We start from the raw sequence: 144,179 nt of genomic DNA, 5'->3' as shown, positions 1-144,179 counted from the left end.
ATACGGTTTTTAGCATGTATTTGTCCGTGCATCAGACTAAAAATTCCTTTATTTCGAGCAACACACGAATCTTTTGTATGTGCCTCGTGCACCACCTTTAAAATCAAAATTTTGCCAATTTAAACCAAATAAACACCAATTTTGTTTGCGCTTTGTGCAATTAGACTGGAATCACCTGCATATTTGTTAACGATTTTACTCAAATACAACAGGTGTTTTTAAAATTAATTCTTGTATGACGTCGTGTGATGACCAAGGTTTGTAACGCAATCCAAACAAATGCCATTCAACTTCAGTAAACGGCTCGCGGAATTGTTTTTTCTTGATTGTTGCGACCTTTTTCGAGTAGTACAGGCCTGTATAACATACCGTTTATGATTGCATAAGCTTCGAATTAGTGTTGTAAATTATCAATCCCGTTTGTAGTGGTAATAAAGTTTCCACCATCTTTCTCTTTTCATAAGCCTTTGGTTCTGGTCGCTGCCCTTTTTCTATGATCGTCCGGCGCGGTTTTCAAACCGTTACTGTACCATCAGTGGTAGTAGTGGTGAACTGGTGAAACAGCCACTCGAGCCTGAAGAGCCGGGACTGGCGTAAACGTCGCCTCCAGTGCCTGCTTATTTGCTTAGCCCGCTCTTGTGGTGGCCCCAGATGCTGAGGGGTCAGGTCCTCATCCTTCTGGCTCGCTGTCGTCGTTTAAAACTGTCGCCGTTGCCGCCTTTTGTAGTTAGTTACAGGTTGGCCGTCGAGTTGACCTACTGTGTTTTGTTGTTGTGTGTATGACTCCTATATGAACACTGATCAAGTCGTAGCCGCGACTGTTACGGTATAGGTCGAAAGCTGTAGCGTCATTGCATTGGCCACAGGCTATTAATGCTCAATTTCGTTTTAATTATAAATACTTAGGGTGAAAGCGGTCAATGACATAAAAAGAGTTAAGAGGTAGAAAGTTAAAGTACGGAAGTGCGAAAATCTGCAATAGCTGTTGTATTTTTCTTAATCGAAGTAAGATCACTACTTTTATATTGTTAACCTGGTCTCGCTGCGAAGTTCAGTTGTTTTCGGTGTACGTGATTATGGAGATGGATTAAGAACATAATACTATTTAGGGAAGCCACGCTGCTTTTTATAACCCTTTGGAGTTGGTTTGTACTAAAAATCATTTACAAAGTCAGATTTGTGTAAAAAGCGTCGATGTAAGGTGCTTTGCGTTAAACTCTAGCGAATAGACAAAATTATCTATTGCAAGTAGAAAAATCCAAATTTTAATATAGAACCGAATTTACCATGAATATGGTAGACAAAAATAGAAATGTATTTATAAATAATAGTTTATTTATAGTTACTTATAACGTATCTTGCCGCAAATACGTATAGCGTTATAACTGTTTATTCACACAAATAAAGCCTATTCTTTATCAGTGAATAAGTTGTCCGGCAGAACTGTTGATGGGCCTGTATATTTCCGTTAAAATTTGTGGCCGCACATCGTTATGTCGGGCAAAAAGAGTTAATAAGCCGCCCGACGTACGGGTTCAATGTTTTTTCGCGCGGGCGAGTAACGCGGTTTCGCCTTTGTGCGCGCGCGTTTCGGTGCCCCCCTTTGTAACAATGGCCAGTCGCCTGGGTGAAAACACAATGACCCCGCGCCCGTAGCCGGCAACGCAAAAAGGCAACTTTTCCATTTTGTAAGTCGACACACTGCCGTATGTTCTGGCGAACAAAACCCTGTATCGGGCAACAATGAGACGCAGATTGAATGCCACGCACCGGACTCGAGATATAGGTATTCGGGAGTCCCTGGTACAGTCAGCTTTAAGGAGTGCTAGTGGGTGGGTAGAGTTTTAGGTTTTAGGAAGTTGCTCGAACGCTATTTGCTTGAAGTATATATCAATATATCGGGACTCAGCAGCGGTTTGTGTGGGTAAGAATTAGTTACATTATGGAAAATTTATTGTGTTTGTTTAGTCAGAGAAACTTGGTGGTTGGTTAAAATATAAATAGTAGAGCGCCAAAAACTAGAAAGATTTTTACCAAAAACACCCTTGAGTGAAATAATTTCAACTACGATTGTGGTGATTCAAGTTAGGAAAGTGATCAATTTTTTAATGTTTACCTGCAGAAACTAATTAGTTTGTAGTTACACTACTGAAATGTTGGCCAATAAGAAGTTGTCTGCCACAACGGCAAGAACGTAAGACTTTAAAAAGGTACGTACAATTTAACATGGTTAAAATTAAAACGAAAATCAAAATACTTTGCCTCGTTTTGTTGTTTTCAATGAAACGGCGTATTTTGTGTCTACTGGTCTTACAAACAGACAACACTTACTTTAAGAGAACTTTCAACAGAAGAATGGCTTTAAACGCGGCACATTAGGAAGTTCCGATACAAGAATCGCCTATAATACCTTATCTAGAAACGCCTTTGCTTTATGTAACCACTCCTCTATTTTCCTGCTGTTTGACCGATAAACAGTTTAAAGGACGAACGACCAAGGCCCGGGTCCCACCCAAAACATATCGGCGCGACGGTTAACAACCCGGGAGATAGAGTGGTTGCCATTCAAAAATCGGGCCTTGTAATCGTGTACGCCAAACAACGCAAAGCTTGTAACCGTCGCCGCGGGATGCTTTGTCCGGTCGTCGATGCGCAAAGACAAGAGGCGTAACGCTGCTTGTAAAGCAAAAGGCGACTTACGGCGATACACCCAGTGGGTTGATTGAGCGTTTGAGAGAAGCGGCTAATTAACACGCCTCGCTTTTCTTGCGATGTTGCCAATTCATACGCGCTATAAATATTCGCCCGGGTCGAATTGCGACGCGACGAAATTGTTGTTTACCTGCTGTGTTGGGAATAATTTCCATATTACGTACTTGCCAATGAATATAAATGTGCAGTTGTTTGACGAGTAGGTCAATATTCGGTTGCTGCCGACTATGAACGAATGGAAGGACTTGCGCATAAAATTGTTCCTTTGCGGATGTTAGTTTTGGCACAAAATTCGAATTCCGATATAACTTGAACTTAAACTTTATAAAGTTACACTATAGTTTTTAACTTGATATTATAGAATTGGGTTTGTATTTCGTTCTGAAAATCAGTCAAAAAGGTAATCCAGACAAGTCGTGAAGTTATTGTATCCCTGGTAATTTTGTCACCTGCCTAAGGCGACACTTTTATGCGTTTAAAGACGCGCAGGTCAGTCAGGTCACCCAGTTTCCCCACTTTAAAGGCTCATTTTATTCGCCCCGAATTTCAAAACATTCCGAGGGCGAACATAAGCTTGTTAGTTTACTTTATCAATGCAAAACTGGCCAATAGTAATGAGTAGTCTCGTGACGTGGCAAGTTGAGATAATAGGGTATAAGTGTTAATGAATTGGGAATAAAACATGTAAAATCCTGCTGTAAAAATGAAAGAATTTGTTAGGATCGGTAGAATATTCATGGAAACCGAGTGCTATAATTAAATATAAGGTCATCTTCAATCCATTTAACCTTCCGATTGACATATATTTCCAATATCTTAACATTGTGGAAATCAGTATAATATCACAGAATGACGGGCAAGATACGATTGGTCAGCTGTAAATCTATCCTCACGCGCAATTTTCACACCAATTTGTCGGCAAGCTTGGGAAAAAGGGCAGTTTCGAAACATAGCCAAAGTCCCGGGCGCTGTTTTCAGAGAAAGGAACCGAAATGCCGTAAAGGTCGCCGAAGTCGACTTTCGCCGGGCGGCTTTGACATAATCGCGGCGCATTCGGCATCGCCGGGCAAAGCGTCATCACTTGTTGACTTACCCGACGACCGTTGGAAATACGGTTTATGACGGGAGCACGTGTTTGGGCTTGTCGCCTAGCCGCCCGCAAATATTGCGGCTTTCAAATATGTTTTTAAAACTTCTGTATATTACTCAAGCGGGATTTCCGAAAATCTTGAAGGGTTGCGATTTCGAGGCGTTGCTATGCCTTGCGTCTAAATGACATCCCGTATTTAAAGGACTATTTTGCCGTTTATATTTGATGACTCGTGCTAAAATAAACTGTGCTAAAAAACACAATGAATTTCGAACACTGTACACTTTTGTATAAACAGCAAATTGAAGGTTATCTCCGTCTGGTACATTTTTAAGTCACAAAACTGAGCTACTTATCGTTTGAAGGAATTATGAATAGCGGCGAACATATCAACTCACATTCGACAGCAGTTGGTAGTACTGTATAGGTGAAAACGAAGTCATATTTTATGGTGATCAAATTCAAACCAACTTTTGCAACACAATTTAAAAAATTACTAGCGCTGATAATACCGGTATGGGCTAGTGAGTCGAAGTATTGCGCTACACACGACTTGTTTGCAGAATTTGTGAATACTTTGTCGTAGCTATTCAAGCGTTTCCATAGCACCTGGCGTCGCTCTTAAATCCGTTTCGTTTATCGTTGTTCAGCTTAGTTTGGACCTGGTAGCAATGGGATTTAAATTGAAAACGAACTGCTTACAATCGGTAACCACATCACAGTTTAGCACAACAATTGCAGCAATCTTTTTTAAAAACTTGCAATTTAAAGAGACGTTTCTCAATGTTATCTTATGTGTGCTATGAACACGATTAATCGAAGTTACCTATTTTTAAAACGCGACGAACGAGGATGTTTCCACGTAATGAGGGCTCAACAAAAGATCAGCCCTACGGTTAAAGACACTTAGCACGTATCATTACAACACATGTCATTACACGCACGAAAAACACAGTTTGCTGAATACACTTTGCCGAGTTTTTTCGACGCGTACAAAATAGTGTCTCCCAATTCCTTACGGGAAAAGATTTGCGCTAGGGTCGCCGCACCCCGCTGGTTCACTGCTTTGCGTGGTTCTTGTACTCTATAGACGTTAAGGGAGAGAGAGACCGGCCGGTTAACGATTAACCCACATAAATAAGAAACCGGCCCCCGGCGTTGCTGTGCGCATCAGCCTCGTTCATTTATTTGTGTGTACAGGCGTTTGGAAGCGCAACTTTTGAAATTCCTAATGCAAGGCGAGGCGCTGTTGCGGTAACCAAAGTGTACTGACTGTGCGTGTCTTGAGACTGGAGCCCTGTTTGGAAAGCTTACTAACCACCACTCGAAAGTTACAGCGATAAGAAGGCGGCGTTTTTGCTTTTTGCTCGCCTGGATTTTACCGCTTTAGAGGATTAAGCTTGAATAGATTCCGAGTTGTCGCGAAAAAGTCGCGATGGATTCTTTGGATACGAGTATCAACAGCTACGGCGAGTTTGGTAAGTTGCTGCTGTGTGGAACTGGATTTGCACGTTGGTAATTTGCACCAGACGACTGTTGTTACTTGTGACCTTGTTGTTATCTGTTGTTTTTACCATCTCCGACAAAACGTCGTGTAATATAGTTGAAAAGCTAATCGCGGATTTAAGTATGATCGTCAGCACGAAAAGCTAACTCAAGCGTAAAAGTGCATGAAAATTATTTAAGGATGAGTGTCATCGAAGTGAGCTTTTGTATTGGACAGGACGTTGGTATAGTGCATTGGTACGACAAAATTAAAAGTTTTTTAGGCGATTATCTTAATGAAATGAGACGTTTCGATACGCTCTTGTTTCCTCATCAGTAAATGTGAAAATATATTTAACTTAAACCGTAAAATAATCTTTATTCTCCCAAAATGACAACGCATAAGCCAAAATATGTTCTTGCCGCTCGCTGTAGTCGAAGCAGTTGCAATAAATCACTTTGCGATGTTTCGTTCACGAGTTCAAAATCTTCGGTATAACAGTGTATAGTAAATGGCAGGCGAAAGATACTCCCGAGTGCTACTTGACCGTAAACTTGGTCTCAAGCACGAGGTACATCGGTACTTGGGCCGTTTTTACAATGCGTTGATGTAAGGTGCTTTCCGTAGCCTAAGTTTTATTTATTTATTTATTTATTATTTTTTTTTTAAGTTTTCTTGTCTGATGTGCAAATGGCGTGTAAACTAGGCAAACGAAAGCAACGACGAATTTTTTGGCCTTGTTGGGAAATTTTTTGACAATACTTTAACCCTGTCAAATAACTAACATAGAAACGTTTAAATACTCGTTGGATAATTCTTTCATTGCTGTAACGCAAATTGTATATTTTCTATTTGACAGCAACTCTATGCAAGTCCTACACGTCACTTGTCAATTTCTGTGTGTTCTATTCCAATTCAACCCACTTTGTAACAGGATTTAACAGTGTGTGATGTCACCAGTTGAACAAGGCCCTCTGAAGTGATTTGAAACCACGAGAATCAATACTCTAACTAAACTTAGGGACCTAGTTGCAGAAGTAGATCGACTTAATTTCGAACTTTGGGCAGCATTAAAATTAATGTGTTAAAAGCAACCACAGCGTCTATTTTAGCGATGTGAAAAAGGGTTGCGTGGAGGAGGGATTTCGAAAATCTAAAGAGTAAACGTTTAACCTTAAAAGCTAGTTGCAAACAAAAACGCAAAAATATTTGAATATCACGTAAAGCATGATGGTTATGCTTCCATGTCTATACTATTTATACTAACATGGTTACTCTCAAAACAATAACTGTTGTTTAGTCAGTAATGAGTAAAACGCTGCTTGGTGTTTGACATTTGTAAGGCAGGACTTTTTCTTTATTAGAGTGAAGAAACACATTGAAGTTATTTATTCAAATCGCCTGCCGCATTAACACTTTGTTACGTCATAACAGAGGACCTCAAGGAGCGGGTCGACGAACTGGAGGTACTCAACCGTAGCTCGGCGAGCGAACTTGAGCGAGCGGAACGCGAACTGAACTCACTCAAACGTGAAAAGCGCTCGCTGCTCATGAGCAGTGGCCAGGAGATGAACGACATGAAAGCTGATCACATGATCATGAGAGAAAAGGTGAGCGCGTTCGCTTGTCCTGACGACAGTTTTAAATATTCCTGAATACGACTGTTTTGTATAAAATAGGTTTAGACACGGTTGTTATAAGGTAGGCCTATATTAAGAACGCATTTAACATCAGCTGTCTCCCATTTACACCTGGTTAAACGGGAAAGGATTCACGTGACATTTTAATAAGTAGGGAAAATGCATTGCTTAACTATTGACAGGAAAATGCGTTCTTAACACATCTGTGAACCAAAAAAGGTATCGCTGTAAGATTTGACTCATAGCCTCCAATAACGGTGTCGCTAGTCGGAAAATGATATAATTTAACGGGATCTGGGGGAAGGTGTTAAAGATGCACAGGTAAAAAAGAACACGACATACATATCTATGTTATAAAATTGATATGGCACTTACAATATATCTGCTTACTTAAGTGCGAAAACCTCTGAAGAGTAGCTATTTCAACAGTACAATCATGCCTTTTAAACTTATGAAACATACTAACAAGTACCTGCATAACTCATTATACACAATATGTACATTCTGTAATCAAGCCCTTTTAAATTCGTACTAGCGATGACGACACACATTACTATAGGCCCTCCAAGTGTTTAGACACCGAATCAACTAAAGTGATAATCTCATAGGCTAAGAGTCTAAACATAGGTGATTACAACAGTGATCCAATATCATATGTAAAAATTCATAACGTCATTTCCAAACATTCCATACCTAGCTTTTACTCTGTTGCTCAGTTTTTATCGTGATGCGGTAAGCGGTAACATAAAGAATACTGAAAACAAAGCAAAAACGATAAACGAACGCCAACCTCATTCGCAGCTGGACAGGATGCACGAGATCTCGGCCGAGAACCTACTGCTTCACACCGACGTGGCCGATTACCAGAAAGAGCTGAGCGAACTGCGTGATGAGGCGAGGCTGCTGCGAGCCAAGTGCCATGAACTGTCCGAGGATAATCGCCAGTGCAAGGCCGAGGTGCGCGACCTCCGACGCTACATGGACCTGCTCAAGGCCAACAAGGGCGGAGGTAAGGGGTCGAGGTCTAAGGTTAAGGGGGTGAACGTATTTTGAAACTCTTGGGTGTTTATTGAGCGTGTTGACAGCAGTGTAATGTAATGTAAGTTGAGCCCTGTGGAACCTTTCCGGGTTCGAGTTAGAAAAGTATTCTGTCTTTATGACGAGAGAAACCTCGTTTTTTGAAGACAAATATTGCTAACATTTAACTTTATACCAATATTATCCTCAACCACCATTTAAAAAGGCAGTATTTGGCTACAATGAGTTTTGGCGATTTTGTTGAAGCAGTTTTGTTTAAAGGTTTGGCTTTGGTAACTGTTAAGAAATTTAAAGAAGCCGCAATCGTTTTAGCTAAGTAGGTACATATAGCTGTACTTATAGGCATTTTATTGGAGTAAGTTGCAGTGTTTCGGCGCTTAGAACATCGCATGTTTTTGTATAGTCTACTTGGGGGTATGTTGACCCAATTAGTTTTATTTTCCCCGCTACAGAGTAGAAGATTCCATTATTCACTTACCTTCATTTAAAGATACTTTTTGAGACTTAATTTAATTTAGGTATTGCATTACGTAATGCCATTCATGTTTGAACACGCTAGCTGTTATGGCCGACTTTCATCGGATAGACCCAAAAACGCATTAAATTTGGTTACGTATCAAATCATTAAAGTTTATAAACTCGCGTCAGAAGGTGTTTTTTTACGTGATCTATACGTAGTTGGACGTACACATTCATCGTTTTACCCTTGTCACATCGCTAAAAGAAGAAAACCCTGATAAAATTACAGCATTAATTTTCTGTTGCGATGTTAATTTTAAAGTGAAGAGCAATCAACGAAAAAATAAGACACATAATCTCTCGGGGCGAGAAAGTTGTCGTTATTTTGTTTGATGACAACAGAATACGAATAACTTTTGTCGATGGGTATCGTAACTAAAATAAAAATCAAGTTTTTTTTATGCAGACTCCCGACAAGATCTTGTGAACAAGATCGAGTACTACCAGATGGAGCACGACCGACTCTTGGACGAGGTACGTCATCTCCGGCAACGTTTGGGTGACGTCAGTCCCAGGAGCCCGCGTCATCGTTCGACGTCACCACCGCCCAGACCCTCGTCGAGGCAGATGCACACTTCGCCGAGCAAGGTAAAACTTAAATAGAAGTATAATTGCAACTCATTTTCGAATTAAGTCCAAGTTGCGGCATTTTTTGGCCCCAGAAATGTAGCCTACAGCAAACAAAGAAAGTTTTTTTTTCGATTTGGCACTTTTCAGTACAAAATCACATAGCGGTGGTGATCAAGTGGCGGATCTAGATCCGGATTTTTTCAACTTTTTGTGTGGATCTTCCAATGTAGTCTTGAAATAAAAAAACCTAAAAAAATCACACCCTATAAGTAAGGGCAATATGCTCTGAAAAGGCTGTGGGATCTTCGTAAAGTGTTGGTCATGTTTTTGAATAAAAAGGGTCAAACTAATACTCTGCTTAAACGTGCCAATCTATATGTAAGTCGGCTTTTTTCCTAACTGTTTTATCTATCCAAATACTCTGAACTTGAATCTCCAGGGCAGGGGAATCAAAAAAATTAAAGCATGTCCATTATGTTTACTATTTGTATTTAGTGGATCATCATGTTGTCAGGGATGGCTGTAGTTGATCATGGCAGAAATCATTTGAACAACCCTGTCCTATAGTATAGTAAATATGTTATAAATTATAATATTGTACTTTTGAAATAAGAATTTAAATTTCATAGTGGGAAAGCGGAGTAATATCTAATTTAAGGTGTCTGTGTTTATTCAAGGATTTTCTTGCCAATACACACAAAGGCCAACGATTCCAACATTAAAGTATACCAAAGCTCAGTTATGGGCCAATTACTAGCAAACTATCACCTATAGGCCAAATGTGAAGCAAAACGACTGCAAAAGTTACAGAGAACTGTTGATAAATCCAGCGCAAACAGCCAATTAAACCACCAAAACCTTTTGAGTCATAATCTTCCGAAGCCTTTGTATTTCGGATTTCTACAAACACGTCTAATTTACAAACACGCGTCTTCATGTTTTGTAGTAGAACATTGAGCAAAACAATAGATGCCGCAAAACTTTTAACAATTCAACCGAAACGCAGTCAATTAAAACAGGAATAATAACTTTAGTTAAAATCTTCACAGGCCCGTGCATTTAGACTCCACTTACACAATTGATTTTCAAACACGCTTCTTTATGTTTTTACAGCAGAGCGTTCGCTTCTCCAGCTCTCTCGAGCGCGGAAGATCGCCGGTGACCGACGCCCTGGCGGCGTCAACGGCGTCCTCGTACGGCGCCGCGCGCGTCCAAAAGGACAAGCGGAGCCTGTCCCCTTCAGCCGCCCTCAACGTACGCGACCTGACCATGGATAGGTACGCCCGCCACATGGAGGGGCCAGAGAGCGGACGATATGACTGCGCAAACGGTGAGGCAAACGTTTTGTTCCGGTTATTTTTTGGGAAAGGTTGCCTGCAGTTTTAACGGTGTAATAACGCCATAAGGGCTTTGATTATTTTGCATCTGACGAGGAATTTCCGTTGAGAATTGCAGATTACTTTTTTAACGGGTGTTTTTTTTCTGTTTAGGAACAAATCACTAATCAGTTAATTAATTTTGCATGAGGTTACATAATGAGTGTAGTGGTAGAAAAATAAATATGCGTAATTACTCAAAGTTTAATTTTTTATATATAAAATACGTTTCAAGGTTGTCTTAATTTGTCACACCTAAACGACAATTTAGTTATAAATGAATAATATTTTATGTTGAAACCAAAAATACCATTTTAAACCAGAAACTTACTTACTTGCAAAACGAACATGAAAACGTGTCTTTCTTTGACAGTTGTAAAAATCAATGTACACTAGAAGGCGTCTTTTCTACTAAGGGTGCCTAGACCTTAAAATAATTATTGATTAGTTTAATACTAATGTTAGTTGATATTTGTTAACGTTTATCAGCAAATAGGCCCTTTCACTATTACCGGTCAGAGCATTTTAGGCGCCCATTCCGCAATTTCTCAAATAACTTTAAAATAACAAGGAATTCTCCATCACTATACAGGCCGTGAGTCGCCACAGTCGGACGACAGCGAGTGCACAGAGTTCCTGCTGAAACCCCAGTGCCAAATAAATGGCTCCGTGGCGCCACCGCCGGTCGGGTGCCTGGACAGCGACGACGACCTTGACGCTGAACTTCACATTTCGTCGCTAAGAAACGGAAAATCGTCCAGTAAGGCTACATTAAATTATGTTCATTATGCGTTTAAGACACGTGTTGCACTAGTATGTATTTTAATATTTTATATCGAACGAGGTCTACACGAATGGTAACAAAAAAACACTGTAATTGTTGTTCGCAAACATGGATAATCAGTAATCACATTAAATCTAATATAGTTTATGTATTTGTCAGGTTGGCATTCCATTTAGCCTACTTGTAAGATCGTGCCTTTTTAACAAAGGAAAAATATGCGTTTCAGTAATGGTTTGTTTAGATCCAGCACTCCTCCTATAAGTGATAAATTACATTTAAATGAAAGCAACACTTTGTGTAAAATAAGTAGGTCTACTCGTGACCCATTAAACAAGTTTTTCTCACACCAATTCCTTCACTGAATAGAATTGGGCCGCACATGCTTCGCTGTTAAGTTAGGTACACCGAAAACCATCGCAGTCTCACCGAATCTTTCAAACAATGATGCAAGCAGGGCAGGATAGAAAAACAACAAGCCTGCAGTAAGGTTCGAACTCATAACCCCCGGCCAAGCCGGGACCGTCGATCTACCAACTGAGATACACAGGCTCAGAGAGGAGCGAGTCGAGAAACAACCATGACTGTTAAGTTAGGCTTAGTATTTGGTTTGCCAAAAAAACAATGTTCGAGAAACACTGCTTTAAACCATCCGGTGCCTTTTTATTAGCCTTTAGCCTGTCGTTTAGTTTTAACGCGTTTTTGTAATTTATTTACTCGCAGACACCTCGAGCTCGACCCAGATCCGCTCAGGGAGCGACGAACGGGTCGGTGGTTCCCCGACCAGAAGATCACGCAGCCCCTGTGGCAGCCCGGTGGGGTTCCGCTCGGTCAGCCCCAGGATGACGTCATCACAGAAGTGCGTCCAGGACACGGCGCGAGAGTGAGTATTGTTAAGCGTTTGTTGGCTTTGTTTCGGTGAAATTTGAATCAAAACAATCGATAGTGACGTTTTTGTTTACCTTTGAAAGCGCATTACGTTTCGGAATTGTTACGGGGCTTTGGGTTTTGCACGCATAATATTTCTACTTGTATGAATCAGATTAAGCAACAGATCCACAACGTTTGTTTACTGTATTTCATTAGAGATTTTGTTTTAATTTTAAAGTGAATGTTGACTTTTGAGAATACTTACTTTGTATTTAAACCTGTATCCAGCTTATTGCCGAACAACACATTTTGGCATTCGGTGAAATCGTCTAATAGGGCAAAAAAGTTGCATATTTAAATTGTACACACAGTGGCCTCCACATCATAAAGAAAAAAAAACAGAGGCCTCGGCCAAAACATTTTCCTCAAAACTCTGAAAGGCCTGCTGCTCTGCTCCGACACAGTTTATTTTATTCAAACAAAAGCGTATTTAATATAGTCATAATAATTGAGCAGTTTACTTTTTTTCTCCAACAGTTATTATTGGTTTAAAATCTGTCGGGGTGAAGGCAGTGTTTTCTTGCGCAACAACGATTAGCTGCTTGGTGCAGAATTTGCAACAACGACTAGCTGTTTGCTTTTCGTAAAATCTAAATACCCACAAAACCGACAGTTTTAAAAAAAACTGTGAAAAATGAACTGGGCATCTCTGTAATCGAAACACTTTCCGCAGCCGTTACCCCACCAAGGTGAGCCGCAGCCTGCCACGACGGGCTTTCGCGCCGCGTAACCCGTCCGACATCATGCTGGGCTACTGCATCAAGTTTACCCGGCCCGGCGGCAAACTGAGTAGAGGAACAGTCCGCTATATCGGCCACCTGCCCACCAGAAACGAAATCTTCGTCGGAGTGGAGCTAGACGGACATGGTAAGATGGTCTAACTTTTGTTTTGTATTTTAATGATGCATTTTCAAGCTTGAGGTAATGTTTTTGTTTCCGGGGCCTGATTTTTGTAGCATATTTGAAAAAAAAAAATATATTGCTGGGAAACCAGAAAGCGTTTCAACAATTGCTTAACTAAATATCGTTTTTGCGTTAAATTTCGGTAATGTTTTAAACAGTGGCCAAATCATATCTCGTATCATTACTACAACGTTTTTGAATGCAAAACGCTTTCCAGCTTTATTTACGAAAGAAGTGAAAGCGTAATTCATTTATTTCGGAAGATAAATTCTAGACATACAACACAATAAAATTTTGCTGTTTTGTATTTTAGATGGAAAGCACTCCGGAACTTATCAGGGGACAAAGTATTTCACGTGGTAAGTAAACTATATGTATCATTTGCAAATCACTTTTTTACATAATCCATAGAAAAAGTGCTTCATTTTTGGGTCATTTCGCACGCGCATATGCATAAAAATGACTTAGGCATATTTTCTATGGATGAGTATGGTAACTAGGAGTGACTTAGCAAAAACTCTGAAAATCTCGAAAATATGACTTAGGCAATTTGATTATGAGCGTGACGAATACCTGAATGAAAGAAGTGTATATATTGCCTCCCTTTGAATTTCAGGGAAGAAGAAATCGTAAATTGAAACACACATACATGCATAATATGCCGGCTATAATGAAACTATACAAAACGTATTGTAGTTCCCAATTTTCTGTCCTTTCAAGACTTATATAAAGCTTTACCTTGAAATATATCATGACAATCACAAATACTTTTAACTGTCGCTTTCTCCTTGGTTGAGCTCATATAGTCAGTTCTTGCGTAACACGACCTTATTTTCCCTCATCAGTCCAACGAACAAAGGAGTTTTCACTCCCTTCAGCAAAGTGATTATGGCTTGGGAGTGACAACATCTTCAGACGCCTCACAAACTGTAAGGAAAGATTCCCTATTGCATTATATGAGTGCATGTTTAATCGTCGCACACACCTCGCCACATGGACAAGGCGGCAAGGAACACCGTCACATTTCTTACTGTTTGTATAGGATTTTAATTGCGCTGATGTCGCACGTTTTGTTGTAACAGGTTTGAAAGGAAAGGTCTCAAGTTAGAATGTATGTACTGTAATCGCACTTCACCGTAACACAATGGTTTCTGCACTTCACAATTTATATATTATCACGTATTATCCAGGTCAAAATATCGTAGTCGAATTCTAAGTAAAGAAATTTTCTTGATTAAGCTTTGCCTAATTTTCTATGTTCCAAGTTTAAAAAACAAATTATTGCATAACATTGTTATGCGTGTACAATGTGCATTCAGCATAAAAATATGTGTAGGTAAATAAGGTTCACTCCTATTTTTATAGACTGATTTTCTTACGTTTCGTTACAAGCGGTACTTTTTCTGTTTTTTATCGCCTTTTACTACGCCGTCGCATACCTTTAGAACAACGTCTTGAAGGCCCATATTTAGCATTACATACCAATATTTGTTACTGATTACTTTGCGGGAAAGCCGTAAAAATCAATGCACGTTTTTAACTTATGGACGTGTTTACAATACTGCGAGTTCGGTCAAATGTTATTAAATTTATTAACAAATATGCCTTACGTTAATACATATAAATCAACCCCTGTATACCTAATATGAAGTATACCTAATATGATCATTTTCAACTATGGCATAATAAATCAACCACAAGTATAGTATATCTAGGAAAATCATTTTTAACTATAGGATATAGTTAAAACTCGTTTAATATAACAAAATATAGCGATTTAAGTGGGCAGATGACTTATGGTTTGCTCCATTGCAATGCGGTTTGAATTGTGCCTTATCGCATTGCAACAGTGAGACAAAAAAGTGTTCCACTGTTCTTTCTTCGTTTAATACGCGGCAGGTCATTTCTGATGCTGCGTGTACACGACGAAGCCCTTTCGCATTTTTTCAACCTCACCAGCGTGACCCATCGTAGATTTTTTAGCATCATGATCGACAAGGCAATTTTTCACCCACCCACTGTGACGGAATATTAGCACCCATTAGATTTTGGCGGCGTTATGCGTATAGCGAAAGTATAGCTTTAATTATTAGCAGTAGACTTTCTAATCCCCTATACGATTTGCGTTAGAAATCTAAACGAAAGAGTGAAATACCTTTTGTGCCATCCTTCTACAAGACGAGTAGATTTTAGTCGAGATAAATAGAACGCACCACAACATCCTTGCTTTAAAGGTAGTTGTAATATCGACAACAAGAACAACATAAAAACGTAAGAGTGTAATTTATTCGTTCATATTTCTATTGCCAAATTTTGGTAATTTTGATCAAACTGTTATTCTAAAAAAAACTGGAATTCTCGTGCGTAATTTGGTGTTTTTTCTTATTTGTTCTACGGCACACATTTTAATTTCGTACACAAACCAACCATTCACCACCAAAACTTAACCATCTCATATAGTTTTTTCACTATCGTTTAACGTTTGTCGCGTGTTTCTTACAGAAAATCAAACAGAACCCAGGCGCAGTTCACTGTATGTTTGCTGTACATTGCTTCGCTTTTTTCGCTTGCACACACACAGTATACGTATTGCGACCTCTTCAGAGACATTTTTAGGTTGCTTTGTGTTAAAAAATATCATTTGTCATCCCGTCTTCTTACCACGCCTAGTGTTGTACCAGTGTAGGTTTGGTAAGCGTCCTTGTATATGTAATTAATTATACGCTAGGGTCATTGTGGTTCTCCACTGTACTTTACTTTTTTTTTATATAAAAATAGAAGATAATTGCTTCCAAATCTGCATTGTCGTCTGTGGAACGCATTTTGTGCCAAAAAATCGCAATTCTGTTAACGTTTACTTAAAAATGTTGTAGTGTTAATTTTTTAAGTTAATTCGTTAATTAATCCTTAGGCCTATACCTAAACGAACTTAATGTTTTGGTCGATAAAATTTTCAACAGATCAAATTTATGGAGAATGTTGTAGCACGATGTAGAATTTATTTAAAAAACGCTAAAACAAAATTAGATGTAAAGTTCCATTTGCCTGCGGAGAAAAAACGTACTGTAGCGCAACGCTTTTGCTGTAAATTGGCTCGTCTGTATACAGCTGTTAGAGGCTTGCTAACCTAGTGAGGAAGCATCGTTATCATTTCTGTTGGATGCCCCTTTACGATATTTTCAAGTTTTGCTTTTTCAATTCAGTATTTGACGCGGAAGGATATTTTATTTTGTTCCTGTACAGTTTTTCGCAACAGAGTTTATTTTGCGTCGCTTTTGGCACCCTATTTTTTTGCTTCCAAACGAGGCGTATAAGTGTATTAAGACAAATAAAACGTTTAGCTACAGATCGTTGTTTTGCTTGACAAAGGGTTAAGATTTCAGCATGATAATTTTCAACATTTCTAAAAACACGTTTTAAGTGTGAGCAGTTTATTTGAAATTGTTTTATATTTGTTGAGGCAAATATTTATTTCAATCTGAGCTATAACTAAATCCGTTCACAGAGAAAGTATACTGCCTTGTTGCACATACTAAACTGTTTTTTAACAGATCACACACAGATATTCCTTTTTTAAAGGTTCTCCGTTTAAGGCACAAAAAAGTAGAAATATTTGCGAAACAGTCCGTGCATGCGCCAGAATCAGAAAAATGTGCAGTATACTAGCACCTGGAAATAAGTAAATATGTTTAACTCGTGGATTCCCAATGCGGCGCAACTGCTAAAAAGAGGATTTTACATCGACCGGTTTGACTTTTTTTGATCCCAGGGACGGATATAGTCAGTTACACTCCGCACATAGAATCTATTTTTTATGCAACCATCAACTATGTAAATAAAACACTTTTCGCACTTTGCGCGAATCTTCGTTTAATTTTCAATTAAGATTTAGCTGAAGTTTTCAGTACATATACAGTAGGTGCCAATCATACCATCGCATATTTTGAGAGGCCATGGCCCCCCCAAAAAAAAATTTATAAAAATGTATTCTCAATAATATGTTTGTTTAGCATTTATGAGCAGTACCATAACATTTGATCGCAGACATACTACACCTTTAATTGTCATGCATTGTTACGTCACAAACGATATAGTTGATACGTTTGCTATACATTAATTCAGTTTTACTACTTTCAGACTGTTTTTGCTCTTTTAATGGTTTTGGGTATTGCGTTTAATACTCATTCAGTTGCTGCTCAAAAAGGTTTGCTATCATTGTTTTTGTGTTCGTTACAGGAGTTACTACAATGACAAAAGCTAAACAAAAATGTCCAAACTTTTTGGCGCCCCCAAAAATTTTCGGCTGGCTACGCCACTGAATATGGTCATCATTGCATCTTGAGAAACACTTTCTAATTAAGATAAACGCAATGTACAATTTTTTGCAGTTCACGCGAAATTTTGACATGGATTCTGCGCAGCTATACAGCTATGACCGTCACAACTTGTTGGTCAAACTCATTCAAAAAATGCTAGTGTTTCTAGCAATACGCGAAACATTTATACGTGCCTAATGTGTCACGCATCTTTCTAAAATCTCTGTTAAAAGTATTGCCTGAACGAAAACGTTTTTCACCTCAGACAACTAAAGTTGCTGTTTGCTTACCTCATCGCACAAAAACAGTAGGTTTTTTTAGCGTCACACTTTTTTCTGTCCCTTCAAACAATAATTTTGCTTGTCAGTCATGCGTGCGTTTAAAAACCCTCATTAGAAGGAGTACAACATTTTAGTACCGGTACTCAAAATTCAACAGTTCAAATATAATATTGGTGTCAAAACCCAATTATTGCGTCACAAGGAACAATATAAACGAGCTTCAGTACGCGTAGGCAAAGTAAAAAAATGACTGCAACAAAAGACAGGCGACACGGGTTATATAGGTTAGTAACTTTGTCAGTTTTAATCGTAAGTTTAGCGGAAGGAGGCAAGAATGAAGTCACGCGTCCAATCCAAACAACTAAAGCATATGTGCCAGAGAGACCGATACCAAACACAACCCCCTTTTTTAGAACAGAAACCAAGTCAGACAGGCGTGATGATAAGGGTGTGCCTTACGTGGACAAAAATCGAGTCAAAATAATGGGCTGGAACGCATCCTACCTCGCCAGAGTCTACGAGGAATCGGGAAAGAGGAGTGAGCCCTTCTATCATCGCCTTTTTAACGAGTTTAAGCACAAGCAAATGCAACTAAGGCTGGGAAGGCAGTCGGCGGCAGACAACCAAACGAAAGTCGCAGCAACAGACATGGACAAGGTGGAGGAATTTACAACGGGCGACAAAAGCAACATTTCGGCCGAGGGAAACGTCACATCTGCAAACGGCACGTCGCTTTTCAGCGGCTCAGAGCCGCAAGACGATTATTTCGAAAAGGTGAGAAAATGCTGAGTTGGCATGCATGCAGTGAGGGTACAGAACTCTGAAAAAATCAAGAGCGAATTTAATGAAAGGGCGGTACTTAAATACCTATATATCATATGTCAACTTATTATTATACATCTGACGAGCTCTGGAAGTTTATTTTATTGATAAAACGACGCTGTTTCAACATTTCGAAAAAAACAACAAATTTTTAGCTATAAAAGTCATTACAGGAATTCTAAGCAGTTAGGCTACTATCCATCCATCTATCTATCTGAACATACACAATATATCTTCTAATACATATTATGTTTTCTAGTACATTCGACCAGATCACATAACGGAATGGCAAATAAAGGATATTATCTACGCACACAATAACGTCAGATCAATTGTTCAACCAAATGCTGACGAAATGCTAAAATTGGTTAGTGATATATTCTCAATGACATTTTAAAGTTTTTAAATAACTTGAGGGCAAAATGACATGCTTAAGTCTTTTGGAGACAAGGCTAAAATGAAGTGTTTCATTAAGTATATTTTTATATCAATTTGAAGTTGACGTGTCCTAATTATGACTTGACTAGAAATTGACTTGCGCAACTGACGGCTTGGACTTGACTTTTACTTATTTAAAAAACCTTGACTTGGACTTAAGTTATTTTACAAATGACTTGACTATAGGACTTAACAAATTACTTGACTGGGACGTAAGTCATTTAAAAATGGCTTGTGTACAACACTGAGTAGGCCTATAGCTAACCACAGTACCTAAACCGCCGTCGCCCAATCGCGAATTTCTGTGTCGCAGTCGTGGGACTATGACCTTGAAGCGAACGCGTGGGACCGAATCGAGAGCTGTCAGTTCGACCTGAGATCCCACAGAGAGGAGTCACTCAACATTTGGGCTGGTTGGGGCTGGAGACTGCAGTCCTTTGACACCTCACAACCGGTGCGTATCGATAGTTCAATCCAGTTGGATCTTTAGAAAGTTGAATGCGAAATCGTTTATAACAGTTAGTATTTTTTTTATATAATCTAGCTAGAATTATTATTTAAAATGTGTAAGGTGCGAGCAAACGAACAAGACAAGAATCCCAAACACCAGAAAAACTGATTTAAGAATACATAAACCTGTCCTCAGTTTAATAAAGCAAATGCTTAGCACTCACAAAATCGGCCTAAAGTAAATAAAATCAGTGGTTTTAACACTGCTTTAATTTGCAGGTAACCAGAAAAATCAACTAAACTTCGCGTCACACTTTCAACAAAAGAACAATATCACAATTGTGACAAATCTCCCTTAATAAATATCATAGTATTATCAATTTCCAAGTGGATAGTGTGGATTCCACTCTCAATTGCTTGCTTTCATGCCTGTGGGAAACTTTTATTTGACAAAAACACAAAGTTACGCATCTCAGTAAAGAGCGTCTCGAACAGGGATTTTTTTACCGCGTAACCCTATTTTTTTTCCTCGCCCCGTGAACCACAGTAGGCAAAAAAAATTAAAAAATGACGTCACAGTACAAATAGATTTCATAAATCTGCTGATATCGATTGAAAAATGTGAAAGTGAAGTGTATAGTATAATTGCATTCAGTGCAAAACCGTCTTGTTTTTAATCAAACTGTTTTCTTAAAAAAATGTTTACTTTTTAAATATATACAAATATTTCAAGTAGCCTAGGCCTTCGTGGACCCCCCTCTCTCTCTCCTAGTTTACGGACCCCCAAGGGGTCTATTGATACCAGTTTAAGAACCGCTGATCTGCAAGATCACTACTGGTGTGGGCACACAGTTCGATAACAATCACTGACATTTACAACCACGTACTTTCCATTGGAATTTTGTGTGAAATCGCACAGATATCAACGTGGGCGAAAGAGAAGGCCTACTTTCACCAGTCGCTTCGAGTTTGCCTGGGCGGTCCTTGCGAGCGCTACGTTCGAATGGTGACACGCGACACGTACAAGGTGGGCTGCGCCTGGCGTTTTTGCAATAGCACGTGGGTGTACGGCCACTTGCTGGAAGACGTCATCTTGATGGCGTGCGACTACAGGCCCAACTGGTAAGGGATTTGGGTTCTTACAAAGTTTGTGTGGTCTTATACAGTGTATATCAGCGGTTCCCAACCAGTCGGCCTTGCCAAACTGGTGGGGCATGAAAATATTTTTAAGAAAGCTATATTTATTGAAGAATATAGTTTCAATAAAAATATCAAAGCCATAATATTCGATAAAAAAATACTGATGATGGCATGAGTTATTGCTGAAACGTCTGTAAATTGAAAAATGTCGATTTTATCGAATATTAAGGCTTTGGTATTTTTATTGAAATTACTAAAAAAAACGTGTATTGTGTTCCAAAATACAGTTTCATTTGTGACAGTTTACTTACTTGTACAGGAATAATGGCTTGGGGAGGAATTAAGAATTAATGTAATTTTATTTTCCAACAGAAAATATATCACTAATGCACGGTTGAATAAATAACTTGTTTTGAAATATGTTCTGCTGTGTTTTGTTCTAAACCTAATTTATAGTTCCTTCTTTCATAAAAAAATTATTTGGGCACAAAATTTTTGTGCAACGAAAATGGGCCACAAAAGAAAAAAGGTTATGAACCACTGGGGTGTATAGGATACTATACACGCGCGAATGTGAAACATGACGACACCGCCGTTCAAACTATAATAAAGTAATAATCGTGGAGTTGAGCCCCTAACGGACCCAGTTAAACGAAATCCACGAATCTTTTTTTTGAGTTAGTATAAGTTAATTTTTTTTGCCGTTTTTGCAAACCTTCGCTTTCGTCCAAATTTGCAGATATTTACTTGGTATGATCAAATCGAAATCACGTATTCCGCGTTGGCCTTGGGTATCTTGGTTTTTGCCAAGGAGAATTTAGCCACTTTTTATATCTGCAAATTTGCGGTGGCACTTGAAGAATCATCGATACACACAAGCCAGTGTTTTTTTAAGGTGTTTTGGGGGACCGTTTTCGAAATTTCTCCAGCGGTTTCCCAAATTTTGGACTTGCAACTTTTTGGTATTTAAATGAAACACTTGCAGTCTCTTAAAACTACTTGGCGGTCACCCAAACCAAACCTTAAAAAAAAACCCTGCACACAAGCACAAAAATTAATTTTAACCTGGTTTGGCAAGCAAAAATAGTAAACATAATACGAATATTAAAGCCCATAGATAGATAAAAACGTTTCCTAATTCTACATGGGCTTCAATATTCCCACTATAAGTCTAACTTAAACCTCCAACCATTACGCTCGATTTGAGATTTGTTGATTTAGGGTAAAACATGCGGCAAAATCGTAACAAAACGCACATAACTTATTTGCGTGGTCACAGACGACTATAGCAACGTCCGCCTACCGGTCAAGCTAATAGTCACAAAAACAACTCACACGGCGACCGTGAATTATGCTTATGCTAATTGTTAACACGTGCCTGTTGCCACGCAGCCTTGTGGGTTCAACTAATTTCCACGCGTTGCTTTGGCAGGCGAATGGGCAGTTCTTTACTTCCTTACTACGTGGGTCGGTCGTGCTCATTCTGCGGCCCTGATGAATCTTGCGACAGCGGTCTTTGCTGTGAGTACTTGGTAAACTAACACATTTAGCCTGATAACCATTTATCGCAATTGCTCTAAACATATTTAACCTGCGGCTCGTTAAAACATACCATTATAATTTAACAATTATCCTAAATACACTACACTGTAGTAGGCAAATACAATAATATTATTGGTTATTTAATTCTACTAATGGTGTACAGGCCTTGCATTCTTTGGCGCCTACTGGTAATGTAAGTATGTCATTTTTTTCCAAAAAATTAAAAGTTTGCGGTACACTTGAAAATGCACAATTTTAGAATAACTAGTTTGTAACATAACCTTTGTATCACAATAACAAAGCCTGAGTTTTTGCTAAATAATATGGTAGATGTGGCCAATCAACGTTTAATAGGAAGAACTGATTTTTTTTTCATTTTAGCTCTACAGTCTGTCTTACGTATGTAACAGCATAACATTTGTTTCCAGTAAAAAGCTATGTAATAGTGTGTCGCAAATGTATAGTTTTAAAACCCTCAGCAGTTACGCGTTTCATACCAATGAAAAGCAACTGATAATCTTTGAGGCAATTAAGTCGCCAACTTAAACTATAGGCTACATTACAGTTTTACAAATTCGAGACAAAACGTATTTAGCAATTGTATGCGTCGCCAAAAGCAGTGCACTTCAAGTCTGTCATTTACATGTATACTTTCTGTTGGTAATTAAAGCAAGACAGTATAACTAACAAACCATTGTAATATAATTGATCAAGTTTGCAGTTATTAGTAGAACAGTTATTAAAACAACGTCAGTTGAAAATCCATTAGAAAACGATCAAAACGCTCAAATATGCTAGTATAACGCCCGCATGGGCTTGGTTTTTCATTTTACCACTAACAAGCCAGAAACTTAGCAAAATAGCATTATTACTTACTGCAGTGCGGCGGTGTTCGGTAACTTGCTCTTTTTCCCCTAAAGCCAATGGAACGCGCGAAGAGGTGACCGGCGAAGTTCCCTGGTATGTTCCTCCGACCACAGCGGCAGCGACTGAGGCGCCAACAACACCTGACAACAGCGCCGAAGTTGCATTGATCGTGGTGGGCTCTTTCCTCGGCACTACACTAGTTGTGACTGTCCTCATTCTCATTGGCGTCAAAATCACTCGCTTGCGAAAGGCGGGCACTGGCCTTAAGGGGTAAGAGTATTTTTAGTGTCTGGCAATCTTTGCCCGAGGACTGCTCACTTGGTGCTTGACGCTGGCGGCGTGACGCTTGCCGCGTGTCGCATGCATTTCATGACTGAGGCCAGAATAAAACTACACCTTACAACAATAAACGATGCTTTCAAACTTCTGCGAGGGTTCTAATTAAATATCCCGAATAAATGTTTCCTTTCGTAAAAAATCTCTGGCCAATAAATTCCCAAATCAACAAGCTTTCTCAGTGGAAAGTGCAAACTAAACCTTACAAGTCAACAATAGACGCGACTTTTGTTTTTTACAGAGCTGCTTAAAATTTTGCGCTGAGGCCCGAATATTGTGTTATTTACATTTTCTTGCTATTTGCCTGCTGGGTGCGCGATTATCGCGTAGTTTTCCGTACTTGTTACCAACGAACAATTTTCCGTAAGGTTTTATGGAGAAAAAACAACCACAGAAAGTCACGTTGATGACACTCCAACAGACTTGCACGCAAAACAATTTCTACTTAAAATAGTATTTAGCGAAAATAGGTTTTTACAAGGCAGGCCATTCTGGGACAACCGACTTGGCTCAAATAGGATAACTCGCTGTGACCACTGGTATACAAGGGCGGGTACACTGAACGTGCCCCCAAAACAAACAGTATTTTTGTTACGAGAATGCAAATCTAAGTTATGTTCCTTGTAAGTCTTGATCAATTTTAATGAAACCGTTATAGCCCAAATTGATCGTGCGTCTCATTGAACCATCAAAAAAAAGTTTGGCACCTATGTCGATATAAGGACGTTTTTACGTCTTGCGCGAATCGATAACACCTTTGCAATGTAGTTTTGTATTGAAAGTGGCACCTCTGTAACGTAAAACTTTAATAAAACAAACGAAATGTGCGGTAGTGTTTTTATAGTTGCTTCTTTACGTCAACTTAAAATGTAACTTTGTGACGTCACCGTTTGACGTAACGTTGTGATGTCATGTTATAATGTAACTTTGAGACGTCGTCTCTGAAAAAAAAACATGCCTAACCCCCCAAAATATCCTGGATCGCGCCTGTTCACCAGCATGTAATTTAGAAAAACAACCTTGAAAATTCTTTGAAAGAAAAAAAAACATAAATTACCTTTATTTCAGTTTTGTGAAGTCGTTATGCAATGCGGAGAACTCGAGTGTTGCACCTTCGGATCGGACATCAAGACAGAGCGTTCAAAGCAAGGGCCCGCGAATTTGCAACCAGACGAAATCTTTAAAAAACTTTTCGAACATCTAGAAGTGCAACTGCTCGATAAATAAACCTACGCACAAAATATCTCTCTGTGATTGTGGAATAGGAAAAAATGCGTTGGCCTCTTTTTACAGAAATTTAGTAAATGTTGCGCAAGGGCAAGGATGACACGCAAAATCGTTTAAGTGTTCCTTAAAAAAAATAGGAAATTTAGTTAATGTTGCGCAAGGGTAAGGATGACACGCAAAATCGTAAAGCGTTCCTTAAAAAAAATAAGAACTTTAGTTTATCTTGCATATACCTACTTACAGAAACTCTGAAGATCTGGTTATTATTTTCGATAAACAATGATTCTAATTAATGAAAGTGTCATACTTTTACCATACCTTTCGACAACATTTGATGCAATAGAATAGCATATGCTATAATAAATCTGTTTCGTTATGTGTTTACGCCCCAGGACATAATATTTTTAACTAGGCTAATATATTCTGTTTGTAAACTATAATGCTCAATGGACGAAACAGAACCCTGTTTACATTGTACTTCACAATTATCATCCAAAATTCTGGTTTGCTGCCGGGCACCAAGCAAAGGTTATATGGAGCGGTTTGGCTAAACTGACTTCCTTTAAAGTAATCTTTACCATTCTTCAGAAAGGTGAGCACTAAACAAAAGGACAACGGCAGAACGGGATATCTGCACTTGCAAAGATTGTTTTTCAAAATGAAACGAGTTGAAGAAAGTTAAAAGAATTGCACATCGAAATGGACACAATGTTACGTACGCCATGGACACAGTAAAGCTAATTGATACGAAAAAACTGGCAAAATGCGCTAGCTGACAAGCGTACAGTAAGAACGAGTGTTAGCCACAAAAAGGTATTCGAGCAATACAGTGTCAACTAGAGAATTTCTTAGAGGACAAACAGGTTATCAAAATGCAGTCAAAGTACGTCATCAGCTTATTCATAACGCCACAAGTTGACGTAAAACATAAATTCAGAAGTATACAGTGTAGAAATTGGAGAGCGTTTTTTGACAAACATAACAAACAACCGTGGCAAAAATCATTGATTATCTTATACACAATTTCCCCAACTAAAACAAAAAACAAACGGTTTTAAATTTACGTTGATGGGAACTGTTTAGGCATAAAACAAACGAAAAAAAACACTGCGCTCATACCAATCACTGCACGATTTTTTTCTACATACATATTTTCACAGTTCAGTCTGATAATAAATATATAAAGTCATACTACAGGTTTCTATTCGGAAAGGGTTTTACTTACAAATGGCAATGGCTAGCTGCATACATGGTTTATTAGGCGCAAAACTGGGGCAAGATTCGTCGTCGTTGCTCTGATCATACTTTTTACCTCAATCTTGGAAGACTGAACGCTTTAAGCGCAGCCAATATGTGCGTGCAGTGTTAAGGGACTTGGTATAGTAAAACACCTTCAAATAATTTGCCTTACTGAGGTTTGTCCTAGAATTCTCTGCAACTATGTTTGAATTGGGGTCGAAATATTCGATTTCTAAACACAGAACATTTTAGACTCGAGCCAGACCAGATTGAAAACAACACAGCACATTTGAAACGAAAATAAATATTAATTAACGGCAATGGCGGGCGTGCATTTGAAAAAGGGTGTATAAAATTGACGAAAATCAAAAACGATGCAGTTGGGTTAAAACTGAAATAGAACGTACAAATGACCCAAATTAATAGATAATTAGGTCAGAAAACAAAATTCGAAAAAAAACGACATAAAATTTTATAGAAAGACAGATCGACAGATCATTCAAGAATGGCATACTTTTCATAAAAAAATCCGGCAATCAATGTGGAAAGCTGAAAAATAGACGGTTGGCTACACCAGACATCTAATAAATATATTTGGTGCAAGAACGGCACGATCACAATAAGACACGGTAAAAAACAGATCACGTTATACCGCTTTGAAAGTGGTCAAGCTGCCGTACCGAATAAAAATGCCATGTAAGAAAATAACTAACAGATTAAAAAAAGTTTTTTTTAAAACTGCCTAAATTAAAAAAAATAAAGGAGTACAGCTCATAATGAAATGGACACAATATTGATGAAACGCGTTACAAAATGGAAACAAAGCAATGGCTAAATCTTAAAGCAAATGAAACAAAAAGAGTCATTATCGCAAGGTAACTACAAAATTAACAGTATAAAGCTAGACAAGGCAAAGTACATAAAACGAGAATGTTTTTCGGCTATACGATGTGAAGATTTTGACTTTTAGTAAAAATACAATAAACAATTTTAAACAAATTTAGAAGATAAGATAGACAAAAGTTCTTTCTATTGCAAGCGGCGTCAAAGTGTGGCGTTCGCGTTGTTTCGCACAATATTTCACTGCAATCATTAATATTGAACAAGCGTATATTCGTCAACATAACGTCGCATGCAGCGATTCAAAAAGGCAGATGTAGACAAAGTATGTCGGCTCAAAGTTCGGTTTTAAAGGACGTCTGTTATATAAATCGACAATAAGCAATAAAAACATTGATGTGACGTGCCAAAACCTTGTTGGACATGCCAAACGTGCCAAAAGTTATGTCATGCAAAACATTTTTACAAAACAAGGGTTTTCACGAAAGTTTAAAAACCGAAGTAAGTTGCGTTTTTTCATGTAAAACGTTGTAGTTCATGAGTGAACAGGAAAATAGTATTACGATATGGATATCAGATATTATCGACAAGTAAAAGTATCTCGGTATTCGTACGATACTAGGGTGTTGATATGAAACTGAAGTTGTTATAGCTATGGTTTGCGATCAGCCTGCGCATTTAACTGAATGATTTTGATCAAAGAATGTAAAATTAACATACGAATGAAACTATGCCTTACTACCCTAAAGCAAATTTAGTCCTAATAACGCGAAAACATTCTCTTCTCTACTTTTGGTCGTTTTAAGCTTTTCCAGTTTTGCATGGTTCGATGACGTATTTGGTTAAAGTATCGGAAATCGGTATAAGCACTGGACAGCAATCTCAGGCTTCCTTAGGACAAACACAGCATTTTAAAACAAACGAAAACATGCGCGGAACCGTTTGAAAGTTACGCAAAATTTTCAAGCCTAAATAATTCGAATTTCTAATGTCAAGATTATTCGTTCAGCCTGGCTAGGCCACTTTGTCGTTGAAACAAAATCAGACAACAAAACAAAACGATGACGTCACGATTATCACGTGGCCTCGGCCGTGGCCATCTTGGGCCGCCAGCCCTGCAAAAAACGCGTGATCTTGTATCGGTAAAGCTTGCTCAGCTCAAAGTCCATTTCGAGGATCTCTTCGGTGAGTTCTGTGAGCATTTGGCCGTCAATGCGCTCGTTGTAGAAGTACTGAACCACGTCCTCGCTCAAGCCTATGTGCCTGTGGGGAGATTTGGCCATTAGAATGTTTTTAACTTGTTTCAACGTCAATTGAAACTTTTCTTAATTGAGAGTTGATTTTCAGCCTATATTTGGTTGGTTCTTCGAATGAAGGAATTTTTAAATACTGTACTAGATTTTAAATTAAAAATCGAAACTTATTGGCGTGTTTTGATTAAATCATTCACGTTTGCTAAATTCGGATAGTTTTTTTTGCCAAAAATTAAGTTATAAGATTGTTAGTTGGTCAGCGGATTAGGGGAAAAGTCCTCATTCACAAAAACTTCACAAAAACCTAGTTTGCGTTTGTGTCATATTTGTTTTGAAGAACGTGAAATTTATTTTTCTACATACAAAACGCGACATGTAGAGGTGAACTATATCTAAATGGTCGGAAAAAATTCTCGCCATTACTCAGAAAATTAGAGTTTGCAGATTGGTTTCTGCGATTTCAAGTGTGAACTCCCATTTATTGGAATTCGTTGCCGAACTCCCGAAGTTCTCTGAAAAGCGAATATAGCAGAAAAATCGTTCCTACATTACCTAATACGATTGTACTAGATTTAGTCAAAATATGGCTTTAACCTGCAATATACCGAATGTTTAAAAACAAACGATTCGCGTTGCCCCTCAATAGAAGTCAAATACAAAAACTATAAATCGACATATCGGTTTGTCGATAATATGGGCCGATATTCCGCTCTTACCGATATATCAATTTCTTTTACCGATATATCAGTATCGCTTTTAACGATATACCAGTATAGCTATTTAGCCGATATTTAACTATAAAATTTTATATATAGCTTGCCTAAATAAAAACACATATTTCTTAGTTTTAGAACTTGCAATTTTGCGATTTATTTTGATTTTCATTTCGGACTGATTCAGCATTGGTCACGCAAAGTTAATATACAAAAAAAAGTTGTATTATACAACAGGTAGATTGAATGCTATTTGCTTTTCACTATCATTTAATTTAAATTATTACAATACTAAGATATATAAAAAAAAAATCTCTATCGGTATAGGTCCAAAAAATTAAAATATAGTCACTCCGACGAAAATTCGAATTAAGATACTCAAGATGCTCATAGCAGTGAACTATATTTATAGTATTATACCTAAACAAATTGTCGGTTTGGAAGATTTGTACTTAGTTTAATCAATATCAAATTAATCGTGTGCGGATTTTGCTGCCAGGCCCTTACCTTAACGAATGCGTAACTTCCTCGACTGACATTGCTGTAATGACGTCAGGCGGATTCCACCCAGTTGGAGACTGCAACGATAAAAGATACAAATAAAATCAACTGAAACGTTTCGAGAAACATTTTTATGATGTTTTCAGCCAATTTGGCCTGATTTTTATGATGTAAATTATGTACAATTGTACATTATGCAAGCGTTTTAACAGCACGATGCTCCAACACGGTAAAGCACTGTTTTTCCGGATAGTAATTATTTTGCATAGATTATATTACTCTTATTTCGCAGAGTTTGGTTGTTATTTAATTTATACTATTTGTTCTTAAAATAGATGAATCGAGATTGGCGGGCCTCCGACAGCTTTCATTTGCTTTTTAATATCCCTATTATGTTGTACGTACACTTGATACAGTATTCGAACGACAAAAAAACATTACGGTACACAATAAAAGTGACAATTACACAAATGAAATGGGCTCTGAGCAACGAAACTCACGGCAAGGTAACTTTTCTGCGACATTTTCGAGCGACATGAAACGGTTTCCAGTTCTTCGCTGAAGGCAGAGCGCGAAGCAAGGTCGTCGTTCGAGCCTTTAAAAAGAAAAATCAACGGTTTCAGGGTCCAAAACGTAGCATATAAACAAAGAATAAAACTCAAAAGTTTAAAAACCCGACTAAAACCAGGATAAGACATATTTAAAAGGAATATATATTTAGCCTAAACTGGCATCGTCAGTTCCCTAATTATCATAAAATCATTCGAAATTTATATTGTTTTTAAAAAATGTCTGATTTACTGGGGTTTTTAAACTTTGCTTTTTGTTGTTTATATCCGCGTTAACGAAACAGTGATCGACAAGCAGGAACCTGCTGCCAATAATTTTGGATTCCATAAAGATACGCCCTTCTAAATACACAAAGAAAGATCACACACACATGTGTGTTAGCAACTGCGATCTAGCTTTTTGACAAACGATTACGGCTTACGTATCAATAGTACACTGAAAGCCATCGCAGACTCACCGAATCTGTCGATCAATGATGCAAGTAGGAAATGCTAGAAAAACAACTAGCCTGCAGTGAGGTTCGAACTCACCACCCCTGGTCATACCGTGACCGTCGCTCTACCAACTGAGCTATGCAGGCTCAGAGAGGAGCGAGTCGAGAAACAACTATACGCCAATGCTTGCTAAATTCTGTCAGTACAAGCAACTTCACACTGAAGGGATCAAACAGTACCATTGCTTGCATCATAGATCGACAAATTCGGTGAGTCTACGATGGCTTTCGGTGGACTATACGCAATGTTCCTTTTATTAGTTAATGAAAACGAGCTATTGATCCCCTTATATTGAGGTTGTTTGTACGGACAGCATCAAGCAATGGTACAATGTTTGTTTCTGAATACCATCAAAGGAATTTTCTCAAAACAAAAACAAACAAAAACAAACAAAAAAAACATTAGGTAACGAAGACATACTGTATTTATTTCGCCAAGTAAAGAACTTTTGAAATTCGAAATTCAAACTATGGTCGTTGAAGCCTAGAGAAAAGACATAAACATTTATAGAACAACCTAATTTCACATTAGGGCAGCGCTTCTAAACCGGTGCGCCGCAGCGCATTGGTGCGCCATGGAAGTCTGCCAGGTGCGCCGCGAGCAAATGGAAAAACTAATTTAATATATAAAACATGTATTTTTACTTTTCTTTTAAGCGTAGCTTATTGATTCCGCAGTACTTTCAAGTATAAAACACAATAAGACCTACAAAGCAACAACATCTAAATCAGATAATTTATAGCCTAATACCATAGTACCAAGACCACCGACATAATAACGCCAAAGTCGCAGTAATTACCACGACAAAATAAGATCTAAAAAGTCAAATTAAGCCCAAAATTCATCGGAGTAAGACTTAAATAGACAAAACTACGCCCAAGACTGTAGAGAAAGGATATGTGATGATTGGGGGGAACCTGTTTGGCATTGGCCGTTGGCTGTCGGCATTTGGGCGCCGCTGTTTTGGCCCCGGATTTTTTGCTCCTGTTTGGGGTTATGGGCGGGTAGTTGGTGGTGCTAGGAATTTGGTTAGGGTTGAAAATATTCGGGGAGTTAGTGATAGCTATGGATGGTGTTTGGGGTTAGATAAAAGGTTATATATAGGCCTTATTTTGGCCATTTAGGCGACTAATAGGTTTTAGTCTTATGTATACGCCTTATTCCTAACTGTCTTTTATTCCGAAGTTGATGTTGTTCTTATTTTGGTCTCAAGGCTGGAGTCTCTTTAAGCTATGCAACTATAAAGCCTATATAATAAAAATTTCAAGCAATTTAAGAGAAATAGAGGTACACCTCAAAAATTTCGCGCTCTCTTCGCTCGCAAAGTGCGCCGCCACGTTTTTAAATGTCTCCAAGTGCGCCCCCAAGTAAAAAAGGTTAAGAAACACTTCTTAGGGAAACAAAACAGAACGGAAAATCAATAAACAGAAAAGTGTCGTATGCCATCTGGACCAACGTCTTTGATCGGCAGATTTAAATAATCAAAAAAGTTGATTTAATGCTTTTATTTTTAAGCTTATACGACCAGGTTGTTGAGAGCTCATTTTTAGGGTTCTGTAAAGCTAACATTACCTTCTTGAGTCTTTAGTTTGGCGGTCTTGCATGGACGAAGTGCCCTTGGAATAACCTTCGCGTACATTTTATTTTATGACAGAATAATTAACCCTCAAGTTTTTAAAAATGTACACAACTGCACATGGTTGCTTACATCATCCTTTTTTTGATATATTTACGCACATTTTAGAAATTTTAACTTGGCACAGACCGACAATTATAACAATCTTCTTCAAGTGAAACAAAAACTTTCAAATTACAAGCGCTTAGTTTGAAAGGTCTCACATTAATCTCCTTTTTAATCACGATTTCTAAATTTGGACGCTAAACCGCTGTAGGTAAAGATTTGCATAACTTTTCTTTAACGCAAAAACCTTGCACTCAAAATACATCCAACCAACATAAATAGAAAGAAATACAAACAAATTTTCAATGCGGAATATCAAACCATGCAGTGTTACTTATGTTTGGCTACCTACATATAGTATGCCTAGCTACCTACATAAAGTATGTTGAGCTTCCAACATAAACGCAATAAAGCGACAGCAGGCCGGCTTGTGAAACTGCACACGCCGAGAAAATCCGCCGGTGCGTAAAGTGAAAGTTTGCAAAACAGGGGGGACAATAGGAAAAGGGTGGTCCTTTCTTGTATTTATAGTTGGAACGACTGTATTGACAAGGTTGTCAGCAGGCCAGGACAAGCCAAAGAGAAAGTAAACCGCCCTGGCAAATATCTTCCATTTCACGTTGACGACCGTAAAACACATGTTACTTAATTCGGACTAACAAACCAACTTCGAACTTTTTTTAATAGAATACAAAATGATAGCGCTGTCTACAAAAACATGCATCGGCGCTAGCTTAATTCAATTTATCATATTTTTCTGGTGTTGTGGAAATTAAAAATAGAATGGCCGGAATTAAGTTTCATTTAAGAGTTCACTTGTTACTGATTGAATGTATTACGAAGTTACAACAAGTCATAAGGAAGTAGTTAACACAAACTTATACAACAGTCTGACTTCAGGTATCTTAAACTCATTAAAGTTTGCTTTCTACAGTTTACAATGCTACTTAAACAATTCTTAAAATTCAAGTTTTCTATGTCAACAACCCAGATACTTTGCAAATTTTGTTTTGTTCGTCATCACTACAGCTAAACACAGTTTCAATGTCAGTTACATTTTCACAAATAGCCTTTGCTTTTTTTAAGGTCAAGTTTTAGCAGGTGAAACACGGTCTGAGTTTGTGGGTACTCAATAGTTAATCAAAAACTAAACTGAAAACAAAATAAAAACAGAAAATCGTTAAAAATTTTCTTGGAAAAATGCTTTAAATCCACATAGAGTTAGGGGTTAAAAATCGATTGGATGTCAAAAGTTTGTTTTCGACGCCGTTGGAAAGTTCGTTAGACTTGCGACGCACCGACCAACATGAATTTTACTAGTTTTTTTTTATTTGGTTGTTTGTAGCAGAAAATCAAAATCAATAGCTGCATTTTTTTAATTTCTTACCAACACTTAATTGGCATATCTCAGGCTTTCTAATATATATCAAAAGGCATTTTGGTTCGAATAAACATGTCAACGTTTTACCACCGCAATTGAGTTTGTATACGAATTATAACAATCGTTATGCAAGGCCCATATAAAATTAAAACGACGTACGAGGGCTTCCCGACGCACAGTTTAGGAACCTCTAGGTTTAACACAGTAATTTTCAACCTTTCATGACTAACGGCAAACCTTAAAAATAATAAATAGATTTTCGGCAACCGACGGAAATTTTCGTTGAATATTTTACTGAAATATCCATTTAAATGGAACTGGAACAACACAGTCAACTTAAAACATGTAGGAAAAAATAATGGCCTCTAATCGTACACCAATAGTTGTATCAAGAAGCTTACCAATTGAGCAAAAAATCAGATTCTTAAAATTCTCAAATACCTATCGGCACCCTTGAATATTAGAAATGGCACACCAGGGCGCCGCGGCACCCCGGTTGAGAACCACTGGTTTAACCAAAAAGCCAAAAAATATTATTGGGACTTCCTTTAGCGGTCGTGTCCACTCACCATTCAACAGCGAATTGGCGACGGCCTCCATACTCGAAAAGTCGCCGTCGTGCAAATCGGGCAAAGTCAGCTTGGTACGAGCATCCTGGGTTTCCCCCAAGGCGGGAGTAGGCCCCTGGGGCTTTTCGCCCTCGTCCCGGGCGTCCGGCGCCGGGGCCTGATCGGGGTCTAGTCGAAGCGAAGGTGAGCCTTTGGACGGTGGGGCATCCCCTCTAACGCGAGGCTCTTCGATTGAGGATGGGTCGCCATTTTGAAGTTTTTCTGAAGAACATTTTACGTCAAGTTCAGCCGAGTGTACACTACACAGGTTGTTTACATATTAATATTGTTGTTTATTTGGAGGATTAATTCCTCGTCTAAAACTTCTAGCTGTCGATATTTCTATTGTAACAAATAACATCCCCCAATGATATAGGTTTCTTAAACAACTTTATTGTCATCTGTATTTTGAAATAAGGTTGTTTGGGATCTTTAAAAATATTTTTGTTTATTTTTATGGTATCTATGCACAGGGGTAGATTTTCCCTCTGGATCAATACTTCGAATTACATTTATTTGACCCAACAAAGTTGTTCTTGCTTTTCAAGTCAGAAACTCTAATTGGCAAAAACACAATCCGAACCAAATATGCTGACTCAGAATTGGAAATTTTCATTACTTTCTAGTTTATTTCCAAAAATAAAATAATTGAAAAAAAAATTATCGCTTTGAGTATGACGTAACACTTCATTGTAGTATGGCAGAAAGCTGGCGACTTGGCGACTATGTCGGCCGAAGAATCAGATGGAAAACCGAAGAAATTAGCCCCCAAAAAAAATTTTGTAAAAAAAATAAAAAAGCCAGTGTTAGGCATATAGATTGTTTATTAGTTTAAAAAGTACTAAATTTCGATAGAACTGTCGTGCAATGCAGTTTTACTTGATTTGGCAAGTACTTCTTTATTAAGTTAAAAAAGCAATCATGATAGTCGCCATTCCTGTTAAATAGACAGGTATGACATTCGCATAGGCATAACGAGGATATACTGGTCCATGCTGTTCCATTTAAGGCTTAAACTATATTTTTGGCTGTTTTAATCACGTAAACGCAAAAAAATTTGGCGCTTCGCGCAAACTTCGGCCTCTTTTAGCTGTGCTTGTTTTTCTCCTAGACATGTCCACCCCCAGTCCCCAAGCTGTACTTCAGCATACCCCATATTTATTTCTTTATGGTACAAAAAAAATTGCGACTATACGGCGCAACTTTTGGCTAGTTCATTTACTTCCTAATAGTCTTGTTTATCGCCTAAACATGGCAAGGTTGATACATTCCTATGAAGAACACATAATTCATAATTTGTCACCAGAAGGCTGGCAAGGTTCTGCCAGCCTGCTTCATTGTGATGTAACACCAATAGAATGTAAAATGGAAGACATCATTATAACAGTTTACATGAACTGAATTTTGGTTTATTTATGCTATTAGTTCGCAATCATTACATGCGCTAGACGTTTTTTGGTAAGTCTATAGCATTATTAAAACATAACCTTGCATTTCAAGACTTGCTTCGGAAATGCAGCAGTAAAAACCACATTAAAATAAATCTGTCATTAAGTAATTTGGTGTTCACTCAACGTAAGGTGCACTAGGCAGATATGCTGAATTATTTAAAGGACTAAACACATAGATTAAACACCACAAATATGTAAGGGGTCCGCGACTATTTGAAAGCACCAAAAAGGGGCCACGGGTACAAAAAGGTTAAGAACCACTGCTGTACTGGATAACGAAGAATTTACCGGGCTTAAGGCCTTCAGGGCTCCTCTCCAACGAATCCACGGAGACCTTTCGAACTTCCGGAGGATTCCACTCTTCCCAGATGCTGTCCTCCTCCTCTTTTTCGGCTCCGTTGTCTCCGTTGACACTAATTAATCGTCGACCGTGCGTTTATTATGTTTTTGACTTTTTCATTAGTTTATTTTATTATTCCCTTGCTATGTTTATGTATTATACTTTACTTTACCATGCCAGCATAGGCGAAATATATATTTCTTTAAAAATGATCTTCGATCCTCGTTTTACTTGGGTTTTACATCGATCGACAAGCAGAATATTATATATACGTAGTCATATATATTGTTTATTATTGAGAAAGCCAAGAAACATTGTTACTTTGAACATGATATATAAAGCGATAGAGATCGGTATAAGGGAGGACTACATTTTGAAGGACCGGCCTTCATCAAATTTAGTGTATGTTTGAACATGGAAATATAATTTACCTCGTTAAGTTACTATATAGCCTGAAAATAAATCGCTATGCTTAGTGGAGTAATAGTGTTGGGGTGAGTCAAAATGGAAAAATAGCATTGTTGGTTGAGTTATCACAATCCGACAACTAAAGCCTTTCGGGCGACAACGGGACGCTGAACAGTTTTTGCCTTGTTTTACTGTTTTTTTTTATATGGGCTGGCTTCCGTAAAGGCGCTGTAATGTGACACTTCAGTTCAGCAAAGTTGAATAACATTTAATATAAAGAAAAGGCCTGGTAATAACAATTACTTGATTATTGCAAAAAAGCGCTAGAAAATAATACATAGCTAATGGAATTGTTGAGAAAAAAGAAAGTAATTTATATTTCGTCACAACCACTCACGTTTTTTCTTCCTGGGAGCGACTCGGAAAATCCTTTGAAACCGGAAGCGGAACGCCGGAGGCTTTGGAATTTACGGTGACGGAAGAAGAAGTGGGCGGCGACGTCGAATTTACGGAAACGGAAGATGATGACGACGACGAATGGACGGAAAATGGAGTCGGAGCGGGTCGAGCCGGCATATCCTGGGGAACTCGGCCGCGGAACTTGGGGGGCACCGGGGGCCCGCTGGAAAGCGATTCGGGGGGGAATGGGGGCGGGGGTGGGGCGGTGTGGCTGAACCGACGTACCGGAACCGGGGACGCCGCGTTCCTAGGGGGTAACGGGGGCCCGCTTCCGGTCCCCTTGGATACTTGGGGAATAGGCAGGGAGCGTCTGGACATGCTCCCGCTTTTTGGAGGGCCTTTTCCTTGGGAAGGGGAGCTTTCGCCCCCCTGGGATAAAAGCTGGATGGCCGAGTAGGGGCGAAGGGCCGGCGCCCTTGGTCTGACCTTCAGGTGGACCTGCCGCTGGTTGGCGTTAGAGGGGAGCGGCGTGGGATTGGTCGGTCGCAGATGACGTGGAACGTGGAAGCGAACAGATCTGCGGCGAGAAAAGCGAGGGATCGGTTAGGTCAGTTGTTCTCAACCGGGGTGCCGCGGTACCCTGGGGTGCCATTTTTAATGCCCAAGGGTGCCGAGAAATATTTGAGAATCTTTAAGAACACCACAGCGCACAAGAATATTACATTAATATACGATTATACATGTCTCGAAATGCGAAAACCTAATTCCTAGCCCTACATTTAAAAACCAAGGCGCTAAATTAATAATGAATGTTAGAATTTACAGTCGGCGTAATTAGCAACCGGTGATAATTTTGTAGTGCTAATTAAGCACGTAACAGCCACATAGTAAATAGAGACAGCAATTAACCGAACAAGAGGAATATCTCCCATTTCTTGACTAAAAAGGCCAGGTGGCAATTTTGGTTGATTTTGCGAGTCGCCTATTCTTTGTGTGAAGCCAATAAAGTGAGAATATTTCATTTCGACGGGTTGAATCGAGTTTTATTATTTTTCAGAATAACGGTGTTAGGTGTTGTGTTTTGCAAAAGCTACACGGTTAACAGTAATGTCACAGCAGATGAAAGAAAGAAATAAAAAATCGTAACAGGCTGCACTAATTAAATAAAAGAATGGACACTTTTGGTAAATTTTTAATTTTCCTTTATTCATTCCGTGCAGCCGTTTTATGGAGAATTTTACAACACTTTCGAGGCAATTGGGAATGTGCCGTTCTGTTGAATTACTGTTATGGCTTATCTTTAGGTAAATAATTTAAACGCCTGACACGACGCTCTATTAGTCTATTACAGTGGTTTTCAGCCTTTTTAGCATACGGACCGCTAAAATTTTAAAGCAAGTTTTGCGAACCGGTGGACCGTCAAAATTCAAAATCAACCCAAAATTTGATAAGGCAACCGTACGCAACTAAAACACTTCCTATAGCTTTCACATACAACAAACTTTAAGGCTTAAACAAGCTGTAGCCTACTTTTAAACAGTTGAACACTTGCAGCATTGTGACGTACAATGAAGTCCAAAGTGAACCATTAACTCTACGTTACGTCACAATGCTGCAAGTTACGGAGCTTACAAGTTCTACATTTGATGGATAAGCCTCAAACATCTTGAATTTTGCAATTGAGATATAAAATTGTAATATATTTGACAACAATGCGACATAACCAAGATTAGGTAATCAAATATGTCAGCTCCGTAAGAAGGCGCGCTTGCTGATTACTTCCTGGTAGCAAATGACAATAAGGAAAAAGCTATTACAATAAAGTGAACGCTATTATTATATTATAACAAGTGACATACATTCAAACATTGGATTAACGAGGGTGGGGCTAATATTAGATTTTCCTAAGCAATATCAAGGGTATATATATATATACTGCACGGCTGAATTATTAACTTTAAAACGAAAACCAACCTAACTATTTATCAACGCTAACGGGGCGATACATAATTATTTATGTTAATCTGGGCAAGCACAAAACAAGACACATCGTTTTTTCTTAGAAATAAGCATGGTATTGGTAACCCTGTAAACAATCTTTACCCTTCAGGCATTATTATTCTCCAAACGTGTCGAAATTGTCTTATTAACAAACAAACCGACACCACCATGTTTAAATCAGTTCATAAATTTTAATAACAAAGTTAACTTTTTCTCACCAGCTTTATAGTTCTTCTGATAATAATCTCAAAACTTTTTTTTAAAGCTGCATAGGTTACGATATACTGCTTTTAAGTGTTCAAACCTAAAAAAAACCTTGGAATACTGCAAAACCTCTACCATGTCTATATCAAGATTAAATAACAACGGCGGCCTGTCAAACTTCCGCTTAAAGCAGTTGTTCAAGGCACGGAAAACGCCATCTTTCCATGCCAATGCCAGTGTCCGCGACTGGTAATGCAGTATCTCCCTGACTCATAATTTCGAACTCTATGCGTTATTTCGCCGCTACATGCTCAATGTTCAGTCATAACATAAAGCTTGCTAAAGAGAGCAATTGGGTTTTAGTAACCGATAGCTGACACATAAGCGAATAGTACGAGGTGATTCATTTGATACAAATATAGAGCCTCACATTACAAATGAGCAAGACTTGCGTTCCCAAAGTAATTGCCTTTTGGGCGTTAAAAACGCGGGCAATTCGAAACGAAGACTATTTTCGTAATAGAGCTGAGCACAGTTTGCAAAGCGTGGCACTCAAACAATAAAAAACAACCTTTGGACATCCTGATCCTAAATCCAACTGTCCGTAACTCTATAATGCACACAAAACCACACGTCCATAAATCACATTTCTGACAAACTCAATGCCCTAGGCAAGGCATAAATTGGAATGAGAGGGTCATCACCAGAACCAAGGTAGAAAGTGTAAACCTGACCGCTGACTATTTATTTTCTAGATTTGTAGATTTTTTCTGATTTCAACACGTGCTTATTGGTCTAGTCTTGCTAGTCCTATTGGTTAGTGTCCTGAATAATAACATTTTTTCGATAGTGAAGTGCGGATATATTTGCAGATGATAATAAATGACGTGTTGAATATGTTTAAATAGGCAAAGCTATTGAAAATAACACTTTAACTATAATGTATTCTGGGCTAAAAATGTGATTTAAGCGTTGAGCAGTACAAAACGCTGCATGGTCTGACAAATTATGGCAGAAAAGCCCATGTCAGTATCGCTAATCGCTATATATCACTTTGCTATGGGCATCGATCCCTTCATACTTCCAAACGGCAAAATATAAACATACACAATACATATATGTCCAATTTCCAGCAAACTAGTTGTTTTTTCCAACGTAGCACTTACTTGCAATAGTTGTCGATGCTGGTAACACTGCTCTGTAGTTGTGTTGTCATGTAGGAGGTCTGCACGTAGGTCTGGTACTTCTTGCGGTCGCTCGGGTTCTCCTGCAAATAAATACGCTCATGAGTGCCTATATGACTTACGGGTCAGTGTTTCAACGTAAAAGTTCATTAGTTGTTGTTGTTTTTTACTGGAAAGCGTTTAAGAGTTTAACGAAAAAAGGCAATGGATAGTTTTTTCGCTGTTTTTTCTCTTTGAACTGTTGGACATCTTCAAAACAAAACGCCCTATGCTTTTCATATCTATTAAAGTTTGGAGGAATAAAACCTTAAAAGAAAATTTGTGCAAAACTGAACAATTATGAACTAAAAAATTGGAAGCTTTAAACGCCATTTTCACAATTAAAAAAATAAAAGTAAGGAATAATTAAATTCAATTAGTTCACAATCCATTTAGTTTAAAGCGCAATTTATTCATACACGAATTAGGTTAGAAATAAAATTAGAGCATGTAAGCAATTCGCAAATTAGATTGTAACAACAATCAGAATTAGCCGCATTTTGCTCAATTCTTGTAGTTGGCAAATGTCCAAGTCTGTGTCTGTGCGTGGTGATGGTGAATATATTCAAGTTTACAACGCAACTATAAGACACACTTTTTGATTCCAATTAGGCAATTTTGCGTTTTAATACATTCACAATGATGACATCACAAACGGTGCGCATCTTTTGAATTTACATTCATACAAGCGCATGCGTTTAGGATTAGTTACAACATTCTTGTTTGCGTGATTTGAGCGGATAAGTCCGAAATGTGTTGAAATGGTTTGTTGTTGATATCAGGGGATCAACACGATAAGGTAGACCTTAGCGCATACCGCTAATGTCTGGCACTTGTAGCTATATATGCATCTAATGCTTCCTAAGACAGCGCTCAAACATGCAAAACTTTGCTTTTACAGAGGTGTGTGACTGTGTGTGGTGTTGTTTTAAGTTCGATGCCGACCTTTGAGTCACCAAGACAAACGCCAGTCGAGGTTACTCCGGGTCATAAGAGGAGGGTATCCGGTTCTCAGCAAGGAAGCAGCGACTCATATAATTAGCTGGCGTTAGGCGACAATAGACCGCAGTGACCAACTGCTTTCTGTGGGACAGCACTTCAAATTTACGTAATTTATAGCACTTCGAAATATTTCTTCGTTTTAGTGCTTTTTGCGTTTCTTCATTTCTGTAATTTTTAAGATAAGTTAATAGCAAGGGCCGTGGCCTTTTGCTTTGCAGATTTTAAACGATATTCACAACCCCCGCCTTTGATTTCAAAAGTATCTTTAAAATGATTCAAAACGGTTTTCCTTGGCACAAAAAACTCGTAAAAATCACTTGTTTTTAGTTTTAAAAATGTAAATGCAATACAAAGAACTGAAAATTTGTGCGGACGATTTGTTTTTTCGGTAGAATGGTTGCCCTTACGTAATTGCAAGAACCTGAATTTATGTTTTTGCTGACACTAGAGAACAGGGAATAACTTGCTAAACATCGAGATAGTTGCGCTACTTCACAATTAAAAGAGTTAGAAGTAAGATTTTCTACAAAAATAGCATATTATAGCTACAATTTTTTTCAGTGCTTTTGTTTTTTGTCAAAAAACGACACGGCCACTCTGTAGTATGGTAATTTATTGGTAATGAACTGACTGCATGGCTCACTAGTAAGCCTTGGACCACAGTTCGGAAACAATTAGTCGTTGAAGAAAGATTAACTCGTTATTTTTTTCGAGGAAAACACAAATTTAAACAAAACTAACGCAAACAGAAATACAAAACTGCAATACTTGATTTTTTCAGCAGCAGTTTTTTTTAATGGCATCTGCAAAACTAGCAGCTCCTACTCAATCATCCTACGGCCTACGCGCATTGACCAACGACAGAAATTCCATTTAAATATCACGCAACCTAAACGGATGGAAAAATTTAGCCGAAATATAACGTTACCTAACCAGATATTGAAAACAAGGCGTTATCGATAAGAAAATTAATTTTCAAAGTACTCTGGCGGCAAGAAGCAAATCACCCCTTTTTTGTAAAGGGTTAAGATGTCACGCACTCTAAACGGGTGTCGAATCGAGCCGGAATTTCAACATTACTTAATCATATACAGAAATAGAAACATGGCAATATCGGTGTAGGCAAGTTTAATTTTTAAGTTCTGAGGCGGCAATAAGCAAAGCACTTCCTACCTGCGGGTTGACGATGGCCGAGGGAAGGAAAAAGGTTGCAGCAGTTGCCGAAAACTCGGTAATGCGTTGGAAGGGTGTCACAGCCAACACTATGTCGTGCTCCTCGATCTAAAAAAGACAAAGTACATTAAACAGGCGTCGGGTTACAATTTGGGATGTACGATACTTGATATTTTATTCTGATACCGATACCCGATATTTAAGAGAAAAAGTATCGCCATCCGATACGATATCGAATGACGTCATTACTCTGCTAAAACACGTAAAGAGGTATTTTTTCAGGTTATGACGTCTCCATTTGCTTTATCGTTGAGAAGTTTATTTACATTACATGTAGTTTTTAATCTGCTATTTTTTAATAATTTTAACTTTCAAGTTTGAATTGCTGGGCTAAATCACAAATCTTGGCTGAAATCTCATTATTAATTTGGTATCGTATCGGCAGCATACCAGCCTAGTATCGGACGAGTGCCGATATTACCACTTGGTATTGTGTATCGCCTCCACTATTATCTGACATCGCTAGTTGCAACGCGTTTTCATTTGAACGTTTTCGTTTTATTAATTTGGGTATTTTGTTGCAATTATAACCACAGAAATAGTCACGTAAACGCCATTTGGTTTCGGACAGCACAACTTTCACCCCAAAAATATCGGATATCGACATCGGAAAAAATACGATACATTTTTAAATTTTAATATAAACCAGCAGGCCAAAACGACCCAAGTCGTTAAAAAACAGGGAGGAACCTAGCCGTTTAAAGCGAGGACGAATCCCGGTCACAAACAAAGACTGGAATGTAACGCAGCAACCGAAAGTGGGGCAACCGAAAGTCATGAGCTTGATGTTTACGCAGGCGTGAGATAATAAGCGACTAACAGTTTTAACGCCTTGTAAGGGTTTTCGTTGGGACACACACAGCACGTTATGCCGTTATGGGTTGCTTGATAAACAAATGATATATGACAAACAACTAACATTGCGATTATTTGTGCCGGTCGATTTTTCAGGAAACAAGTCGTATTTTTTGGCGATGAATTTTACCTTTTTAAGAGGGTAAATACTATCAATCGGAACTGTAACGTACATTGGCTTTTACTGTGCAAGTTTCAAATCTGTCTGCTATGTGATGTTATTATCAGCATTTTAACTTGACTTTATCAACACAACAAAAGTTCTGAAGTGGGTACACTTGGATGCGGTATAACAAAAAAACATTTTTGTATAGAAATACAAAACAATTCCATTCCAGGAATGCCGATAATGTTTATGCCCTAACAAAATCGCTCTGACATGATTGATTGTCGCTCCATGTAACAACGGTTGCGCCTTGATTCGCGGTTTAAATACACACAAAACAAGACGCTAAGCCTTCCATCCACCTTTGCATTACACTCTGGCGGAAAAGGTGGGAGCAAGTAGTTTAAGATTTAACGTTTAAGAAACAGGTCAGAGATGTTTATAAGTATATATAGATAAGTTTGAAATAGCTATAACTTTGCCAGAAACCAATTTGTTTTACCGGAATAGTATTTCCTAGTTGTGAAAACTGAACTTATAGTTATACTTTAGTATATATCTACGTCTATGATCTCCAACCAACGTTTTACTGCCTTCGTTTGAAACGCACAGTTAAATCTTTCGGCTCAGAAAAACAAAAATCCGAATTAAAAGCGCGCTTCTAAGCGTACGTTTTTTCGGATCCTTTCTACCGATAACTAAAACATTTTTACGATCTCGCATATGTGTCTATATTGTGCACTACACAGTTTTAGCTACGTTGTGCGCGTAACATGGCAATGAGATTACGTTAGATGAGAGACAGGTGTTTTACGACTGAAATTTATTACGGCAAGGACTCTATTGCTACCAGCGCAGTAAAATACATAAAGCTACCTTTAGCGGCCTTCTTTTAAGCCAGTGGTTCTCAAAGTATGGGTCGCACAGGGTCAAAAAATGGGTTGCTCTATGGTGATTCAATCCTGCGCAAACGAACTTTTTTCATTTCATTTTTCAAGTATTTTCTATTCAATCATAACTGAATTATTGCATCATAAGCTTTTCACGTGGTTTCAAATCTGTAACCCGGATTATTGCATCATAAGTGGTTTTATGAACATTTTGATGGCAACCAGCTACTGGTGTAAGCTTTTGTCACCACAACAAGCCACGCTGATATTATAAAGGAAGAAATTCAGTTTCACCAATCACACTAAAATAAATCAATCATTTGTTTGTAATCAATCATTGTTTCATGGTTGTCTGTGTCTTTTTTTTATTTCATGCATATCAGAAAAAGTACATTTTTTTATGTTTGAGGCTTGGGTCGTGAGATGCTCATAAAATTCAGTTTGGGTCGCGTTCAAAAAAGTTTGAGAACCACTGTTTTAAGCAATGTAGGCGATCCACATCACGCAAACAATACACAGTAACATACTACACAACCGGGCGGAAACAGCTAATTTAGACAAGTGTAGGCTATGGGTGAAAAACGCGAAAAACTTTACTTTGTTTTACATTGGCAAAACGGCCTGGAGGCCATGTGATGCACTAATGAGCCCCCCAAAAAACTTTTAGACATACGAATTTTTCAAATATAGTTTATTTACGGCTATCATACGGACCACAGCTACAAGACAAATCTCAAACAAAAATAAATAGTTCGCGGCCCAGTAAAAATCGCCAAACGGCCCACACTTGATCTGCGACTCACAGTATGCCGACCACTGGACTTGACACAATAGGGTGCTTTTAAATAATTAAGGGTTTTCTTCGATATAATATTTTACATTGGTAATGATTTTTAGAGTATTTGGCTGAAATTCGCTTTTTTATTTAACTTTGGCTTTTAATGTAATATTTTCTCAGAAATTTATTTCATTGGATCGCTTATAATGTTTATTTAAAATTATATCTACAAACAGGTCAACTTACACTCATGAGCTTGAGGTGCATGCCCGAACGCAGCACGAACTCGTCTTTGGGCGACCTCGTCCGATTCGACGTCACGATGACGGTAATCGGGTAGTTGACGTTGATTGACAGCTCGTCAATCGACATGTCACGTGACCGCTGCGCTTGAGCGACCTCTATCGGCGAGCGGGTGGCGAAGGTGCCGCGAAGAGTAAGCGGCAATCTGACCATATAGGTAAATGAAGCACTGTTAAGTAACGCAGAGTAGCAAATTGATAAAATGATAAGAGTTTGTGGATAGGGTACGAATACCAACAACGCCAATAGCATGTTAGAAAGTTGTCGCGAAGGCTGAGCGGCAATCTGATCAATGGCAGTAAAGCAATAATGAGTTGCGCAGAGTAGCGGATTAAAAAAATTAAGGTATCAAATTTGGGGTAAAGGGTTTAAATGCCGACCTCACCAATAGCTTGTTACAAAGCTGCTTTGAAGGGAGAGTGGCTATCTGACCAATGGCAATGAAGCACTGATAAGTTACGCAGAGTAGCATACCGACAAGTGTTTGTGGTTGTGATATGCAGTGCTCTTCAACCGGGAATATCGTACACCCTAGGGTGTACTACAATTGTTAAAGGGTGTACCACATTGATGAGGTGTAGTGGGGTGTACAAGATACCGCAATGTAATAACCCTATGATCAGGTATCATAATAAATAAACAGGTTTATTACCAGACTGACTGGACTACCGGAGTGTACAATAGATGGCACAACATTTATTCAAGTGTACGTATCGCGTAAGATGCTATACTCTATTTGTAACATCATAACACAAATATTTCCCTTGATAATCGTTATCTGTAGTGAATTGCGTACTCTGGGATGTACAAGTTCTCCACCAAACGTAAAAGTGTGTACTGTTCCAAAAAAGGTTGACAAGCACTGGTATAGGGTTCGAATACAGACCTCGCCAATAGCTAGTTTGAAAGCTGCTTTGAAGGGCGAGTGGCATTCTGTCCAAAGACAGGTAAAGCGTTGGTATGTTGCGGTAGAAAGAGAGTTGTGGCCAGGGTTGTACGATCCTTGGTGTTTTATTCTAATATTAATACCTGGTAGGCGATATTTTGGCTTAAAATACGTCATTGTTCAAGCCATTGACTTAAGTTATTACAACACTGGTTGACGGCACGTTGCGGGAGCAAACTGCATTAAAAAAGTCTGTGCTATCAGCTGAACATGGAAAATGCATAACTGGGTTGCCGCACTCCGCAGCATTCCATAATTCGATAAGGCGTACTCATTCTGCCTTGTCGCGTCTCTTGTAAAACACGACGCCCAAACGAAATATAGGTGTGTTTCATGTAATACATAAAAAAAGCGATAGCAGACCTAAAAATCCAAATTGTAATTTTGCCAAAAATCGAAATTGTAATTTTGCCACAATGTCATTTCTGTTCATAAATATCACAAAATATGGCTGGATTTTTGCGAGATAAGCGTACATTTCTAGTTGAATTCGCACAGCCGTCACATGACACGTTAAACATAGTGTTAAGAATGAATAAGCTATTAACATAAAAACAACTTTCACCCACTAGTTTCGAGAAACATCTCGCCCACACGTTTTTAACGGCGCTACTATTGTTGCAGTAAAACAACTAGGTAAAAACTAACCAAGCATTGGGTTTAAGGTAGATTTAAATATGTCTGACAATTACACAGAACCGTTTAAAAAATTCCAGTCACTGTAAAAACTGACAAACGTAAAATTAATGTTGTTATTAACCGAGGAAAAGGCGCATTCGCTCTCTGATCAAGACAATCGGCAAAATGTTGAACATACTTACCGTCTACGTTGGCGAGTAGAACGCATACTTGGACAGCTAAATAATTCTTGTCGACAAATTTGAATTGGGGAGATTTGCTGCTAATTCCATTTCTAATGTATATTGTGAATTACAATATTTGGGAATTGGGAATATATCTAGTGTGTACTAATTAGTATTAAAATTTGTGAATACATTTGGTGTGTGTGTCTACTCCAGTACCAATCATTATTATTAACAGAAAATGCTATACTTTGAGTAACAGCGTTTTTCAGTTATACAGTCGTAACAAGGTTTTACTCATCCCAATCCCGGCGTACGAATCATTTTCATTCACGTTCTATTAAAATATATACATATTGGTTAACGGTAAATTCCCATTTAGATTCTAGTCTTTGCAGATTCGGCAATTCTCAACGAAAATTGGAAAAGTGTAGAGCCCTAATTTTAATCGTAATTTAATTTTGAAAATCTAAAAAAAGTATTGTTGTATAACTCTGGACAAGTACGGTAAAAAATGTCCAAAATAAAAAATGCCGGATTTGGGCTACAACTTAATTTAACACTTACGGAAGGCTTTCGTTAAGTCGGGTGTTGTGCACGATTAATGCCACCTGCTGCGGTGTCCTCGACATGACCTTGGAGATGAAGCGGCTCGCTGGCTACAAGATAAACAATAGGCATGACATTTTAAGAAGGTCTTTATTCGGGGTATCCGAAATATTTAAAAAATTTAAGTTTGCCAAATTTGGTGCCAAGGTGGTAACACTATTCACACTTTTCTGATATGAGGGGTGATATCGGCATAGACATGGGATTTCCTTAATAAATTTAAATATGAGACTAGGTCCTACCAATATTGGAATGTATTTTAAAACCAATAGATTCAGAATATGCAAGTTAAAACAGTGTAGTGATAAAACTCAAGTTTAATGTTGCGCCTTGTTTACACCAATTAAAGAAAAACATTTATACAGCGTTGTGGCTAGTACTTGTAGCAGTGGTATATTTTCTGAATTATCATGTTCTTACGTTTCAAAACAATATGGATGGTAATGTTAAGTCACATTCTTATCTACTGGTACTGTCTAATGTCAATTTGCATACTGGCGTCCAAACTTTGATAATTGTAATGCTTCCTGCTAGCTGTCTCGTTAGAAACTTACGTACCAATACCTTAAACACACTTACAAATCATTTATGTGATGATGTACAAATTTCTAAAAAAAAGTTACAAACAATATTGTGATGTTCATTAATAATTATACATTTTGCCTATTTGTTTGACATGCCTTTAAAAATACTATATCGTGACATAAATAGTATAATTATTGCTAAATGGGTAAAAATCATTTCTGGAGTAGCTTGTTTACTTACGTTGCTTTGCTTGCAATTTTTTGGCCCAAAATATACAGAAGTATTTAAATTTCGCGAAATACAATGCTTGCATTCAAACATTAAAATCTACATATAAATGGCCAAAATAAAACAAAGGCAGGCCATATGGAATGAAATAGATCGGATGCTTAAAGGCATGCCTATATACATATATTGAAATCAGCCAAATACTTACCTTGTTCGGATTTCCCACGACTGGTTGCACGTCGGAGCGGCTCACAAGAGTTAATTCGTCGCCACGTTCCAGGAACACCGAATTACTCCCCTCCGCGTTTTGTACTTGAACAGGAACATGGTCTAAGACGTAGATTTTCGAAGGGAAGTAGTCGGCCACCTCTTGGATGGTCCTAAACATCTGCACACAAAATAAGCATGTGAACCTTCAAGAGAGTTCATCTACAACGTGAGGATTGGGGAAATATTAAAATTCCCTTTTTATAAAAAAAATGTATATATATTAGAGATACGGTTTACCAATAATATCTGCCGATATTTGGCTTCTGCCAATATATCGTTATCGGTTAATGCAGGCCGATGGTTTGGTCGATATTTTAGTATGAAGATATGACATAATTTTCCTGTACAACAAACAACTTATCCATTTTTTTGTTATTTAGAAAAATTTGGGTTTTAACATCACACCAAGCTAATATTAAAAATACAAGGAAATTAGAAAGCAATGTGAAAATAAAATTCTTGCCTTTAATGGAGTTTCATCTCTTTCATACTCATGACTGATTCTAAAAGACCCAACAAATTCATTGGAAATCTCAAGTTGCTTTCCCATCACATAATGGCCCTCTTCTATGGTTTGGGCAACAGTTCTGTGAAGTATACAGTATATACATATATATATATATATATATATATATACATAAACAACTTGACTAAACTTTTGCATCCTATACACACAAATGCCACTGAAGAATCTGTTCTTACAGTTAAAAGAATACAAAAGAACTGATGCCACAAACAAAGTAATTGTCACAATTGGTTGGGTACTTTGACTAAAAGTTCCAAATATCAGTTGATAAAAACATTATTTCTTCTATATTATATCAATAAATAAGTATATATTTCTACAGTTTAAGAAAAAAATGACATCAGCAGCATGAGCCATCTTTTACCAAATATTCAAATTTTATATAATATATATATATACTATAAGCATTGTCACATCAAATTTGTAGATCAGACCTTGTAAGCAATCGTCGTCCGAAGAGCATCACTGGTTCATTTTCCGGTAGTCCATATTTTTCTGAAGTTTCTCCAGAAACTTTGACTATCTGCAAACAAAAAATAATAGTTATTACTTTGAACTACACTTGAATGTGAAATAAATTTTGCTTGTTATACAAATATACCCAAATCACTTAGACAACTTCTATTTAAAATAGGTTTGTTGTACTTATTACAACAAACAAACTGTTTATGTACAAATGTAAAATAATTTTGTACAAATAAAAAAAATAATTTTGTCAAAAACCCAATTTATTTTTTTATCATGATATTTAAAAAAAATTCCAAAGTAAGATAATTAGAAGTCAAACTGTGTAATGTTAAAAGCCTGATTTATTTTTTTATTATATTAAAAAAGAATTCAGAAGTAAGATGATTAAAATTCAAACTGTGTAATGTCAAAAGTCCGATTTATTTATACCAGCGGTTCTCAACCAGTGGGCCATGGCTCACTGATGGGCCATAAGAACATTTGAGGTGGGCCACAGACAAAATTAAAAAAGCTAGATTTAGTTTAATTTGTATCACTATATTTAATTTTACAGGAATAATGGGTTGGTGAGGAATTGCAAATGTAAATTTATTGTTCGGCCGCAAGCATCTCACTAATGCACAGTTGAATAAATAATCTGTTTTGAAACATATTCTGCTGTGTTTTGTTCTAAACCTATTTTATAGTTTTTTTCTTTCATAAAATTTCGGGCCACAGAATTTTTTTGCAATGTAAATGGGCCACGAAAGACAAAAGGTTGAGAACCACTGACTTAGACAGCTTCTATTTAAAATAGGTTTGTTGTACTTATTACAACCAACAAACTGTTTTAACTTGAAATAAAACAAACTACAAATATATAAATCATAAACACCTGAGGAAATCCATACTTCTTTTCAATTTCTTTAATATCCACTGCTTGAGTGGTCCAATTGACAGAAGAACCAGCTGCCAATATATTGTCAATGCTGTCCATGTTTAACACTGAAAAGATCACACTCGATCAAGCCAGACAGGCAAAAATTAAAACATAATGTACACATCCAACTGCAGAATGATAAAAGTTTAACATTAGTTGTGTTTGTATCTTGTATGTATCACATGTGAGTGTTAAATCATGCAACTGGAACTGCAATGAAATGGTTACTGCAATGATTTACCAAGATAGTTTCTTAGGCAGTCTTGGTGTTCTTGTGGTTTAGTAAGATGCTGGTCATTAGTGTCATTTTTTGGATGATTCAGTATTTTGTTGGAGTTAAAAAAAATGTTGTCTGGGATTATATGCAATGCCAAGTGCAAAATAAAAGACCAAAAAAACGAAGAAGCTATTTACCCAGACACTGAATTAGTTTAATTCAACAAATATAATAACCAAGATTATATAACCAGAAAAAAGCAATCCAGGCAAATAGCCTACGGCTATGGGCACTTCCTATGGCTATTTACATGGCTAACAAAGTAATTTAAATCTATTCCAGAATGATGCATAAAAATTGTGTAAAACTAGGGAATTTAAACTTAATACTACCACCAATCAAACGTTAACCCCAACCCTAACCTAAATCAACGCCTATTCACGTATGGGTGCAAGTGTAAAAAAGCGATTCGAGTAAAAAGCCATTTCCCGGGAATTTTTTTTTTAATCTCGGTTATTCAGCAACATAGCAAAACTTAAAAAAATTGTCGTTTTTGACTGATATAAAGATAAAAATATTACCAACCCTGTTAAAGTCGTTGCCTGAGTTGCTTTATTTGCACTTACCAGCGGAAAAAAAAAAAACTTCATCAAATTTATTCTACCAATGAAGATGCACTTTCTTTTTAAATAAAAACAAATAAGGGTGCGGACTTTAATACGAGAAGGACTTGTAAGATTGCAGAAGCAAGACTACAGAACAAAAATGAGCTTAATTAAATCTTTGGAGCTAATATAAAATAATTTTAAACGTCATAATCACGTAAATTCAGGTATAATTTTTTCGTCAGGAATCCCGGGATTCCCGGGAATTTTAATTTTTTAATCCCGTTTCCCGAGAGTGAAAAAATCCGGGAAAAAGAGGAACCCTAGTTAGGATTGATGAGGGCTGTAACCTGTAACGGCGCTCTTTCACTTATGTACGTAAAAAATTATGCAAAAAACAAAACAAAATAATACCGCATACCACAACGCATATTGTTTGGGTTAGGGTTAGCGTTTGGGTGAGGGTGGGTCAAGTAATATTATGTTTATTATTAATAATAACTTGACCCACCCTCAACCAAACGCTAACCCGCACCCTAGCCCAAACAATATGCGTTGTGGTATGCGGCATTTGAAGAAAGTTTTTTTTTTTTATTAATTTTTACGTACAATAGTGAACGAGCGCCCCTGTAACTGATCTATGAAACTGCTTTTCTGCAACAGATAACTAATAGGGTCGATTTGCATTACGCTTGATTCACTACTCATAGCATGTATTGTACGCTTGGCGCTCGTCTAGAATCCTACCACAACGAACATTATTTGGGTTAGGGTGCCGGTTAGCGTTTGGGTTTGGGTGAGTCCAGTAATATTGTTAAACAATATTACTTGACCTACCCACACCCAAACACTAACCGACACCCTAACCCACATATTATGCATTGCTTAATAATCATTTCAACGTTGTGGTAGGATTCTAGACCAGCGCCGTACGCTTTGCAAGGTTACTCAAAAATCTTTAGAAATGCCATCGATTAATCTCCCAAGAGGCAAGAGCCCTGCTAGCAATTATGCTCAATCTTGGCGGAAACTAAAAACAATCTGTTGCGCATGAATGGCTTGTGTTTTGATGTGCTGTGCATGAGTGAGTTTTTTGATAATAGAACAATTTTGCAAATAATTTATATTTAAATTTTACACCTTTTCTTTTTTTAAACGCGATTAATCAACAGAGATATTTACAAATAAATGTCACTAATGCGTTTAAGACAAACTGGTGTAATAAATTTACACTAAGTTAAATTAGACCTAGCCTTTCTTCACTGCCTAAGAAGAAGACAATTCTCGTCCAAATGGAGGACAATGCAGTTTCTATAAAGTTTTTTATGTTCTATAAATTACAAAAAAGGATAGTTTAAATTAAAGGTGTCTTTTTCCTCGTTTGAAATTATAACTTAATGTTACTGTTGACTTCATGTAAAAAAACACTATACAACCGGTCCGGGCAAGCGATGAATTTTGATGGTTATTATTTTAACACACCGCCTATACCTAGTCAAACAAGTTAACAAAGAAAGCCTTTTTTCAAATATCACACGAATCCAAAAGATCCAATCAACAGGCTTTTTAAAGCGACGAAAATTCTTAAAAATACAATATAGTTGTGTATTTGCGTAAAGAAACGTAATGGTCAGGTGTAAAGGCAACAAATAGCCTATCCTTATTAACCGTAATTCAATATAACCAAACCATCAAATGCTGTATTACATTAGTGAGAAACGTTTCAGTAATAATGTGCTGTAATTTATTTTATGTTTTAAGTTTTGCAAATACGATTTTCTTTATTTTTTGGAAATAGTTCATAAAAGTCAGTTAGTTATAAAGCGTCCAGTAATAAACTGTCGCAAACAATACAGCCAACATTCCAAACGAAATATAAACTTCTCGCTTCATTCGCTAATTTCCTAAAAAAAGTCGGCCTTCTGATTTTTATGCGGAAAGGAAGTCTTAGGTTCTTCGACATCAAGAAACTTACAGAGCGGAGCCCAGCCCTCTTTCACGTTGTACACCAGCAGTTTGTCCTTTGAAGCGGCCTGGTTGAAAATGCATAACAGCTTATAGTTTTAGGCAACTTTAGGCGTACCTTAATTTCACCCAAATTGCGCAACTTTCTGTTTTCTGTTTGCGCAACCCAATTTTTTTAATTTCTGCACAATGCGGCAAACTATAATAAAAAACAATTAGAAGCCAAACGACGTGCAAATGTTTACTAATGATGTTCGAAACTTGACATCGTATTTTTGAGTTAGAAAAAAAAGAAGAAAAAAACAAAAAACAATCAAATAGGAAATGACGTCATAAATATGCTCAAACAAGCAAAATTGACCAAATAGAAATTAATTTAGTGTTTAAGTTTAGTTACCTCCATTCGTCAACGTACAGTTTTTTGATAAAGTTAGCAAGGTACAGTTGATGCGTGTGATCACAAATCATGGTTAAAATTCCAATATCAACTTGCCATCGGATCGGCACCGATACCGCCAACAATCGGACGTGTACCGATAGAACTAATTGGCATCGGGTGTCGCCTCCGATATGATATTATCGAACATCCTCAGTCTGAACCAATGGTTTTAACCTTTTGTAGATAAAGTCTACCACAGGCTATCAGCACTTGTGGTCCTTGCGTTTTAAAAATACGCGAGTTTACCAGGTAAAAAAAATGACCAACGCTGTTGGATAGGAAGATGAAAACGTTAGCTGTTCGCGTATAGCAAAAAATAATTATCGTTTAACCTGCATCACGTATGCGTTGTGCCTCAAGTAGGTGGTCTTCGCTCTTGCTGGCGAAAGGTAAGCGCGACTCCAAGGCTTGAAGCCGGGAATAAAAAAAACAAAAAAACATAGCAGTATCTGTTTTGAAAACAAGTTTGATTCGATTATTTTTTGAACGCAGCTCGCAACAGTTTGTGTAGCAAAATTAGCCAAGTTGAATTCCCGAACGCAAACTTCTACATGTGTTCACAAAATCCCCATATTTAAATTGTGCGATAAAGAATGGATAATCTTCGGACGTGATGGGACCACCTTAATTATTTCGTTCGTTTTTGTTTTTTTAGTTTAGAAATAAACTTATGGACCATGCTTTGTTTTAAGTATGTCTACATTATTTTTCGAATGATAATTTTATGTGGTAATTGTATTGGTCACCCTTAAATGTCATTAGGCTACATACAAATAGAGTTTCACAACATAAGCTTGGTATGAGTTTGTATAAAACCCAAAACAAATTAAATAACTTTAAAATTTGTTGATATATATACAACCAGATTTATTACGTCTGATAAGATGTAACCAACACTTATCGCATGATATAGGAATTTAACTACTATAGTAACAAGTTTTAATAAGTAAATTTTATCTTAGTGGCTAAAAAGGTTAATTTAATAGGCATTTGTTGAAACTTGCTTAGACTACTAAAAAACTTGTAGTAACAATAATCCACGTAGGAAACAAAGGAATTCCAAAAATTACTGTCGTTGTTCAGTTGCCTCTGGTAACTTTTCTCCCATACTAGCTCGTCATCTCGCACCATTAGAATCACCTGGCGTTGGAAAAAATAAGTTAACTAAAAAGCACTTCCTAAAATTGCACAGACATTAAATATGACGTCCTAATCACATTATAAATAGTTATAGAAACCAGTTTAACCAACCTACTAAAAATTATTATAAGAGTTTCTTACACCGTGTCGGAAAACACTCAGCCGCCCGTGTAGAGTGACTGACAACACCAAGATACTAATTTGCAGTATACTTTATACAACGATACGCTGTTTAAATTAATGTATTCGAACATGTCAAAAAAATTAACCAAAATTTGTCCAAATTTGTTTTTTTTTCAGCAGTTAAAATGTATCAGTTTCTAATTCAAAAACTAATCGTCTTATACTGATAATAAAGCTAACCTTGGCTTCTGGAAAAAGCTTAAGCATTTCGTCCCAGAAATAACAGGCAGGTGAGTCACAAACAGCATCCACATCTTTGTAGATCTCCCTAAGTGGTTTGGAAGTAGCGGTGTCCTTCATTAAGGCTATTCATTCATCCCCGGCGTAATTAAAATGCTCCATGATGTCGTATACATTGTAGACAAGAAGATTCAGAGCGGCGTTTAAGGATTTGGTCCAGTTTTGGGCATACCGGCAAGAATAAGCTTCATGTTGCAGACAGCCAAAAATATACGGTAGGCTTTAGACTTAAAGCTGAATGGTTAATTTAATTGAACGAGAAATTTCCTTATAAACATTTACGATAAAAAGGCTGACACCATTTACCAACTTGACAGGTAACTAGCTCCTAAGCTTTGCTGGTTGGCTCAGCTTAACTTTTTTTTAACACTTGAGGTAAAATGGCATACCTCTACAAGCTCACATTATTGCCACTTTCAAATAAATTTATAATCTTTAAGTTATCATGAATGCCAGTGTACCAAGAGACGAGCCTGTAAAGCTGTGTATTGTTTTCTAATGACGTTCAAGTTACCTGAATAAAGTTTTTAATGATCTATCACGGTCATGTTCAAATGGCGGATCGCGATCCGGTTCCGGATCTTTTCAGCGTTTTGTGCGGATCTTCTAATGTAGTCTTAAAAAACAAACTTTCTACAGTGTTTTCATGTTAATACCAATTGTCAGTGTTAACGAATTTTGTAAAAAATCAAGCATAGAACGAGACTCCCAAATGCTAATTTTTGTAAGCGTTTGAGGATATCAGTCAGCGACAGAAAGCCCCAATTCGATGCTATTGTAAGACCTAAAGTCTAACACAGGGGTTGGCAACCTACGACACGCGGGCCGGATGCGCCCGCTAATGTAACTCATTCGGTCCGCCGCCTCTTTGACAAACTAGATACGAGTCTATTTCAAATACTTTTTGACTATTTTAACTACTTAAGTGCGAAAAAAAAATTTTCCCGCTTCGCGCGAATCATCTTTCTACGTCCGGCTTGTTTTCGTTTTGATGCGGTCTATTAAAACCCAAAAAATCGCGCTCGCTTTGCTCGCCACGTCCGCCCTGACTCTTTTTTTTTCAACAAACAATAAACAACATTAACTATTAAACTTATCGCGTTTACATAAATAAAGCACCATAAAAATTAAAGCGTGTCCAATATGTTTACTATTCGTATTTGGTGGATTATCATTTTGTCAGGTTTGGCTGTGATGAATCATGGCAGAAATCATTTGAACACCCCTGATCTATCATTAAGTTGTTTGCATTTTTAAACCACGTCCGGCCTTCAAACCACGAAATGTTTGCACTTTAATCCAACTGGTCGAATTGCATTTTTGGCAGCAGATAACTCAAATGGACAGACAAGTCATCATTTCTAAATGTAGGTCAACAATTCTAGAGGTAGGTCATTTAATTTATAGAAGTGTTTGGGTACACTATGCACGGATCTGTAATGTAGCTTAATAATAAATTTCAAAGCCAAAAAGGTCGAGTAGATCGACAGCATCTTGATTAAGACGTTTCGATACGAACTTGTATCATCTTCAGTTAGTGTGTGACTAACTGAAGATGATACAAGTTCGTATCGAAACGTCTTAATCAAGATGCTGTCGATCTACTCGACCTTTTTGGCTTTGAAATTTGTCATTGGATTATACTTTAAACAAATAACCCTATACCCTATTTCGGAAAATCGAAGAAGTTACGCAACATATTTATTACAACATTTTCTACAACAAGCAGCTTTTATAATACCAGCAGCCTGTTAGCTAACTGAACGCAAAGTGTAATTGCTGGTAAAGAAATGATTTACAAAACGATGGATCGCCAGCAGAAAAAGCATAAAATAGATATAGACAAACCCTTCAGTAATAATGTGTTGTAATTGGTTTTATTTGTCGATCTTTGCACTTATAACGAGTTCATAAATCCAGTTATAAAGTTAATTGGCAAGAGAGAGGGCATGCAAAAAACTCCAGTAAAAAACTGCTGCAAACAATACAACCAACATTCCAAGCGAAATATAAACTTCTCGCCTCATTTGGACAAAAACGGGATGTTCGCTCATTTCCTGAAGAAAGTCGGCCTTTTGATTTTTGTGCGGAAAAGGGATTTTCGGCTCTTCGACATCAAGAAACTTACAGAGTGGAGCCCAGCCCTCTTTCACGTTGTACACCAGCAGTTTGTCCTTTGGAGCGGCCTGGTAAACAATGCATAACAGCTGTTGGTTTTGCAAATACTGGTAACTTTATGCGCGCCTTAATTTCACATAAATTACGCCGATTTGTATTATGCACAATGCGTTAAAATACAATAAAGAACAATCAGATAAATTTCGACGTGCAAATGTCTATAAACTAACCAAGTCGGATCTTGACATTGTATATAGATTTCCGATATTTCGGGAAAACTATTTTGGAATCCGATAGCAAATTACGTCATAAACAAGCAAATTGACTAAATGGAAACTTTTAAATTCAGTACTTTTCCGAGTTATTAAGCTGAAACGTGCTTTAGCCTTAAGGGGTTTAGTTACCTCCAGTTATTAAGCTAAATTTGGATTTTAGGTAGAAACAAATCATGGCATATAATAATTTGAAAAATATGAATTTTGAAATAAATTTGAAGTTCCAGTATTAATTTGTTATCGGATCGGCACCGATACCACACTGTATTTGGACGTGTTCCAATACAAATACTTCGGTATCAACTCCGATCAGCTATTATCGGACATCCCTAGTCTAAGTCGTTCCAACTATTGTAGTTTGAGAAACCCTTCCATAGTCTATCAGAACTCGTGGTTCTTGCTTATTAAAAATACGTGACCTTACCCGGTCGAAAAAAAAGTTCCCCACGTTGTTGGATAGGAACTTAGCGTTTATTGCAACCTAGAATAAAACGTTAGCTGTTCGCGTTCAGAAAAATAATTATCCTTTAACCTGCATCACGTATGCGTTGTGCCTCAAGTAAGTGGTCTTTGCTCTTGCTGGCGAAATGTAAAAGCGACTCCAAGGCTTGAAGCCAGGAACTGAAAACATGGCAATACCTGGTTTCAAAACAAGTTTATTGGACCAATTTTTTAAACGCAGCTCGGAACAGTTAGCAAATTAAGCCAAGCTGAATTCCCGAACGTCAATTTCTGCATTGTGTTCACAAATTCCCATAATCAAATTGGGCGATAAAAAATTGTACGATATTAATAAGACGTGATGGGACTGCCCCTAATTTTTGTTAAGGTTTTCAGTTCATAAATAAATTCATAGACCGTGATATATAATTTGTTTTATATAGGTCTATGTCTATTTTTTGAACGATAATTTTATGTGTTCATTGTATTGGCCACCCTTAAATGTCATTAAATACAAATAGAGTTTAACAACATAAGCTATAGGTATGAGTTTGTATTAAACTTAAAACAAATTAAATTTCTTTCAAATTTGTTGATATATATACCACCAGATTTAATACGTCTGATAACATGTAACCAACACTTATTGCATGATACTGGAATTTAACCAATGTATATAGTAAAAGGTTTAATAATAAACTTTTATGTTACTTTAATAAGCACTTGTTGAAACTCACTCAGACTACTAAAGAACTTGTAGTAACGATAAGCCATATAGGAAACGAAGGAATTCAAATAATTGCTGCGGCTATTCAATTGCTTCTGCCAACTTTTCTCCCATACATGCTCGTCATCTCGTACCATGAGAATCACCTTTCGTTGGAAAACAAAATTAAAGTGATAGGCACTTCGTGAAATTACACAATTATCTTTCACTTCATTTAAGTGCCATCACTAGCAGCAAACTGGACGGTACAGAGATAATTTTTCGATTGCGAAGAGTGTTATAAACCAATATAGGTATAAATAAATGCGGATCCTACAAAAATTGGCATTGTCAAAACGATCCATAATCCTAGGTCAGAAAATATATCAATACAAGGTAAACATTCAAGCCAATTGTTGGGTTTTGCGGTGTCCTCTCATACACTAAAAACTTCCCAAATCACAATCGCAAAATTACGGGAGATTTACATTTGATTGAAAGGCGTGCGAAAAACCGTTCTAGATTATGTGCCTAAATTGGCAGAAAGCGTCCAGCTTCTTATTGTAATAATGTAAAGTCACAAAGCGAAACAAGACATACCTTGGCTTCAGGAAAAAGCTTAAGCATTTCGTCCCAGAAATAACAGGCAGGTGAGTCACAAACAGCGTCCACATTTTTGTAGATCTCTCTAAGGGGTTCGGAAGTAGCGGTGTCCTTCATTAAGGCCATCCATTCATCCCCGGCGTAATACAAGTGCTCCATAATGTCGTATACATTGTAGCCAAGATGAGTCAGAGCGGCGTTTAAGGATTTGGTCCCAGTTTTGGGCATACCGGCAAGAATAAGCTTCATGTTGCACAAAGCCAAAGTATACGTATTTGAAAGAAAAATTCCTTATACAAAGCAACTTTGTTATTAAAAAATATTTGCGGTAAAGAAGGCGGACATTATTTATCGAATTGACAGGTGAAATTAGCTGTAAAATCGTTAACTTAGCTGTAAAACTGTGGGAGTTATTAAACTCTTTTACTGCAGACCCCTAAATAATATTTTTGCTTTGCTTGGCCAGTGTAGGCAAGGCATCGTAAAAATGACGTCAAAAATAGATGTCTCAATAGGAATAGACTTCAAAAATCTGCTGTTTTTGATCCAAAAGATGTTATATTGGAATAAAGTCTAAATATACATTTAGTGCAAAAACGTTTTATTTTATTCAAAACTTAAAAACACATGAATACCGGTACCTTAAGAAAACATGAATACATTTCAAATATACACAAATATTTTAATTTGAGCTTCATGGACCCATAAAACTAGTTCACGTACCATCAAGAGGTCCGTGGAAAGCTTTGCAGTGTATTCTAATGCGTTTTAAGTTACTAAAATTAAGCTTTCAATTAGCTTATAATCTATTATTAAGTTGCTTGCCTTTTTAAAGCGCGTCAGGCCAACACCCTACGAAAAGTTTTCACTTTAACCCAACTGGTCAGCTTACATCTTTGGCAGCAGGCAACCCGAATGGATAAGTCATCACTTCTAATGTAGGTCAACAATTCCAGAGGTGGGTGAATGACTCTTGAAGTGTTGTTTTCGAATGGTTTGCTTCAACAGGTCTTAAGCTAAAAAAATACTTCAAATGTAACCAAAGGTTGTCCAGCACTATATTCGTTGTTTTGTGGTGTTGAAAAATATTGACAAGCCATGCTGCTTGAGCACCATTAGAAAGTGTCCGTTCATTGAACTAAAAAATATCCAGTTGGAATTGGTTAATAACCAAAATGTTGTATTCGTAGAACGTTTATTGCTCATTGACATAGAAGTAAAGTAGCATGAAAGAACGAATAACACGCACAGTTATATAGGGAGCAGAATGCGATCACCATTCCAACGTATAACCAATAATTACTGCGTCTTAGGGACGCTAGCGAAATAGCAACGCGAGAAACGCGTGTACAAGGCGCGTACAGGGCGTGCATGCTGAATGGTAGTAGACTAATAGAGTGCGACAACGAAATACAAGTACCAAAATGATGCGGTGGTCGAACTCCATGACACCTCCCCAATAAGCCTGGTTAAAGGGTTAGCAACCAAACAGTTGCCGCGGTTTACGAGTTCTCTTTGATCGCCTCGGATTCGTGGGACCGTACTCGAACGCGTTCAAGACCGTTCTCTTGCGTTTCAATGGGGGTATGACCGCGGGTGTGTCTCTGGTCGGTGCGGAACCGACGTTCTCATGGACTGCATCACCGGTCGATGAAGACAAGGAATCAGGAACCGCCGGTGGAGGTTCGGGTCTTCATCTTCGATCGTGGCATAACGTGGACGTAATTGCTCCACATGGCGTCGCTATACGGTTCCCCTTGGAACCACTCGTACGTTGACACTGCGACTGCCGTGCCTCTTAATAACAATGGCCGGAACCCAGCTAGGTTGTTGTTTCCGTCTTGGCCCAAAGTATAGAGCGTGACAAGGATCACCCACCTGGTAAGTGGGTGCCACTTTATGTATTTTCTCCCATGCTTGCGATTTGGTAGCCTCTCTGGCTTGCTTGCCCCGGGCCACGTGAGCTGGAGAAGGGAGTAATGTGTCGATTTTCGTGCGTATCTGCCGATCGTTTAGTAGTTCACTGGGAGAGTATCCGCTTGCCGTGGGTGTCCGCCTGTACTGCATGAGAAACTCGAGAAGAGCTTCTCTCGAGGCTTACACGACTTGCCGAAGGCCTGTTTAAAGGTTTGTACCAGGCGCTCAGCAGCTCCATTCGTTGCAGGATTGATATAGGGCTCCTGTCAGGTGAACTATACCGCGCGTCTTGCAGTAGTTCTGGAATTCTTCCGAACGAAATGTCGGCGCATTGTCCGACATAATGGTGTGAGGATAACCAAAATGGGAAAAGTCTCTTTCAAGGAGATTCATTGTGGTCTTCGCTGACACCGACTGTGTAAAATGTATACAAGGGTACTTGGAGTATAAGCATCAATCATCACTCACCAGTTGTAGGCTAACCCATGAAATTGATTGTAAGCGACTCCATGGTTTATCATCATCGATGGATGGACAGCCACCTTTGAAGGAGCGTTTTGGTGGTCAGGACAGGTGTTACATGTCCTGCACAGGTCGACTATCTCGCTATCCATGCTGGGCCAATAGACGGATGTTCGGCTAACTGCTTCATACGCTGCGTGCCGAAATGACCTTCGTGTAGTAGGGCCAGGATGTTTGTGCGGAGACTTATTGGCACCACTATTCGTGAGCCGTATAGTAGGCATCCGTGTGAGGTGCTTATGGAGGCTTCTACTTTCCGAAACTTTTCGACTGGATCATCGATGTCGACTCTATTTTTAACTGGCCAGCCTTCGCGAGTGAAACGCATAGCTTTGGCCAGAACTGGGTGATGCACCGTTTCTTTTTGCATTGTTGCCGGTGCATACGGCTGTACCTGTAAACTGAGTGTCTCAATTTGCACATACTCGGCACTTTCCTTCCCTTCAAAAATTGGGTCGTTACCAAAGGGTAACCGGCTCAAAGCATCTGCATTCTGGTGTTCAGAAGTCTTGCGGTATTGTATCTCGTACCTGAATTGACTCACAAATAGCGCCCATCGCGCTAGATGATTTGCCGCGAGTGCTGGTGTAGGTTTGTCCGGTCCAAACAATGATAGCAATGGTTTGTGGTCGGTCACCAGAATGAACTTTCTGCCGATAAGATATTGATAAAAAAGATAATAGCCAATGCCTCTTTTTGGATCTGGCTGTAGTTGCGTTGCAATGATAGACGACAGATTTACAGACACCAAGCAGATGTAAACACGACCGCAAAGGTTTGATAACACGTCGGAAATGATGTATGGATCGACATAACATAAAACGTTAACCATTAAGGCAGTGTTTCTTAACCTTTTTTACTTAGGGGAGCACATATAGAGACATATGAAAACGTGGCGGCGCACCTTGCGAACGAAGCGAGAGCGAATTGTTTAGGTGTACTGGTATTTCTCTTAAATTGCCTGCAATTTTTTTATTATATAGGTTTTATAATTGCATATCTTTAAAGGGACTCCAGCCTTTAAGACTAAAAACGTTATTTTGTCCATTTAAGTCTTATTCATATTAATTTTGGACTTATTTCTAAATGTTTAGGTCGTATCTAGACTATTTTAGATCTTATCTTGTCGTGGTTATTACTGGGAATATTTCGTTATTTTGTCGGTGGTCTTAATAGGCCTACAATGGTAGCCTATTATAGATTCATTATTTAGATTTGTTGCTTTGTAGGTCTTAAGGCGTTTTTTACTTCAATGGCTTGTGGAATCAATGAGCTAAGCTTAAAAGGAAAGTAAAAAGTATATGTTTTATAATGGGCCTACAATATTTTTTTTCCTTTTGCTCGCGGCGCAGCTGGCAGCCTTACATGGCGCAACTTAATGCAGCGTAAGGCAAAGGTGAATTTGAAATAGGCAACAAGACGTCGCGCTAAAATATTTATTTCATCTTTTTAAAGCTTTAAGTTACCGAAGTGTTACTTGCGGTACAACGGCCATATTGCAAAGACGATATAAATCGGGAGAAACACACAAAATCGCATTAACTAAATTAGGTTGACAAAATTTGAGTCAGTATATTTTAGAGTTTAGAAAATGGTTCAGCATATTTTAAAGACGCAATACATCCGACTCGCAAAAAATAAATAATATATTAGGCAAAGTTTGTTAAACTTTTGTTGGATAGAGTGCCACATTGCAAAGGACGCTTATTTGTCTGTAAAGTCGCTTATTTGTCTGTAAAGTAAAAATCGCGTGGAACATACGAAAAAGACAGAATAGAAAAAAAACTGATGCTCGCCTTGAATGCAAAATTTAAAAGAGATTTAGACATGTAACTTTGTCACAATTTTACTCAGACGTTCATGCAAAAATACTGCACAGTTTACACCTAATAGACCCAAATCTAGTTGGGTAAGTACCGGTTACCTGTTATGACTTCATTCGCGCTTATTGCAGCAGTTTTAACAGAAGGCAAGTTTTATTTCAAGCGGTTACGGGTTTATCTGACGTTAGACGCAGCTTTTTTGTTATCGTAAATATTCAATTAAAGTCATCGCTTTTGACTTTTATGATCGTTTTATTCAAAACAGTGTGGAATTATAAAGCGTGTTCTGTTAATTTTGGGGTTAGTTTGTTATAGTTTTGGCGTAATATTACGCAACTTTAGAAAACTTACTTGGGCATTATGTTCGATGTAGTGCAACTTTAAACGCGATGTATGTTGAATGCCGTTCGCGTTATCGCCCCTATTAAACATTCTGGAGAATAACGTATTATGCAATAGTGCCCAACAGCATATTGGATTGTTTCACTTTGTTTAATTGCGCAAATTTCTGGCTGACTTCGCAAATCATCGCGAGTTTTGCAGGTGTAATTAATTTAAATACCGTTTAGAAACTGTATTTAACCTGGGCAACCCCAAATATTTCATCTTGTATTTCAGAAAATCCTTTACCAACATGGTCTGGCAACTTTTGGGGTAATTTTCATGTAATGAAACGGCGTGCTTTAATTGAATGCAGTTTAGAAATATTGGATTTTGTTAAATAATTATCAAATCCTAAAAATTTTTCCTTGATATATGTTTTGGTTTTCGGTCTTATGGCAAGGTGCTTAGAGTGTACGTTCACGACGTTTATAAGTTTAACAAGTGTTTCGAGCCAATGCTTTGACCAGGGTTCGACTTGCTTTGTTAACAAACTGAACCTGGAATTGCTTTTGAAAAATGACTTGAAAAATGACTTAGCCAAGTTTATTTGCAAAGACTTGACAGGTACTTCAAAATGACCTAATTCCAACTCTGCTAATCACCATGTAAAGCGAAACAAGATATTTGGATGAATTACTAGTACAATATAAAAATAAAAAAATGATTTCCAAAATCATGTCGTCCAACTGATGGAATATTGCGCAATTATAACTGATGTCATCGATAGAAGATTGCACATATTGTATACTTTAGCTTCAGGTAGGCATGATAATAAAATTTCACTTGAATTATCTTTAAATCATTTTTAATATCAAAAACGATTAATACAGGATAAGGCAAGGGTTGTTGTGTGATACTTTCTCCAAAAACATCTAATAACATTTTTTTAGGTTCGGAACACTGATGCAGCACAGATGGAACTGCGATATCAAAATACCACACCTTAGTGCAAGGATGATCAGGGCTACAAAACCTATTCAATTAAACAGGGTGTCGTCATAAGCTACGTCATATCGTGACGTCATAAAACAAATTAACTTATAAACACTCGCGCTCTTCAGAGACTATTGCGAAACGTGCAAGTAAATCTTGTGCTTATAGCGCGAAGCGCGAAAATTAGATTTTACATGCCGTATCATGCCATGGTATATTTATATTTTATATTATATATTTAATATAATTTTTAAAACGGTCCACAAAAACACACATTTAGAAAAAAAAACACATCTTGTCTAACAATGGTGTTCGATGGATGTTGAAATGCGACATTAAAATCGATTATAGTCTCAAAAAAAGTATAAGATTAGGCCTACTCCAAATACTGCGCGTTCTACACCTCTTGATGATAGTCGAAAAAAATGTTTTTATTTAAGGATAATGAAAGTGAGAATAAGTGGTGGGCAGCACATAAACATTAGGCGGGCCGCGGGTTGGACATCCCTACCTTTTAGTGGTTAACGTTTTATGTTATGGAGCCGATCCATACATCATTTTCGACACGTTATTTAACGTTTGCGGTCGTGTTTACAACTGCTTGGTGTCTGTTGTAGTTTAATAGAACTGACACTTACTAATGGTGCTCAAGCAGCATGGCTTGTCAATCTTTTTTATACCATAAAACAATGATTAGTGCACGACAACCTTTTGTTACATTTGAAGTGGTTTTAACTTAAGACCTGTTGCAACAAACTATTTGAAAGCAATACCTTTAGATTTATTCACCTACCTGTAGAATTGTTGGCCTACATTTAGAAGTAATGACTTGTCTGCCCACCACTTGGATTAAAGTGCAAACATTTCGTACGGTGAAGGGCAGACACGCTTTAAAATTGTTAACAACCTAATGATAGATCATTGAAAACCTTATTTTCGTTTTTTGAAAGTCAATTACAAAAAAACAGTAGCCTATACACAGCTTTACCGGGATGCCTCGGGACATTGACATATATGAAAACTTGATTATAAATATAGTCGAAAGTAGCAATAAGTGAGTGAGCTTGCAGCGGTATACAAATTTAAAGCGCATTGAAAAAAAAGTTTGAGCTTAGCCAACCAGTAAAGTTTACAGCTAGTTTATCTTGTCCATTTGGTAAATAATGTGAGCATTTCGTTATCGTAAATGTTTGTCAACGAAATTTTTTTTGTAGGTTAAGGAAGTTTGTCTTTTAATTCCCTTAACGTATAGTTTGGCTGTCCGCAACATGAAGCTTATTCTTGCCGGTATGCCCAAAACCGGAACCAAATCCTTGAACGCCGCTTTGACTCATTTTGGCTTCAAGGTGTACGACATCATGGAGCATTTTTATTACGCCGGGGACGAATGGATGGCCTTAATGAAGGACACTGCAACTTCCAAACCACTCAGAGAGATCTACAAAGATGTGGACGCTGTTTGTGACTCGCCTGCCTGTTATTTCTGGGACGAAATGCTAAAGCTTTTTCCTGAAGCCAGGGTATGTCTTGTTTCGCTTTGTGACTTTACATTATTACAATGAGAAGCTGGGCGCTGTCTGACAATTTAGGCACATAATCTAGGAAAGGTTTTCAATCGCCTTTTAATTCGACGTAAATCTCCCGCCATTGGGCGATTGTGATTTTTAAAGTTGCAAAGTACCTTTTGGTGCTTTTAGTGTATGAAAGGACAACCCAAATCCCAGCAATTGGCCTGAATGTTTACGTATGGAGGGTATTTTCATACCTAAGAACCAACTTATGGATCGTTTTGACAATGACAACCTTTATTTCTACTTCGTAGGATCCATATATTGTCAACCTATAGTGGTTTATTACAATCTTCCGTTTTCGGCTATCCTGTTTGCTGCTAGTGATGACATTAAAATCAAGCAAAAAAAACAACATTTAACTCAAGCAAAATACATTGTGCAATTTTTGAGAAATGCAATTTATTTTAACTTTTTTTTTTCTAACGACAGGTGATTCTAATGGTTCGAGATGACGAGCATGTATGGGAGAGAAGTTTCCAAAAGCAACTGGATAGCGACAGCAATTATTGGAATTCGTTCGTTTCCTACATGGGTTATCGTTTCTACAAGTTCTTTAGTAGTCTAAGTAAGTTTCTTAAAGTAACCTTTTCAGCCACTAAGATCAAAGTTAAGTATTAAAGCTTTTACTACATCAGTTAAAATTCCTCTATCATGCAATAAGCGTTAGTTACATTTTATCCGACGTAATACGACTGGTGATATATACTAGCAAATTTGAAAGAGGTTGCATTGGTTTTAAGTTTTTTATGTCCAGCTGATGTCGTGAAATTCCATTTTGTGTGGTGACATTCTAAGGTGGCGAAAACAAGGAACACAATAGTGTTATCGTTCGAAGAACAATATGGGCATACAGAAAACAAATCATGGTCTATATATACTATACCAGTGTTTCTTAATTCGGTAATTGGTTTACCCCAGGCTGAATAATTTTTTTGCAAGAGTGAATAAGGGTGAACCGTGCTTATTGTAATAGTGAAGTTGGTTTGCACCGAGTGTATAAGTACAACACTTTGGTGGCTGGGTTTTGTGCTTTTGTAACTTTATATCCCTGGACTCGACAAATTGTACATTTGCAACGGGAAACCTTAGCTTGAGTTGATCTTAACAAAAATCGAAACAACCTAAGTCATTTTGTGCTGTTTTATATAGACGAGATAGTTTGATCATATCATGGGACAAGGGTGAATGAAATCTGGAGATAGATGCTAGGGGTGAAAAAAACTAAAAAAGTTTAAAAAGTATACTGCTCTATACCCCCAACAATTTTTGATGAAGTTAAAACCTTTAACAAAAAACTTAACGAGCACTTTCAAATATTAAACCATTTTTTCAGCCAAATTGATCATAGGGATTTTGTAAACACAATGCAGAAGTTGGCGTTCGGGAATTCAGAATTTGCTACGCGAACTGTTACGAGCTCTGTTCAGAAAATGGTCGAATTAAACTTGTTTTCAAAACAGATACAGCTATGTTTTCAATTCCCGGCTTCAAGCCTTGGAGTCGCGCTTACCTTTCGCCAGCAAGAGCGAAGACCACCTACTTGAGGCACAACGCGTACGTGATGCAGGTTAAAAGATAATTATTTTTTACTATACGCGAACAGCTAACGTTTTCATCAATATGTTGCAATGAACGCCAAGTTCCTATACAACAGCGTTGGTCATTTTTTCTTTTTTTTTCAAGGACCACAAGTGCTGATAGCCTGTGGAAGACTTTTTCTACAAAAGGTTAAAACGACTGGTTTAGACTGAGGATGTTCGATAATATCATATCGGAGGCGACACCCGATGCCAATTAGTTGTATCGGTACACGTCCGATACTGGGTGGTATCGGTGCCGATCCGATGCCAAATTTATATTGGAATTTTAGTCATGATTTGTTTCTACCCTAAATTTAAATTAAGACAATGTTAACTGGAGGTAACTAAACCTCTTAAGGCTAAAGCGCGTTTTAGCTTTCAAACTTGGAAAAGCACTAAACTTAGAAGTTTCAATTTGGTCAATTTTGCTTGTTTGGGCATATTTATGACGTAATTTGCTATCGTATCAGATGGTGATAAATTTCGTTAAACTATCGTGTAGATCAGACATCCTGAGTTTAGACATTTAATTGTCGTATAGGTCTTTTGATTGTTCTTTATGGTAGTTTGACGCATTGTGCATAACGAATTTTGCGCATATCGGATACAATTAAGTCTCGCCTAAAAATACTAAAAGCTCTTATGCATTGTTAAACAGGCCGCTCCAAAGGACAAACTGTTGGTGTACAACGTGAAAGAGGGCTGGGCTCCGCTCTGTAAGTTTCTTGATGTCGAAGAGCCTAAAATCCCTTTTCCGCACAAAAATCAAAAAGCCGACTTTTTTCAGGAAATGAGCGAACATCCCGTTTTTGTCCAAATGAAGCGAGAAGCATATATTTCGTTTGGAGTGTTGGCTGCATTCTTTGCAGCAGTTGCCTACTGGAAGCTTTGTAACTGACGTTTATAAACTCTTTGCAAAAAATAAACAAAATTGTTGCAAAAATCGACAAATGAAATCAATTACAACAGATTATTACGAAAACATGTCTCTGTATTTCCTTTGTGGATAATTTGTATTGCTGGCAGTCCACCATCTTGTAAATTATTTCTTAACCAGTGATTGCACCGATGTAATACAGCATTTGACTGATTTGATTTCGTGTATGGGTTTGCCAAGACAACAGTGGAATAGACAGAAAAAATATACCAATTTAACATTGGACACTATTTTAGCATTTACATTTATTTTTAATTCAGAATAAAACGTATAGTTCTAAATTTGGATTCATCGGCTTAAAAATATTTCATCGAGGCAATACTTTTATTTTTTATCTTAATAACCCATCAAATATCGGTTGACAGAGGTATTTATCCTTCTTAAAAGCTGAAATCTAAAGGTGACACTGTAAACACGTTGAATTATATTGACATTTTTTTCCAAAAAGGTAGTTTGCTTGTAATGAATTAGGAATTGCTAGCTGGCCGTCTGCAATATGACCGTATGCCAAAAACTGGGACGTCGTCATGTTTTCTCATCCTCCTTCCAAAACGTGTAGCCGCATCCGTTTCTCGGCAAACAGAGCGCGCTTCCTCAAAGGATAACAAACTTTTACTAAATTACTTTTGGCCAAAAACACACTTTCTCCCCGGATAACAGACCTAGTTGCACTATAGACACTCTTATATTGTCAGTTCAAAGCAAAGGTTTAGTTAAATAACCTGGAAAACATTGCACTATGCAAGTATGTGTATAATCATTTTTGCCTTTTTTATCATTACACTGATGTCAACTGGTATGGGATCGGACACCCGAACATTTTGTCATATTATCGTGTATCGGAATATATAGAAAGTTTCGGGCATCCTTATCGGTACATGGTTTAAACAAGCATACACTATACTCATACATTTTCAAGTGTACAGTATAGTCCTAATTTTCAATAATGAATTAGCCTAGTAATGTAGGCTAATGTTTACTCCCGAAATTAGAAAACATATTCGCACGAGGCTCCAAAGTCGCGGGTTGCAGCCTTATGACATACATGGTTTGCAAAATAAAAATTTGCAAGGTCAAAGTGAACCTAGGATTACTTTCAGTTCGATAACTTTCGATCTGCAAGACAACGACATTCGATCTTTATATTTCAAAAGACCGCCAACGGACTGCTTGTGTACAACGTTAAACAGGGCTGGACACTACTCTGTAAGTTTCTCGATGCCAAAGAGCCGAAAACTCCATTTCAACATGAAAACAAAAACGGGATGTGCTTCAACGAAATGAAAACACATCCTGTTTTTATGCAGACAAACCGAGAAACCAATATCAGCACTTTGGTATATTGGCAGCTGTGTTTGCAATCGCAACCAGTATTTACTGGAAATGTCAGTTTTTCTCCCCCTTGGTAAGCTAATGTAAGCCTACAGCCAAATTACAGTTTTTTTTTAACAACGTGTTTAACAAGATTGCAGTTGCATACGCCAAATCTTCGACTCGATTCGACATCAATTCGCTGTTGCTGACCGTGATTAGTGTAAGCTATTTTGAATTAACCCTGCGCTTTAAACGACGTGTTTTTTACTGCGCTGTAAGCTATTTTATTGAAAGCGAGCTATGCTGATTTGTTCAAACGTACAATAAATTTATAAGCGGCCTGACAGTATGCCGTAGAAATGCAATGGCAGTTTGTTTTAGTTTCGATATAGTGAAGTTCAGATAGCACGAAGGTCATGCCACCCTGTTAAAATATAGGCCTACATTCGAAATAACGGGATTCATATTTTAATTTAACAGAAATTGAACTATACGGTTATTATAGTGACACGAGACAGGAATAAATCATACAATATCACTTTTGGGCGGAATAGAATGAAGTAGGCATAAAACTTATAATCGTTCATAAAATTCTTTACATTTGACTTCACAAGTAACATTGTAGTTCAAGCAATTTAAGAAACGTGCTGTTCTAGAATCAACTGGTGTGGTATTGTGTAACTAAAGCAAGTTTATCGCGCATACAAGATTAACACTATATCATCTTCACAGATGAATGGCGTAAAAAGTTCGTTTGAAACACATAAAAGAAATACACTACGTTAACCTTGTTTTAAAACTAGGATAATGTTAGTTGTGATACAATAGCCCCAATACAAATTTAAATAGAAAACTACATGAACTATATAAATTGGTAGAAATTGCATTTTGCAGAAAGTCTAAGTTTGCACAGCGTGAAGCGGTCAACACAAAAAAGGTGAAATATTAAGCTACACGGCGCCTTGGTACCGAAAACGCTGCAATGCCATAATGTCGAACATAATATAAAACTTATAACATTCTCTCGAAGCGCAGACATTGATTTTACATATAGTTAAAGTTGGTACTCTCAGGGCCACATTTGGCACGCGGGCCTGGACCAAGCTGAGACAATATAAAAATTCTTAGCCATACCAACTTTTAAAATACAGTGTAATGAATGTATGGCTATTACGTGGCCCACAACTACATGATAGCACCAAACTATTCAAAAGTAACTCGCGGTGCAATGAAAGTGGCTCTGCGGCCCACAGTTTTTTACCACTTGATTAAGGATTTCTTATAATATCAGTGTAAAAACTTCATGATATTGTAGAAAATATTTAAATGCAAACACTTAATAAAGTAATCCAATGTCATATCCTAGCCAATATACTTTTTATATTAAAGGCGAAACGAATATAATTTGACCGACAGCACAAGTATAAGCATATTGCAGAGAATTACCCAATTGTTTGTATGTTGGTTCGGACGCCATTTTGTATCATGCCTTTTGTAAACCGCAGTCGAAGCTTTTTGAGTGAAAATGCAGACAGTATAGCTGCTAGCAGAAGGGCTGGTTAAATACCTGTTGTGGCGGGAGATTGTTTATAATTTTACAAGTAGATTTTTGGTAGGTATGTAAATTGATTAAAGTGGTTTCGTCCGTTATGGTTTTATTACCTAGATTGTTTTGAAGATAGTAGGCTATTTTCTCGTTTGGTTAAATTATATTATAATGGTAGTGGTTTTTATATCGCCATAGTTAGAGCAATTATGGTTCCGCATTTATTGTTTCAAATATTGGTCCCCGCACATTGGAAGTAGACGATGTACATATTATAGCACTAACTTAAAAACTTAGGCCTGCTTAAAAATCGCTAGATGCTATAGCTGTACTGTAATCTTGATATTTACTATAATCGCAAATCCTATATTAGGGATATTATGTAATCTGACAAGTCTATTTTAAAACACCTAAAATATTCCTCTGAGTTGCTCCTGGGGAGATTTAGGTTGCTAACATCAAAGTGTAAGTTTATTTCTCACAATAACACCTCGCATACCAAATCTTTATAAAATCTGTTTTGAGGTAGAACAAGTCGTAAATACACGAAGGACAGCCCCTTAAAATAATGTAAAACAGTGGAAAGTTGTTCACAATACAAAAAATATTGAATCAAACTCAAAATAAAGGAACTAAGTGTGGCACTAAACAAAATGTAGATCCCTTCTTAAACTTCTTCCGCTATATAAATCTCTCTTTTCATAAATGCCCCAAAAATAGTCTTATCGCATCTCCTTCCATATCTCACGACCTGCCAACCTTTGGTAACATGACCATTCTCTTTAACTTGCCCTTTTGACCTTTAAGGAATCATTCGAAAATTGAACTGCCGCTATAAGGCTCGAATTTTTGTATGGTGGGACTCGTTTGCCTGTCACGCTTTTGCTGATTTACGTACCCGTTGTAACCTAGAGATAAATTACCAACTAAAGGTACAGTATTAGTAGTCATTCGCCATGAAGAAGGAGACTGAGATAGGTTGCCGAAATGTTGTTTAACAAGTACAATTACCATGAAGCGTTTTTGATTAAAAGAAGCGTTTTTTTTTCCATGAAGCGTTTTTGATTAAAAGGTAATTAGGTTGATAAGCGTAAGCCCCAACCAATTTCATTAGACTACAAGACATTAAAGTTTACTCGGAACTGCGAATTTTTTTTCACATTGAGTGGGTTCAAAAGGTCATACAAAAAACAAATATTTGCTGGCAACTTATGCTAATAGGCAACAGGCAACTACCAATAAGTTCTGTCGTGTGTAAATTCACCTGTGATTATTTTACCTATCCGGTACAGCTGAGTTAAAATATCTATTAAATGTCTTAGGAATTATTTTTTTGTCAAACATCGAATTATAGTTTAATAAAACACAGGCGATTGAATTACAGAAAGGATTGCATAATTAATTTCACAACCGAAGGGTTCAACAGGTCATACTAAAACAAATATTTGCTGGAACTGGCAACTATATGCCAATACGTTGTGGTGCGAGTTTGAGCCGGCGAGGTATTTACTATATAAGCTTCTACAAATACTATCAGGCGATTTTTCGTGAACTTAATCAGATAAGGTTAAACTTATAAAAGAGTTTGACAGCTGTTACGTATTTCAGAACTATTGGAATTTGCGAGAGCTAATTCCTGATTTGCCTTTAATCATGAAGGAGGCAGAAAAAATACCTTTACAAATTCATGTTGTTGTTGTGAACGATATACGCAAAATAAAAGTAAAGAGAAAAATGGGAATTTTGAAAGACTATAGGCAAATTTTTGTAACGTTGGTAAATTACTAAAGTGCCAAACCTCAAGCTCTCATAACTACTATACCGTACCTCAGTTACTAAATCCCTATTTTAACTCTAAGTCATGCAACACGCGGACCGCGGGCACTTATGTGTTGCCCGACCAGCTTTCGCCAAGTAATTCATTTAACCATTATCGTCACCGATAAAAACTCAGCTGTCTCTCGTGCGACACCCTGTCCTACCTTTTTAGAAGAGTTTGTCACTAAACTATTTCCTTAGAAAACCAGTATAGTACGCGTCAAAATATAATATTCTAGTTTGGCTGCTATTAAAACTATCGCATGTCGCTGCTTCAATAGATGCAGCTGTAAATCAGAACTAATGGAATGTTGGGCTATGACGTATAGTTATTTCAAAGAAATATTTTTTCTTAAACTAAATTGATTTTTCTTAAACTAAATTGAAATAAGATTTCCAACAAAATGAAGGTCATACTCGCTGGATTTTCCAAAACCGGGACAAAGACCCTAAACGTAGCACTAACCCAACTCGGTTTTAATGTATACGACCACATGGAGCATTTTTGGTATGCCCGGGATGAATGGATCGCCCTGATGAACGACACCGCTACTTCTGAACCCCTGAAAGAGATCTATAAAGACGTGGACGCTGTGTGCGACATTCCTGCCTGTTTTTACTGGGACGAAATGCTCAAGCTTTTTCCAGAAGCCAAGGTATGTACCTACAATTAACCGGGACAGTAACGTTTTATCTCAGTCTTATGCTAACTTATTTCCTAAACCTAAACATACCGGTACTAAGTATACACGCTTATCGGTATCGACGAGCTAGTTACGTATAATTTGGCAAAAAAAATACAAATTTAACACTTGTCTGATAAAAAATGAAATGTGATTTTATTGAAAATGCCAAATCGTCACACAAAGGTTCCTTTATTTAATTGCAACGTTGTACACCACTGGTCGGCAAACTGTGGGTCGCAGAGCCATTTTCAGTGGACCGCGAGTTACTTTTGAACAGCTTAGTGTTATAATGTAATTGTGTACCGCGTGATTGTCGTACATTCACTGTACTTTATTTTAAAAGTTCGCGTGACTTAGAAAAAAAAAAGCCCGTCGAAATATATTTTTTGTCAACTTAAACTGTATGTAATTGAAAAAAATTTCGCGCTTCGCGCCTATATTCTTTGTTTTGTAGTATGTTTTGCATTATGATATCCCAGTGTTTTGGGCATCGAGGCGCCGTGTTATATTTCATCTGAAAATCAAATATCCTGAATCTGCCACTTTTTCGTGGTTGTTTTACGTAGTGGGCCTTCAATAGCTCTGAAAAGAGTACGTTGAGAAACGATAAAAAGCCGACCACTGTTGTACACGATTCACTATTCCGCTGCTTTAAGCGTGTACATTTAGGTGATTCTGATGCTTCGAGATACCGAGGAGCAATGGTCGAAAAGCTTTCAAAAACAGCTCAACACTGATGCCGGCTTCAAAATGATATTGAGGCTCTCCTACCTTGGAAATCGATTCTACACGTTTTTGAGCGCCATGTGTATGTAGACCACAAAGTGCACTATGCATATAGCATATTCACCATAATTATTCGTATATCACATAACAAGAACTACAAAATATCAAAATAGGATATTTGAAAATAGTGATTTTAGAATTGGTGTAAAGTAAAAAGTGTGTCGAGAAACAGAAATCACTTTGCCGAGTGCTAAAATAAACTAAAGGTGCATGTTAAACTAACGACAAACAAACACAAAATGGAGCTGAAATCTGTTAAATTTAGCGATTTACATATATACTGAAAAACGATATACTGGAAATATTTCGTGTCTATAATATCGTTAAATAATCCGAGGGGATTGATAGCCGAAGTTTAAAACCAGGGTGTTTCAAACAACTCATTTTGACATGACTTAAACTAAGCCCAAGTTATTGTCATAGAACGTCAAGTCAAAGACAATTCAATTTAAATGTTTTCAAAAATGAATCTATTTAATGAAACCCTTTAGTCTCGGGCAATTCATTTGTCCCAAACACATAAGTCAGCATCGGCGCCCGCACGGAGGGGCAAGGGGGCGCACTTGCCCCCCCCCCCCTGGAATTTCAAAATGCGATTATTAGTATTATTTGTAAGTGTATTATATATCACTTATGAAGGTTAAAAATATTATACATTATCCATCACCTCCAGTGGCGTATCCAGGGGACCGGGAGTTATTACCCCCTCTTTTTGTAAGTGATATTATCGTTTTTTGTTCTTTTTAGCTGACTTGGCACACAGCTCGGCGCAATTGTTTCGCTAAACGTGGCATGATAACACCCGGGAAAACCGATCTTCGTTTAGTATTGCAGGTGGTGAAAGGCGTGCTTGTAATTTAGCGCTAGTTCCGTTCATGGAACTTGAAAACTGTGCTGCTGATAGTCGAATTATGTATGATTCTACCACAATTAATCACACAAATTTCACGGTCTTGGTTTATTTTTTCGCTTGAAGTTAACGATTGCACACTGTGGTTTCGCAGCTGGCGCCTGACAGGATTGTTAACGACGCACGTGGTCGCTTTGCGGGACGTATTTGGCCGTTTCTGATTAGTTTTTTTATTACGTCTTGCAATCACCATTCTATGACGTCATACTGTCACTATTTGATGACGTCATTATTCATTAATCAGACGAAAAATAGGGGAATTCCCTAAGTTGAAAATTCATGACCCTCCTTTTTGATTTTCTCGTTACGCCCATGATTGCCCCCCCCCTGGAAAATTTTCTGCGGGCGCCCCTGTAAGTCAGGTAGAATAATTTTGCCTTTGATATTTAGGTCAAGGTAACTATTGAAGAACAGTGACTTAAGTGCACTAAATTAAATCAATTATAGGTATTAACAATACTGCAGGATGCATTATTAGGCAATTATTTCTGTTCAATTTGGCGGTTTAATGCGATTTCGTCCGCGCGTTAGAAAATATCCTAGAATCCTATTTCGTTATTATGTATGGAAATATTGCGTCAATCATGCGTTGTTTCTCTACAGCAACGGCCGTTTTCGGTTATCAAGCACCGCCTTCATGGTGTGACTTTCGGATTTCACCAGAAAAGGGAAAGTCAATCTATCGACGGCACAACGCCTATGTCCTGCAGGTTGAGCTTTTACTTACATGATTTTGTGCAGAAATCTAAAAAAATTGAAAAGCGGGGGTGTATATAGGCTAAGGCTAACTTAATCATGTTATACGAATGCTGTAGCAAAAGATAAAATATAACACATTTAACAAAATGATATTTCTGTGGAAAATTTACCGGTAATTTACAGTCATTTCATTTTACATTTTTTGCAGTAAACACAAACGATCTATGTCTTAACTTATTGTGTAATCCGGTTGTTGTAATCTGGAAGACTAATAAAGCCCCTGGCTAAATTTTTCAGCAATGTTTATTGAGTGTTGTAAAAGTCCAAGTTAAGTATTTTTAAATAAATAAAGTCTCAGTCCAAATCATCGGTTGCCCAAGTCAAGCCACAATTGGACCGAGTCAACATTAAGTCAAGTCATTGTCATAAAAATAAAACGTTAACTGATAAACTCGTCCGATACTGAGTCAAGTAAAACATATTATAAACGCAACGTATAGAAATTCAATTGTTTTATGTGATAAAATTAAGATAAATAACCCCATTGAAAAAAATACCTAATGAAAAAACTTTATTTCAACCCAGGTAATTTGTGTAAATTTGAAGACTTAAGTCAAGTCATTTGCTCAAAAGTCTTAAGTAAAGTGAAGTTATTTTGACCAAAGACTTAAGTCAAGTCAAGTTATTTCAAAACAGTGACTTAAGTGCACTTAAATCAAGTCATTAACTCACTGCCCTGCGCAAACCTAAATTATACAGTTTTAGTCTTTTTAAGTATAGGATAACTTACCAATATATATAGCTTATGTGTAAGCCGCTTTAGCGAATCTTTTTTTCTAGTCTAAAACCTTACTGAATCCTATTACGAACTTTGCCAACAGAACGCGCCCAAGGAAAAGCTGCTGGTTTACAACGTGAAAGAGGGCTGGGAGCCGCTCTGCAAATTTCTCGATGTCGAAGAGCCGGACACACCATTTCCGCACAAGAACGCCAGAGCCGATCTGTGGAAAGTAGCTATGGCCGAGCATCCGGCTTTTCAAAGGATCAAGCGCGAAATTAACATTTCGTTGGCTGTTCTGGGCGTTGGCTTTGCCTCACTCCTATATTGGAAGTTCCCGGCTATTTCTCGCTTTGCGTCACAGGGAAGTGCGCTGATTGCCAACGCGATTGCGAGAAAAAATTGATGAATATAAATGACCGGCCTTTAAAACACATCGGGTTAATTATTGACTTTTAAAAAATTTGCTCAATATGACATATATTTATTGCAGTTATATTTTGTGTTAGGTTTCAGTAATATGCATTGTATTGAATCCATGGCAGGCTGACTAGTGTAGGCAATGCCCGTCGAAAATTAGCCATCTTCTTTTATTGATAGTGTGGTGGGTTAAAAAAAAACTTTGAAATCCTCATATTATAGGTGAAAACTTGTTTCTTTTGTTTAACAGTTGTTTAACTTTATTAAAAATGAGAAAAGCAGACCGTCCACGTACAAAACAAATATTTGGAAACTCTGTTATATCTATGATGCTTTCTACATATTGTGTTAGTTTTACTGATCATATTATTTAATTTGAAAATATATACCTTAATCGACAAGGTAAAATTTCATTTCATTATTGTATGTTTTTTCAACTAAAGCGTATCATTCTTCTTAAAACTTACAGACTTTGCCTTAGAAATTTGAGAAAATAGTTAAAGATTAATGTGGTTGCTTAATATTTTCTGGCTATGTATTGTACAAGACCAAACAGTTAGCCCCTAAAAACTTGTTTCATTTACTCTTTTAACCAAAAAAAAAAGCATACACATTTATAGACAGGAATTTTTACTCCATTCCTTTCTTACTCATACATTCACATTTGTCCAGTTAGATTTGTTATAAATGTTGCCAATAATGAGTAGGCAGACTATAATGGCGTTAGCCTACTGTATTTGTCACAACGGGGAATATGTTTAAAAAAATGCAACAGCCACGCGTTCAACAATTTCAAAGTAGCGGTATTTAATGATTTCATTCCACAGAAAGTAATACTGTAGGATCGCATTCGGAACGTGCAAACTGCAACTTCTAGAAATATTAAAAAAAAACACTTTCTTAAACATACTGTGTCGACCGGCAAGCGCCACACAGTACAGATTTCGTATTGTAAAATTGAATAACCTCGCCTTTAATGAATTTAAAAATGATTTAGACGTGCTGCTTAAACAGATGTAAGACCCTGTTACTTTATCACAATTTTACACAGGCTTTAAATCAAAAATACAGCAGAGTGTTCCCAAATCTAGTTGGGTTAAGTAAAAGTAGAATCGTTTCTACAAGCATCTTTTGAATGTTCAAAAAAAAAATTCTATAAAAATCTCTCGCAACTCCACAACCCCACCACGTGGCGATTTGAATTACTTGCCTGCGTTTTTATTTATTTCAATTTTAGGCAAATCGAGCTTTTTTCGTCAAGTGAAATTAAATAAGTTGAACACATGCAAACAGTCAAACAACAAACCTTAAAAATGTACAAGTTACCTCTATCAAAAAATCAAAAATAGGGAAAAATGTTTTGGCAGGCATATGTGCATTAACAGTTGTTAATTGTCAATGACAATGACAAAATTCTAAAAAATAAGTATATTTATTCCTGAATAAAACTATTGCAACCAGCTTACAAAGAAGCATGATTTTAAAAAACGAGACAGCCATCGCAAAAGGATTATGGCTTCTTCTCAGCGGAATTTTGCCTTGTCACTAAATATAAAAGTTATAGCGGTTCGCTCAAATCTTTTGTATTCTTTTTTATTTTATCCTGCATTTTGAACATTTTTGAACTCAAAGTTTCGTTTTACCATTCTATCTATATAACTTAAAATTACATATAAAATCCAAAATTATTGCAGTTTTGACCAACTTAGAGAATCTATAAAATTATTTCGCTTTTTAAAAGTAATTTACTTACACCTTTTCTATGTGACTATATAGGCCATGGGTTCTTAAGTCGTTTTGTATGTTTAACCTTTTTAACAAAGATCAATATCAGATTTACCTCCAATATAGAAAATGGTGATCATTTATTTGAAAAACAGAAGAAACAAATTACATCACTTATATTCAATGCGACGGCTGTCCTTTTTTGGCAACGACAAATGAAGTGAAGATATATGGATGTTGCCAATAAACTAAAAATGCATCAATTAGCGAGGATAACGTTACCGACTCTAGATCTAGACCAGGGGTGTCCAAGATGAGGCAAGCGTGCCAAATGTGGCACGCGACCTAATAAAAAATGGCACGCATGTCCCCCAAAAATACAACCAATTGCCAAAAAAGCTAAACAGCCAATTGTCATTGTTTATTCAAATTACAAAACAATCCCATCAATTACGACAACAAACAATTACTTCTGATATTATAACATTATACTGTTTTTATTTTTTGTATAAAAAGCGCTTTTACTATTAAAAAAAATAGTTGCTAAACTTTGGCATGGGAAGAAGTTATAAGATAAAAAATTGGCACGCCGGCATGTTTAAGTTGGACACCCCTGCTCTAGACGATTAAGATTAAATAGGTTACTAGGCTAGCGTCGAATCAGCATTTTATTTGAACTAGGAAAGTAGGCTACCAATACCTAAACAGCTGGTACAAGTTTTTCTGTCCCGTCAACTGATGCGGATGATTTGATTAAAAGCTCATTTACCCCAGTAAAACGAGGAAATTTAACCCAGGTTAAGAAAGGCTAATATAGGCAATTGTAGGCTAACAACAATTTGTCGTTTTACAAGGTAATAAGTATACCTTAAATAAAGGAACCGTGTTGTTTGTTCAAGTGGAAAATTAACTCTACTTGAAATTACCACTCACGATGCTTAATAAGTTGAAATATAAATTTATTTACAGTAGTCACAGAAAAAAGATGTTGTGACATTTATTCCTACGACACTGGTCGATCGTGAGTCTGTAAAAATATTTGAGTCGATCGCAATCAAACATAAGATGGCCACATCTGGTATAGGCTATGCTTTACCTACAGCATAGGACTTTTAGGTAATAAAATTGTTAAAATAGTTAGTATAGAATATAAAATGTACGAAAGATGGCAACTATTTAGTAAACATTCGGTGGTGTTTGGTCGCCATATGCTTATACAGCGGTAAATCAGTCAAGACAGCGCATATCCGGGGCACAGCAGCAATCATAACAAATTAAATTCGGCTTTCACTGACTATTTCCGTTGCACGAAAATATGAGTCAATTTTTTGCCGGTGAGTCAAGTACCTCTGCAGTGTGACTATAAATCAAAAAGAACAAGGTTGGAGCCAATTTTTGTAGCTTTAGAGCACGGATTCTTAGGCGTCAGTTATTGCTGGACCGGTAAACTAAACAAAATTCCGAAGGCGCGATTCTCTATACTGAGACTGCCATAGAGCAAATTACTAACCAAAGTCTAAAACAAAACTTACAGATAAACAAACCTAACGGAGTTTATAAACAAAACCTAAAGCGAAGTATGGCATTATACAGGGTGCGAGATTCTGAAATATTGGTCTGAAAATAAGTAGGAGATTATTAGTGTGAAATTACGATATTAGACATTGCCAGCTGCGTTAGCCATTGCCAGTTGCCATTTGCCATTGTAAGTTGGAATAAAATTTAATTTAGATATAGATTGCTATGAAATGGCGCTTTTGTGCTAAGCTATACCCCTCAGTAGATTTAACATAGGCCCTATTTCTTGCATTTACGCAAAATTGGCAAAATACTGCATATGTTTGCAAAATGAAGTTAGTTGCAAAAATCTGGCGGACGAGACTGGTGGTCAAAAACCACTATGGTCTGGGGGCAGGGTTTATCCAGGGGAAGTGTACGGCGTTTCTTACCTACTTTAGCTGCGTTAGTAAAAATAATGAATGTTTTAAAAATCTCTATTTTAGTCTATTATGTTTTTGGCATGTCTATAGCCGTTTTTTAATCGGGTTAACCCAAAGGCGACGTGCGGCATTACACACTGTAAAATGAACGTTTTTATTATTTAAACAAAATGAAGGCGTTTGTCGGTAACCTGTTAAAATGTAGCTTTTGGTGTTGAAGGGCAGGTTATGCTTCCCAAACTCTATTTTTCCCAACTTTTTCTAGTTAATTACAATTTTTTGCTAAAATCTCATTTTTTGCCCGCTTTGCCCAATTAGAGTCGCTCGAGAACAAAGGCTATTTTAAAATTAACTCGTTTATGGCGTTACGTTACAACGTAAATTTGTGACGTCATTGTACACAACGCGAAAACGCAGAGGTCAAAATTTGGTGAAATTCGAAATTTCGTAAAAACAAGCCTGACATAAGATATAAAAGTTTACAATTAAAAACTTATAAAATTACTAGTATTGCTGGTTGGTCGTAAATCGTATACTGTTTTCAAACACAGCAAATTAAAAAGGTTTTGTGCTGAGGCCTAATGCCAGTAAGACTATCGTCACCCGTCCGATAAACGGCTGGTATCGGTGCCGATCTGACACCAAATCAATTTGTACATTGTTTTATCCAGTATTCCACTTGAACGTTGACACCTTATTAACACCGCTGTACCTGCCAAACACCTGAGGTGCTAAATAATGCCCTAACTCTCGAAACTCAGACTGACAACAATTGCGTCCCACTTTTATAAGTGATGCTGGAATTGCTTCTCAGTCATATTAACTGAAGATGATACAAGCCCGTATAGAAACGTCTTAATCATGATGGTGTCGATCTGCTCGACCTTTTTGGCTTTGCAATTTATTATCAAGTTTATTATAAATTTGCATTAGTTAACAAGCTGCTGGTAAGGTGTAGAATAGTTTTATAATAGTGGGGTAATGGCAAATAATTTAAATGAAGAGCAGAGAAAATGGATTTTAAAGAAGTATTGCAAGTATGAAAATGCTGAAACGGTACGTAAATTATGGCAAGAAGCCTTTCCCACTCCTCCGCCTTCACGACAGGCAATTTATCGTTTGAAAAACAAATTTGATAAAACGGGTTCGGTAAATAATGCAGCAAAATGTGGACGTCCCAAGACTTCTACAACTGAAGACTTCTACACTCGTTAGTGGTTTTGACATTTGTTAACAGGTCAAAAAATATCAAGAACATCATTGCGACGCTTATTGCATATCTTGACATTTAAACCCTACCGACCACCACTGGTACAAGGTTTTTGGAGGACGACCAAGATCGCCGACTGCAGTTTTGTGAAACGATGCGTGACCAACTTGTTGGAAAACAAGTTAACATATTGGACAAAAAGAAGAATGTTACAATGTTGGTGGAGGGCATTATTTTGAGAATTTAAGAGATTAAACAGTTTCTGTGTAAGATATCGAGCATTCGTGAAATTTAAAACTACTCAAACGAAAACAATACATTTACTTTTTCACCCAAACCCTACTTTTGGCCCACCCTGTATTTAAAATACACAGTAAAGTTGATTCTGAAAGAACCAGGAAAAACGTAGATTTATCTTTCAGAATCATGCAGATGTATACCATAAAACGACTCAAAGCCTAAACTTTTTACTTAAGCCTGTTTTGCCGTGATAGTGTTACTGACACCACATTAGGTATTTTTGTAAGTTACAAAGGAAGAGTAAAAATGAACGCCAGGGCGCATGATCTGCATCCGGATTTTTATATCGATCCGGTGATAAGGACTCGAGAGCAAAGAGTAAACCTTGTGGAAGACGGAACGAGTTTTAGTGAAGTTGCCGTTAAGGCTACTCAAGAGTATTTGGAGTTCGACGTGAGTATACTTTAGCGTTTTATGACACGAAACCCGCAAACGAAATTTAGCAATACTTTGGCAGCTAAGACTGAAGTATCATATAACTGTTTTAAGTAAAAAGAGGTTTTACAATGTATTACTTACGTCACTGCGATATTCATGCAAACAAAAGTATTCAACTATGAATAATGATGTTCGGCTTGTATACCATGCAGCCTATCTAATAGATAAGTTGTAAATGTTTTAAACGCTCGCAGTTTGTAAAATGCTTCTTTTGACCGAAAAAATACTACGTGTAAAGATTACTGCATAACATTACAAAACATGTTATAGATTCGCAGTAACAGATTAATTTTCTTTCAAACGACATAAACAGCTTTCAGAAAAACACCGCCCGTATATGATAAACAATGACGTCCCACAAACTGTAAAGTTTTCTATGCTGGCCTTAAACTGTTAATTGAAGCAGCAAACACATTTATTTGGACCTAAAAAAGCTTCTGTAGGCGTATACTATTTCTTTCGTTATGTTTAGGATTGGGACGAGCCGTTTTTTGTGTGCGACCTCGGAATCGTGCTCTCGCAATTTAAACGCTGGATGAAAGAACTCCCAAACGTGCAACCCTTCTACGCCATGAAGGCCAACCCATTCACCCCGGTAATAAGAACCTTGGCTGCCCTCGGTTGCGGATTTGACTGCGCCAGCAAGGTGAGTCTAAAGGTCACCATACTTTTTAACAAAGGGCATAACCTATAAGGATTGGTGATCGCGGGGCGGATTACTGTAACGAACAAAGAAAGCGGTCCGAAATTAAAATTTTGTTTCGAATTTATTTGACTCGATTGTTGTTAAAGCAAAAAAAAAAGCGTAGAAAACATAGGAAATCGTCTTTTATAGGAACCTCGTCGAATTTTAGCTTGTATTTGCATCCAATGGACTTTTCCGTTATTAATCGTTTAATGACGGTATTTTGGGATTATTAAGAAAATGTGCCGCCGGCCGTATAAATGAAACTGACGGTAGAATTTGACCCGTGGGCCGTAGTTTAATGACCACAGGTCTAAACGACTGCCTTTTTGATCTGCAGTGCTGTAAAAAAGTTACTTTAAATATGATGTCGAGTCATTTGCCAAATTACTTAATCCCAAGTTAAGGAGTTTTTTTAATTAGCAAGCCATGGTCCAGTTAAAAAAAAAGTCATTGCAGTTGTAGGTTGAATACTGAACAAGTTATTTGCCTAAACGATTTCTAGTGTTGTTAGCAATACATTTTGAAATGAAGTCCACACATTTTGCAAAACAGAAAGTAAAGTCTTATAGTCAAAGTCATTAGCAGCACGGTAGGGCTCCATTTTGTCAATGTAATTGTAAGTCAAGCTCAGGGAAATATATTCACTTCAAATATTTCGGCCAAGTCATGGCATTTTGCCCGAAAAAAAATAATCAAGTGAAGCTGTTTCAAAAATTTGATTTCACTTCAGTAGAGTCAAGACATAAGTATGGATCTGACTCTTTATGTTTTGCATGTATAGTGAGGGTTGATTCTACATTTATTTGAAAGAAGCAGGATTATAACCCTTGAATAATTTCGTGCTGAAAATATCTCTGTATTTCTTTGTAAGCTTTAACTTTGTTTTGTGTTTTTAGAACGAGATCAATCACGTTCTTTCGTGTGGCGTCCAACCCGAACGGATCGTCATGGCCAATACTTTCAAGATGACGTCACATATTTGCCACTTGAAAAGTAATGACGTCAGAAAGATGACGTTCGACAACGAGGAGGAACTGTTAAAAATTCATCGCCTTTTTCCCAAAGCTAGGTCAAATTTGCTATTTATGTTTCTTAAAGTGGTGTAATCACCAACTTCAGGCGCGATTAAGTAGGACTAACTGTTTTCAGATCACTGAAAATGATTTTAGTGTTTTGGACAACTGACTTGACTTTGGCTTAAGTTACTTATAGGCAACTGACTTGATTTGAAATTTGATGTGTTTTTATACTACATTTTTGTAAAATTCGGTTATTTTCTACAAATGCTTTAATTGCAATGGAGTCAAAGAGAAAAGGCATGCTTTGTTACAATGGATCGACTTGTACTTAACTGGCCACATCAATGACCTGGGCTGAGACCATGTTTTATTTTGCAAATGACTTGAGTAGGATTTAATTAGTATTTGAATGCCTTGTGTGCAACAATGGTGTGAACTTTATCTAAGCGAGGTATTTTACAGATATTATACAGAAACAGCAAATGCTTTTATGTTGTGTATTACTGCAAATTTACTATCTAGTAATGCATCTCGGCTTATTAACGTTATGGTACAACTTTTTCGCAGGCTGATATTACGTCTACACATGAAAGACTCGCCCGGAGGTGTTGGAAACTTTGCCAGCAAATTTGGGGCAACCATCGCCGAAAGCAAACGACTCATTTTAAAGGCAAAAGAGCTTAACATGGAAATTGTAGGGATTTCGTAAGTGTGTTTTGCTTGACAAACGACTGATCTCCAGCAGATCTGCGGAGTCGGAGTCGAAGTCGGGTTTATTTTTTTGATATAGTCGAGTTTGGGAGATGGACTTCGCAGCCCTGATCTCCAGCTTAATTTGTTGCTATATTGCGTGACATTTGACGATGAGAAATGGAACTTTTCTGTCACTGTACGACCTAAATATACGCGATCTTGGTGGAAAGATAATAGTATATTAGGGTTAGAGTTTAGAAGAATTTATTTTCGAGTTAGTTGTGAGATTTCTGTTGAAAAAAGATTAAAGTTGCAGGCCGGAGTTTGGAAGATGATTTGCATCATATACGATAGCGAAAGAATCGTTAAAAATCGATTATAACAGTTTTCACAACTCAAAATAGACTCGAAAAGCTTTACTTAAACCTAACAACCATTATAAAATTGGACTTGAAAATAAAGACGTTAGCTGAAAATGAAATGATTTTGTTTCATCTTTGCAGGTACCACGTTGGATCTGGCAACCCGGAAGCAGACTCTTACCGCCGAGCAAACGCCAAAGCCCGACTGCTTTTCGATTTCGCCAAAACTTGTGGCTTTGATTTTAAGCTGCTCGACATCGGCGGGGGCTTCCCCGGAACGCAGGATGACGATGACTTGCTTTCGTTCGAGAAGGTTCTGTAAATTTTTTGATATGGGTTGAACGCAATCTGTGTACTCATTAGCAAGCGATTGTAAATATATTACAAACTACATACAGGAAACGACCGCATTTAGTAAATCTTGGTTGCCGAAGATTCCCGCTCAAATATTATTTTGCAAAATTTACGCCAGTGCATTTTTTAAATGACAATGGCGGCAACATTTCGAATCGAAATATGCCACTGGCGGGTTTGAGCGCAAATATTTCTTGTTAAAGAAATTTAGTAGGAAAGCAATCAAATGCAAAACGGTACATAACCGCTTGAAAGTTTTAAATTTGCAGTAATTTTTTGAATTTAAAAAGATAGGTACCTGAGTGAGATAACAACAGCAAAACTTTTTGCCAAACCAAAGTCGTCTATAAATTGTAAGCAAAAATATACATTACAATTGTACATTTTTTCATGTAGTTTTTTCGTATTGCTCATGGTTGGGCTTTTCTGTCGGTTTCGTTTTTCAAAATATCAAAGCATTTTGCGCGCGCATTACTCCAAACGGTTCTATCTCGGTTTATTTATGCTCCAGGTGGCCGCGGTAATTCGGGATTCACTAGGAGAGCACTTTCCGCCGTCTAGCGGTGTAAAAATAATCTCTGAACCCGGCCGATTTTTCCCCGGGAGAGCTATAAATCTGGTCACCAACGTCTACGCCAAAAAGAAAACGTCAGGTTAAAGAAGACGTTGTCCTCGACTATGCAGTTTCAGCTGTATCGACAAAGATTTATTGTTAATTTATTTTTTTAAGTATAGTTTAATCTAGCTATTTGTTTTCTTTCATTTATCCTTAAACTTTATGTGTTTGCTTCTAATTTATCGCACTCTATTATTGTTAAAACTTTTTGTAACAAATATATTCGAATTAGTGATTGTTTAATATTTAGCTTTGGTTTTGCTTTTTACTGTCTGTTCAAGTTAACGCATTTTGAATTGTTTGAAACAATCGCAAAAATGCTGAGACCTTGAGCGGTATGTTAACGTATTTGTTGTTCAAATAGATGGCATAAGTTACGTCACCAACGATGGCATATACAACAGTTTCATCATGGGCCCGACTCTTAATGCGACCCATCACCCAAGAAGCCTTAAAGTGAATTTTGTTTTCATCAGGGGCATTAAAGGGGGATTGAAATCTTTCTGAAGATAAGCATTTATACATTCACACTATCTATTGGTTGGGTTTAGCATGAAGGACGTTCCATTATATTTATATAGATTCCAGATAAAAGGGATGCTTACTTTAAAAACCCTTAATAATTCTACAAATTGATATAGGCTACACTGAAAATAAAGTCGTCAATAATCGTCAATTTGTTTATCTAAAAATCTAATTTAGCGAAAACATACTGTGTTTCCGCTTATGCACTCAAATTGACGCATTCTTCCAATTAGGAGGAAAAACATGTGACTCCAACTTACGCCAGCACCATATTTGGTCCGACCAACGATGGTCGCGATAAAATCCGAACCAACGACAAGCTTCCGGAGGTGCAAGTCGGCGATTGGATTATTTGGAAAGGTAGAAGGAAACCGCTGTGTTGTAATGTCCTAAAACTATTAGTTGGCTTAAGCACTTAAGTTTACTATGCTTAAATTCTTCGATTTTTTAAAGATATTTTTCGTTATGCATAGTATTGCTTGGAAATACTAATTTTAATAGTTTAACATGTCATTTTCATGCCACAAAATTGACTTGAGATTGACTTAATATGGTGGCCTGGTGTCTTGGATTGGGACTTGACTTAAGAAACTAATGACTTGGACCGAGACTTGACTTGTTATTTATAGAAAATGTTTGGAGTTGTACTCAATTTAGCAAATGACTTAATTGGGACTAAAAATTATGTTTTCAATAATTTCAAACAGTAACTCAGTTGTCATTTTACATAAGTTGGAAAACTACTTCTGAGGAGATATTTTTATTTAATACCAAACAGCTGGTCAGATTGATCAACACTCACAAACCGGAAGTTGACACACATAAACATGCGCACCAAAGAAGTTAGATAAAAGTTAGTTTAGTCAAAGATGTACAATTATTGTTATTTGTAAAGAACAATGTGTTTATTATTTACTATTGTTTTTTTAGTTAGTGATCGCTTTCTTTTACAGACATGGGATGTTACTCTGCCATGATTTCCATTGGGTTCAACGGGTTTCAAACCTGCAAAGCGAAGTTCTTCGTAAGCCACGAGAATTGGTAAATTGTCTGCGTTTTTTGCCATTTAAAAAAAAAAAAAGTGTTGCGCCAGGGTTGCTTAGTTTGAAATGGACTCGAGACTCAAAGGCGTCGGTTTGTTTTGCGCCCTGAGTCTCATTTCGAAACTAATAAGGTCGAAAAAATTTTAATCGTGAAAGAGTAATACCAAATGGTAGAATCTTTCCAAGAATGAATTGTGGGTGAATGGATGATATGACCCTCCTATGACTGGATGGCTGAATATCCACCTTTTTTTAGTTACATCAATGGGTAAAATACAGGCTGTACAGTCGGATCCGAACTCAGGACTCTACGAAATCGCACATTTAGCCGGAGTTGGTATTCGGGAGTCGTACTCGAGTTAATTTTTTGGCCGGAGTCGGTCCGCAGCCCTGTTTTTTCCCTTATATTTTTTACAGATTTCAATGCTTTGTTTTGCAAATAAATCTTCTCTTTTGACTATACAAGACCAATAAATATTTTACCTAAAATTCAATGCCCATTTTTGGTCATAATCCTCAAATTTAGAACACTACATCTCAAGAAACTTTCTGTGGAGCAAACTCAATTTTTGATGTATGCACACCAGTTCTACCATTTACATTTTCAGGACTGAAATGAAGAGGCTGTGTGAATTTCCTACGCTTCTTCCCAACCTGACAGAACTCAACATCAAAACCTCAACAGGCAACATTTAGACTTAGAGCAAGGGTCTGAAAAGCTCGTTTTAGCACATTTATTTTTTGAACAATTGCCAATTTGTTTTATGCCCAGCGTCCTTTTATCAAATAATCTTGATCTTGGCTTACGTAATCAGCATGGCAGTGGATATTCTGAAACTTGTTACAGTGATAATAATCTGAAACTCGTTACAGTTGTAGACTGTACAGTTGCGGTCACAATGCATAAAGCAATGTAAAAGCTCTTTTATTACGATTCAATATTAATGACTCTCAATGAAGAGAAAATATCGTAAAACAAACGTTGGTTATGGTAATAAAAGTAAATCGCTTTCTACTTATATTTTCCATTCCAATTGTTACGTGTGTATCAACACAGTAAACACCTAAACTTGTTAATTGTCACAAGCATATAATCTCAAAGTTCCACTATCATTAGGAGTTATTACGAATTGTTAAATAGGTTTTAAGACGGCGATAATTCTTAAGTGTTTTTGTATTTCGAAATTAATGTAGTTATTGTCTGTTTCTTTCTATCTTTTTCAGGTGTACATTACCACGACTTTATTTCGGTCATTTAGAGCATACAATGTTAATGTAGCCTGTGCGTGCGAGCGACATTCGCTGCCCGAAGCGATGGCCACTCGGGCGAGATAAGTGGGCGCCAAGTCCAGCGTACTGTTTATCTTAAAAAATTCCTGCTGGCCTAGTCTGCAGGTCTTTGAACGACTGATGGACTTTTTTGTGTTTCTAAATTACCAACTTGGCCAGAAATAGAATTGTTAGCGCGATGACTTTGCTAAATTGAATTGCATTTTGTGCTATATATTTGAGAACGATTCGGTTCTAAATTGCCAGTTTTGATTCGTGGTTATTGCAGTAACATGTTATGATTTGACAATAATATTGTAAGTAGATTTGTGTAATGCCGATATTAATGCTAACTCTTGTTTGTGATAGTTATTAACGCTCATCTTTTACACTTAACCCAATATATACTAAAGAGATACATTTGTGTTGTTTGATTATTCCTAAGGACAGAATAGAATTTATAATTACCCGGATAGAACTCACTTAGCGACTTTAGGTTTTGTTACTTATTAAACGAATATAGGATACCACCAATAAGTTTCTCAACATAACTAAAAAGTCGCTACACCAATAACAGTAATTTGTTGTCAAGTAGCAAACCATAAACTTGCGCAGCATGTTCGGTTTAGCTAAGGTAGTATACTTTTTTCAGTCCGTCACAATTTCTTTGAATCATTGTAGCGGAAACCGTCAAGTGCCAGTGAAATGAACTTGCTAGCGTACCACCGAATTTTCTCTCGCGGTACCAGGAAGGTACGCATATCCCCGTTTGAGAACCCTTATAAATAGTGAAAGTTTATATCGAAGCAATTCTTACAGCGCTTTGCGCGATTAGAACTCACTTTAGTTGCGTATTTGCGTATACTCTCGAGAAAAGAGTTTTTTAGGATTAATTGTTTTATGACGTCACTTTATGACGAAAAATTAAAGGAATATTGAAGTTTATGGCAATCGGGCCAATCTACATGGATTTTAGTTTAGGCTAAGTCCCTTGGTGTTATGTTTGGACTGTTGTGTAAAATTTGTTTTTGCCTATCCCGATTTATTGTGAATAGGGATGTTTTCGACAAAAATGAATCATGATGCGATTTCGCTAATATGTACCTAAAATACTGTATGTTTCAAAATGTTACGCAGTATATTATATTTCGCTGACGTAGGCCGATACGATCGTGTTTTTCAACTAGCGCATTTTTAGATGATACTATTATTACTTTCTGTTTAAGGAATACACTAAATGTAACTAAAATAAAAAAATTATTCATAAAGTGTGAAGTTTTCAATATCAATGCGTTTAGGAATTTTCGAACAAAGACAGTCTTGTTTTAACTAGCTCAAGGGTTATTGTGTTCTACTGCTTTGGCGTTGCGTCTTTGCGCGTTTTGTATTAAGTTATTGTCAAGGAAATTAATACAATTTGAAAGTGAAGTAGTTGGTCTTTAGATTTTAAGTTAAATTAATACTTATGTACTTGTTCGTATGTGGAAAAAGCATGCTTTCCTATCACAAACTAATAATAAAAAAATTGTGCGTCATAATACGAAGCCAGTAAGTTGTCTATGTTGTTGAGGCGAAATAAATATTTTTCCAAACCAAAAAAAGTTATTGAAAGAGACCGTTTATTCTCCTTTTTAACTATTCAAACCGCGCAGAATTAAATCAAACTCAACAAAAATGCCTTTACAAACACAGTTCGACAAAACTTCGAAAACAAAAGTCGGTAAAGAGTTACTTGTACTCGTGTAGGTTAGCCGTTAGCACAAAGAAAACGGAACTTTCCGGATAAAAAAAAACGACTGCTTTACACACGAACACTCTTTTCGCGCAATTTGGGGAATTGTGTTTTGACTTGATAGTAAATAAAACATACTATTTGTAAATGTGTTAGTACAAAAGCCAGTTATCGTAATCCTATACGTTTTTAGACAAATTATCAGAAAACGACAACGCGCCTTTCATTTTATTTGAGAAGATAAAGCTTATCTTGCTTTCTATATTTGCAATGCTTTAGAAATATGAAATATGTTTGTTCGTTACCTGTCGAATTTGCTCCAGCCATATTTGGTTTTCTGCAGTGAAACCGGTTGTCGCACGTCGTGATACCTTGTAAGGTTAAAGCATGTCAGCGGAAAGCGATGCGACAACGTAAAGGAAGCAACCATGTGAGGTTCTATTCAACACATTTGTCGCTAATTCACGCAGACGTTACGGCCGATCGAGGTTATAAAAGCAGACTTGGACGAGCTGGATCATAAAATTCAGCAGCCGACATAACGTTCATCTCCAACTGAAAATTTAAGAAAATGCGTCATTTTTTCCTGACTGTCTCTTTTATGCTGAAAGTTTGCAGTTCAGCTGGCCACGGAATACCTGCACCAAACGACTTTTTGGTTTGTAAACCTATTGGAAGCCTGTTCGAGATGCAGCAATCAAGCGCAAGAAATAGTTCGCCTTTTGGAGGAATCCAGGGACCTCCTGGACGAAAAGGCCCAAGGGGCTTTAGAGGCGGTTCCGGACCAGTAGGACCCGTCGGCCCGAAGGCCATCATCGATTGGAACATAATAGAGCACAAAATCGACAGGAAAATCAAAGGTATGTTGCAAATTTCAACATATATTGCGCCAAATCAGTTATTTTCAAATTCTGTTAAACACGTTTGCATCATTAAATAAAAATAAAAGTAAAACACATCAATTTATTTAATAATATTGAAGGCAATACACATATAAACTACTTACTATGCAGAAGGTCTTTATGATTTTAATTTCCTTTACATTTATTTGGAAAAAAGTGCTACGGCAAATAGGCTACAACATACCTATCAACGCATTTTGAACATGTTGCAAGACACCTGGAATCTGCCTCACAAGGCTAAACTTGTAACGACTGCAACACATTTGTAACAAACATCTACTGTTGTTTAGAACTGTCGCAATGCCCCGGTGTTTCGTTCAACGGTTCCTGCTACTGGCTTCCGCAAACTGTTGTGTGGGAAGAGCATAGCAAAGGTAAAGCAGCGGCAGAGAGCCTTTGCCGGTTCTACAACGGAACTCTGGTCGATATTGAAAGCGAGGAGATGTACTTGGCGCTTTACAGATATATACAAAGGGCTTGGGGTCTGTACATCGACAGACCACTGGACGACGTGGCACGAGTTTGGCTGGCCTCAACTTACGAGGTAAGAAATTAAAGCTGCTTAGTTCTTTAAGTGTTCCTGTTTTCCGAAGCCCAGTTCGTATCCAATGTGTAAAAAAATAACCAAAAAGCAAGCGTTGTGCCACTTATGGGCCAAGTTAGCACGTCAAGTAATTTTAAACATTGACTTTCGTGCACTTTAGTGAAGTCATTACAACTGTGGAAATTGGCTTAAAATCAAACGATTGTAAAACTTAATTATGCCCTGACGCTGCACACTTTGTATACTCAAGTAAGTCTTTAACATTTACTCAAAGTATTACTCAAGTAACCCTTTAAAATATTTTTTTAGAATGGTGTACTTTTAAGTTCAACGGGAGGTCCTCTTTACGCACATTGGCAGCCGAGCTATCCAAGATCTGGTGGGCCTGCAGCAGTAATTTGGGCTGTGGCAAACGATGCACGGAGGTCATTCGCCAATGCAGGAATGTGGACAAGTTCCAATCTCGGGTACCGTTCTGTGGTTGCCTTCTGTCGCTTGAATGTCACAACACAGAGTACCTAATGTGTATTTGTAGACTATATTTGTTGTAGCTTTTACCATACATGTAATTCTAGTATGCTTTGTATTATATTACTTTTAGTAGTTGTGTGGTTAACAAGAATAAAGAAAACAGGGTGAAGTGTTTGTGTAAATGTTTTTTTAATTTATATTTTGCAATAGGATAATATGATTGTAAGCATTACTGTTGGTTTAGACAACAAGAGCGGTTGTAACGATAAAATGATTAATTATATTACTAAGACGTTTTAACATTACTCAATTTTTACCGCCCAAATGGATATTGTAATAATTTACATTACTAATGATATTAAGGTACACCATTTGCGACTTTTTTATAATGCAAATCAAGTATAAAACGCACAGTATAATATTTGCACTTTTAAACACAGCCGAGCATTTCACTTGATCTCGGTGCAGCAATTCAGTTTGTGGGGCAATAATGCTGCTCTTTTTATGTGCTCTTTGCCAAGTGTCCTTCTACAAATGTTAAACCAATTGAATTAAAAAAACGCAATTTTTTGGCGCTTTTCACGCTTACAGCCTTACAGTAACTTTATTGCATAACTGCAAACCAGTTCGTTCAGGAGCAACACGCTTGTTAAAATTGATACACTCAACGGCAATTTTTAAAGTTATTTATAGGCAACAATTGTTCAAGCGTTGACATGTTAAATTACCTAGAACTGTAAATAATTAAATCGATGAAAATGCTGTTTAATCTGTTGTTGGATTGGCGTTGCTACTACCCTTGTATCGGGAGAGTGCAGCTATTGTCACTATAGGCAATTACCGGGTATCGCCTTCGACCCCACATAATATTTAGACATCCCGACTGACGGCCGTAATAAACAAGCTGTTTATGCGGCCGGCAGTGGCTTGAAGGTTGTGCACCCCTGAAGATTAAGCCATATTGTAAACAACAATTTAACAAAAACAGTATTTCTGGTTGGGTTTATATATATAATAACATACAAACTCATTTTTCCGCTATACCAACAAATATAGTGACCTCAACAAACGTAGGATAAATACACACAAGGGCCCGCAGATTACAAGTTGGGCATTATGACAAATGTTTTAGGATATTCCGAATAGTGATATATACCAAGATCATGTTATACCTCATATCATAACGACCCGACATTTTAAGGGTTTGACACTATTTAAACAAGCGCGGTTAAATGTTAACGTAATTGTAGGAAATATTAGTAAGCCAACTGTGGCTCAGTGTGGATCTCTAAAAAACAATCTTAGACGAAGTCTTTTGTGACGTAGTTGGAAATGGGCTTAATCAGACCTCTTTCCGACCTTACGGTCATAGCTTTTCTAGTTTGCTTTAAATCGGTTGAAAAGGTTGCCAGCTAATGCAGACAATCGCTCGGCGCCGTAGACAATGGTCGGAAACTTCCAGTAGATTCCAAACGCGAGACAAATGCCCGGCGAAAAAGGTCAACATTTCGCGCCCCATACGCGCAAAGGCCGGATGCTGGGCAACCCAAACCTCCCAAATATCGCCTCTTTTGTTCTTGTGCGGAAATGGTGTGTCCGGCTCTTCTACATCAAGAAACTTGCAGAGTGTCGTCCAGTCCTCTTTAGCGTTGTACACCAGCAGCTTTTCCTTCGGGGCGGTCTGACAGAAAATATGGATTATTCAACATTTTAGCACTGTGTGCAGCCTGCAGTTAACCTTGTAAACAAGTAATTTTGCAGAATAAATTTAGTCTAAGGCAAATCATTTTTGACAGATACCAACTCAGGTCTGAGTAGCCTATAGATCAATTATTTGCTTAAAAATAAAAGTTTTAAACAAACAATAAAAAAAAATTCCTAACAAAAAAACAGTGCCTTTACAAACACAGCGTGGAAAAACTTCGAAAACAAAGGTCGTTAAAGAGTTACGTGTAGGTTAGCCGTTAGCACATAAGAAAAACAGCTGCTTTACACACGAACACTCTGTTCGCGCAGTTTTGGGAATTGTGTTTTGACTTCATAGTAAATAAAACATACTATTTGTAAATGTGTTAGTAAGAAAGCCAGTTACAGTACCGGTACGTTTTTAGACAAATTACCAGAAAACGACGACGCACCTTTAATTTTATTTGAGAAGAAAGCTTTTCTTGCTTTCTATATTTGCAATGCTTTAGCACCAAATATGTTTGTTCGTTACCTGTCGAATTTGCTCCAGCCATATTTGGTTTTCTGCAGTGAAATCGGTTGTCGCACGTCGTGATACCTTGTAAGGTTAAAGCATGTCAGCGGAAAGCGATGTGACAACGTAAAGGAAACAACCATGTAAGCTTCTATTCAACACATTTGTCGCTAATTCACGCAGACGTTACGGCCGATCGAGGTTATAAAAGCAGACTTGGACGAGCTGGATCATAAAATTCAGCAGCCGACATAACGTTCATCTACAAGTGGAAATTTACGAAAAATGCGTCATTTTTTCTTGACGGTCTCTTTTATGCTGAAAGTTTGCAGTTCAGCTGGCCACGGAATACCGGCACCAAACGACTTTTTGGTTTGTAAACCTATTGGAAGCCTGTTCGAGATGCAGCAATCAAGCGCAAGAAATAGTTCGCCTTTTGGAGGAATCCAGGGACCTCCTGGACGAAGAGGCCCAAGGGGCTTTAGAGGCGGTTCCGGACCAGTAGGACCCGTCGGCCCGAAGGCCACCATCGATTGGAACATAATAGAGCACAAGATCGACAGGAAAATCAAAGGTATGTTGCAAATTTCAACATATATTGCGCCAAATCAGTTATTTTCAAATTCTGTTGAACACGTTTGCCTCATTAAATAAAAATAAAAGTAAACACATCAATATTTAATATTATTGAAGGCAATACACATATAAACTACTTACTATGCAGAAGGTCTTTATGATTTTAATTTCCTTTACATTTAGTTGAAAAAAAAAGCTACGGCAAATAGGCTACAACATACCTATCAACGCGTTTTAAACATGTTGCAAGACACCTGGAATCTGCCTCACAAGGCTAAACTTGTAACGACTGTAACACATTTGTAACAAACATCTACTGTTGTTTAGAACTGTCGCAATGCCCCGGTGTTTCGTTCAACGGTTCTTGCTACTGGCTTCCGCAAACTGTTGTGTGGGAAAAGAACGGCAAGGGTAAAGCAGCGGCAGAGAGCCTTTGCCGGTTCTACAACGGAACTCTGGTCGATATTGAAAGCGAGGAGATGTACTTGGCGCTTTACAGATATATACAAAGGACTTGGGGTCTGTACATCGACAGACCACTGGACGACGTGGTACGAGTTTGGCTGGCCTCAACTTACGAGGTAAGAAATTAAAGCTGCTTAGTTCTTAAGTGTTGCTGTTTTCCGAAGACCAGTTCGTATCCAATGTATAAAAAAATAATCAAAAAAGCAAGCGTCGTGCCACTTATGGGTCAAGTTGGCACGTCAAGTAATTTTAAACAATGACTTTCGTGAACTTTAGTGAAGTCAGTACAACAGTGGAAATTGGCTAAAAATCAAACGATTGTAAAACGTAATTATGCCCTGACGTTGCACACTTTGTATACTCAAGTAAGTCTTTAACATTTAGAAATATTACTCAAGTAACCCTTTAAAACATTTTTTTAGAATGACGTACTTTTAAGTTCAACCGGAGGTGCTCTTTACGCATATTGGCAGCCGAGCTATCCAAGATCTGGTCCAGGAGTAATTTGGGCTGTGGCAAACGATGCACGGAGGTCTTTCGACAAGGCAGGAATGTGGACGAAATCCGATCTTAGCTACCATTCTCCAGTTGCATTTTGTCACATAAACAGCACAGCACTTAATACGCATGTATAGATAACTTGTTGAAGCCTTGACTCTGGCATGTTAAACTGTGTATAGATCTTAACAACAATTCTTAAGGGTTTTCGTAGCATTTGCATGAAATCCACTATTTTCATATTAGGAGTATGTAGTGCGCGAAAAAAACTGATGTTGAGTTTGATTTGGGGGGAGGGCTGAAACACGTGTTTTTACCAAAATTATTACTGAATATTTCGAAATTGCTAATGACAAATTTAATGATATATTCGCAAAGTATTGGAACTGATTCCATACAAAAGCCTAGGCGTAGTATTATCATAGCTTCCATTATTTGAGACGACAAATTTAGCTTTGATTGTACTTGAAAGTTTGTTAAATATATATATCATACAGACGAATGCTGTCATTAAACCAACTACAGATAAACACGGCAATATTTAATAACCTTAGGTAATATAATATCTAAAAATAGGTTCATTGATACTGTAGTAGAGGAACGACGCATGTCTGTTTGTGCTTGTAATTATAGCGTGTTCGCCTGGTAAAGTGTTAAATATTTCACCTTGATACTCCTTTCCTTTCCTGCCCTTTCTGGAAAATCCAGTCGGCATTTTCGACTTTACAACCGTCAACAGATGCATGCCTTACTTGCGAGACGTGTTTTTACTACGCTGTAAGCTATTTCATTGAAAGCGAACTATGTTGAATTATTTGAATGTACAATAAATTTATAGGCGACCTGACAGTATGCTCTTTGAAATGCAATGACAGTTTGTTTATGGGAGTTAAGATAGTACTGTGGTCATGTCTCACCTGTTGAAATATACAAAACTTGAAAAACACAACTGTAGCCTACTTTATCAAAAGTAAACAACGGTAGATAATACAATGTTTTTTCGTTAACTAGAAACGTTCGCAAAACACCGCTCGACACCATACTCGGATAAATAAAAACAAGATCTGCATATGCACACAACGAGCGTTAACAAGCCGTCCGCTTTGCTGCAAAACATGCACACAACACATTTGTCAGTAGCCCAACCTGCCGCATATGCCGCAGCCTTATTTGGAAGTTCGCGTGACCAACTTTTGTCGCAGCGATTTGTGCACATTATGAAACCTGGAAAGGTTAAGCAAGCGACCGAAGACGACACGTAAAGGTTAATGCAGCACTAGCAACTATACGCTGCTAATTAGCAGAGTTGCCAAAAACACGTTGCCATGTTTGGAAGCAGGCCAAACGTGAGGCATCTTGCGTGTTGGATATAAAAGCAGGTCTGGGCGAGCAATTCTAAAGCTAAGGTTTACGTACCTTTGGATAAAAATATGGAAAGAATGTGTAATTTTTTCTTGACGGTTGTATTTGTGCTGCAAGTTTGGAGTTCGCTTACCTACGGAAAAGTTGCATCAAACGACTTTTTGGTTTGTAAACCTATTGGAAGCCTATTCGAGCTGCAGCAATCAAGCGCAAGAAATAATTCGCCTTTTGGAGGGATCCAGGGACCTCCTGGCCAGAGGGGACCAAGGGGCTTTAGAGGTTCCGGACCAAAAGGACCCGTTGGCCCGAAGGCCACCATCGATTGGAACAGAATAGAGCAAACAATCGACAGGAAAATCAAAGGTATGTTGTAAATTCCCACAAAGATTGTTCCAAATTAGTTATTCATATACTCGAAAATTTAGTTATTCGCATATTAACATTTGGCATTCGAAAACATTTGGCAGAAAAAAATGACAACGGTTAATAAGCTACACCAAACCTGTTAACGCCTTGAGGAGATGTTGCACACATGACACCTAGAAACTCCCTTACAATGCAAAACTTGTAACGGCTGCAATGTTAAGTCTAAGTCAAGTTTGAAATAAATAAATAACACGTCAGGTAGAAGTGAAGGCAAAATAAGATAAAGTCAAATCCAAGTCAAGTTCGTGCTATAAAAAGCAAATGTTAAATTTGTAACTTTTCTGATTAATTATGAGCAATACCTAAATTAAAAATAACAATTTCGCAAAATATAAGTGAATTGTTTTAATGCAAAAGTAGAATAAATAACCCGATTTTACAATATAAGGTTCAATGAAAACATTTCATTTCAACCAGAGTCATTTATAGTGTAGTCAAGTGATTACACAGTAACTTAATTTCACTTCAGTCAAATTTTTGACTTAAGCCCTTGCAACACTAAACGGCTGTGACACATTTGTAATAAACATCTACCGTTGTTCAGAACTATCGCAATGCCCCGGAGTTTCGTTCAACGGCTCTTGCTACTGGCTTCCGCAAACTATTGTGTGGGAAAAGCACGGCAAGGGTAAAGCAGCGGCAGAGAGCCTTTGCCGGTTCTACAACGGAACTCTGGTCGACATTGAAAGCGAGGAGATGTACTTGGCGCTTTACAAATATGTTCAAAGGGCTTGGGGTCTGTACATCGACAGACCACTGGACGACGTGGTACGAGTTTGGCTGGCATCAACTTATGTGGTGAGAGCATTTTGCAACACGTTTTTAAGACATGCTATTTTGGGTTCGCAGCCCTTAGATATTAAAGAGAAAGGGTTCAGGCGGCCTGTCTTCTTTTATAAAATTGGCAGTTTTTGCAGCGTAGGTCAAGTTGATTTATGTTCAACATTTCAGCTTAACAACCAACTAAACGAAAAGCAACAATTTGTACTCGACAAAAAATGTTTTTTGGATAAATGCTGGTGAAACCGCAACAAAGTTCTGAAAGGTGGTTAGATGTTTCCAAAAGTAAATTAACTTGTTCAACCGTAGCCTGCTATGTTATAGATCGAAAGTGTGTGATTTAAAGCTCTAATGCCCCTAAAAGGCATAACCCATGCTCACCCTTGGTATCATCTGCACCATTTTACTCACGTAAATTACCTAAAATGATTGTTACTTTAGAACAACGTGTTACAAAGTTCGACCGGTGGCCCTCTATACGCACACTGGCTACCTGGAAATCCTATAGGCGGCGCAGGTGTAATTTGGGCTGTAGCAATCGATTCACGAAGGTCATTCGCCAATGCAGGAATGTGGACAAACCCTGATCTCAGCTACAATTCTGCGGTTGCCTTTTGTCGCTTGAATATCACACCACAGAGTGCTTAATTGGCATTCAAACACTATACCGGTATATTCGTTGTATAGCCTGTAACATTCATTTAACTCGAGCATATGCTTTGTATTATATTACTTTTAGTGGTTGTGTGACTAATACGATTAAAAGAAAACAAGGCGAAACAGTGGTTGTGTATATTTATATCTCGCAAGGCGGCTTTTGGTTTAGACATTAATAGCGCTTGTAACGATGGAATGATCAATTGTTAGTAAGACGCTTTACATTACTCATTTTTTTGCCGCTCAAATGGATATTGTAGTAATTTACACTATTAATATTAATAAGGTACACCATTTGTGACAATTATTTTGTAAATCAGGTATGCATGACCTGCGGATTTTTTAGTTTAGTGAAGCGATGCAAAAGATTTATGGCACAAATCAGCCAAAAGGTGCGGTGTAATATTGTATGTAATCACACTAGGACTCAGACAAAAAAACACAACTTTAGCCAATTATCTATTTTTAATTCTGCCAAAATTTAGATGCTGCTGACATAGCACATCTTTTACTGTTTGCACAAATCTATAACGTCTTTACAAAATGCCAGTTAAAAGTGTTATAATGATAATTAAATGACACTTTTCAGTCAATGTTTTTACATGAATTGACTTGATGCAAGTCTTTTGGATAAACGACTTTTTAGACAAATGACTTCGGTTGAAATTATAGGTGTGTTTCATTTTTTTTATATTAAAAGGGTTTTTATCTAAATTTTGTGCACATAAAAAAATTTTTGCTTTATGTTGCGCTTGTGTTATGTTTCAGTTAAGTTATTGTTTATATTTCAACAAGTTTACCAGTTTTAATAGCTTTAATTAACGTTTTAGTTTATATTGACGACTTTTCTTGGAGTTGACTTGCCCTAATTATGACGTGACTTGGCCTTCACTTATTATAAAAAGACTTGACTTGGACTCGAGTCATTTCAAAAGGATTTGTTCGCAACCATGTGATTTAATTGTGACAGTGAGTCACACCTGGTACATTTGAAACAATATAAACATGCAATATAATATTTTGAACTTAAAACACAACCAAGCGTATATTACGTGATTCCCAGTAAGGCGAAAAAGGTCAACATTTCGCGCCCCATACGTGCAAAGGCCGGATGCTGGGCAACCCAAGCCTCCCAAATATCGCCTCTTTTGTTCTTATGCGGAAATGGTGTGTCAGGCTCTTCTACATCGAGAATCTTGCAGAGTGTTCGTCCAGCCCTCTTTAGCGTTGTACACCAGCAGCTTTTCCTTCGGGGCGGTCTGACAGAAAATATGGATTATTCAACATTTTAGCACTGTGTGCAGCCTGCAGTTAACCTTGTAAACAAGTAATTTTGCAGAATAAATTTAGTCTAAGGCAACTCATTTTTGACAAATACCAACACAGGTGTGAGTATAGATTATTTGCTTAAAAATAAAAGGTTGTTAACAAACAATAAAAATAATGAAGCACTATATTTTACGTTGTATCCTCCAAAAAAAGTAGTCAACTTTTTACTAGAAAAATGAAGTAACGACACAAAATGTTGTCAAAATGGTATTAAATTAAAATGTTTATGTTCAATCAATTAGCGAAAAATCAGAAAATTTGCCAGTTGACCGAAGTCAAAGTCAAGTTATTGGTACAAATTATTTAGATCAACTAAAGGTATTTTACCCAAAATAATTATTAGGTCTTCCTGCAAATTTGATCTAAACATAAAATGATGATAAGTAACTTTATTCATGTTCAAAAGTGTCTTACTGATAAAATTGTTTTAAGTTGAGTTACTTATAACGGCATACCTTATGGGGTTCCGTTTTGCCCCAACACTATGCATCGCATTAAAACCCGAGTTCTTTAAAATCTCTTAAACTTAAAAAAACTGTAGGTGTTTGCCTTATCTAAATAATTGAGCGAAAAAGTAACTTCACCTTTACTTGTACTTTAGTAGGCAACACGTATAAATGAATAGTCTGATTTTTTTCCACCGACATTTTTAGACGATAGTCACTGTTCAGTAAACAAATATTAACACCGGCAATTTTCGTTAACGAGAAAAGTGAGGGGACCGTTTTGCCCCGCCTTCCCTTAGGTTAAGTCAAATCAAGCCATTTAAAAACAATGACTTTAGTGCACCACAACATTAAAGGATGCAATAAGTTCTTATCTCAAAAGTGCTATAATGTACTTTTGTACAAAACTATTTTAAAAATTAAACATTTGTAGCTATCAATATATACCTTAAAAAGAGCTGCCAAAACAAAAGGGCACGAAGGAAATTCAAAACAATTCAGCAGACTTTTGATCGAATTAAACAAACAAAGGAAAAAACTAACAAACGCAAACAAATTTGTCTTTAATTTTTAGCACAGTTTCAGTGCGGCTTTCCCTAAATACACCCTTCGCCTTCAAAATATAATATAAATGGGAAGTTTACCTGCAAAACGTAGGCGTTGTGTTTGCGATAAATCGACTTGGCCCTCGACTCCGATATCTTCAAGGGCACGTTCCATCTCCAACTAAGAGCGGCCGAGAATATATCGACCCCTAAAAATAAATAAAATCCGCACGTTTTCCGAGGGGTGTCGAAACAGGGGAAAACACCGACGGCGCAACCCACCCATCGCTCTCATTTAGTAAACATAGCGCAGGCCGAGGGTGGAACACCAAATGACGATCGGCAGGCTCTCGGTGGCCTTGAGCTGCTTTTGCCAGCTGCGCTCCCAAATGTCCTTGTTGTCGCGAACCATTAGGATCACCTGTCGGTTCCAAGGTAGTAAAATGCGTTGAAAATGGAACATAACAACTACTAGATAATTCTAGTTTTCTAACTCAATAAATTAAAACTAATGGATCCGATCCAATACTAAAGTCTTTATCAGTGTACACGTAGCCTACAGGAATTTAATAAAACACGCAAAGGCTTGAACAAGTGGATTCCTTATTCAAATAGAAACAATAGAAAATAATGTTAACAAAACAGAAAAAGAATCAGTAAGTTGAACATCATTGCCAAACACTTACAAGTAACTAACAATATAAGCTCCTACCGCTACAAGGTAATAACACCAAATGCAGTAAGGACAACTACAAGGTCACTGAGCACCCCAGAGCAAAATGAGACTAATTCTAATTCTAATCTATTTTATGAATTGCTTGTGGGCTCTAATTGTAGTTCTAAGTCGAATTCGGATTTTACCAAAAGTGTCACTTTGTCTATCGGCATTTTAAGTTAAAATAAATTTTGAATTTAAAGAATTTGAATTTAAATATTTGGTTGGAACGACTTGTATGTAATTTTTACAGTCTGAAAAGCATATGCTATGCAAAAAACTTAGCACGCAGTGACAAATATTTACCATTCACATTCTTATTAGAAAAATTAGCAATTCAAATATATAAATTGTGAATAATCAAATGTAATTCTAGTTGAAATTAGTTTTTTTTTAGAATTCGGTAATTCTAATCTAATTTGAGAAAACTCAAAAAGATTTAACTCCAATTCTAATTGTAATCTCATTTGAAATACTGAAAGTATCTAATTTAAAGTCTAATCTAATATTAAAACGCTAAAATAATCCAATGTCCAAGTCTGATCATGGCTATAGTGGTTGTAGTTAGACGCAGAAATTAATATCATAGGCAATGTATAGAAATATATGTATAGCATTTAGTGAACGTTTTAAATAATTCTTTATTTATTTTTGAAAGTTTAATAATGCCACAAAGCTACGTCATAACGCAGGGGTCGGCAACCCCTGGCACGCAAGATGATTTTGCATGGCACGCCAATTGATTTAACGCGCACGTTATATCACCTTAAGAAAGTGCAACCATTACATCACTACCACATCATTAACATTACTAAGACTAGCGCCAACTAAATGGTTGCACACATTGCCAGTTCGTGTCACAAATAAGTGTCTTAATTGTGTTGTATTTAATATTATTTTTTGTGGGCGTACTTGTTGTTTACCACTAACCGTTGGTATTACGTCATAATGCCCCAAATTTGTAACGTTTGCTACGTTAAAGCAGGGCATTCTTCATCAGTGGTTCTCAACCGCTGGTCCGGGTCAACTTTCCTGCCGGTCCGCCAAATATATTACAAATTTATATCTCAATTGCAAAAAGCAAGATGTTGAAGGCGGCTTGTCCATCAAATTTAGAACTAGCCAGTTCCGTAATTTGCAGCATTGTGACGTAACATAAAGTTAACGGTCTACTTTGGACTTCATCTTACACGTCACAACGCTGCAAGTGTTGGCCCAAACTATTTAAAAGTAGGCTACAACTCGTTTTAATCTTAAACTTAAAGACCAGTTGTACGTCAAAAGCTTCAATACAACCACGTATAACACGTATGATATCAAAAATACGGTTTCAGTAACTGCTGAATATATACTATAGAACTGAAGTGCTATTTATACTGTATAACTGCAGTGCTAAGCATCGGATTGTCAATAACATACACATTTAATGTCTTTGTACTAAAGATGACAAGAGCCTGTGGAAACTACACATCGAAATCAAAAATATGGATAGGCCCCTATTTCAATGAATAAAAATGAACTTTACACCAGGCTAGAAAGTAGAATAGTTTTCTTCCCGGAACAACGAAAAACGTTCTTACCGAAACGCATAAAACTTTCAGAGATTATGTCATAAAGTTACGTCAAAACAGGACGCCTAAATAAAGTAAACTTTGAAAACCTGAGGTTGTCGTTCGATATAGGGCACAACTATGCAACTTAAACTTTAGTTGAAATACATTAGATAAGCATGGTACATTAGAGAAGGGTTTCTTAACCAGGGGTGCTCTGTTCCAGGGGGTGTGTGGGGATGTTGAATGAGAAACAGAAAATATATTACAGTAATTTATTTCTTTGTTCAATTAAATTTAAAACTAACTCACGTTTTGGTATTGTGTTATCAGTTATAAAAATAAAATTACTATGGTTTTGTCATTTAAGCAATTCTAGAATGGGCGCGAGAACTGGTTGGTGATTTGAAAGGAGTGTAGCGAGGAAAAAGGTTAGGAACCACTGGATTAGAAGATATGGCGGGATGGCCTGGCAAAAATATAACATTTGTTTTACCGGTACGGTATACCTGCAAAACTTATATTACCGCAATCCCGTTACGCCACAAAGTGTTTTACCGGTTCGCCGTTTAGGACCTTTTTGGTTTACTTTTACCACATTCTTACCCCCACAAATAAGTGGATAATTGATCTCATAATGGCAAGTATTTGGCGGGTCACAACCGATTACTTAGCCAAGATTTCAAGTGCAAAGAGACATACCTCCTTACGACTATTGGGCATACCTTGGCTTCTGGAAATAGCTTAAGCAGTTCGTCCCAGTAAAAACAGGCGGGCAGGTCGCAGACCGCGTCAACATCTTGATAGATTTTTCTCAGTGGTTCGGACGACGCGGTGTCCTTCATCAGGGCTGTCCATTCGTCACCGGCGTACCAAAAATGGTCGACGACATCGTACACTTTAAAGCCGAGCTGCGTCAGAGCGGCGTTTAGGCTTTTCGTGCCCGTTTTAGAAAATCCAGCTAAAATGACCTTCATATTAGAACTTAGGCAACGGTGTCTATTGTGTGTTTGCCTTAAGGAAATATAAAACAATCCGAATGAAATAAAACCTACAACTAAAAAATACAACTTTATTATTACAATTCTAGTAAAACAGGTATGACAGTAGACTGAAATCTTTCTGGCAAAGTTTTGTCAAATATTTATTGAAATCCCTTTCCTTGACTATGCTTTTACTTCTGGACATTCGTAATCTGCTTTGCATAATGTCAGCCAACGACTAGACGACTTTCACTGTTCATCACTGCACTCAGCACAAAGTTGTTAACGTCATTTCCGCACCAGTGTTCATTGCTGCAAAACTTCGGTCACACTGCAAGCGTTGAAATTCAACAAAATATGCGTTGGTTAATAAACCGCCCGAGGCAAACGCAGCTTTACGCAAAAGTTTTTTAAAGTAAACACAGCATTTGTATATCGAGATTCTGTTAGCAGGCAAACTAACCTCGGGTTTTGTAAATTATCCTTTGGAAATAAAGAGCCGAATGAACTGCACATTTTAAGTCAAGTTGCGGCAAATTACGTTGTTTATTATTTCTTTATTGTCATTTTTAACATCAAAGTAGTTTATTAACCCTTATATTTAACATCATTTTCTGTGGCCGTTAAACTTGTTTGTTGTTTACGACTAGCATCAAACGTTCGCATTACGTTACAATGCTCAAAAATTGGCGCGATGTCTGTTGCGTTAAAGCAGGGCACTATGCATTAAAATTAGCTAGAAAAAAGGGTGTTTTTTCTTCGACTGACAAACCTAGGTCAAAGTGAAACTGCTAGTTAACTCTTCTAATAGTTTGCTATACCCACCCCATAGGTTATAGGCTAAGAGGTGTCAAAGTATGTTCAAAAATAGCGGGAACACTGTTGTGTTCGTGACTGTATCGATACTTGATGCTGTATCCTGAATTTTTGTTGGAATCCCCAGTAATATTCGTTTGGCTAAAGATATAACAAAAGTGACGGGATGCAATTGTTGTAAACACGGATGACAGCAAAGCTGCGTATCATCAACATGGTCCGAAAAACTCGGAATAATTCTCGCCTTATGCTAAAACGATTTATTATTTTTTTAAGAACAGTATATAGAGTTTGTATTTTTCGACCAATAAAGAACAAATGAGAAATCATACGAGTCCCGGCTGGGATTACTACGTATAATCTCAGGGACAAGGGTTAATCAATTAGCATTTTAAAAGTAAGAAAGATACCCAACAGAACTTTCTGGAAATGATCTAAAAGACTTAAATGACTTTACTAAAGTCATATATTAAGTATTTTGGGCACCGTGACTTAACATTATTGAACTCTTTGGACAAGTAAAGTTTTTTAAGTGATACCATCTCTTTCGAATAAATGTTTTTCGCTTGTTGATACATTGATCCTATATTATTTTTTGGGGGCAATGTTGTCAGCACACAAAGAAGCAATGTTGTCAGCACAACCAAAGCAAAAAGTATTACGGTGAGAAACAAAACGTATAGGTACATTTCAGGTTTTTCGAACAAATAAACAAAACTGTGAGACTGTGGGTTGTACACAATAATACAAAATACAACAAAACGTGTTTCAAGCTGCTCTTTGTCGCCACCTTGCATTTGCTTCAAAAAACAGAAAGCCGACCAATTGGTTGGAAAAACTATTTTAGGCGTGGCCATGGAATGACTGAAATGACTTCAGGTGATGCAGCAACACTCTTAGGCATAAGGCTGGGCTTTAAAAAGGCCAAAGACACTTTGGCGTCATCTTTCAGTACAAGAAAATCAATTGAATCTCCAAACTTCGCATTTTTCTAATTTAGATAGTGTTGCCAATGTTTTCTATATAAACAAAAAAATGATTGGAAACAAATTATGTGAGAGGTCTTCAAATTTGCTGATTGGTCTTCAAATTTGCTGATTTATTAGATACAAAAATGATTATCTCGGTTTCTGGCAGCCGTTTAAGTTTTGATGAGATTCATCGCATTTATGGGATGGCGTAAATGAGTGTGAACCCTAATGAACCGTTGAAGGGAATAAACGTTGACTGTAGAAACGTGACTTTATCGTATCGCGTGCGAGAAATCGTGCGTTGAAATCCGAATTAAATTTAATGTACACTTTGGCGTCATCTTTCATTACAAGAAAATCAATTGAATCTCCAAACTTCGCATTTTTCTAATTTAGATAGTGTTGCCAATGTTTTCTATATAAACAAAAAAATGATTGGAAACAAATTATGTGAGAGCTAAAACAACATTTTCCAAAAGAGGGCAGGGTTGACATCAATTTACTTCTAAGGTGCCGACTCATGAAACCGGGTGAAAACTACTTAACTTTGTTGGGCTGTAGATGAATCGGTGGTAGTTAACGTTTAATTTCTCGTAAACAAACTCCTTACATTTTTAAGTTAATGCAATGGATGTTATTAGTTATTACACTTGAGTGCTGAGAAATGAATAAAATCGGTAGAAAAAGATTTACTTGTTGGCCGGTTAGCCGTCGGTATAGACAGTAGGGTTCTGGTGGTCTTCAAATTTGCTGATTTATTAGATACAAAAATGATTATCTCGGTTTCTGGCAGCCGTTTAAGTTTTGATGAGATTCATCGCATTTATCGGATGGCGTAAATGAGTGTGAACCCTAATGAACCGTTGAAGGGAATAAACGTTGACTGTAGAAACGTGACTTGATCGTATCGCGTGCGAGAAATCGTGATTTGGGATTAAAATGTCCGTTTGTTACCAGGGTTAGAAATGTTTGTGCGGCGCCAAAGATATAAAACATCATTTTTTATCATTACTATTTGTAAATAAATAGTGTTCAACCGCCATGAGGTTGTTTGATCCCTGTATACGAGCAAATTACTGCAGCAAACCCATCCTGGGTTAAACGAGGTTATTTTGTCCGGTCGTCATGTCTACGAAAGCTTAATCACCACAAAAAAAAAACTCTTAGTCATTGTGCAACAGACGTAAAGCATCGAAGGCACTGGCAGCAGCAATCTCACTTCAATCTGTAAACCATTAAAGCCGTAACGTAACCTAAATGTTTAGCCATATTTACATGCCTACTGTATGCTTCAGTAGCTAAGTCTTGGAATTTCCACTTCAGTTAGGCCCTATGCTCTCTACGCTTTGTGATGCTTTATGAGAATTACCTCACAGCTTGCGAAACCTCATATGCATACAGTTTTGACGGTTAAGCTGTTCGGCCTCAGTTGGTCCCGAAAAAATCACCGCGAAGCATTTCGTGAGGTTTTTCAAATAGCGTTTAGGCCCCGAGACCGAGGGTCGTCCGCGTGCGAATCGCGTTTTGGCGAGGTCAAAAGCTACGCGGTGGAGCGTGCAGAAATTCGAGGAAGGCAAATATTTGCTCGCCGCGCTATATTTATCCGCGCGCAATAGCCGCCGAACGAAAATAGCCCACCTGAAATCGTAGAAGTTAAGTTCGGGAAGCATCGCCTTGCTCAAGTTGTGTTGCACGTGTATGTTGAGCGAGCCGGCCACGGAATGAAGGTTATTCTTGCCGGCCTGTCTAAGACCGGCACCAAAACGCTCAACGCCGCCCTGACGCTGCTCGGTTTCAAAGTGTACGACGTTCTCGAACATTTCTGGTACGCCAGGAAGGAGTGGACGGCTTTGATTGACGACGCGGCAACGGCCGAGCCACTCAGGGAAATCTACAAGGATGTGGACGCCGTCTGCGATGTCCCTGCCTCTTACTATTGGGAAGAGCTGCTCGAGATCTTTCCGGAAGCAAAGGTAAATGCTTTAACCAGTGGTTCTCAACCTTTTTTAGCTCACGGACCGGTGAAATTTCAAAACAAATTTTGCGGACCGGTGGACCTTTAAAAATCAAAATCAACCCAAAATGTAATTACGACAAAAGTATGCAACTTAAAAAGCAAAGACTGGAAACTTTAAGTAAATTAGCAATTTTCTGCTGTCTTTCTTATATCATACGTGGTATACGAAAGAGCCTCCAAAATAACGATAGGTTCGGAAACCCTGTTATACATGAAGGGAAATCGTAAGTTAGGAGGACTGCCTAAAGGTCTGCTTTAAACGTACTACAAATATATGATTGTTGATATCATGAAATACATAAACAGGTCGGCACCAAAGGGAAAAATATTACTACATCGCGAGCCGCATTTAAAAGGATGCATGCGTTCAGTGGGCAACATGTTGTGCAGGCTATAGTGACGTTAAAGCGGGGATCTCCTGGAAAAAGTTTTCTGCACGAAACGTCAGTTTTTACAGCAACAAGCTTTGCCGTCCAAAAGCGAAATGCCGTATGACGGTCGAACCCTTTGCCAGAGGCCATAGACAAAATGCCCGTAATGCCTGCTGTTTTTTCTTTTCGGCTGGTCAACTACTGGTAACTTACAGTTGCGCTTACCGCTTTTCCTAACCGAAGGTGGTCCTTCAACGCATTCTGCGAACGAGTTTGTTACTAAAACACTTTTCTAGTATTTACCTTACTTCAGTAGTTTATGAGTAATATGCTCTACAAATAGTCACGGTCCCAAACTATTTCTTTGATAAGAAGTTTACCAAAGATCAAAAACAACGAATATGTCCTTACAAAACAAAATCGAATCTGCTTTCTTGAAATGCTAAAAAAATGAATAAAAAGCTTTAAAGTACTCGTAACTATAAATAGACTCTCAGGGGAAAGTATGTTGGGGAATCTTGGGTCATTTAAAATATGTCCGTTTTGAAGTGACTCTGTAGTTCATGACAATGCTTAACTGTCTAAATTCGGTTTTTAAAATTGAAATAATTTCCAAATGAATCTTCGTATCTGTTTTATAATTGCTTTCTTATTCCAAGGTGATTCTGATGTTGAGAGACGACGAGGATCAGTGGGTTAGAAGCTTCCAGAAACAGTTGGAATCCATCAACAGTTTCAGCGTCAGAATGATTTACTTCTTGTCTTTGACTGGTTACCGCTTTCATAAGTTCCAAAAGAGCATGGGCAAGTAATTTTTAAAATCACAAAGCAAAACAACTCTCTGACACAAAAAAAGTAAAGCCACCAAAAATTATCGTCACTCCTATTCGGAATGTTCGATACAGGTTTTGTTCCAATACCGAAACCCGCTATTTTTTTCAGTTGTTAACCTACTGTAAATTTGCTATGACTCGGTATCGGGTATCGGCTTTGTTCCTATATTATTGGACATCCCTATTCCTAGCCCATCTACAAAAGCATATTTCGTCGCAAAAAATATCAACTTTATAGGGGGACATGTGGTAGCAATTTAACATTATATCTGTCTATTGTTAGTATCATAGCAGTGACTAATAACCTGAAGGCGTATAACCCAAAAAAGACGGATTTATTTATTTATCAGCACCTGTTTATATCCGGCATGTGTCTCAACCCTTTCGGCCAGGCAACATGGACTCCAATAGCCTTGTCTTACTTAAATGTATTTTTTAAGAGAACTACTTTCGGAAAAGAACTTTGCGAAGATGCATAAAATATGATTAACGATTTTTCTTACCTAACTTTGTTCCTTGATTTAAGGCATTCCAATCTTTGCCTCTGCCCCGATATGGCCTTGGACGCCACTTCGTACTACGCCCGAAAGAGCCAAGTCGACTTACAGAAGACACAACGCACACGCACTGCAGGTAAGACGCAATTGTGCAGGTCAATAAAAGACACACACAAATATGTGTTCAAAAAAACTGTGATCTAGCCCTTCTGAAGCTGCTTTTCGACCAACGATTACAACTTACGTATCATTGTACACCGAAAGCCATCGCAGTGCAGGCCATTTACAGTTTACGTCATTTGCAGTTTCTAAATACAATCGCTGTTTAAAAAAACCTTTCAACTTCGTGAAGTTGTAAAATCCAACAGTTATTTTTTCGTTGCAAATCGCCCGGCATTAAAGTCATACTAGAAATTATTAAAAAAGTATATATCCTCGAGGCCAACTACTGTTTACAATTATTGATTTTGACTTAGGTTATCAAGAGTTAATCTATATGAAAATTGCACACAATTTGCAAAATGTTTATAATAATAACAATCAAAGCCCATTTTGCGGGGTAAAAACCCTTGCAGAAAAAATAAAATTTTAACCACCATTTTAGTGTTACAAGGTATTTCTTTGTCCTCCATTCATCACATAAGCATATACAATAAAATAAATTAACCTACGTCTGTAGAATGCACCCAAGGACAAGCTGCTTGTGTACAACGTGAAAGAGGGCTGGGCGCCTCTGTGCAAGTTCCTCGATGTCCAAGAACCGGACAAACCATTTCCACACAAGAACATCGGCGGAAAAATAATCGAAGAGCTAATGGCGCAGCACCCCGTATTCCTCAGGATTAAACGCGAAATGACAGTGACTTTTTCACTGTTGGCTGTTGGCCTTGCGATCGGTGTCTTTTGGATCTTTGGGTCATTATAGCAGTGTTTCTTAATCAAGTGAATGGTTCACCCCAGGGTAAATAACAAAATAAGGGCTAAACCAACCAAAAGGGGTGAATAAGGGCGAACCGTGCATCCTAGTCACTAGTAAACAATTTTATGGAGTAAATTGACTAATGAACTGTTGTTATTTGGTGTTCTTTTGCTTTTTTTTCAAGTTGGTTTGCACTGAGTGTATAAGTACAAAAATTTGCTGACTCTGTTTTGTGCTTTTGTAGCCTTATATTTCTGGACTGGAGAAATTGCAGATTTGCAATGGAAAACTTAGCTTAAGTTGATCTTAACAAAAGTCGAAAGTAATTTTGTGCTGTTATATATAGACGAGATAGTTTTATCATATCATGAGATAAGGGTGAATGAAATCTGGAAATAGATGCTAGGGGTGAACAAAACTACAAATGTTTAAGAAACTCTGCATTATAGGACCAACTCTACGGTATCAGTAACAAATCGTCATCTTTCTAACCTGCGCTGTTTTTTTTTCCGAAGTGTTCCGTTTCCTTATTATGGTTTCGATTATGTTACCTTTAACTTAGTAGGCTAGTGTATTTTGTATGAAAATTGTTGCTTGATTTGGACGTGAATTTTATCAATTTTATCATTGGATTCTAAGTTATTTTACATGACAAAATCATTATAATTTCAAATATAATGATAAGCAAACCCCGGTACGCGAGTTTACACTGACGGGCTGCGGAGTCGGGACTCGGGACTCCAGGAGTCAGTTTGTTTTGCTGGACTAGGGACTCGGGTATGACCAAGTGAAACTACCAGAGTCCAAAACCGACTTGTGCATGCGCAGCACCAAATTTAAAACTGATATGGCCGCAAACTGGAAATTGTAAAGGTGAAATAGCATATTGTGGAAAATTTTCCAGCCATTTATTGTGGGTGAATGAATTATATGACACCCCTGTAAGTGAATTGCTGAATATTCACCTTATTTTAGTTATACGTAATTTAGCGGAATACGCAGGCTGTAGAGTTAGGGCAGGACTCGGGACTCGACGAAGTCGGTTATTTTATAGTTTAAACCGCCTCCGCAGCCCTGCTTCAAGATATCGGCTAAAAAGCGTCGATGTATTTTCAAAAATAGCGGGCACAGTGTTGTGCTCCTGTCCTGACAGTTCGTTATATTTTCCATGAGCCCTATGAGTGGATTGCTGAATATTCACCTTATTTTAGTTACGTAAATTGGTGAAATATACAGGCTGTAAAGTCCGACCCAGATAAGGAACTCGACGAAATCTCGAACATTTGGCCACACATTGGACTCGGGTTGATTTTAACCGACACCGTAGTCCTGGTTGCCATTGCAAACCAAACAAAGAAAAATGTTCGCCACCCGAATCGTTGATGTTTTGACATTATTTATAAACTGGCACACTGCATACGAAAGGTTGCCTACCCCTGATTAAAGAGGTGATAGTTTAATACAAAAGGTGATAGTTCAATACAAAAGTTATTTTACAAAGATGTTATCGATTCGCGTGGGTAAAAAAAAATTAAACAAAATATGCGTTGGTCAATAAACCGCTCGAGGCAAACGCAGCTTTACGAAGAAGTTTTTGAAGTAAATACGACACTTTGATATCAAGATTCTGAAATCAGACAAACTAACCTCGGGTTTTGCAAATCATTCTTTGGAAAAAAACGAATGAAAATGCAAGTTGCGGCAAATTACGTTGTTTATTCATTCCTTAAGAGTCTTTTTAGTGTCTTAACCGTCGTACTTCACATCAAATTAGTGTATTAACCCATGTATTTAACATCATTTTTTGTGGCCGTTAAAGTGATATAATCTCTTTCGAATGAATGAATTGCTTTTACGTGATAGCCTATAATCTCTTTTAAACAGGTGAATTGATTTTTGATACTATAGGGCAGGGATGGCGAACCACTGACCCGCAGGTAACGAAGTGACCCACCAATAATTTAACGACCCACTTGTCTCTCTAGATCAATACGAAAATGTTGTCCATCATTTTCAGGAATAGTTAAATGTAAAAAACAATTCTTTGGTAGATAGCACTATACAAATCAGAACTACCCAGTACCCAATCTGTTGGTTCGGCAAAAGTGCTTAAGGGGTGACAAGTAGGCTTACATTAACTGCACTTCAACAAATGCGTGCAGAAAAGCAGACTACTAAAAGCATTTTGTTTATCGTTGTAAAACTTCCTGGTGAAACCATGCTGAAAAGCTTTCTGCTTAACTCCTGTAATTCCATAAAAATGCCAAGGCATTTGTTAACTATTTATGTTCTTAACATTTGTGGGAACCCAAATTTGGAAACCGTCCAAAAACCTTAAATTACCAACCCGGACTAATTACCACTTGAACGACGCAGCAGCAAAGCAATGAAAAAGGTTCGCCATCCCTTCCAGAGGGCATAAGGCAATTGCACACTGCTCTCGGGTTTCTTTGAAGTTTCTTTGCTTTTTGTGTGCTGAAAAAAAGAAGAGATTTTGTCAGCACAGTAAAAAATAAAATATAATCTGAGCAAAACATTTTTCTTATCGCACAGCCAAAGCAAACGGCATTTCGATGTGAAAGCAAAAATGATTAGCATTATGTTACGTTTCGGGGTTCTCGAAGAAATAAATCAATTATGAGTCTTACATAACCATGAAAAATACAGAGGAACGTGTTTCAAGCTGCTCTTTGTCGCCACATTGCATTTTGCTTAAAAAAACAGAAAGTCGCCAAATTGGTTGGAAAGCGACTTTAGGCGTGGCTAATAAATGACTAAAACGACTTCAGGTGATGCAGCAATACTATAGGCATAAGACCGGGCTTTAAAAAAGCCGAAGACATTTTGGCGTCTTTTAGTACAGGAAAATCAATGAATCCTCAAACTTCGCATTTTTCTAATTTAGAAAATGTTGCCAATGTTTGCTATATAAACAAAAAAATGATTGGAAACAAATCATGTGGGAGCTAGAACAGCATTTTCGCAAAAAGAGCAGGGTTGACATCAATTTACTTCGGTGCCGACTCATGAAACCGGGTGAAAACTCTTTACATTTTTTGATGCAATCTACATTAATGGAGGTTATTAGTTATTACACTTGAGTGCTGAGAAATGAATAAAATCGGTACAAACACATTTATTTGTTGGCCGATTGGCCTTCGGCATAGACAGTACGGTTCTGGTGGTCTTCAAATTTGCTGATTTATGAGATACAAAAATGATTATTCCACCGTTAATATTTATATTAAAAGCAAAAGCGCGTTTAAAAAATTAAATATTAAAAGGAACAAATATAGTACGGTGTAGATTAACTGTATGCAGACGTTTGGATTCCTAATCGTGCTGCAAACTTTAAAGAGTTTCTGCTTTCTCGTTCGAACAAACTTTTGATATTTCGTTAATAAGCGCGACACGAGTGAACCATCGTCCGAGTGCCAATACAAAAATGATTAAAAATGCAAAAATGATCAAATAATGTTATGATTTATTTCAGACTCGGTTTCTGGCAGCCGTTTAAGTTTTGATGAGATTCATCGCATTTATCGGATGGCGTAAATGAGTGTGAACCCTAATGAACCGTTGAAGGGAATAAACGTTGACTGTAGAAACGTGACTTGATCGTATCGCGCGCGAGAAATCGTGCGTTGAAATCCGAATTAGATTTAATGTAGGCTACCTGAAATATTAAAATAATAATAGGATTAAAAAAGCCCCAAAACATTGCGCCTTTACAACCTCTCGAATTGTAAATGTCTAGACCATTTTTTACCGTATATTAAACGGCAATGAAATATAGGGATCGGCGAAAGAAAATATTAAATTCAAGCAACATATCGCCAATTTAATCACTTAATAGGTATCATTTCATCTACAAATCTTGTATGTGATTTGGGATTAAAATGTCCGTTTGTTACCAGGGTTAGAAATGTTTGTGCGGCGCCAAAGATATAAAACATATATCATCACTATTTGTCAATAAATAGTGTTAAACCGCCATGAAGTTGTTTTCTCCCTGTATACGAGCAAATTACTGCAGCAAACCCATCCTGGGTTAAACGAGGTTAATTTTGTCCGGTCGTCATGTCTACGAAAGCTTAATCACCACAAAAAAAACTCTTAGTCATTGTGCAACAGACGTAAAGCATCGAAGGCACTGGCAGCAGCAATCTGACTTCAATCTGTAAACCATTAAAGCCGTAACGTAACCTAAACGTTTAGCCATCTTTAAATGCCTACTGTATGCTTCAGTGACAAAGTCTTGGAATTTCCACTTCAGTTAGGCCCTATGCTCTATACGCTTTGTGGTGGTTTATGAGAATTACCTCACAGCTTGCGAAACCTCATATGCATACAGTTTTGACGGTAAGCTGTTCGGCCTCTGTTGGTCCCGAAAAAATCACCGCGAAGCATTTCCGACTTGAGGTTTTTCAATAGCGTTTAGGCCCGAGACCGAGAGGTCGTCCGGGTGCGAAGCGCGTTCAGGCGAGGTCAAAAGCTACGCAGAAATTCGAGGAAGGCAAATATTTACTCGCCGCGCTTTATTTATCCGCGGGCAATAGCCGCCGAACGAACATAGCCACCTGAAATCGTAGAAGTTAAGTTCGGGAGCATCGCCTTGCTCAAGTTGTGTTGCATGTGTATGTTGAGCGAGCCAGCCACGGAATGAAGGTTATTCTTGCCGGCCTGTCTAAGACCGGCACCAAAACGCTCAACGCCGCCCTGACGCTGCTCGGTTTCAAAGTATACGACGTTCTCGAGCATTTCTGGTACGCCAGAAAGGAGTGGACGGCTTTGATTGACGACACAGCAACGGCCGAGTCACTCAGGGAAATCTACAAGGATGTGGACGCCGTCTGCGATGTACCTGCCTCTTACTATTGGGAAGAGCTGCTCGAGATCTTTCCGGGAGCAAAGGTAAAGGCTTTAAACCAGTGGTTCTCAACCTTTTTTAGCTCACGGACCTGTGAAATTTCAAAACAAATTTTGCGGACCGGTGGATCTTTAAAAATCAAAATCAACCCAAAATGTAATTACGACAAAAGTATGCAACTTAAAAGCAAAGACTGGAAACTTCAATTAAATTAGCAATTTTCTGCTGTCTTTCTTATATCATACGTGGTATACGAAAGTTTTTCACATACAACTATCTTAAGTAGAAGACTTCAACGACGTGTAGCCTACTTAATAAACAGTTGGGCACAACAATGCTCATTGTAACTTACGGTAAGTCCAAAGTAGACAATCAACTTTATGTTACGTCACAATGCTGCAAATCAAGGAACTGCCGAAGTTCTTAATTTGGTGAACAAGCTTTTAACATCTTGCATTTTGCAATTGAGATATAACATTGTAAATATTTGGCGGACCGGCAGGAAAGTTGACGCGGACCGGCACCGGGAAATCGCAAGTTAGGAGGACTGCCTAAAGGTCTGCTTTAAACGTACTACAAATATATGATTGTTGATATCATGAAATACATAAACAGGTCGGCACCAAAGGGAAAAATATTACTACATCGCGAGCCGCATTTAAAAGGATGCATGCGTTCAGTGGGCAACATGTTGTGCAGGCTATAGTGAGGTTAAAGCGGGGATCTCCTGGAAAAAGTTTTCTGCACGAAACGTCAGTTTTTACAGCAACAAGCTTTGCCGTCCAAAAGCGAAATGCCGTATGACGGTCGAACCCTTTGCCAGAGGCTATAGACAAAATGCCCGTAATGCCTGCTGTTTTTTCTTTTCGACTGGTCAACTACTGGTAACTTACAGTTGCGCTTACCGCTTTTCCTAACCGAAGGTGGTCCTTCAACGCATTCTGCGAACGAGTTTGTTACTAAAACATTTTGCTAGTATTTACCTTACTTCAGTAGTTTACTAGTAATATGCTCTACAAATAGTCACGGTCCCAAACTATTTCTTTGATAAGAAGTTTACCAAAGATCAAAAACAACGAAAGAGTTATATGTCCTTACAAAACAAAATCGAATCTGCTTTCTTGAAACGCTAAAAAAATGAATAAAAAGCTTTAAAGTACTCGTAACTATAAATAGACTCTCAGGGGAAAGTTGAGGAATCTTGGGTCATTTAAAATATGTCCGTTTTGAAGTGACTCTGTAGTTCATGACAATGCTTAACTGCATAAATTCGGTTTTTAAAATTGAAACAATTTCCAAATGACTCTTCGTATCTGTTTTGTAATTGCTTTCTTATTCCAAGGTTATTCTGATGTTGAGAGACGACGAGGATCAGTGGGTTAGAAGCTTTCAGAAGCAGTTGGAATCCATCAACAGTTTCAGCGTCAGAATGATTTACTTCTTGTCTTTGACTGGTTACCGCTTTCATAAGTTCCAAAACAGCATGGGCAAGTAATTTGTAAAATCACAAAGCAAAACAACCCTCTGACACAAAAAAAGTAAAGCCACCAAAAATTATCGTCACTCCTATTCGGAATGTTCAATACAGGTTTTGTTCCAATACCGAAAACCGCTATTTTTTTTCAGTTGTTAACCTACTGTAAATTTGCCCTTTTAAGGTATTTATTGTTATGTTGGAGTGCAAATCACGGCTGAAATACTTATATTAATTTAGAACCGGCACCTTCCGAGTATCGGATTAGTACCGGTACTATGACTCGGTATCGGGTATCGGCTTTGTTCCTATATTATAGGACATTCCTATTCCTAGCCCATCTACAAAAGTATATTTCGTCGCAAAATATATCAACTTTATAGGGTGACATGTGGTAGCAATTTAACATTATATCTGTCTATTGTTAGTATCATAGCAGTGACTAATAATCTGAAGGCGCACATAACCCCAAAAAGACGGGTTTATTCATTTATTTGACATGTGTCTTAATCCTACTGGCCAGGCAACACGAACTTAAATAGCCTTGCCTTACTTAAATGTAATTCCTAAGAGAACTACTTTCGGAAAAAAAAATTTCAAAGATACCAGGAATATGATTTAGGACTTATCGTACATAACTTTGTTCCTTGATTTTAGGTATACCAATTTTCTCATCTGCCCCAATATGGCCTTGGACGCCACTTCGTACTACGCCCGAAAGAGCCAAGTCGACTTACAGAAGACACAACGCACACGCAATGCAGGTAAGACGCAATTGTGCAGGTCAATAAAAGACACACACAAATATGTGTTCAAAAAAACTGTGATCTAGCCCTTCTGAAGCTGCTTTTCGACCAACGATTACAACTTACGTATCATAGTACACCGAAAGCCATCGCAGTGCAGGCCATTTACAGTTTCTATTATTCACGTCATTTGCAGTTTCTAAATACAATCGCAGTTTTTTTGTTGCCAATTGGCCGGCCTTAAAGTTATACTACAAATTAAAAAGTATGTATCCTCGTGGCTTTCTACTGTATACAAATATTGATTTTTCCTTAGGTTATGTTAATCCATTAAATCCTGTAATATCAAGAGTTAATATATATATGCAAATTGCACACAAATTGCACACGAGAACAATCAAAACCATTTTATGGGGTAAAAACCCTGCTGGCTGAAAAAATAAAATTTTAACCAACATTTTAGTGTTACAAGGTAATTCTGTATATAACTGTTACTACCAGGCATAGTAATGCAAATCAAAAAACAGCTCCTCTGGTAATTTTAATCCAATTCTGTGTCCGTCTTTTAACAGAGGAGCATACGATAAAAACAGATGAGCATACGATAAAATAAATTAACCTACGTCTGTAGAATGCACCCAAGGACAAGCTGCTCGTGTACAATGTGAAAGAGGGCTGGGCGCCTCTGTGCAAGTTCCTCGATGTCCAAGAGCCGGACACACCATTTCCACACAAGAACATCGGCGGAAAAATAATCGAAGAGCTAATGGCGCAGCACCCCGTATTCCTCAGGATTAAACGCGAAATGACAGTGACTTTTTCACTGTTGGCTGTTGGCCTTGCGATCGGTGTCTATTGGATCTATACGTCATTATAGGCTCATTTGAAACCAAACTGTGTACGCCAGCATCAGCTACACATTGTCTTCTTTCAAACTTGCGCCGTTTATTTTTTTTTTTTTTTCAATTTTCTCAATATGGTTACCAGTATGTTACTTTCAATTAAGATATATGTAGTACTACTTTTTTATGAAAAGTATTGCCCGATTTGCACTCCAATTCTTTCAATATTATTATTGGCAAGTTAATTTGCATGACAAAATTATTATAATTTTAATCGCGATTTTCTTTTCATTTTTATTGGGTAATAATAAATTAAATACTTTAAAAGTATTTTTATTATAAAAGTTGGGAATCAACAACAGAACAAACTTTCTCTCGTAACAGTTTTTTATAAAAAAAATCAAAAACCTATTCGCTACCTTGGTGAAAATAAAGTTAAACAAGGGTAAGTGGTTGTGTGAGAGACGGAATGGGATGTTTGGGGGGGCGGGCGCATTGCACGGCTGAAAATCGAATTTCACTGTTGACTCGACTGTACAAGGATATTTTTACTAGACATGCCCATTATTGTCTTTTGGGAACCAAAAAGAGATCTCGTTTTAACGGCAACGGCAAACCCCTGGCACGCGAGATGTTTTTTCAGGGCACGCCATATGATTCAGCGCGCACGTTATATCACCTTAAGAAAGTGCCACCAATTAATTATTATTACATTACTAACACTAGCGCTAACTAAATTGTTGCAGATATTTCCATTTCAATGTGCAGTGTTTGTGTCCTATATTAGTGTTTAACTGCTGTATTTAACTTTATTTTCTGAGGGCGGTAAAATTGTTGTTAATTACGACATCACAATGCCCCAAAAGTGGTGTTTACTCCGTTAAAGTAGGTCATTCTACATTAAAAGTTACAAGGTAAACTTTCTTAGAGATCAGTGGTTAAAGCAGGTGCAACATTAAAAGTAAGCACGAGGGTTTTTGCGCGACTGAGAAAGCTAAAAGCGAATCTGATAGTTTACTAGCTAAAAGCGAATCTGATAGTTTACACTTCTAGGCAGGGCTGCGGAGTCGGAGTCGGACTCGAGGAGTCGGGTTTTTTTTTGCTGGAGTCGGCCTCGGAACTCGGGATTCGAGTAAGACCACATTAAACTTCCCGAGTCCCGAGTTTCGAGGTCATGTCTGACATGGGCAGGCGCAGTACCAAATTTTACAACCGATATGGCCGCAAACTGGAAATTGTAAAGGTGGAACAGCATATTGTGGAACGTTTTCCAACCATGAATTGTGGGTGAATGAATTATATGACAACCCGATTAGTGGATTGCTGAATATCCAACTTATTTTAGTTACATAAATTAGCGGAATAGGCAGGCTGTAGAGTCAAGGCCGGACTCGGGACTTGACGAAACCGCACATTTAACCGAAGTCAGTCTCAGGTTTATTTTTCGACCGGAGTCGGACTCGGGCTATTTTAAACCTACGCAGTCCTTCTTCTGGGTATCGGCTGAAAGGCGTCGAAGTATATTTCAAAATAGAGGGCAAAGTGTTGTGTTCCTGACAGTTCGTCATATTTTCTATGAGTCCTATGAATGGATTGCTGAATATCCCGTCACATTTTAGTTACGTAAATTAGTGAAATATGGGCTGTAGAGTCGGAACCGAATTAGGGACTCGACGAAATCTCGAACATTTGGCCACACATCGGACTCCGGTTGATTTTAGTCGACTCCGTAGTCCTGGTTGCCATTGCAAAACCAAACATAGAAATTGTTTGGCACCCGAGTTCTGGATGTTTGCAAAATCCCAGTCAAGTCATGATTAAAGCAAGTGAATTCAAAGTCAAATCCTAGTCAGAAAAATGACATGTTAAGCTATTTTAACATTGAGTAAACTCGTCCGGATATAATGCCTTAACTAAAAAATCCTACAAGGAAAAAATTGTTTTATGTGCAACAATTAGGATAAATAACCTAATTAAACAAAAAAATGCTTAATGAAAACACCTAATTTCAACCAAAGTAAGACATAAGTCAAGTCAGTTTATTTGCCCAAAAGACTTGAGTCAAGTTATTTGGAAACAGTATGTGTCATTGACTTTAGTCATTACAACACTGTCAATAGGACACAAGGCGCCTTTTTGCTTTCCGTTAATTAAACGTGCTCGCTTAGCCAAAGGTTGTTACCTTTACCAAGCTACAGTAATGAAAATGAAAATATATTTAACACTTACCAGCTTTGCCATCAATGAAGATCTCAGAATAAACGCTAGCCGAATGGAGAATTTGTAAACGAAAGTTTTACACAGGGTTGCTGACGTCATATCTCCTAAGAAAAAATATTTACAGAAAATATCTTTCTAGGCAAAGCTTACGCGCCGCGTTAAGCCAGTGTTTCTCAATCTTTTTCACCCCGGGGCGCACTCGTAAACCTTTCAAAATGCGGCGGCCCACATGACGAGCGAGTCGACTGCTAACTTTGTTTGGATATTGTGTTTTTTGCTGGCAGTTTTTATTACATCAGGCTCCTAATTTTATTATCTATAAAGAAGCCTGCGGAGTCGGTTAAAAATAACCCGACTCCAACTCTCGAGTTGGACTCCGGCCAAATGTGCGATTTCGTCAAATTCCGAGTCCGGCTGCCAATCTACAGCCTTTATTTCATCCATTTACGTAACCAAATTTAGGTGGATTTTCAACTATCCCCTCATAGGGATGTCACATATCTCATCCACCCACAAACCATTGCTGGAAAATATCCACCATGATATTCCACCTTTTCAATTTGCTGTTGGCGGCATTATCAGTTTTAAAATTGGTACTGCGCACGTCGGACTCGGGACTCGGGACTCGGGACTCGGGACTCGGGACTCGGGACTCGGGACTCGGGACTCAGGCAGTCCGACTTCAGCAAAACAAATCGACTACGGTACGTAGAGTCCCAAATCTGACTCCGACTCCACATTTAAAATACGATGTGCTTAATAAGACAGGCCTAAACAAAAAAACAATAAATAAAATAGGCCTTTTATGTTGTAAATTATAAAAACACAGTTAGTTAGAGCTCGATGGAAACACAGAAGAAGCCCCAAAGCAACAACATCTAACTCGGAATAAATCCAAAATTTAACGGAATAAGACCTAAATGGACAAAATAACGCCCAAAACAGTAAAAACAGGATATGGCCTGGGACGGTTAAGGGACATCTTCTTGGCATCGGCCGTTTTGGTGTCGACGTTTGGGTGCCCTAGTTTAAAATGCCGTTAGGGCGCCGCTGTTTTGGCACTGCATTGGTTGCCTCTGTTTGGAGTTAGGCACTAGTCCTATTATTTCTTATTCTGAAGTGTTTTTTTATGCCGAAGTTGATGTTGTTTTAATTGCGGTTTTATTGCGAAAGCCCCGCTAGATATGTTGCAATAGTTCCACTTTCTTTGGTAGCGAAACGCCAACATCAACCATTGGAACTTCAATAGGGGCTACGAATCCAGTCATATTGCTCAGTAGCCTAATTTAACTTTCCCTCTCCAAATCCCTATTTTTTTTAAAAAGCTTTAATTTTATCTGTGGATGAGTGTTTTCAATTTGATTCTGCATTGACAATTTTAAACTATTCAAATGTTGGATAACTTTGAATTCCAAAATTGACCAACGCCATAAAAAAACCCAATACATTTTCGGTATAAGATCCAGTAAATAACATTCTCTTCCACAGGAAATGGGTGTAAAACGATTAGGCGCCGCCACAGCCTCATATGGGCCATGTTTTTTAAACGGCGGCGTCTGTAGACACTGTTTTGAAACTGGGCTGTTGGTCCGATAGGGGTTTGGGTATGTTTTCTATTGGTCCTCTTTCGATCTTATTCCGAACTGTGTTTTATTCCGATGTTGATGTTATTCTAATTTTGGTCTTATTGCTGGAATCCACTTTTAGTCGTAAATTCTAAAATAATACAGAATTTTTGTAACATTTTTTCCCATTTTCTCGCGGCGCACCTGGCAACCTCCGCACCGGTTGAGAAACGCTGCGTTAAGCAATGGGTAGGGATGCTTAAATAGAGCCTTAGCCCAACAACTTGGACATTCTATATTTTATTTTCTGGGTGGTATAGAAACATAATTTGTTAATAGCTCTTCTGTGAGATTACCGCTATGTGATCGTCGCCTGGAGGATTCTCTGTCGTATCTGTAACATTATTCGAATCTATGGCAGTGCAACTGGTTCGCAATAGGCAATGCTAAGATTCGCTTTTGTGTTTCTATTGAAATAAAGCACGAATTTTGATATTGTATGTGTAATAGTATCACGGCACTTTAAAAACGTGAAATACTAATACATGTTAAACGGTAGATATACGGTCTACAAAGTAACCAGTGCGAAATTTATCGAAACTTTTATTTATTAATCCAGTAACACCCACCTTAACTTGTTGTGTAGCTGAAAAACTCGTTTACCCTCGTAGAAGATCACTAAGGCAATATATATATTCCTTTTAAAAGATCGCCTGATTCTGTACTTCTTTTAGTTTTACACGTTTGCCTTGTGTAAATTTTAATCTCAATACAAAGGAAATCTGCTGCACAAGCCTGTTTGTTAACTCAACTGACGGCCAAAATCTGCTGAAACAAACGTCTGCCCGAAAGTGCTGATTGCTTTAATTGCGTGATAAAAAAAGCATGTGGCATCGCCGCTGATTGGCTATTGCCTCATCAAAGTGCAATCTGGTAATTTTCCTCGCACCAAATTTTCAAGTCTATCCTTTCTGAAACCGTTTGCTTTAATACTTTGGATATCTTTTCAACAACGATAAAATACAACAGGTCCACAAAAAAGTAAGAATATACATCTTAAGAGGGACTTTACCTGATCTTGCATATTCTATCTACCTAGTTTTTTAGAAAAATCAATTGCATTTGCAAACGGCATAAACAAGGGAAGTTTATTATATTTGCAAATCTCCCGAAAACGAACTGATGTATTATACACATTACAAAACCAATTGCTTATTTAGTTATTGTTTATAGGCAGGCGAAATCTCGTCGTCAAATGAGTTTTAACAAAGTTTGAGCTATATTTTTTCTGGATATATACGGAAAACAAAAAATAAAAATGGATCAAGTTGAAAAATCAAAGATTCAAACAAGGGCAGCATTTAGGTACGAAAAACAGTACGATTGTCGATTAATAAGCGAAATAGGCAATAGTTTTTCGGCTACTGAACACTGATTGGGTGGGTGGAATGGCCAAAGGCGTTGCATTGAAGAGTTTACCACTGGTATCCGTAGCCTTTGCCGCCTGCAAATAATAAAATACAGTTTTATTGTTTTTGTAACTAAACATCTTAATGTATTCGGGTGAAGTTGTGCATCATTACAAGCGTTTAATGTGTCGGGATAGTTAACATGAAGGTTGCGTTCGTGGCAGTCCATATACCTTTAACAATGTGTCAAGATAATATTTTAACACGTTTAGTAGGCTTTGACGTCACATAGAGTTTCACCAATCTATACTTCGTTATTTGCAATTAGTCACGCTTTGTTCAAAACGCTGAGGTGTCAAGTAGTACTTTCTTGATAGCCACCTTTTCGTTGCATTCTATTTTTTTACTTTAGACTTGGTAATTGTGGAAAACCTACAGAATTTCTTGTAATCCGCGCAGCAGTTGTTGTACTTGGAACATTTCGAAGTACATTGGCAATGGCTTCCTTTGGAGTAGCTGTTGTTACATCTGCCCTTACAACTGTTGTTTGGTTCTGAAAATACACAATAAAGGGTTCTATGTTTGTCGAAGGACACTATTGACAGGAGAAGAACAGGAAATGCATGTCAAGCAGTAATTTGCTGAATTGTGCCTATAGCATGACGTTAACTAATACACTATAGTTAAAATACATTCCAATCTTATTCTCTAAATGCAAATAGATTTGCAATTAAATGCATCTTTCTAAATGGTCGTATTGGTATAATTCTAAATAGAGGAATAAGGTGGCAATATGTAAAGGCAATATGTAAAGACAAACTGTAACTCTCGACAAGCTTTCGCACAACCGACAACTGTGCTTCATTAGGTCAAAGTATATAAATAAAGCTTGACGTGATGAAGCACGGTTGTGCGAAAGCTTGTCGGGAATTCAATTAAACGTAATATCATTTCATCTCAAACCCCGCCGGGAACAAAAAACATTGATCTGAAACTGCAAGTGAAGCAATCTTGTTTTGTATTTAAGGACCAAGATTATGCAATCTTCAAAGTAATATAGACCGTTAAAAAGGGAAGCTTAAACTACGTAACCTAAAACAGTAAAGGATGAAGTACAAAGTGAGTAAAATGAGAATGGAAGAATGATTACACGTTTAATTACACAACTATATATGAAGCAACTCCGCATCGCATACAATAGCCGCTAGAAGCGCCAAAGCGCCGTAAGGGTCACGTCCAGAAATAATTCAGCTTGTAATCGCAAATCACGATCAGATTAGACTAAAAACATACGCTTCGCCGCCGGTTTTAATTAAGATTCCTTGTATAGTTACGTTGACGTAAGACTTTGGCATGTATATTCATGTTGAAACGGCCAACCCAAATAAACACACAATTACGTGATTCAAGAGAGCTTTTTTAGATCAGAATTACGCCGTCATAAATAAATAAAATAATAACATCATGTCGACCATAAAGTCATATTATGCTTGTAGCGTGGAAATTAAAATTAATATTTATACATCTGTTTACTAGCCCCAATAGTCAAAATTAAAAGCAATTTCGACAACTGGTTTCTATCCCGATGCATTGTCGTGGTGACTACAAGCAATTCCGTCAATGTGCTTGTTTAGTGCAGCTAAATTTATGCAATCATTAAAATGTCATCAGTCACTTTGTTCGGTAGAGGTGTTATTTCAATAAACCTAAGGCCATCGATTGATCAATTGCTCGTGATGGAAAAGCCAAACTAATAAAATATATTTTTGTTGGAATTTAGCAGGTCCTAATAAACTTATTGTTAAAAAGGTTACTTTAAACTTGTTTACATACAAAACTACTGTTTGACTTAAGGCGGGGTGCTTTGTTACAATGAGTCAACAGAGCATGCTACATAAGTTAACTCAAGAACAAACTTATATTTTGTTGGAATTAGCTTTAAGTTTTTTTAAAAATTAGCTTTTATCTTTTGTCTAGCCCAAGTTATGGTTAAGGATTCTGTCGTTCTATAATTAAAGCACACGCCATCGTCCGCACTTACACGGCTTGAAATAAGCCGTTCATTTTAAACCGCACGGAACCCGCCATTCTTCGGTGTCTTGTAATTTTGCGACTGCGCGCCACAGCAATTAACAACCGCAACGTAAGCCATAAACTGACAGGGCTGGGCGACTTAAGAAGGAGTCCAGATTAAGCTCAATGGCGTATATGTGTGCTAAAAGAGAGATGACAAGTGCTTAGGCCATTGACACTCCCGTCGCGAAGTAAACAAATCGTGGCACGTGCCCGAAATTTGGCCTTTGTTTTTGTGAGCGCCTGTCACCAACATGTGCGCTTAGTTAAATATATCTCGATTTGCGGATGGCGGTGCCTGCACCTATTAGGCCAGATTACCTGGCTGTACTAAAACGCTGTAGTTTTCGGGTTAAAGGAGATGCTTCATCTAAAAAAAGTTGCGTTGGCTGGTTAAAAAAAAAATGAAGATTTTTGGAGAGGGGATTGACGCGTTTTAAAGTGGCCTCGATTTTTTTCGTCTCGTGCCTGTTCGTGTAAGAAGGCTATACTTGTCATTCTTCTCTAAGTCTACTTGTCATTCTTGTCAAATCATGCTTTCTTTGAACTTGTTTTTAGAACAGGACTTTCGAGAAATGTTAGAACTTATTCAGGCGCCAGCGCCACTAGAAACCAAATAGTTGGCGTGTTGCCAAGAGAACGCTGCAATATTTCCATGTTTGGCTGTATATATGTTCGGCGACATGATGACGCGCATAAAAACAAGTTACTTAACATACTTATATGGAAAGCCATAAATGGCCACATCGTGTCACACAGAACCTAAAATAACCGATTCATATTTTGTGATTTTTTAGTTAAAGAGGTTGCCGTGCACATGTTTGCGCATGCGCACTGGCACAGTCGGTAACTTACGTGAGCAGTAGCGTCCGTTGCCGTAGTAACCGGCCTTGCATCGACACGTGTATCCGAACAGCCCGTTTGGAATGCACACCGCGTGTTCGTTGCAATTCGAATGGTAGCAACGATCGACTGTAAAAAGAAAAAAATGCACTGTTTCGCAACCCACCAAGCTGTACCGAACTTTAGGGGCGAGGCTAGGTAAAAGTAGAATAGGTTTTAGTACTGGGACACCTGACGCTTTTCAGGCATAACAGAACGTCTAAACAAGTAACCCGAGGTTGTCGTTTCGATGAAGTATGCAACTGAAATTAGTTTAAATACATTATAGGAGATAGCGGGATGGCCTGGTGGTAAATGAACATCATTTTGCGTTTTCTTTTAATTACTCCCCTCACTGGTGTGAGGTAATTATTTTTAGTTTGTAAAAATGAAAAAAATCACACTCGGAGTTTGGAAAACAGGGCCACGCTTTAGTTTTGCATTTTTTTCATATAAAAATGTGTTGTTTCATGCTTTAAAGAAACGCAGCTAATATAAAACAAACTTAGCAGTTATCTGCGTATTTTAAAACTTTTTACACATTTTCACTGCATGATCAAAATCTCTCTCCGTTTTATTTTAATTCTATATTTACTGGCATCCTTTGTTCCTTTTCACGCTCATTTTTGCTGGTTTCATTCATAAATGTAAAACAAAAATCCACCCACTTTGGCGGCCACTATATTTTCCTTTAAAACGAAACCATCTCGCGTTACCAACCTGAACAATAGCGGCCGGATCCGACGTAGCCTGGCTTGCACATGCACTTGACTTGGTAGCTGCCTGGCTGCTTATGGCAGATTGCATGGGGGCTGCAGACGCGGCAGGGGTCAGGCTCTGCAAGAGAAACGGTCGGGTGAATCTTTTTGGCAAGCTAATTTTTTTTATTCTTTAGTTGCGATTAAGTTAACCTTGTTTGAATTGGACTTTAGGGAAATCTATTTTTTTAAAGCCGGTGTGATATTAAGTTCCTTCCATTTGCACCCATTATCAGCCACGTATTGTGCAAGGAAAATATATAGCCTAGTTTTCTTGGCTATCGATGATATGAAACAATGTCAGCCCAAAGTTGCTGCTTTGAACTGCCAATAATACTCCAGGTTAGGGTTTCAAGGGGCGTATTTGAGGTTGGCAGTCCAGTTTATACCCATTGTGAACCGTCATATTGTCCTCCAGGGTTGTTTATTTGGCACTTACATTCTTATTGGTTTGAGATGTGCTGTATAAATGCTTGCAAAGCAGTAATCAGTTTTATGTTCAGAATACAGGTTAACGTAAAGTTTGAGATATTTTGATTAAATGGCAAAACTATCTACTTTTCCTCTGATCACATCTAGAACGCGCTGTTCGGAATACGCGATACGTTCGTCGCGCTACAAAAACAATCCAACTCCGCTCAGAATCTGCCAGTATTAACTTACTTTTGCATTTGAATCCGTTGCCGAGGAATCCAGGCTTGCAAGTGCACCGGTATGTCGAGTAGCTGAGAGGGGTGCACACGGCATGATCGGAACAGTGGGCCTTGGCGCACGGGTCTGGTCCTGCGTGGCAAATGAAACAAATGGTTGGCGGCAGGCTAAACCCATGGCAAGCAAAAATGCGAGAACAAACGATATTTAAATGGGTTAGCTGCGAAAAAATTGCGTGCAGCATTCAGTTTAAAACTTTCGGACTTTCTGATAAATGTTTTGTGTAGCGATACCAATTAGGTCATGATATAGTACTAAAATTTTTCAGCTAACATTGCCATAACAGTTTACATACATTCAAAAGTAACTTTAAAGCCACGGTCAATCGTTAACGTAAAACCTACATAGCCCCTTAAAAAAACAAATCTTTCTGACCAAACTATTTCGTCCAATGTTCAAATTCCTGTACGTTTTTAAGTTTTATGAGTACATTGTAACCGATAGCTTTTCTGTGGTCAATAAGAGCAGAAAAGAATTTATCTAATGCAATAGCAACTATATATGAACGTGATTTCACCACTTACTTTTGCATTGTTTTCCGTTTCCCACCCATCCGTACTTGCAAACGCACTTGTATGAGTTGCCCCAGGTTTTGCAAACGGCGTGCTTGTCACAGTCGTTGTTTTCACAAGGGTCGGGACCTGTGCACAAAACCTTAAGTTAAAATAGCTAAGCAACTGTTCACTGAACGCAGGCCCTGAGCTTCAAAGTAAATAGAACAAAAAGCCTGCATGTTAGTATGGTTATTGGTTATGTTTCCCGGGGCTGCAATGGTTTTGGTAAACCTTGGTCCAGCGTATTTAATTTGAATTATTCCATTATGTACACAGTCTGTTTTGCTGTTGTAAGTTTTTCCTTCGTATCGTGTCGACAACTTACGTTTGCATCCGTAGCTGGTTTGTATGTAGCCGTCTCTGCACACGCACTTGGCCTTGCCGTTATAAACAGTACATGTGGCATAGAAACCACAACGGGCATCTCTGCATGGGTCGTAAGCTAAAGAAGGCAAACAAATAACAATTGTACTTTACTGGTTGTCAAAAGTGTTCGTAGCTTTTTTGACTTAAGGCCTCACTTTCACATTGAGTTTTCTTATTCGAAAGTATTGCATTATGTGGTCAAAAATTTTTAAACAACTTTGAAGGTCCCGTTTTTTAAAGTCGATTACGCACTTCTTATGTTTATTAGCTGCACGCAGGCTACTCTCAACCGCCATGTGCTAATAAGGGGTTTCTGCCCTGAAAAACACGTTTTATGGAAAAACAGAAACAAGTCGCATCACTCTCTTAAGTATTCCACTTTGTGCATTTGTGTTCCACTTTGTGGTATATACACTATACAGTATTATGCACACGAGATGTGTCGGGTAGGCAAAGAAAAAAATCAAGGGGCAATGAACATCTAAGGTTACACTCACGTTTGCACTGTCCACCGTAGCCGGGTACAAATCCCTTCTTGCAGACGCACCTGTAGCCGTACAATCCCTTGATGTTGGGCTTGCAGACGGCGTTTTTCTGGCATTTGGCCGCGTGGCAAGGGTCAGCGTCTGTTAATTGGACGAAAAATTTAGCTTACAGCTTCCTAACATAATACAAGATCGTTTATTGTTGACTATAAGCCATCAGACTCTTGTAAAGCGCCAGCTAATTTATGCTTCTCTTTAGCTGTTAACAAATAAACTCAAAATATTATAAACACAAGTTAAGCACAGAAACAGTAGTTTCTTTTTACAGAGGATTGTTTTTGTAGAAGTATATAGAAGTATTAATAATAACGCAGTTTTTAAACCTTCTACCCAGGGTTTCAACTTTCATTTTAGTTAATCTTTTTGTTTGAAAATACATGTTTAACATATTTTGTAGCTAATAAATTTAATAGGTCTTAAAGTGCAAATTTCTTAGGCAAATGATCAGTTATGGTCCATATGTTATGTAGCCCCGTATGTAGGCCAAAAATAGTATTTATTTCCGATATGTGTTAAATTTCCCCCCCAAAAAATGTCACACCCCATTATCCATTATTCAGATTATAGTGCTGTGTGGTGTTAAACATTTCTAACCAAACCAAAGGCTTTAACAGAAGTATAAAATCATCTGCTCTGAAGTTGGGATTCTTAACCTGGTTTCAAAACACAACTTACTTTTGCACCCTGTATTTCCGACTCTGACGTAGCCGGATTGGCACACGCACTGGTATCCCCTTTTGCCGTTTGCTTGACACGTCGAGTAAGGACCACACTGGATGTCGTGGCATGGGTCGGCATCTGAAGTAAAATTGACTGTTAGGCAATGTTATAATGACTCAAGTCAACGACTTGTCTCGAATGCACTTAAGTCACTGTTTTCAATAGACTTGACTTGACTTAAGTATTTTGGACATTTTTTATAAAATGGGGTTCTTTATCTTTATTTTCTGCGACATTTGGATTTCTCATAATAATCGGACGAGTTTATAGGCCTACGCAATCTAACCTCAATTTCCTTGATCTAATGTCATTTAAAATATTCAATCCTAAATATAAAAAAGTAATAGGAGAAAGATAACTCTCGCTTTCAAGAAGTTTTTTCTTACAAAAAGCAATTAGGTCTAAATTTAGAACGGATAGATTCAGTATCGCAATGCCTTTCCTTCGTCCTTTTTCTACCCTATTTTTTCCTACCTAAACTATGTTAATTGTTTATACATGTATTTTATAGACTTACGTTTGCATCCAGATGCAGCAGGGACGTATCCGTCCTGGCAAACGCAACGGTATCCCCTCTTTCCATTGGCTTGACATGAAGAATATGGGCCGCACTTGATGTTGTGGCAAGGGTCGGCATCTAAAGCAAAATTGATAAAACCCGTTATTGTAAGTTGACTTTGGCGTAATCCATGTATTTTACTGATGTACAAGGTGAAAAAGGCCCTGTAAAACCAAGGTATTATAAACAAAATGTTGTTCCGGTATGTTAATTACCCTTTTCTATAAACCTGTCTACACAAACATCTAAGTTCTACACGTATAGCTTAGTTGTTACGACGACATTGGCGCAATCCAATTAAGTGTTTTCTGATGTAAAAATGAGCAAAATATCACTGACCCTATAGTGTGGAGTGTAGAACAACACTATTATAAGTAATATAGTTTAAGTATGTTTATCACTGAACCTTTTTTACACATGTGTTTCTACACCTGAAAGGCCTACGTGGTTTAGCTGTTAATATTTCCTAGTAGAATAAACTTCCGTCGACTTACGTTTGCAAACGCCGTTTGGTCCTTTTACGTATCCGGACTGGCACACGCATTGGTATCCCCTCTTGCCGTTGGATTGACAGGAAGAATAGGGGCCACACTTGATGTTATGGCATGGATCGGCATCTGCAACAAAACAATTGATATTAAGTACGAAAGCTAACGGCCATATATATCTAATATAGTAGTGTAATATTGGAAATTTTGATTCTATACATGAATTGATTTGTTTAGCTAATTAATTTATATTACTGCAAGCTAAACTTTTACTTAAAACACTGGTTTTGAAATTTTTACAACTTGATTCCACCAAAAGCTTTTTATATTAAAACCCAAACTTTCACGTTCTTACGTTTGCATCCAGATGCAGAGGGAACATATCCGTCCTGGCAAACGCATCGGTATCCCTTATTTCCATTGGCTTGGCATGAAGAGTATGGACCGCACTTAATGTTGTGGCATGGGTCGGAATCTGTTGTAAATCATGTTTTATACGATTTTAGAATAATTGAGAAATCACTGAACGGTAGCTTTCACACAGAAAATTAAACCTTTGAAAGGTCACACTTTTTCATATCAATACAGTAGCTTTGTAGAGTTCTACCAGAGCAAATGTCTATTTTTCGTGACGAAAATTGATTTTGGACAATACAGGTTGCCACAATAACGAGAACAAAACATAACGGTACTCATTATTATTTATTTTATTTCTTAGTTGCGTTTTGAATCTGTGTGAAAATATAATGCCCTAATAAAAATACTTATTACTCAAAGGTTTTTCAAATTATTTTCACAAGAATAAAACTTCAAGTTCCCTGCGCATACGTACGTTTGCAACCTCCGTGTCCGGTCTGGACGTATCCGTCGTTGCACACGCACCGGTAGCCCTTCTTACCCTGTGGTTGACAATAGGAGAAGGGGCCGCAGTTAATGTTGTCGCACGGGTTGACCTCTGTAACAAAACGGCGTCGGTTCTTAGATACATTTTATAGCTTTTACATAAATGTATAGTTTAAATTGCGCTAGTCGCAGATCTCTATATGACCCCAATCTTACGGACTCCTCAGAATTACACTGCTCACTTAAGTGACTTTTTTTATATGACTTGCCTTGAGTTAAATATTTTGGGCGAAATGACTTGACTTAACTTAAGTGTTTTTAAAAATAACTTTGGTTGAAAAGAAGTGTTTTCTCAATCGTGCGAGTTTACCATTTCCCATCATTTAACGTTTCATTTTTATGGCAAGGGCGGGACTTAAAAGACTTGTTCTAATTATGACTCGACTGGAACTTGCCTTATCATTAAATCAAAAATATTTGACTTCGACTTAAGTTATTTCATAATGACTTGCTAAGTTCGAAAACAATAACGTCCGATCTCCGTTAACGTACTTTTGCATCCGTAATTGGTTGGCACGTATCCGTCCGAGCATACGCAACGATATCCGTTCTTTCCGTTCGCCTGGCAAGTCGAATGGGCAGGGCATTTGCGTCCATGGCAAGGGTCTTTGGCTAAAAATTTAAATAAAGATTTAAAATATTAATTTAATTCGTAGCCACAACCTACGTCTAAGAAGTGATATTTGTTGAAGATTAAACCGGAGTAATAATTTAAAACAGCTCCTCTGGTAATAGTAATTGTTAACCAACGTTTCGGCAAAGTATTCAAATCGCCTTCTTCAGTGTGAACCCTGTAATGCTATATTCACTTACAAGCGTAAATCCTGAAAAAGGTGGTTTGAATAGGTTGCCTAAACGTTGGTTAACAATTACAATTACCAGAGAAGGTGTTGTTTATTATTATTACTATGCCGGATAGCAAAATTTATATATTAAACCGGAATGTTTGTAAACAAAGTAAGAATGCGACATTCTAAGTTTTCATACACTCTTAAAACGTTTTCGACTTGCAGTTAAAGTTAAATTGTGCACAGAACGAACACTTCACATTGTTGCACCGCAGACCTATCGCCTCTTTTGGTCGTTACAATCGAGATTTCAGTAGACGGGATCCGTTTAACTTACGTAAGCACGCGTATCCCCTCTTGACGTATCCTTGAGTGCAGACGCAACGGTATCCCTTTATTCCGTTCGACTGGCACACGGAGTTTTTCGGGCAGGTACGGCCGTGACAGGGGTCGCTATCTGCACGTGAAAAGTTACATTTTGTAAACAACGTTATCAGTTTTTTTTTAAGGTTTGGTTTGGGTGACCGCTAAGTAGTTTTAAGAAACCGCAAGTGTTTCATTTAAATACCAAAAAGTTGCAAGTCCAAAATTTGGGAAACCGCTGGAGAAATTTGAAATCCAAAACACCTTAAAAAAACAACGAATGTTGTTCGGCTGACTTTAAAGCTAATCGCTTACAAACTTATAGTAAGTGCAGCACACAATGGTTCGCCGGTTATCAATATACTGCTAACAGTCAAATTTTCTCACAAAATACCATTTTGCACCATTGTAGGGAATTATTTGTAGCTCGATCAATTGGGTTTCACGAAGGATCGTGATAGTTATGCCAAAATTTCCATGTCTATTGTTCTGATCGTATTAAAAAGGCGACAGACATTCAAGCATATGTTAAGCCAATTTTATTAGCACGGCTTTAAAACCTTTAAGTACAACCCTGCATAATGTGTAGAAAAAAAAAAGTTGGTTATAGAGAATGACATTTTTTTTATTATGCCGACCATTCGGCTATTTCCCGTATGCGTTTAACTTACTTTTGCAAACGCCATTTGGTCCTTTTACATATCCGTCCTGGCAAACGCATTGGTATCCCCTTTTGCCGTTGGCTTTGCAGGAAGAGTAGGGACCACACTTAATGTTGTGGCATGGATCGGCATCTGTGGTGAGAATATAACAAGCTGAAGTCACGGTTGTTCAATGAAACAGCAGTTAATGTGACAAAGAAAAAAAAAGCTATATAAGCTCTAAACCACGCGAAGGAAATATCCGACGCTGATCGATTCATCACAATAAAACAACTTAACAATTAAAAAACTTTTGGTAGTAGTTTGTGCACCTTTTGTACCGACTTCTAAAGCAGTGTTTCTCACCCTATTGCTTTCGGCCCAAAATTAGGTCCCATTTAGTTTGGTCGGGTCGCTGATGTAGCTCACATAGCTAGACGTATTAAAATCGGTTTAGAGCAAGATTTCTTCGACATTAGTAGGACAAATAGGAATAAGTGACCACATTAATTATACACGAAATTATTTATACTAATGTTTTATTTGGGGTAATAATGAATTTCAGAGTCAAAAAGGTCGAGCAAATCAAAATCATCATTTTGGCTTTGAAATTTATTATCAAGCTGCATTACAGATCCGTGCATAGTGAACCTAAATGTTTTATTCACCCACAAAAACTCAGTGAAGAAAATTAGGTCGCCAAAGTTGAGCAACACTTTATAAGTAGTGAAGCAAATTTCTTAGACTTACGCTTGCACGCGTTTCCGGCCCAAACGTAACCGGCGTTGCACACGCATCGGTATCCCTTCTTGCCGTTCGGTTGACAGGTAGAGTAGGGCCCGCACTTGATGTTGTGGCAAGGGTTGCGAGCTGTCAATCAAAATTACAGCGTTCGATCGAAGCTTTTTTAATGGACGTTTAAACTTTAAATAAACCTTATTTGATAAAGAGTTTGCATTTTAAGAGCCAAAATTTGCTTAAAGCGATCATAACACTTTACTGTACATTACCATTGAACATATCCAATTATACAAGACCTAAATGCTGATAAATTGATAGATTGTGACTAAAAGTGTTAAATACCAATAATATACAGAAATAGTGTGATTTCTACTTTACATCGACTAAGTTTCAAATTAAGGCTGTCGCTTTGCCATTAATCAAAGACACACACAGTCGTGTGAAACACGCAGCTTGTCCATAGGCGAAGCAAGGACACAAGGGGGTCATGATCCCCCCAACAAAAATATATCTAAAAAAATACTGTCATTCTAATAATTTGTTTTGTAACATTTATTTGTTTTTTTTAGCAATACCACAACAGTCTATCACAGGCATACCACGCCTTCAATTGTCATGCACTGTTACGTCACAAACGATGTAGTTATTATTACGTTTGCCATATTTAGTAATGTGGTTTTACTACTTTTTAGTCTTTAAATGGTTTTTGAGTATTGCGTTAAAGCTCAGTCAGTTTCTGCTTGAAACGGTTTGCTAGAATATTTGTTTTTGTTCGATTCGGCAGTTCATACAATGGCAAAGGCTAAACAAAATAGTTCAAACTTTTTGCACCCCCCAAAAAAAAAATTTTGCGGCTGTCTACGCCATTGAGCTTGTACACTTACGTTTGCATCCGTATGCGGTCTTCACGTATCCGTCCTGGCAAACGCACCGATATCCATTCTTTCCGTTAGCCTGGCAGATCGAATTTGGGGGGCAACTTCGGCCATGACAAGGGTCGCTCGCTGTGAAAGCAACAATTGGTATGTTATAATTTTTACGTCTGATATCAACGGTATTAAACAGATTTAAAACGTATATATAGTTAAGTTTGGCATTTACACTTATCATTTTTTTATTTTTATTGACCTAACTTTCGTGTTAGAGTGATTTGTGGTGGATCGGACACCGTATATTCCACTCCATAATATCGTGTTCAGGCAATAAAATATTAGGTGCCTTTATATAACCTTCATCAGTTTTACACAGAAATCCCAACAAGCTAGAATTGCCTACCTATATGCGCAAAAGACAAAGGTAACTCACCCCGGCAGGCTCCGTTTCGCTTCACGAATCCTTCTTTGCAAACGCACTTGTATCCTTTACCCCAGGCCTGGCATACCGAGTTGACCGGGCACTTTCTTCCATGGCACGGGTCGGAGGCTGTAGCAATTTGTTTTTGTTAAACGTTTGTTTAGGCCTTGCTTTTTATTTCAAAACCTATATATTATGCAAATTAAGGTATAGTTCTGTCATTTGAGATCATTAGGCTAAAAGGGTTAACCGAAACATTGTTAACAAAGCGATTAAACCACGACTGAAAAAGGGGTAAATTTTACTCAAGATACAATATAATCTATGGTATGGGTCAGCCCTTAATCGGGGCCCAGTAAGTGGTGTACACTGTACACTATATTTAAAAAAAAGTAATTTAGGAGACGCTTTTTAAGGGGAATTTGTGTTGATTGACAAGCTGAAGCCGTGTTCTAAACAAATCATATCATGTGTTTTTCAATAAAGCAAGTCAAGTCCCAGTCAATTTATAATTAGAGCAAGTCAATTTCAACTCAAGTCCTGGTCATAAAAATAACACGTTTCAGTCCGATTATGGGAAATACCTCGAGAAAAATATATTATAAAAGCAACGTATAGCAAGCAAATTGTTTTATGTGCAAGCAATGAGATAAATAATTTTTTCAAAGAAAAGGCCTAGTAAAAATACTTCATTTAACCCAAATCATTTGTCTAAAATGCTTCAGTCAAGTCAAGTTATTTGAAAACAGTGACAATGCACGTAAATCAAGTAATTGATTTAAGTCATTACAACACTGAGCTAAAAAACTAGCTTTGTTATTGAAACTTAAACGCAAAACGTTTGGTGATTCTGAATCTTAACCAAACTCCAAAGTATCACGCACAGATAAATTTAGCTGTACTTAAACACGCTAAAGATGCTTTTCAGCTTGGAAATTGACATAAAACCAAACGTACACAGATAATCCGAGGTTAGAATTCACAGGTTAAGCTTACGTATGCATCTGCCGTATCTGCCCTTTACGAAACCGCTTTTGCAGACGCATCTGTAGCCCTTCTTGTTCAAAGGTTCGCATTCCGAATTGTCTGGGCACTTGCTATTGTAGCAGGCGTTCGGCTTGGCTGCCAGAAAATCACACAAAACCGTTCGTCAAACCAATGCTCAATTATTGACAAAAGAAAGAGCCGTTTAACTGATTTTCAGAAGTTATTAGGGATGGCTACAGTACATTATTGTACATACAGGCGTGGTGTTTCTCGTTTAACGGTGTTGAATGGACCTGTAATATTTCTTGTTGCTATATTTAGTGTTGGCGATGTTTCAGTTTTTTCTACATAGTTAAATTTGAAATAAATTGGCTAACCAGGTGGTACGCATCAACAGTAAAAAGCAACAATAGACGATACGCGACACAAATTCTTCAAACGGTTGCTCAACCAGGACAACGACAAAAAGTAAAGTTTCAATTAAGGCTGACCTATGTTCAGAATACTAGGGGTCGGTAGCCTTAACCGACCATTGGAAGTCATAGGCCAGCATATACGGTCACGCGTTGGCACCGTCCCCCAAATAACGACCTGTGATTTCCGCCGTTCGTGATCGCTCAAGGCCAGTGGACAGTCCACGCGAGAGGTTGGCCTGTGGGAATTTGTAGCCTAACAGCAGGCGCGGGTAAGACGTGGTATAGTGACTTGGCCGTGGGGCGCTTTAATCAAAGCTAACTTTCGGGACAAGGGTGCAATTAGCTAGAGTTGAGACATGTGAGACCATATAGCTGGGGGAAGGGCCACGGTGATTTGGGAGGGCTAGAGTACCTTTCTCTCATGGGCTTGTCAAATGATTTTTGATTTGTAAAATTACGATAACCCTTATTAAAGCTACAAAAACAGTGTCTGAGTAACACCTCTGATAACAGGAGTCAACTTATAACCTTAACTATAGAAAGATACAAACGCATATGTGTTCAACAGCTGTGATCTAGCCCCTAGGAAGCGGCTTTTTGGCCGACGATCGTGGCTTGCGTATCATAGTACACGAAAAGCCATCGCAGACTCACCATATCCGTCGATCAGTAATACTGGCAAAGCAGGCTAAAATGCTTTGAAATTTTATGTGTGACAAAATAAACTCTATTGAAACAAAGTTTCTGGACGTAAATAAAAGAGAAAGGCAACGCATAATTTATAATGTATTCCAAAAGGCGCCACTCACTCTTGCAGCCTTGGGGTGTCTGGATGTAACCGTCGATGCACTGGCAAATGTGTCCATTGCCACTCGGCTTGCAGATGCTGTTTTCCGGGCACAGGACACGGGCGCAGACATTTATTGCTGCCAAAAAAATCGTTTTTTTAAAGGACATAAAGCAAAATACTATTTATTTTGGAATATTAAAATATTATTAGCATTTGAGTTTGCTTCTTTCGGCACGTCAACGTACATATCGAGCACGCTGTTTTAACTGTTCATTCTGTTGTTGTACCTTTCTTATACCTCCAAGCATTATGGTTCAAAGTCAGGTTTTATTTTACTTACACTATAATCTCTTTGCAAGAGTAGGCTGCACCTTTTGGTGCACCTTTTGTCCTATTACACTACTAGCAATAACATGATATCATATTTTAAAGTTATCTGAAATATAACGTTAGGAACGGAGGTCTACGTTTTGGACATGGAAACATCAATATTGCTTTGTCATTTTTGCAGTTGGATATAGCAACCAAACGCTTTTTTGTCTCGTTTTCCACTCAGTTCGCGTCGTTTGGTGGGGTTTTCCCTTGATATTTCTAGACAGTTTGTGAACTGTTAAAAGCGAAATTAGCCTAATGCATGTTCGTTTGCCGCCGTCAATGCAAATGAGTGTCTGCAATGCGGCTTGCTATGGAAAATCTGTTTTGTTTTTTATTGACGGGAATTTGGCCACTGGTCCTCGAAACAGAAAGTTTCATCGCGCTTAAGTCTAATTGGTTTCGCGAAGCACATAATTGCGCCACTGGGCGTCGCCACTGCTTAGCGTTCCGAGAATCTGCTTTTTAAGTGCAATTATGCCTCGTGAATAAAAACTGTTTTCGAACGAATTTCGTTAGCCTAAGTATCACGTTCGTTCTGGCGGACAAAGAGAAACGGCCAACGACAGATTAAAATATAAATAAAAGTAAGAGAAGCTCATTTTAAAGCCATCCATGACATTTGTGTGTCGCATTAGTCATGATTAGTGAGACAGCAAATTTTAATTTTTCTCTCTTTGTGATTTTGAAGTTTTACAAACAGACCTTTTTTCAGCTGTTTACTCAGGGTTTAATACCCGGGGTGAAAACAATCCGCAAACATATTTTAACTGGTATACCAAGCGACACAAGTTAAAAACCAAAACAATTTGGAAACACTTTATTATGATATTCGCTTTTGTCTCTTTAAAATCAGAAAGAAATATCGCGAAACACTCACGCTGGCATCCGCTGCTGCTCTGTTTGTATCCATCCTTGCACACGCATCGGAATGACTTGGCTGATGCAACGCACTTTGTATTCGGTGGACATTTCTGACCGTTGCACGGGTCTTTGGCTGCAAAAAGTAGAAGGTTTAACACTCGATTCCCACATAAAGGGAATGTAATCACTGTTTAAATGGACCGAATTGCGACTCCTGAAAACCCGTTTTAACAAAGTTGAAGATGAACTTTTAAATATATGGCTCTAAATTAGAGCTCGGAATTTTAAATTTTTCAAAATGCAGTTCTTGTTGCATTTACAGGTTTCCCAGTAACAGAATTAAATCGAAACCTATACACTTAACGGGTACCTTCGGAAAGGCTATTACCGAAATAATTTAGTCCCATCAGAATTGTATTTCAGACAAGTCGCGGTTACTACCGACCTTGCCTTACCAGCTCTGCAACTCTGTTAACTTATACACCAACTGATTTCGGTAATAGCCTGTCCGAATTTATCCTTTAAATTATTATAAGTATGCCGTGCTTGTTGGATAACTTCTACGTTGATCACCGTATATATACATGTGGATTACATGGCTATACGAAACATATATACACTCACACTACACTGTTTGAGGCCGACTATTTATCTATACACGAACCGGAATCTAAAATGTACTCTTATCGCTGTGAATATATAGGCGATATATTAGTTGCGCGAATTAAGAGTGTGCATAGCTCGGTATGGCATTTTTAGAAAACGTGTATTACTTGTCTTGCAGAAATTGCGCGACAAAACATAATCCACATCAGGACTTACGTCTACATTCGTTTCCGTTGCCGTAATAACCCGGATTGCAAACGCACTGCCATTTGCCCGGTCCCCTGTAGCACTTGGCGTTGTCGTGACACTGTTCACACGTATCGTCAGCTGAAAAGGACAATGCTTTAATCGAACTGCGTTTTAATAACCCGCTGTCGTATTGGCGGTGCCTTACAATTACAAGGAAGGCTTGGACGTTACACGCTAACATTGGGGTAGTTTGATACTGATTACCGTTCTGTTTCGCTTTAGAGTACCTGTAATTCCGGGTTGACAATGTTTTATCAGCGCTTTTATCATTATTATCGGCGCCCTTGTTTGTTGTTATGCGATATCACAACAAAAATGAACCGACTAAAATAAATTTGAATAAGGATATGAATATAGCATCGTGTGAACATCGCTGTAAATGTAACCTAATTGTTTCATTTTACAAATAGGCCTTAGCCAAAATTTAAATGCACTGTTCGAAAGCAAATTGTTCTTTTAAATGATTGACGGCAAAGTAAGAGTTGCTTAACAATAGGCGTATTACTGTTGTTGATGCATTATTAATAATTTCCACAATATAGTTACATTTTAATACATTCTATTTACGTTTAATGTGATTCAAAGCGCTTTTTCTGTCATAGACAACAGCAGAGTCAGAATCATTGGACAATACTAATTTTAAATTTATAACGACATTCTATAATTTTCAACGTCATTTCCTACCTTATGCAGTTTAAATTAGAAAATAGCACAATTAATGAGCACCCCATTAGCAGTATAAACGTATATACGTACATAAAGATAAATTGATTTAACAAAAATATAAAACAGATGCTTTCTAAGAACCGAACTGACAATTGTATGCCCCGTGTTTCAGTGATTGCGCAAATATATTTTATGTCAACTAATAGAAAACAGATTTTGAAGTTATTTCTCACAAAAAAAGTATTTTTTCTCAAAATTTACAATTTTTATCTAAAAGTATACGTCGTTGGAAAACTTGTAAGTGTAAATGTCGCACACATTTTAACATAAAAATACATTCCACAAATTTATATTAATTCACCTTACATACTTTCACTGTTGTGCAGCGTTGAAATATGTTATAAAACACGCTACACTCTCCTAAGCGGGTATATTCATGGGCGCAGCGCTGTATACCAAACGCAAACCGAATTACAGAGACTGGGGCAGACGTGGGCATTTTAATTTGAAGTTTATTTTTTTCTTCTAGAAGTTGGTATCAACAAACCGACTTACAGACAATGGTGCATTGGCTTCCGTCTCCAGAGTATCCGGTGTTACAGGTGCACTCGTAGCCAGTCTCGTCGACCACCGCGCAACTTGCGTGCTGACTGCAGGGGGAGGGTATGCAGGGGTCACGTGGGGGAACCACCACTGTGGGTGAAAAAAACAAATGTCCAGTGACTTGGGCGACAAAACAACCGTCGTTTTGAGAAAAGATGGTTTTGACCTAGGAATGCCTTCGATAAATTTGCTTAGCGAGGTAATACTGTTTACTTTCGCGGAATTTGGAAAACAAATAGGCCGTCGCATGTTTTATAATATATAAATATCCAACTAAAATATTTATATTTAACTATATTTCACTTTTGTATTACCTATTGTTTAATTCGGAAAGCCATTCAAACGGTAATAATATCTATTAAAAAATTGACTTTCGGTTTTAGCACTTTCAAATAAAACTCACGAGCAGAACGATGATCTGCAAATTTAGAATTGCTTGAATGCCGTTGCTATTCTTTCCTGGATACTTTGTGATAGGCGTGATTAAGCCCATTGACGACATAAAACGAATTAGCTATTTTGGCTTATACGTACAACGTGC

General features: G+C 37.7%; 11 protein-coding genes across 11 annotated transcripts in view; 7 read left to right on the top strand and 4 right to left on the bottom strand.

The window, feature by feature from the left end:
* The window catches only part of LOC146137662 (uncharacterized), a 30,464-nt gene extending 16,507 nt beyond the window's left edge, over positions 1-13,957 (top strand). Inside the window, exons 13-21 of the mRNA XM_083394416.1 lie at positions 6,723-6,898; positions 7,730-7,937; positions 8,892-9,073; positions 10,169-10,385; positions 11,024-11,191; positions 11,936-12,095; positions 12,816-13,009; positions 13,359-13,404; positions 13,891-13,957. Coding sequence (XP_083250542.1) covers positions 6,723-6,898; positions 7,730-7,937; positions 8,892-9,073; positions 10,169-10,385; positions 11,024-11,191; positions 11,936-12,095; positions 12,816-13,009; positions 13,359-13,404; positions 13,891-13,948 — 1,409 coding nt within the window. The 3' untranslated portion in view covers positions 13,949-13,957. The remainder of the gene's footprint in view (positions 1-6,722; positions 6,899-7,729; positions 7,938-8,891; positions 9,074-10,168; positions 10,386-11,023; positions 11,192-11,935; positions 12,096-12,815; positions 13,010-13,358; positions 13,405-13,890) is intronic.
* Positions 13,958-25,141: 11,184 nt separating this feature from the next.
* Positions 25,142-50,324, bottom strand: LOC146137661 (GRB2-associated and regulator of MAPK protein 1-like). The gene is made up of 14 exons (XM_083393573.1): positions 50,187-50,324; positions 49,279-49,367; positions 48,782-48,905; positions 48,257-48,436; positions 47,254-47,345; positions 44,881-45,082; positions 41,946-42,053; positions 39,714-39,814; positions 36,341-36,919; positions 35,484-35,608; positions 33,706-33,966; positions 29,511-29,605; positions 29,017-29,087; positions 25,142-27,806 (listed from the first exon to the last, which is right to left on the bottom strand). The coding sequence occupies exons 1-14, from the start codon at positions 50,286-50,288 to the stop codon at positions 27,620-27,622; spliced, it is 2,316 nt and encodes a 771-aa protein (XP_083249699.1). The 5' UTR covers positions 50,289-50,324; the 3' UTR covers positions 25,142-27,619.
* Positions 50,325-52,957: 2,633 nt separating this feature from the next.
* On the bottom strand, positions 52,958-59,412 carry LOC146137660 (uncharacterized). The gene is made up of 6 exons (XM_083394415.1): positions 59,161-59,412; positions 58,592-58,727; positions 57,946-58,052; positions 57,012-57,206; positions 53,790-53,864; positions 52,958-53,086 (listed from the first exon to the last, which is right to left on the bottom strand). Exons 1-6 carry the CDS (start codon positions 59,410-59,412, stop codon positions 52,958-52,960), a joined length of 894 nt encoding a protein of 297 aa, XP_083250541.1.
* A 2,266-nt stretch (positions 59,413-61,678) lies between these two features.
* Positions 61,679-63,784, bottom strand: LOC146137659 (uncharacterized). Its single transcript, XM_083394414.1, has 2 exons — positions 63,777-63,784; positions 61,679-62,252 (listed from the first exon to the last, which is right to left on the bottom strand). The coding sequence occupies exons 1-2, from the start codon at positions 63,782-63,784 to the stop codon at positions 61,679-61,681; spliced, it is 582 nt and encodes a 193-aa protein (XP_083250540.1).
* A 2,226-nt stretch (positions 63,785-66,010) lies between these two features.
* Positions 66,011-68,791, top strand: LOC146137658 (uncharacterized). Its single transcript, XM_083394413.1, has 4 exons — positions 66,011-66,262; positions 66,743-66,878; positions 67,774-67,880; positions 68,552-68,791. The coding sequence occupies exons 1-4, from the start codon at positions 66,011-66,013 to the stop codon at positions 68,789-68,791; spliced, it is 735 nt and encodes a 244-aa protein (XP_083250539.1).
* Positions 68,792-73,912: 5,121 nt separating this feature from the next.
* Positions 73,913-77,773, top strand: LOC146137657 (uncharacterized). The gene is made up of 4 exons (XM_083394412.1): positions 73,913-74,164; positions 74,864-75,002; positions 76,494-76,600; positions 77,471-77,773. Exons 1-4 carry the CDS (start codon positions 73,913-73,915, stop codon positions 77,771-77,773), a joined length of 801 nt encoding a protein of 266 aa, XP_083250538.1.
* Positions 77,774-83,878: 6,105 nt separating this feature from the next.
* Positions 83,879-89,396, top strand: LOC146137656 (ornithine decarboxylase 1-like). Its single transcript, XM_083394411.1, has 9 exons — positions 83,879-84,046; positions 84,985-85,157; positions 85,675-85,812; positions 86,304-86,475; positions 87,028-87,169; positions 87,497-87,588; positions 87,891-88,017; positions 88,611-88,698; positions 89,309-89,396. Exons 1-9 carry the CDS (start codon positions 83,936-83,938, stop codon positions 89,394-89,396), a joined length of 1,131 nt encoding a protein of 376 aa, XP_083250537.1. The 5' UTR covers positions 83,879-83,935.
* A 2,876-nt stretch (positions 89,397-92,272) lies between these two features.
* On the top strand, positions 92,273-93,669 carry LOC146137655 (uncharacterized). Its single transcript, XM_083394410.1, has 3 exons — positions 92,273-92,561; positions 92,894-93,147; positions 93,457-93,669. Exons 1-3 carry the CDS (start codon positions 92,273-92,275, stop codon positions 93,667-93,669), a joined length of 756 nt encoding a protein of 251 aa, XP_083250536.1.
* A 1,250-nt stretch (positions 93,670-94,919) lies between these two features.
* On the bottom strand, positions 94,920-106,144 carry LOC146137654 (uncharacterized). The gene is made up of 5 exons (XM_083394409.1): positions 105,893-106,144; positions 103,230-103,323; positions 103,002-103,111; positions 95,171-95,299; positions 94,920-95,003 (listed from the first exon to the last, which is right to left on the bottom strand). Exons 1-5 carry the CDS (start codon positions 106,142-106,144, stop codon positions 94,920-94,922), a joined length of 669 nt encoding a protein of 222 aa, XP_083250535.1.
* A 3,445-nt stretch (positions 106,145-109,589) lies between these two features.
* Positions 109,590-113,017, top strand: LOC146137653 (uncharacterized). Its single transcript, XM_083394113.1, has 4 exons — positions 109,590-109,910; positions 110,985-111,129; positions 111,685-111,791; positions 112,335-113,017. Exons 1-4 carry the CDS (start codon positions 109,659-109,661, stop codon positions 112,578-112,580), a joined length of 750 nt encoding a protein of 249 aa, XP_083250239.1. The 5' UTR covers positions 109,590-109,658; the 3' UTR covers positions 112,581-113,017.
* A 4,219-nt stretch (positions 113,018-117,236) lies between these two features.
* Positions 117,237-120,541, top strand: LOC146137652 (uncharacterized). Its single transcript, XM_083394408.1, has 4 exons — positions 117,237-117,488; positions 118,787-118,931; positions 119,576-119,682; positions 120,296-120,541. Exons 1-4 carry the CDS (start codon positions 117,237-117,239, stop codon positions 120,539-120,541), a joined length of 750 nt encoding a protein of 249 aa, XP_083250534.1.
* Positions 120,542-144,179: the final 23,638 nt, after the last annotated feature.

This window comes from Ascidiella aspersa, chromosome 7, assembly GCF_963924565.1.
Source record: "Ascidiella aspersa chromosome 7, kaAscAspe10.2, whole genome shotgun sequence".
In the NCBI taxonomy this organism is placed as follows: Eukaryota; Metazoa; Chordata; class Ascidiacea; order Phlebobranchia; family Ascidiidae; genus Ascidiella; species Ascidiella aspersa.
Note: the sequence above shows the minus strand (reverse complement) of the source record. Positions and strands in the feature narration are given on the sequence as shown.

Bases quoted from the DNA above. Each gene is read 5' to 3' on its own strand.
- LOC146137660 (XM_083394415.1), bottom strand. From the start codon at position 59,412: ATGAAGCTTATTCTTGCCGGTATGCCCAAAACTGGGACCAAATCCTTA. The intron at 58,053-58,591 runs GTGAGTTTCAAC...TTTTGAAACCAG, and splicing joins CAAGTTCTTTAGTAGTCTGA to GTATTGCCATGTTTTCAGTT. The intron at 53,087-53,789 runs GTTAAACGATAA...ATTTTCAACCAG, and splicing joins ACAACGCATACGTGATGCAG to GCCGCTTCAAAGGACAAACT.
- LOC146137655 (XM_083394410.1), top strand. From the start codon at position 92,273: ATGCGTCATTTTTTCCTGACTGTCTCTTTTATGCTGAAAGTTTGCAGT. The intron at 92,562-92,893 runs GTATGTTGCAAA...ACTGTTGTTTAG, and splicing joins AATCGACAGGAAAATCAAAG to AACTGTCGCAATGCCCCGGT. The intron at 93,148-93,456 runs GTAAGAAATTAA...ATATTTTTTTAG, and splicing joins GGCTGGCCTCAACTTACGAG to AATGGTGTACTTTTAAGTTC.
- LOC146137654 (XM_083394409.1), bottom strand. From the start codon at position 106,144: ATGAAGGTCATTTTAGCTGGATTTTCTAAAACGGGCACGAAAAGCCTA. The intron at 103,112-103,229 runs GTTCCACCCTCG...ATTTATTTTTAG, and splicing joins CCTGCCGATCGTCATTTGGT to GGGTCGATATATTCTCGGCC. The intron at 95,300-103,001 runs GTAAACTTCCCA...ATTTTCTGTCAG, and splicing joins ACAACGCCTACGTTTTGCAG to ACCGCCCCGAAGGAAAAGCT.
- LOC146137658 (XM_083394413.1), top strand. From the start codon at position 66,011: ATGAAGCTTATTCTTGCCGGTATGCCCAAAACCGGAACCAAATCCTTG. The intron at 66,263-66,742 runs GTATGTCTTGTT...TTCTAACGACAG, and splicing joins AGCTTTTTCCTGAAGCCAGG to GTGATTCTAATGGTTCGAGA. The intron at 66,879-67,773 runs GTAAGTTTCTTA...TTTTCAAAACAG, and splicing joins CAAGTTCTTTAGTAGTCTAA to ATACAGCTATGTTTTCAATT.
- LOC146137652 (XM_083394408.1), top strand. From the start codon at position 117,237: ATGAAGGTTATTCTTGCCGGCCTGTCTAAGACCGGCACCAAAACGCTC. The intron at 117,489-118,786 runs GTAAAGGCTTTA...TCTTATTCCAAG, and splicing joins AGATCTTTCCGGGAGCAAAG to GTTATTCTGATGTTGAGAGA. The intron at 118,932-119,575 runs GCAAGTAATTTG...CCTTGATTTTAG, and splicing joins TAAGTTCCAAAACAGCATGG to GTATACCAATTTTCTCATCT.
- LOC146137653 (XM_083394113.1), top strand. From the start codon at position 109,659: ATGAAGGTTATTCTTGCCGGCCTGTCTAAGACCGGCACCAAAACGCTC. The intron at 111,130-111,684 runs GCAAGTAATTTT...CCTTGATTTAAG, and splicing joins TAAGTTCCAAAAGAGCATGG to GCATTCCAATCTTTGCCTCT. The intron at 111,792-112,334 runs GTAAGACGCAAT...CTACGTCTGTAG, and splicing joins ACAACGCACACGCACTGCAG to AATGCACCCAAGGACAAGCT.
- LOC146137661 (XM_083393573.1), bottom strand. From the start codon at position 50,288: ATGGACAGCATTGACAATATATTGGCAGCTGGTTCTTCTGTCAATTGG. The intron at 35,609-36,340 runs GTGAGTGGTTGT...ACGATTAATTAG, and splicing joins CGCTCCCAGGAAGAAAAAAC to TGTCAACGGAGACAACGGAG. The intron at 29,606-33,705 runs GTGAGTGGACAC...TTCTTTTTAAAG, and splicing joins CGCCAATTCGCTGTTGAATG to GCTCGAACGACGACCTTGCT.
- LOC146137656 (XM_083394411.1), top strand. From the start codon at position 83,936: ATGAAAGAACTCCCAAACGTGCAACCCTTCTACGCCATGAAGGCCAAC. The intron at 86,476-87,027 runs GTTCTGTAAATT...TTTATGCTCCAG, and splicing joins ACTTGCTTTCGTTCGAGAAG to GTGGCCGCGGTAATTCGGGA. The intron at 88,699-89,308 runs GTAAATTGTCTG...TTACATTTTCAG, and splicing joins TTCGTAAGCCACGAGAATTG to GACTGAAATGAAGAGGCTGT.
- LOC146137657 (XM_083394412.1), top strand. From the start codon at position 73,913: ATGAAGGTCATACTCGCTGGATTTTCCAAAACCGGGACAAAGACCCTA. The intron at 74,165-74,863 runs GTATGTACCTAC...GTGTACATTTAG, and splicing joins AGCTTTTTCCAGAAGCCAAG to GTGATTCTGATGCTTCGAGA. The intron at 75,003-76,493 runs GTATGTAGACCA...GTTTCTCTACAG, and splicing joins CACGTTTTTGAGCGCCATGT to CAACGGCCGTTTTCGGTTAT.